Consider the following 144,179-nt stretch of genomic DNA (forward strand, 5'->3'; position numbering starts at 1 on the left):
TGAAAACTTACCCACCACTGATGTTAAACTAACTGGCCTGTGGTTGCCAGGATTGTCCTTACACTCTTTCTTGAATAAGGGTGTCACATTTGCCACTTTCCAATCCTCTGAGACCTCCCCCGTATCCAGGAAAGATTAGAAGATTATGGCAAGGCCTTCCGCTATCTCTACCTCCACTTCCTTTAGCAACCTGGAAGGCAAGCCATCTGAACCAGGTGATTTATTTCCCCTAAGCATTGCCAACCTTTTAAGTACCTCTCCATTATCCTCTCCATTGCCTCTACTCTCTCTGCTTCGACTGATATTTTGTCAGCCTTCATTTCCTTAGTGAACACTGATACAAAGTACTCATTAAGTATATTAGCCTTGCCCTACACCTCTAAGCATATATTACCCTCTCTGTCCCTAATAGGTCCCACTCCTCCTCTTACCACTTGCTTACTATTTACAGGCTGGTAGAAGATCTTCTGATTCCCTTTTATGTTGACTGTCATTCTATTTTCATATTCTCTTTGCCAGTCTTATTTTCCTCTTCACCTCCCCGCTCAACTTATTGTATATGGCCTGGTTCTCACCTAATGAGTTTATCTGACTTGGATCATACACCCTCTCTTTTGTTTCATCATCATCTCTATCTCCGTCAACCAAGGAGCCGTTCTTGGTTCCCCTATCTTTCACCCTTGTTGGAATACTCCTAGCCTGTATCTGAAGCATCTCTTCCTTAAAGATAGCCCATTGTTCTGATACAGCTCTTCTTGCCAGTCTTTGGTTCCATTCTACCTTGGCTAGATCCCTTCTCATTGGTTTGAAATTAGCCTTTTTGCAGTCTAGACATTCTACCTTTGCTTTCCTGCATTACTCGTCTAAACCTTATGATACAGTGATCATTCTTACCCAAGTGCTCCCCCATAGACACATCGACCACTTGGAGGAAGTAAACATGATTTTCCTTTCATAAATCTGTGTTGATTCTGCCCATGCATATTATGATTTTCTATGTGCCCTGTTACCACATCTCTAATATTAGATTCTAACATTTTCCTTATTACTGATGTCAGGCTAACAATCACAAAGTTTCCTCTTTTCTCTCTTTCCCCCCTTTCTTGAACAGCGGTGTTACATTTGCTACCTTCCAATCCATGGGGACTGTTCCAGAATCTAGGGAATTCTGAAAGATCCAAACCAACTATCTCTGTAGCTATTTTTTTTAAAAATAGGATACAGGCCAACAGGTCCAGGGGATTTGTTAACTTTTTGTCCCATTAATTTCTCCAGAACTCTGTTTCTCTCTCCACAAGTGCTTCGGGATTCCTGAAGCCGCTACCAGTAGCCATTAGCAAGACTGCCCAAGAAGCAGACGTGGAACCCAAAGTCTGTATGGCAGCAGAACAAGCATTTGTCAAAGATACCTTACTATCTACATTCTTCTCATCAGCACTGAATGGTTATTACTTAACATCTCCTGTGTCAGCACTTTCTGCTCCAAATCACTCATGCTTAGATTATGACCCAGTTTATTTGCCTCAACGTAACTGCCAAAATCGTGCAGGGTGGATAATAAAAAATGATGCTTTGTGGGGTTAGAGTGATTGAAGATGCCTGTTTGGAGGTGTTGCCTCCATCAACTCCCTGGCTCCCTGGCTTCATTCTGTGCGACATACCTACAGGAAAAGATTAACGAAGGTTACAATGCTGTCTTGTGACAATGCAGTTGTACGTTGCTTTCCACATAATCACTGATAACGAACTGTTTTTCAAATTCTACTTTGGTTTCAGCATGTGAACGGGTGAAGAAATGAATAGGATGAGAAAGAGAGGGCATGAAAAGGTGGCCAGAAAGCAAAGTTGGGACCATTTTTTCAAAAGAAAACTATTAGGATGGGGAGAATTCTGGCAAAACTACACTTATTGCACATCTACACTCTGAGAATTGAATACTAGGCCACTTCAGAGGGCATTAAGAGTCAACCATATAGTATGGACTAGAGTTGTGGGTAGGTCAGAACGGTATGGGTGGCAGATTCATTAACCTAAACAATCCAATAAGAGAAAAAAAACGTTTCTCCCCCTGGTGCCAGGTTTATTGTATCCAGTTTCATAATGTGCTATAGTTGGATATGAACTCATAACCTCAGAGTTGCTCGTCCAGTATCATAGCTGCAACACTACGATAACTGGCCTTTTGTTTCCTCCATATTCTTAATTTCTTAAGTATGCCATTTCATATGGTGGGAGAGAATTGTGATTGAGGATCTTCCTCCTCTACAGCTTTACTCCCTCTTGTTATGTGCAGTCATCTGCAAAAAGGAATTAATAACTAACAGTATGTACAGGAGTACCCATGCATCAGTCTACTGGTGCACATGATTATAGAACAAGCATCATGCAGATAAAGAAGATGGAACAATCTAGCAATTTAGCATCTAAGAGAAGTGTTTTTAAGCAGCAAAGGAGGTGCAGTGAAGTCTTATCGGGTGCATCTTGAACAAACATTGGAAGTTTTCAAGGTAATGAAAAGGTCATAGCATTCAAACTTAATCCATTTTATTAAAGCAAAACATAATTTGGGCACCCACCTCGGCACACTTGCTGAGATCATGAAATCTTTTGTCGCATTGCAGTTATGTCCAAGAAACAATGCTGTTTAAGTTCACATGAGTCAGCATCTTCTGCCAGGTATCCTGGCCTAATTGGCATGACATATGATGACCATCAACAGGAAAGAGAATCTCCCTCCTTGTCCATGTTATTCCACTAAAATTTCTACAGCTGTATTAGAAAACTGGAGAGCGCTGCTGCTCTCATGACTGCTGGTTGACATGGTTGCAGGATGTAAATCATTCTTATTCAGCTTTACCAGCTCTTGCAACAGTTCCCCTGTAAACTTCTGCAAGCTTTGAAGACCTGCAACTTGCCCACTAATAGGCAAATTGGCAATCAGAGGTATGTTCACACCTAATGCTTGCCCTCAACATGTCAAATCAGGCTGAACTCAAACTCAGGCAGGTTCAGTATTCATCAACTCAACCAATTCCTGCTACCTTCACCCATGAGACTCAATTCAGCCCCACGGTCTTTAAGAAAGGAAGGAGAGAAACTGAAAAAAATTATTTTCAACAAAAACTAGCAATCATATAGCACCTTTGAAATAGAACAGTGTCTTAAGGTGCTTCACAGAATTTCAATGCATTTACTTATGAACTTTAATGTTCCTACTTATACAATTAACTTTTCAAACTTCAGTTGACAAATATTAGCTTTACAGATTATCATTTGTATTTACATTTTAACCCATATTATGTAATTACTGCAGATCTACTGCATTAAATACACAAATGTACTCCTTACAATCCATTAACCGTAATACATCAAAATTCATACTCACTGACATTATCACTATAATTTCTTTATATTCTCCTGGAGCAGCAAGAACATCTGGATAAAGAAACAGTAGTTCCCTGTAACAATAAAAAGGGGCTTAACTTCCTGGGTATCTTGTGACTGTTTATAAGAAAATGGCAACTTAAAAGAATATATAGTATTTATCCAATTAAATCTGTATAAGCAGCATTCTTGCATTTCATAACCCTACAGTTCCACTGTACTGGTAAAAGGCCATCGGAGATTACATTTTATAAAGTAGCAAACAGTAAGGTAATAATGTTAATACTGATCCACAGAAGCAATTGGCTTGAAAGGATTGTGTGTGATATCTCAACATAAACTGAGAATTGTGCCACATTTTGCAAAGTAGTGGAAATCTTTAGAATAAACATTCATAAGCAGCTGTTACATTTTAGAAGTGCAGCTGACGCACCCATGCATTCTTCCAACATTGACCGAATTAGGAAATGTAAAAGTACTGACTTTATTTCGTCCAACCAGCAGAGATGTATTTTGTTTTGAACCTTGTGATCTATTGCCAGAATAGCCAGTTGTTCTTACCAATAACTTATGGAGAATATGCCAGATGTGAATGTATATGAGGGCAGAGGGAGGTAAGGTGGCGGGTGGGAGAAGGAAGCAGCGCTGGGAGGGTGGTGTGTCTCCAAAAATCAGAATTAAAAAATTCAAAGCGCCTATTGATAATTTTACAGGCGTGTTAAGACTATAACCCTGAGTTACAGTTACACTACAAAATAACATAGACTTGCGAGCATTTTGCACCACCATGTGTTCAAACAAAGCACTTCAGTGAAACCTTCCTTGGAATAATACTTTACATTCTTCTTTGGCCATTTGTTTGTTTTCAATGCACTTCCATTTGTTCTGATTGCCTCAATATGGCAGTCATTCTTTGAGGACCTGCAATGGTGCTTTTGATCTTCCACTAAATACCATTTTAAAATATTGTGTCATGCAGGCCCCAACCTGCCAAGAATGAAGCATATTAATTTTGTCATATGAACATTGATTTTAAACTTGCTGGGAAGAAGAGAAGGCCTGTTGCAAGGGATGCCACTTAGCTGAAAAACAGTTGCACACTAACAGACAGTGCTTGTGGAGACAAAAGGACCATTCCCTGACATTCAACCCACAATGGATTTGATCACCAGACACTGAAGATGTAAGCAAGAGCATTTCATAGACTGCTAAGGTCATACAATCCACAAAAGCCAGAACTGGTTAAACCAGCTGGTCACATGGCTAACTGCCTGGTCCAGGGTTTTTTGAATTAGCCACAGAGTTTTTGAACTGAGGAAAGACTGTTTGCTCCTGGAATGAGAAGAGCTCTCCTGTCTGCTCCCATCTCTTTCTCACAAGCCTCTGGACCTACTGAGGACACATGAACTTCAAGAGAGAAAAGTCTCCTACAACGAACAAGGTTTAAGAAGAATACTGGGCCCCAACGAAAAGCAAGACCTACCTACAATCAAAGACTTAACTGTGAGCTTGAAGAACAGTAACCAAAACCATCCTCAGATATTCCTCAAACTTTTCCACTCTATTTCTTCTGCTCTTTTCTGTTTCTATCTACATGTGTGTATCATGTATGCACTCTAGCATGGGCGCGTCGCATATCCATAGGCGTTAACCGAATTAAGAGTTTAATAAAGTTCAACCTTTTTTCTTTAAACCTAAGAAAACCTGTTTGGCTAGTTTCTTTGCCTTATAATTGGAAGGTAGTGAACAAGGATTCACTAAGGGGGGGCTAAAAAAAACGGTCTGTTAAAAATTAAACTCTGTTACGGTAAGACCAGGTGAAGGCTGAGAGGGAACCCTAAACCCCTTTCTCACCTGGTCGTAACAAGTGTATCGTTGATGAGGACTTTTTTTCAACTTTTCCTCAAAATCTCTAACATAGTGATGTCCAGTCAAACAGTGGGACCAATAATGTCCTGGAATAGCAGTGCAAGGATCAATATTCATTAGGTACTGTGTGTGCAGTAATGGACAGTCAGTTTAATTTAGTATTTTTGTGACACTTCCAGAAAAGAATCGATCATGTACTGGAAGTGCGAGTTTGGTAGGGGACTGAAGGACTGCTGGCTGCTGTTAATGTGCCACCATTTCTGCAGCAGAAAAGGAAGTGGCAAATACAGTCCTGTCATAGTATTTGACCATTGTAAGACTTTAAAACTGGAGTAGCAATTGAAGATAACCTTTCTGCAATAAGCCTCTCTTTTAGTGCGAACTGTCTAGCATTCCAGTTGATCTTTTTAAATAAAACTGTAGCCTATAATTAGATTTATGTACAGTTTGTACATTGGCATATAGAGCATATTATTAAACATTAAGCACAGAGTATATTTCAGGACTTCCACAGTGATAATAATGCGCATTTGCAAAATGGCCATTGTATTTTTGGTCCCTGTCTCATTGGCATCAGAGCAAAATGATCTTTAGCGTCATACCTTAAAAAGTATATCTTGCACGACAAGCAACAACTTACATTTATGCAAGTGTACTTAATGTAGTAAAATGTCCCAAGATGCTTAACAAGACTAATATAAATTAAAAAAATTGACATTCTTTGCCTCTGACCCATAGATGGAAAAATCAGGAGATGACACAAAAGCTTGGTCAGAGATAGGTTTTTAGGAGCATCTTAAAAGAGGAGAGGGCAGGGAGGTGGAGAGGTGTAGGGAGGGAATTCCAGAGCATGGGGCCAAGACAGCTGAAAGCACAGCTGCCAATAGTGGAATGATTAAAATCAGGTATGTGCAGGAGGTCAGAACTGAAGGAGTGCAGAGATCTCAAAGGCTTGTAGGGCTGGAGGAGGCGACATAGAAAAGGAGGGGCAAGGCCATAGAGGGATTTGTAAACAAGGATGAGGCATTGTCCAACAGTGAAGGTCAGTAAGCACGGGGTGATGGGTAAATGAGATTTGGAGTGAGTTAAGATATGGACAGCAGAGTTTGGATGAGCACAAGTTTATGTATGGTTCAAGATGGGAGGTCAGCTAGGAGAGCATTGGATAGTCAAGGTAACAAAGGCAGGGATGAGGGTTTCAGCAGCAGATGAGCTGAGGGAAGGTCAGAGTTGAACAATGTTATGGAGGTGTTAGTAGGCAGTCTTGGTGATGGTGCAGATATGTCAGAAACAACACCGAGGTTTCAAATAGACTTGTTCAGCCTAAGACAGTTGCCAAGGATGGAAATGGTGGACAGGGAACGAACAGAGTTTGTGGTGGGGTCCAAAGACATCTTGGGGTTCACTATTGATCAGAAATTTAAACTGCACCAGCCAAACCAACACTGTGATTACAAGAGAGAGGCTAGGTACTCTGCAACAACTGCCTCACCTCCAGACTGCTTAAAGCCTGTCCATCATTTACAAGGCTCAAAAATTTGATGTGATGGCGTACTCAGCTCCTGCCAGGATGGGTGGAGCTGCAACAACACTCAAGAAACACAACACCATCCAGGACACAGTAATTTATTTTATTGGTGTCCCTGTCACAGAACTCAATATCCACCCCTCCACCACCAGTGCACTATGATTGCTGTACATACTATCTACAAGATGTGGTGCAGGAACTCATCATGGTTACTTCAAAACCAGCTTCCATCCCTGCGACTTCTAACACTGAGCAAAACAAGAGCAATAACGCTGTGGAACACCATCAATGCCAAGACAAATACCATCACAACATAGATGTCCCTTGTTCATTGTTACTGGGACAATATCCTGAAATACTTTGTCTAGCACTATTACCACAAGGACTTCATCAGTTCAAGAAGGCCTTTAATTGGAGATATTACCTTCCCGGGGCAACTGGGAATGGGCAATAAATACAGGCTTACAAATGTTGTTTAAATCCTTAGAACAAATCAAAAAAGGGAGAATGGAAGTTAACCATAGAGTAATGGAGACAGAAAGAATTTGTGTGTGGAAAGTAAGCTACATGAACATAGAAATACAAAATGTACAAGATTGAAAAACATCACTGCAGTCCCAGCACAAAAAGAGACAATTTTTGTTTTTACCACATACTAAAAGCTAGGGGAGATTACAGAGGCACTATAAGGTACATATAAAAAATAATCAGAATAGGGAACAGTACCAGTGGACTGGCTGACAGCTAACATTATTCCTGTATTTTACAAAGGTGACAGAACAAGCCCAGGGAACTATAGACCTGTTAACATAAAGTCTGTGGTAAAAAAAACGATAGACTCTTTACTCAAAGATGTAATATAAAAACATCTAGAAGCAAAAAATGTAATAGTCAGCATGGATTTCAAAAAGAGAGTTCATTCTTGACCAACCTATCTCCACATAGGATATACAGCATAGAAACGGGCCATTCAGCCCAACCAGTCCATGCTAGCATTTATACTTCACTCGAGCCCCCTCCCGTCTTTCTGCACCTAACTCTGTCAGCATAACCCTTTATTACCTTCTCCCTCATATGCTTATCTAGTCTTCCCTTAAATGCACCTATACTACTCACTTCAACCATTCCCTGTGGTAGCGAGTTCCACATTCTCACCACTCTCTGGGTGAAGTTTCTTCTGAATTTCCTATTTCACTTCTTGGTGACTATCTTATATTGATGGCCTCTAGTTTTGCCCTTCCCCACAAGTGGAAACATTGTCTCTTTGTCTACTCTATCAAAACATTCTATAATTTTAAAGACCTCTATTAAGTCACCGCAAAGCCTTCTCTTTTCAAGAGAAAAGAGACTCACCCTGTTTATCCTCTCCTGATAGGTATACACCCACATTTTCGGTAGTATCCCTGTAAATTTTTTTGCACCCCTCCAGTGCCTCTATATATATATATATGGCGACCAGAATTGTATACTGCAGTAGATGTAATATATTTGGATTTTTAAAAGGCAGTAGACTCATGACTGAAGGGGTTAAGTAGACATAAAATGTGAATTAGAAAGGCAGCTCAGCAGAATATAGTTAAGTCAGGATGGGAAAAAAAACAAACAAGCTGCTAGGGCAAAAGGCAGGATTAGTGAATGAAGGTTGATAGCTGGGATCGGTGCAGGCTTCACAGCCAGCCAACAAATGTGCAACAAAGAGATAATGGACTCAGGCTAGAGACATCTAGAGTGGGCCCTGATAACACCAGAACAGTGTATTCTTTAGAGTGCATGATCCATCATCCATTATTTGACCATACTGCATGAGAAAACAGTATATAAGTTCTGATGAAGGGTCACTGACCTGAAACATTAACTCTGCTTCTCTCTTCACAGATGCTGACAGACCTGCTGAGTATTTCCAGCATTTCTTGTTTTTATTTCAGATTTCCAGCATCTGCAGAATTTTACTTTTATTATATAAGTTTGTATCCTTGTGTGTGAAATCTGAGCACTATCTCGGACTGCCCGAGATGGACTCTCCTTGCATATGTTCGAATAAATGATCAAAACCTGTACCTGGTCTCCTCATGTGGTGTTTGAGTTGTCCCACAACAGTCTGGCGTAGTCGGCAGGATACTCGCACCGGACCATTGGAGTGGTGCTGCAAGCAGGTGAGTATATTTATTTACCGCCCATAGTTAGGGCAGTAAGCCAACCCGAGTGAAGGTCCGATCGAGTACCCAAAGAATCTAAAAGAGGACTCGGGACAGGAGGCGCCGGGTAAGGAGGCAGAACCGAGCTAGCAGGACAGTAAGTCCAAAGCCGTGCAGAGGTCATAACCACTTACCATGAGGTAATCAGGATGTAAAGCCGCGCTAGTCAGGAGAGACGAAGGGGATAGGAGACTGCACTGGGTGGCATCAGGAGGCTAGCAAAATGTCAGAGAAGAAGTTAAGTAACGAAATGCATTTTGACTGGGGCCGGAGGGCTCCATTTAGGTTTATGGCAGAGCAACATAAAAAGACTATGTTTTTAGTGAAATTTCAAGTGAGTAAAAAACAGTTACTGTGTCTTTGTTCGAGTCTGCACGAATGTGTGCTGTAGAACTGACAGTCTTTAACTATTTGTTGTCTGGCTTTAATGTTGAACGCATGAGTCTGTTACTCTGTTACTTGTTCTATTTTTACATGTGTATATGTTTGTGGGAACCCTGAGTCATCTTTTGTTTGAGTACTAGTTGAACCAGTGTGTGTTCCTTGGGATCGGGACAGGGAATTTAACACAGGTTTTTCGTACTTTGAAATCAATTTTTCTGAGTTGTTTGGAATTGAATGAGTGGGGAAGTGATGTTGAATGTGTTCATTTCAATTTAAGGTTGTACACCCAGGAATGGGATGTAAAATTGAATTCTGTTTTAAAGTTTTTATTTTTATTTAAAAGTTGGTTTTGTAACTGTGAAAAGGCAATGAACAATTTTGTAAGAGATAAGCTTCAGCCTTGAATGTCTGAAGATGCTTGGCAGAAATCCAATTTGAAGTTTGAAACACTTTGTTTCAATTGGACCAAAGTTTAAAATCTGCTATTGCTTTATTTTGCTGTTTAAGACATGTCTTACTGATTGTAATGGGCAAATGTCAGAAATTGGATATTGTTTTAAGGGAGAGAAGGATAAGCAAAGGAGATATGGGAAAGATTAAAGTTTGTGTAAGAAGCTGGTGTTAAATCTTTTGTTGTAAGAATGTTAAATAACTTTTTCCTTTAGTTTTTGGTTTTATTACAGTCAGTTGAAAAGGCGCCTGAAGAAAGAACAAGAAAAAAATGACGTAATTTACCTTTCCTTTCAAAAATAAGCACGTGCTATTCTGTTCTGTGTGTAGTTAATAAGTATTATAAGTTAATGGCTGGAATTTTACACCGCCCCAGCGGGTCGGATGGTGGCGTGGGGACGGCGTAAAATTGAGCGGCAGGCTCTGGGAGGCGTAACCCCCCCGATTCCGCCTCCAAGCAAGTTTACGGAAGTCCGGCGGGGGGGTGAGAAGCGGCCCGCCCGCCCGAGGCCAATCAAGACCCTTAAGCGGCCACTTAAGGGCCCTCGCCCGCCTCCACGGGTATTTTACTTGTGGCAAGCGGGTGTGCCGGGGATGTGAAAGGCTGCCCAGCTATAGCTGCCAGCCTTTCTGGGCCGACCCCGCCTCCCAACCCAACCCGGGATCCAAGACGCCCCCCCGCCTCCCCCCAAATGAACACCCTAGCCTCACTAGGGCACAACTGATTCCCCTGGTGAGGCAACCCAAACTTACCTTCAATACCAGTTCCTTGGTATCCTCCTCAGCCAGCAGGGCTGCAGTCCCGTCAGCCCACTGTAAAATTCTGGCCAATAAGTCTGAATTAATTTTATACTATTATGGTTAACTAACCTGTTAAGTTGAGAAAAACTTTAAAGTGTTTATTGCCGTGAATTGGAATTTGGAATCATCTTGGTTAAATCAAAAAAATCCTTGCATTAGAAACCTCTTACAAAAATGCTATAAGTTAGGAAACAATGATTTTGTTGTTTTAAAATCCTAGGGATACCAAAAAAGCAACAGTTTAAAATGGAGTTTAGTTATAGAGTCATAGAGAGATACAGCACTGAAACAGGCCCTTCAGCCCACCGAGTCTGTGCCGACCATCAACCACCCATTTATACGAATCCTACGTTAATCCCATCTTCCCTACCACATCCACTCCTACATTAATCCCATATTCCCTACCACCTATCTATACTAGGGGCAATTTACAATGGCCAATTTACTGATCAACCTGCAAGTCTTTGGCGGTGGGAGGAAACCGGAGCACCCGGCGGAAACCCACGCAGTCACAGGGAAAACCTGCAAACTCCACACAGGCAGTACCCAGAACTGAACCTGCGTCACTGGAGCTGTCAGGCTGTGGTGCTAACCACTGTGCCGCCCCGGGGAAAAAAAAGTTACGTAAAGTAACGCAGCTGAGAATGTTTTGCTCCACCCCCTTGGAGACAAGCTAAGAAATTAACCCCGCTGCAGCTATTATTTTTCCATTTAATCCACCACACAGTTTTTGCATCACTGAGAGTAAAATGTTATCTATGAGACAAGGTGCTTGAGAGGGAGAGATAGCTGCAAGCACTTCTGCCTTTAATGCAATACCACCAAGTCTGGGCATATGAAATTGAAATCGATAAACCTCTTACCTTCCGGGAGCAGAGCGGAGAGGACCAGAGCGCACCTGTGGGGAGAACACCAGGAGCGGAGCCTATAAATCGACACCGAGGATCGAGGCCCAGTCTCTTACCTTCAGGGAGCGGAGAGGAGCTCTTCCAGCGCGCCAGAGTTTTGGAAAAAAAAGGTAAACAGTGACGTCAGAGAGCTGCATGCTGATTGGTTGGTGAGTAGCAGCTGTTAGAATATCTTAAAAAGGGGGAAAGTTGTTTTTTTTGTTGGAAAAAAAATCTCTGGTGATAAAGTAAGTATTACTAAAGTTTTTTTTAAGGACTTTAGATTGAAGTGGGTGGGAACAAGGCCCCTAGTATAATTAGTATTTTTTAATTGAGGGAGTAACTAATTAACCTAAGGGTAAGTCGTGGCAGGAGAGCTCTGCCCCGTGATATGTTCCTCCTGCGCTATGTGGGAAATCAGGGACGCTTCCAGTGTTCCTGATGACCATATGTGCAGGAAGTGTATCCATCTGCAGCTACTGGCTACCCGCATTACGGAGCTGGAGCTGCGGGTGGATTCACTGTGGAACATCCGCGATGCTGAGTAAGTCGTGGATAGCACGTACAGGGAGGTGGTTACACTGCAGGTAATGGCTACACAGGCAGAAAGGAGATGAGTGACCACCAGACTGAGTAGTAGGCGCAGGCAGGCAGTGCAGGAGTCCCCTGTGGCCATCCCCCTCTCAAACAGATATACCACTTTGGATACTGTTGGGGGGGGATGACCTCCCAGGGGAAAGCAGCAACAGCCAGGTTTGTGGCACCACGGAGGGCTCTGCTGCACAGCAGGGGAGGAAAAGGGTTGGAAGAGCTATAGTGATAGGGGATTCTATCGTAAGGGGTGCAGACAGGTGTTTCTGTGGCCACAAATGAGACTCCAGGATGATATGTTGCCTCCCTGGTGCTAGGGTCAAGGATGTCTCGGAGCGGCTGCAGGACATTCTGAAAGGGGAGGGTGAGCAGCCAGAGGTCGTGGTCCGTATTGGTACTAACGACATAGGCAGGAAAAGAGATGAGGTCCTGCAAAGCGAATCTAGGGATTAGGCAGAAGGTTAAAAAGCAGGACCTCTAGGGTTGTAATCTCAGGATTACTTCCTGTGCCACGTGCTAATGAGGGTAGGAACAGCGGATTAGGCAAATGAATGCGTGGCTGAAGAACTGGTGTAGGCGGGAGGGCTTTAGCTACTTGGATCATTGGGATCTCTTCTGGTGCAGAGGTGACCTGTACAAGAAGGATGGGTTGCATCTAAACTGGAGGGGGACCAATATCCTTGCGGGGAGGTTTGCTAGTACTACTCGGGAGGGTTTAAACTAGTCTTGCAGGGGGGTGGGACCCAAAGTAGTAGTCTCTCCGATGAGATAGTTGAGGAAAATGTAGAGGTTAAAGCAAGTAAGTCCAGTAGGCAGGCCAGGCAGGGGCAGGACAGGGAGTGTGGAAGGTCTGGTAGACTAAACTTCATTTACTTTAATGCAAGAAGCCTTACAGGTGAGGTAGATGAACTCAGAGCATGGATCGGTACATGGGATTGTGATATTATAGCTATTACGGAAACGTGGTTGAGGTATGGGCAGGACTGGCAGCTCAATGTTCTGCGGTACCGATCCTTCCGGCAGAGGTGGAGGTAAGAGAGGAGGGGGAGTTACACTATTGATTAGGGAGGACATCACGGCAGTACTTAGAGAGGATATCCCGGGGGGGATGTCCAGCGAGGCCATATGGGTAGAACTTAGAAATAAGAAAGGGGTGATCACTTTGATGGGATTATACTATAGGCCCCCCAATAGTCAGAGGGAAGTGGAGGAGCATATATGTAGGGAAATCACAGATAGGTGTAGGAATTATAGGGTTGTAATAGTAGGTGATTTTAACTTTTCTAATATTGACTGGGACTGCCTTAGTGCTAAGGGATCAGATGGGGAAGAATTTGTTAAGTGTGTCCAGGATAGTTTTCTGAAGCAGTATGTGGATGGCCCGACGAGAGAAGGGGTTACACTCGACCTATTCTCAGAAAATGAGGCTGGGCAGGTGGTTGATGTGTCAGTGGGGGAGCACTTTGGGACCAGTGACCATAACTCTATTAGCTTCAAGATAGTTATGGAAAAGGATAGGACTGGTCCTCAGGTTGAAGTCTAATTAGGGGGAAGGCTAATTTCGATGGCATCAGACAGGAACTTTCAAAAGTTTGAATGGGAGAGGCTGTTTACAGGTAAAGGGACGTCTGGCAAGTGGGAGGCTTTTTAAAGTGAGATAGGAAGAGTTCAGGGCCGGCATGTTCCTGTTAGATGGAAGGGCAAGGCCGGCAAGTTTAGGGAACCTTGGCTGACGAGGGATATTGAGGGTCTAGTCAGGACAAAGAAGGAGGCATATGTCAGGTATAGGCAGCTGGGATCGAGCGAGTCCCTCGAGGAGTATAGGGGATGTAGGACTACACTTAAGAAGGAAATTAGGAGGGTGAAAAGGGGCCATGAGATTTCCCTGGCAGATAAGATAAAGGAGAATCCTAAAAGATTCTATAAGTATATTAAGAGTAAAAGGGTAGCTGGGGAGAGAGTAGGTCCCTTAAGGATCAGTGTGGCAATCTATGTGTGGAGCCACGGGAAATGGGCGAGGTCTTAAATGAATATTTCTCGTCCGTATTTACCGTGGAGAAGGTCATGGAAGCTAGTGAGTTTAAGGGAGGGAACACCAATATCCTCGAGCATATCAACATTGCAAAGGAGGAGGTGTTGGAGGTCTTGAAGCGCATTAAGGTGGATAAATCCCCAGGGCCTGACCAGGTGTATCTTAGGATGCTCTGGGAAGCAAGGGAGGAGATTGCTGGGGCCCTGGCGGAGATTTTTGTATCATCGTTAGCCAGGGGAGAGGTACCGGAAGACTGGAGGATAGCTAATGTTGTGCCTTGATTTCAGAAGGGCAGCAGGGATGAGCCAGGGAACTACAGGCCGGTGAGCCTTACATCAGTGGTGGGAAAGTTAATGGAAGGGATTCTGAGAGACAGGATTTAAATGCATCTGAAAAGGCATGGTCTGATTAGGGATAGTCAGCATGGCTTTGTGCATGGGAAATCATGTCTCACGAATTTGATTGAGTTTTTCGAGGAGGTGACCAAGAGGATTGACGAGGGGAGGGCGATGGACGTTGTCTACATAGACTTTAACAAGACCTTTGACAAGGTCCCGCATGGTAGGCTGGTCCAGAAGGTTCGAACACACGGAATCCAGGGTGAGCCAGCAAATTGGATACAAAATTGGCTTGGTGATAGGAGGCAGAGGGTGGCAGTGGAGGGTTGTTTTTCAGATTGGAGGCCGGAGACCAGTGGTGTGCTGTAGGGGTTGGTGCTGGGCCCTCTGTTGCTTGTCATATATATTAATGACTTGGATCTGACTATAAGGGGCATGATTAGAAAGTTTGCAGATGACACCAAAATTGGTGGTATAGTGGACAGTGAAGAAGGTTGTCTAAGGTTACAACAGGATATTGATCAATTGGGAAAGTGGGCAAGGGAGTGGCAAATGGAATTTAACACAGACCAGTGTGAAGTGATGCATTTTGGGAAGTTTAACCAGGGCAGGACATAAACAGTGAATTGCAGGGCCCTGGGGAGTGTTGTTGAGCAGAGTGACCCTGGGGTGCAAGTACATAGTTCCCTGAAAGTGGCAACACAGGTAGACAGGGTGGTGAAGAAGGCGTCTGGCATGCTTGCCTTCATCGGCCGAGGTACTGAATACAAGAGTTGGGACGTCATGTTACAGTTGTACATAACATTGGTTGGGCCGCATTTCGAGTACTGTGTGCAGTTCTGGTCGCCACACTACAGGAAAGATGTGATTAAGCTAGAGAGGGTGCAGAAAAGATTCACAAGGATGTTGCCTGGTTTGTAGAGCTTGAGATATAAAGAGAGATTGGATAGGCTTGGTCTGTTTTCCCTGGAGTGAAGGAGGCTGAGAGGGGACATGATAGAGGTGTATAAAATTATGAGAGGCATAGATAGGGTAGATAGCCAGAGTCTGTTTCCCATGGTAGGGGTGAGTAAAACTAGAGGGCACAGATTTAAGGTGAGAGGGAGGAGGTTTAAAGGGAATCAAAGGGGTAAATGTTTCACACAAAGAATAGTGGGTATCTGGAATGAGCTGCCTGAGGAGGTGGTGGAAGCAGGAACAGTAGCGACATTTAAGAGACATCTGGACAGGTACTTGAATGAGCAAGGCATAGAGGGATATGGAATTAATGCAGGCAGGTGGGATTAGTATAGATAGGCATTATGGTCGGCATGGACGCGGTGGGCTGAGGGGCTGTTTCTATGCTGTACGACTATGACTCTAAATAAAATTAAATTGATATGAGTGGTTATTTAAAGCACGCAAAGGGGAATTTATTTGACATTTAAGGGGATAATCAAATTTTTAGGAAACTACAAAAATACGGTCCAGGTGGTTCCTAAGTATAAAAAACAAAGTTTCTTTTGGGGGGATATTAAATGGAACATTAATAAAACCTGTCACTCCAGCAGCACTGTTATTTGAATTTGGAATAATTTGAGATGTTGAAAATCCAGTATAATTTAGCAAGTTACTTATAATAAATAATGTCATCTAAGCTAGAGGGAAAAAATAAAAACAAACAAAATATAGTAATGCCTGGAATCAAACGGGAATGTTTGATTTCTGTTTTAAGGAATTATGAATATTGGACTGTAAAGGTTCTCCAAGGCTCAAAATGAAATAGAATTATAATTAATGGAAACTGGCAATTAGATCTGTCTGATGCAAGAGCGATAAAGGAATTCTGGGGATAAACAATGGCGAAATTAGAATTCAAACCGTTAACATAAGAACATAAGAACTTGGAGCAGCAGTAGGCAATTCAACCCCTCGAGCATTACTTGCTACTATTGGGATGGTACTAGTGTCCTCTACCTTGAAAACCGAGGCAAAATACTGATTTAATGTCTCTGCCAATTCTGTGTTCCCCACAACTAACTCCCCAGTCTCATCCTCCAAGGGACCAACATTCACTGTAGCTACTCTCTTCCCTTTTATATACTCGTAGAAGATTTTGCGATCCATTTTTATATTCTGCGCTAGTTTTCTTTCATAATTTACCTTTGCTCTTTTTATTACTTTTTTAGTAACCCTTTGTTGATCTTTAACAGTTTCCCAATCTTCCAGTCTGCCACTGGCCTTGGCAATATGGTATGCCTTAGTTTTTGCCTTTATGTTATCCTTAACTTCCTTGCTTAGCCATGTATGCTTTTTCCCCTTCTTACAATCTTTCTTCCTCCAATCTTTCTTCCTCTCTGGAATATATTTTAGTTGGGAGGAATTGAATATCTCCTTAAACATCTGTCACTGCTCATCAACTGTCCTACCTTTTAGTCTTCCTGCCCAGTTCACTGGGGCCAAATCTGTCCTCATGCCAATGTAATTACCTTTGTTAAACTCCCGAACATTAGTGTGGAACTCCAGTTTCTCGCCCTCAAACTGAATTTGAAATTCCAACATGCTATGATCACTCTTCCATAGAGGATCCTTAACTATGAGATCATTAATTAATCCCACCTCATTACATAATACCAAATCTGGAATAGTCTGCTCCCTGGTTGGTTCCACAACATATTGTTCCAAAAAACAATCTCTAATACATTCAATGAACTCTCCCTCGTGGCTACCCTTGCCAATTTGATTAATCCAGTCTATATGCATATTAAAATCACCCATGATTATTGGCGTACCTTTCTTACAAACCCCCAGTATTTCCTGGTTTATACTGTGCCCCACTGTGAAACTACTGTTTGGGGACCTATAGATTATTCCCATCGGGGACTTCTTTCCCTTGCTATTTCTCCTTTCTACCCAGACTGATTCTATGTCTTGATCTCCAGTGCCTATATCATTTCTCACTACAGCACTGGTCTCTTCCTTCACTAACAAAACTACACCACCTCTTTTTCCTTCCTGCCTATCCGAAATACTGAGTACCCTTGGGTATTCAATTCCCAAACCTGGTTTCCCTGCAACTACGTCTCAGTAATCGCCACTAAATCAGATCCATTTGTCTCTATCTGCGCTGTAAACTCATTAATTTTATTCCGAATGCTTCATGCATTCAGATACAAAGCATTTAAGTTTGTTCTATTATGAAATTTACCCACTCTTGTATGATTCCTTAGTACAATATGACGTTCACATGTTCTGTCCCTACCTTTTATTTTTTGTTAACAATCAGCCTCATCACTAACCTGCACTCTTACCTTCTCCTTGAACTTTGACTTCCTAATTTTCCATGCAACTGAACCCTCCCCCCCACTATTTAGTTTAAAGCCCGATCTACAGCCCTAGTTATGTGATGTCCCAGCATCAAATTAACGTAGTGTAGAATTTCCAAGAAGCCTAGAACTTTCCAGTGAAAGTCAGGAATGTGTAGATGAGACTGGTAATTTGATAGTTTTCTCTTGGAGATATGAGTTTTTAAGAAAGTTACATTTGAAAGTCTGGCCACTACCCGAGACATGCAGGTGGAGGTAAGCAAAGATCTGACAGACACCACCAGCACCAACATCCGCCCCCACCACCCCCCCACGACATTTTGATCTTTTGATAAGATCACCTGATAGTTGAGAATGTGTGGCATGGATATTGGGATACCGGTGTAAGTGTGCAGATGTGATTTATTACATGTAGAGCAGCTAACATGCAAAATGCATGGTGAAATGCACTGAAGAATGGGTCTCAAACATGCTTACCAACTTGACAAACAGTATGGCATGAAATGGTTAATGCGGCCAGTAGTGAGACAACATTTTACATTATCAAGGTTAACAGAGCTCATGCATGGTGGAACAGATGAATAGGACGTTTAAGAAAGCATTGGCTAAAGCCATCCAGGAAACAGGATGTGGATGGGCCAATCTGTTACCCGGGATCTTGATGGGACTCAGGGCAATGCCCAACAGGACGATCGGACTAACCCCGTATGAGATTGCCAGGGGATGTTGTAACAGGTATTGAGGATGTTGGGCCCACAAGAGAAAGGGTTAAACGATTTGTGAGAGAACTATGCAGGCAACTGCAAGAGCTGAGACAGGAAGTTACAGACCAGCAGATCATAAGCGATATGGAAACAGAAAGAGAAACAGATGAAGGTGCCTAGTGCCTATGGTGAAAGTAATGCCCGAGAATTCAGGGTTTACGCCAAAATGGATAGGGTCCTACGAGGTAATAATGACCAGCGATACCTGTGCCTGTGTGGACATTAGAGGGAAGGGACGCTGGAAACACTGGACGCAACTGAAACATATAACTGACTAATTTTGTCTTGCAGAATTAATCATGGCTGACCAGTGATGACTGGAAAGGCCCATTATATCTTAGAGAATGCTATTCACAATACCGATGCTCCTGGGACTGGGAATCAGCAAAGGTTCAAATCACCAAGTGACAACTGAATTATAACACAACAGTTGAACCACAGAATGCAAGGGGTACTTGAATACCTTGGAGTTCAGCGAACGACAAGCAACATGTTTCTGCTGTACTGTGGGAGGATTGATTTTTGTCCCCCGCAACAGGACAACAGGCAAGTCATTTTCTCCGAGGGCAACCTTTTCACAAGGTATGTCATTTTTCCACCATTGGGGCTGCATCACATTTCTAAATTTAACCTTGGCATGTGCACACAAGCCAGAAGAGAATTGGGCCATTGCAGCAGGACTCCCCCAGGGATGGGGGGGAGCGTGCTAGTACTTGTTGGTCTCGACCGCAAGACTGTAAGGATTGGATACAGTAAAGGATTAGGTAACCTCACCTTTAAGCCAGAGATTAAGGACAATCGGATCTTCCAAAGCGGTGGGCATGGACCATGGCGAGTTTGCTAGAAGCAGCCCCAGTCCACTACCCCACCTCATACCACCACAGTGGTAACTTACACGACAAGAGAAAACCCTGGTACTATTTTTTTTTAATTCATTCACGGGATGTGGGTGTCGTTGGCCAGGCCAGCATTTATTGCCCATCCCTAATTGCCCTTGAGAAGGTGGTGGTGAGCTGCCTTCTTGAACCGCTGCAGTCCATGTGGGGTAGGTACACCCACAGTGCTGTTAGGAAGGGAGTTCCAGGATTTTGACCCAGCGACGGTAAAGGAACGGCGATATAGTTCCAAGTCAGGATGGTGTGTGACTTGGAGGGGAACTTGCAGGTTGTGGTGTTCTCATGTATTTGCTGCCCTTGTCCTTCTAGTTGGTAGAGGTCGCGGGTTTGGAAGGTGCTGTCGAAGGAGCCTTGGTGCATTGCTGCAGTGCATCTTGTAGATGGTACACACTGCTGCCACTGTGCGTCGGTGGTGGAGGGAGTGAATGTTTGTAGATGGGGTGCCAATCAAGCGGGCTGCTTTGTCCTGAATGGTGTCGAGCTTCTTGAGTGTTGTTGGAGCTGCACCCATCCAGGCAAGTGGAGAGTATTCCATCACACTCCTGACTTGTGCCTTATAGATTGTGAACAGGCTTTGGGGAGTCAGGAGGTGAGTTACTCGCCTCAAGATTCCTAGCCTTTGACCTGCTCTTGTAGCCACGGTATTTATATGGCTACTTCAGTTCAGTTTTCGGTCAATGGTAGCCCCCAGGATGTTGCTAGTGGGGGATTCAGCAATGGTAATGCCGTTGAATGTCAAGGGGAGATGGTTAGATTCTCTCTTGTTGGAGATGGTCATTGCCTGGCACTTGTGTGGCGCGAATGTTACTTGCCACTTCTCAGCCCAAGCCTGGATATTGTCCAGGTCTTGCCGCATTTCTACACGGACTGCTTCAGTATCTGAGGAGTTGCGAATGGTGCTGAACATTGTGCAATCATCAGCGAACATCCCCACTTCTGACCTTATGATTGAAGAAAGGTCATTGATGAAGCAGCTGAAGATGGTTGGGCCTAGGACACTACCCTGAGGTACTCCTGCAGTGATGTCCTGGAGCTCAGATGATTGACCTCCAACAATCACAACCATCTTCCTTTGCGTTAGGTATGACTCCAGCCAGTGGAGGGTTTTTCCCCTGATTCCCATTGACCTCAGTTTTGCTAGGGCTCCTTGATGCCATACTCGGTCAAATGCTGCCTTGATGTCAAGGGCAGTCAGTCACTCTCACCTCACCTCTTGAGTTCAGCTCTTTTGTCCATGTTTGAACTAAGGCTGTAATGAGGTCAGGAGCTGAGTGACCCTGGCGGAACCCAAACTGAGCATCACTGAGCAGGTTGTTGCTAAGCAAGTGCCGCTTGATGGCATTGTTGATGACACCTTCCATCACTTTACTGATGATTGAGAGTAGGCTAATGGGGCGGTAGTTGGCCGGGTTGGATTTGTCCTGCTTTTTGTGTACAGGACATACCTGGGCAATTTTCCACATTGCAGGGTAGATGCCAGTGTTGTAGCTGTATTGGAACAGCTTGGCTAGGGGCGCAGCAAGTTCTGGAGCACAGGTCTTCAGTACTATTGCCGGAATAATACTATTGCCGGAACACAATTGATGGATCCCCCTTGCCATTGAGCCCTGGGCCAGAGAATGGACTAGTGCTAACAAAAACGAGTAAAATCCTGTATGATAATGTACACTATAAGCTGGTACCCATTGTCATAAACATCTCTGACATTAAATTGCCCCAGTGGTGCTCGATGGAGACCCAAAGTATGATGCTTTGATAGGAGAAGTAATAGCACAGGCATCTTGGTTTAGTGCAGGGGGGCGGCCACGGGCTGTACCCCCTGCTCAGGGGAAATACCGGCAAAAATGTAGCCTGGTGAATGATGCCACCACGGTATTCAACACGGGAACTTCAGTGGTAAATTCAATTGATCTAGCCACGGTGAACCAAAAGGTCTGAACATTAAGCGCCCAACTTAAGAAAATCCTAATACAGGGACAAAGGATCCAGAGCAGACAGCTTGGTGCAGATCAAACCCTGACACGTACAGTTCAGGATTGGTTGCAGGACTTGAGAGTCACGCACAGACCATTAATGAACTAACTGGCGAAGGGCGTAACATCTCAGAGGACACGGCTAGGAACGATGTCTGCGGTACTTATCTGAGACAACTCCATAAGGGTGAAGTTCCCCTGTGGTTATCAAACGCACACTTATCTAAATTGTCCTGATGTCAGAACCAACACCTGACTGGTTGCCAGCTCAGAGGTTCAATACATGTGTATAAAACTGATGAAAAATGTATTGTCAATAATAGCCTTTTGATAGGTATGGTCTTTGTGATCCCAGTTATACCAGAATCAACACCTGGAAAGATGTTATTTGAAGTAGAAAATATTGGGGTTATTCGGGGAGATTATTACGTAAGATATCATGATATACTGCCATATGCTGTAAAGATAGACAGGGAAATGATAGGAACTCCTTTAGATAGATATAGTGTAGGAGCCTCTGCTGTAATGTGTCCACATACAATATATATGACTGAAGGGGATTTAAAGCAACGGTCAATTGTACAATGGAAGCTATATGGGCAGCAATGGAACCAATCCACGTTGCCTATCTGGGAAAAGGGAGATATTGTCTGACCACGACACAATGGAAGTATCAGTACGGGCACAACCAATCCTGTCCAAAAACTAATCACACGATGTGTCTATGCCCACGAGTGAGGGTGGGAAAGGTAGAGCTGGTGGAGATACATAAAAGGGAAATGGTCAACTTGCAGGTTACTGAGACTATAAAGGAAAACCTCACATAGTACATGAGGCAGTTCTCATATTCTAACCCACCGCTGCCCATTCACTTCACAGCCATCTGTGAGGGGTCACAGTGGGTACATAGGGTGTATTACACATTACAACAACAAACACAGTGATGATCATATATTTGACATGCCTAATTTACAGGGTCAGGAGGACACACAAGGAGAGGCCAGCAGTATGGGGACATAAAAACTTGGGGGCTAGGCAGTTCTGTGAGCCCTTACTGCAGGGCCTACCCATACAGACGGTGTAGTCAATTGCCTTTGCAAACCTAAACTCGATACCTGGCCAGTACCAATGAGTGGCAGAGAGCAATGAGAGTTGAGCAGTGGTCAGTTGGCCATCTTGGGCTGGACCAAGGGCCAAAATGTGGGACTGAAGGGGTTAGGTAGACATAAAATGTGAATGAGAAAGGCAGCTCAGTAGAATATAATTAAGTCAGGATGGGGAAAAAGGCAAACAAGCTGCTAGGGCAAAAGGCAGGATTCGGGAGTGAAGGCTGATAACTGGGATTAATGCAGACTTCACAACCAGCAAACTAATGTGAAACAAAGAGATAATGGACTCGGGCTAGAGACATCTGGAGTGGGCCCTGATAAGACTAGAACTGTGTATTCATTAGAGTGCATGATCAATCATCCATTGTTTGACCATAGCACATGAGAAGAACAGTATATAAGTTTGTACCCTTGTGTGTAAAATCAGAGTACTATCTTGGACTGCCCGAGATGGACTCTCCTCGCATATGCTCGAATAAATGATCAAAACCTGTACCTGAGTAGTGGAAGATGGTGCATTTTGATAGGGAAAATAAGGAGGCCACATACTACTGAGTTCTGATGAAAGGTCACAGACCTGAAATGTTAACTGTGCTTCTCTCTCCACAGATGCTCCCTGACCTGCTGAGTATTTCCAGCACTTTGTTATTATTTCAGATTTCCAGCATTTGCAGTATTTTGCTTTTATTATAATTGTCCAGAAAACATGAGATGCCAAATGAGGAATTTTAATTCATCAATTGGAAACTTACATTAAACTTTTAATGGAAAACAATCCAACAGCTAACTTTAAAAAAACTGGCAGCCAAGATGGTTACCGCAATTTGCATCTGAAACAGCTTTCACATTCCAAGGCATCAGAGAGAACACATGGCTGATGAGCCTGTACCCAAAAATAATGACTTGCTCCATTGATTGAATTACCTGAGATTGCTTTCATTAGCACAGCATTCAAAGCCATCCTGGGACATCAACATTGAAAGGACAAACCCCTCCAAAATGTAAATATTGGCATCCTGAGGCCTGAAGAGATGGAAATTCCTAAGTTTGAATCTCATTAGAAGGTTCCAGAGAATACAGTGAGGCAGTCATGTGACCATCTGTCCATCTCTGTGAAAGCTGTGAGTTTCCCTTAGACAAAGGCAAATTGTGCAGAATCAGAAGGGCTGTGTCACTCTCTCTCTCTCTCTCCAGAAAGCCTGGTAAGGCCTGCAAAGCCCAACGGCTGTTTGCTTGATCAAAGGGAAGAAAGCCACCTACAAATCTGCCTCCAAGAAAGCCCTGAGCCAGGTGTATCAGCCATAAAGTGCATTTCTACCAGCCAAAGACTCCAAGAATACAACTTCAGCCAGAAGAAAATGGAATCATCCAACCTCACAGACTGTGTATTACTTTTTTTAATGTATTCTGGACTCTAAACCAACCACAAATCTATTTCTCACTCTAATCTAATTGTGTGTGTGTAATTTTCTTGTGAGTGTGTGCATGAATGTACAGCATATTTTTTATTATTTTATTTAGATCGAGTTTAGATTATTAAGTATAATAAACTCACCTCTTTCTTGTTTAAACTCAAGAAAACCTGTCCGACAGGTTCTTTTACTATCACAGCAAAGGTAAAACACTCACTGGGGCTCTATTTATTTGCAACACAATTGGGTTGGACCAGACTTCTGATTGGTCCCCTTGAAGTACAAGACACACCCAACAACTAACCTGAAAAGTGTAATTTGGTCTGGCCTGCTGTGGAGTAATTCAATGATCTCTGCAATATGTAATTTAAACTAGTCATATTCAGGCAGACTCCACAGCTCACAGGCCAGAGTTGAGTTCTGCTGTGATCATACAGTATGGATGAGGAAGGTGCAAATCATGTGAGAATAGTGATAAGGTAAAATGTACAAAGTGGAATTATAGTTAGCTTTGTGAAGATCTTTTGTATCTAGAGTCCTGCAATTTTAATTATAATTGTCCTTGGCTGGTAAAATAAATGACTTTATACTCTAATTAGTGGGTTAGTTATTTCTTTCGAGTTTTTTTTCTTTCTGAATGCACCAGCACAAGATTCATACTTACAATGCACCAGTTCAGACATTCAAACTTTGAGTGGAACAGGTAGACAGGAAGTTGGGATTTCATCTAGTGACTAACTGTTCAAAAGTGAGCAAGAGCAGATGGTGGTGGCAGGAACAGATGTGGAGAGTCCCCAACGGAGGGTGTAGTCCTCGCCATGCTCTGCTCAATGGACACAGATGTTGTACCGAGGAGCCATCAATGAAGATGATAATCATTGAGCAGCACAGGAAAAAAAGGCATACTGTCCATGACTGCAGAGACAATGGAGGAATGCACCTCAAGCATGAATGTATTGATGTTGCAGAGCATTGCAAAAATGTCTTCTTGCATGGATAGGATGCCCAATTCCGTGGAACATCATTGACGGCAATAAAATGAGCCCACACATGGCTGCACGCACTCTAGATCTCACATATCTGGTGCTTTAAATGGATGACATATACCTTAGCTTTGGCCTTGTAGTGCATCACTGAACTGCACCAAGTTACTCCAAAGCACAGTGTAACAGCCAAGTCCAGCTACCCCATAAGCGGGATGGCAGAAAGGACATGGGAGTGGGGTTTCTACACAAAGCACTTTCACACCTTATTGGCTGCCCACAGCCCTCAACCCCACAATTCCCACTGGCCAAGTGTGCACTTGTACAGGTGGAGCAATTTGTTGAGGCCCTCACGGGCTCCAAAACCCAGAGGTCATAGGCCGAGAGCATTCTCAATAGACAGCAGGGATCTCAGCAGCTCATCTCTACCTCTGCTGAAGCCATATAGGTTTAATCACATGTGATTGAAAAGAAAAAACAGAGCTTTGTAGTTCACCAATTTCTACACGAGTGTATGAGAAAATGTTATGTTGTGAAGTTTCTGTTCTTTAGTAGAATCACATAAAATGTGCTTAGCGCCACTTTCCTGTGTTACCCATTCTTTGTTGCTGGCTGGCAAATCAAATTACTTGATGGTGAATGGGAAGATTTGAATTGATCGGAACCAATGGGGGATTGTGCAACAGGTGCTTGGTTGTTTACTGGACTGTTTTGCGTCAGTGGCATTGGAGGGAGGGGGAAGAGTGGCTGTTGCATGTGGTTGTGACACTGGCCCAATGATGGTACCAAACTGAAACTTGCAGTAATAAGGGCAGCCCTGGCATCCTGGGCAGTAATGTAAGCAGCTGGCGCTACTCTAGCATCATTACCTTCATCCTCCTCTTCCTCAGATTAATCTGCAGACCAGGTGTGCTCTGCTCTTTGTTTCAAATCTCTCTGCTGTGCAATGTTTTGGAGACCCTGGCTGGTGAGCACTAGAGCACCTCTAGATCTGTTCAGGTATCTGAAGCGCATCTTGAGCATGCCGATCGCTTGCTCAATGACATATCTGGTAGTTATATGCCATTCATTGTAGTGCTCTTGGGCTTCATCGGTTGGGTTTCTTAATGGTATCATCAACTAATTTTGAAGGGGGTATCCCTTGTCTCCGAGCAGCCACACCTCAAGTCTGTTTCTAGGTCCAAAGTCATCATGGAGCTTAGACTGTTGCAGGACAAACGCATCATGGAGCTCCCCGGAATCTTGTGTACACTTGCATGAATAACTTTTTGTGGTTGTACACCAGCTGCACATTAATGGAGTGGAAGCTCTTGCGGTTCATAATTACATCTGGTTCATCCAGGGATGCACAAATTGCCACATGTGTGCAATTGATGATGCCCTGCACCGGTGGGAAGCCAGCCAGAAACATAAACCTGAAAATTTGCTCATTCTGACTGGCAAACAATTCATGCTTATGCATTTGTGAGATACCAATTGACAAATCTGGACTTGTCTCCAGCAGAGCCCTGGAAGGATCCAGACGCAAAAACGTTAACAGAGGTCATGACTTTGGCAGCCACTAGTAACACGTGGCCATCAGCTCCAGTCGGGAGCAGGTCTTCTTCCAGGAAGCTGCACCTAGTCTGATCTCATTCAGAAAACCTGTAGAACTCAAACTCTCAGCAAAAGTACAGTGTATACACCCTTACCCACAGCAACTGAGTACTGAGTATTTATTGTACTATTTACATAACTTTTAATCAGTCTGTCAATTACTGTGGTGTTTTCACCTCGGTTTCAATGTTAAGTTTCAGGAAGCCCAGGAAACCCGTGGATGCACCATTAAATTTAAAAGTCTGTTGAAATATCATTCCAATTAAGCGATTAGCTTACTTTAATAGGTAACCTGCCTCTGCTGAGGGGGTTGCGTGTAACCAGCCTAATGCACTTCAGTTAAATGTGGAAGTCGGCAGGTCGGCACAGGTTCTGATGAGTTTACATTTTGCCGACTTTAATACCCACCTGCACCTAAACCTACGTGCTCCTCCATGTTAAAATACCCCCACAATTAACAGAAAAATAGGAATGTACATGACTAGAAAAGAGCATTTAAGTTGCAACAGAAGAATAAATTTTACCTTTAAATTTTTCATAGCGTTGTTTACATTACCTGCATGTTATTATCTGTAAACTTCTCACATCAGCATCATCACAGTTTAAAGCAACTGTTACACCACACAATTTTCGAACATCAGGGAGACTAATGAAGAACAAAGACTGAAAGCTACAATTTTCTTTCATCCTTTCGGGTACTGAACTCTGACCTGTCCCTGTAAAACAATTTTAAAAGATGATAAATATTATTAAAACTATTAAATTATTGCACAGCTTACATTTATATAAGCTCATTTAATGCACAAAACATCCTAAATCTGCTCCAGAGGCATGGGAAGACAAACATTTATATGAAAAAGAGGTTACAACGGGTAACATAAGGCTTGGCTGAAGAGGTGGACCTTATGGAGAGATCTGAAGAGGGGGAGGTGGAAGAATTGAGGCAAAGAGAAGCTAAAACCCGACGAACAAAGAATGTAGAGCTGGAGGAGGTTAATGAGTTAGGGAAGGCGAGAAGTCATGGAGGAATTTAAAGATAAACCTTTTAAACTTCAGGCATTATTTGATTATGAGCCAACATAGGTCAATGAGAAAATATGTGATGGGAAAGCAGGACTTGGTGCAGAATAGGACAAGAGCAGTGTTTGGATGAGCTGAAGTTTGTGGTGACCAACAAATAAAGTATTGGAGTAGTGAAGCCTGGCGGTGACAAAAGCATGAATGAGAATTTTCAGCGGCGGATGGACTGATGTGGAAACAGATGGTGTTAGAGAGGTGGAAATGGGCAGTCTAATGATGGAGAGGATACAGGAGCAGAAGCTTGGTTTGAGATCAAAGAGGGCGTTCAGATTACAAACAGTCTGGTGATGCCTGAGAATGACCCGAAAGTTGCTAGAATCATTGTTAAAGGATCAGAGTCCCTGCCAGGTGTTAAAGACAGTAGCTTCAGTCTTGTAAATATTTAACTAGAAAACATTAAGACTAATTTAAGACTGGGTATCAGACAATCATTTGTTTGATAAAACAGAAAATGCTGGAAATACGCAGCAGGTCTGGCAGCATCTGTGGAGAAGGAAACAGGGTAACCTTTCAACAGAACTGGCAAAGGTTGGAAATGTAATGGGCTGTACACAAGGGAAAGGGAGGAGGAGGAAAGAATAAAAGGGGATAGGCTGGAGGGCAGGACAGATTAAATGACAAAGGTGTCATGGAACAAAAAGCAAAGGGAGTAGTAATGATTGTAGTAAAAGACAAAGCATTTGTCCAGAGAGAGCGCTAATGGCAGAATAATGAACAGCTCTATCCGAAAGCAATAACATGAGAAACAAGTTCAAGACTGGCACATGATAAAAAAAACAATCAAAATGACAATCACGGCCTGAAGTTGTTGAACTCAATGTTGAGCCCAGAGAGCTGTAAAGTGCCTAATTGGAAGATGAAACACTGCAGCAGGCCTAGGACAGAAATGTGGGCATGAGAGCAGGTGGTGAATTAAAATGGCAAGAAACTGGAAGCTCAGGGTCATGCTTGCGGACCTAGTGAGGTGTTCCACAAAGTGGTCACCCAATCTGCGTTTGGTCTCCCCAATGTAGAGACCGCATTGTGAACAACGAATACAGTATACTAAATTGAAAGAAGTACAAGTAAATCACTGCTTCACCTGGAAGCAGTATTTGGGGCCTTGGAAGGTGAGGAGGTGTTACACCTCCTGCGATTGCATGGGAAGGGGATGAGGTGTCGGGGTGATGGAGGAGTGGACCAAGGTGTCGCAGAGGGAATGGTTCCTTCGGAATGCTGACAGGGGAGGGGAGGGGAAGATGTGTTTGGTGGTGGCATCATGCTGGAGGTGGTGGAAATAGCGGAGGATGATCCTTTGGATGTGGAGGCTGATGGGGTGGAAAGTGAAGACAAGGAGAACATTGTCGTGGTTCTGGGAGGGGAGGGGAAGGGGTGAAGGTAGAAGTGTGGGCAATGGGTCAGACATGGTCAATGGCCCCGTCAACCAAAGTGTGAGGGAATCCTCAATTGAGGAAAAAGGAACACATATCAGAAGCGCTGTTGTGGAAGGTTACATCATCAGAACAGATGTGTCAGAGACAGAGAAACTGGGAGAATGGAATGGACTCCTTACAGGAGGCAGGATGTGAGCAAGAGTATTCCAGGTAGCTGTGGGAATTGGTGGGCTTTTAATATTAGTAGACAGCCTATCCCCAGAAATGGAGACAGAGAAGTCGAGGAAGGGAAGGGAAATATCGGACAAATGTGAAGGTGAGAGAAGAGTAGAAATTGGAAGTGAAGTTGATTAAGTTTTCCAGTTTTGGGTGAGAGCAAGAAATCAGTCATCAGTGTACTGGAAAAAGAGTTGGGGGAAGGGTCCTGAGTATGACTGGAACCAGGAATGTTCAACATACCCCACAAAAAGACAAGCATAACATCGGATCCATACAGGTACCCATAGCAACCTTTTATGTGAAGGAAGTAAGTGGAGTTCAAGGAAAAGTTGTTCAATGTGAGAACAGGTTCAGCCAGGCGGAGGAGTGTGGTGGTGGATGGGGACTGGCTCGGCCTCTGTTTAGAGAGCCCTCAAACGCCCCCTGAGTGGGGGATGAAGGTGTAAAGCGATTGGACATCCATAGTGAAGAGGAGGCAGTTAGGGCCAGGAAAATGGAAATTGTCGAAATGACGTAGGGTGTCAGAAGAGTCACGGATGTAGGTGGGAAGGGATTGGACAAGCGGAGGAAAATAGAGTCAAGAAGGGAAGAAAATAATTTGTTTAAATGAGTTTATGATTTATCGCAATTCTCCCATCATAGATATCAATCCTGGCATGGAGAGCTCTGTTAAATAACATGAGCTGCATCATGTATGTATTTATTTCACCACATAGCGCAGGCAGCTACTGCAAAAATATATAATCAACCATAAGGGAAATGTCTGATCATCATGACACTTAATTAAAGCTATGTAATTTTTCTTCAGATTTTTGCCTGTAATTCCCAAGTATTTTTCATTTTCCAACTAAATGAAAATAATAAGCTTCTTTAGCTGTGTGTGGATTGGTTAAAACTCACAAACCCCCACTTCCACCCAGGGACATATTCACATTCAAGAGTTATAGCTTCTGCAAAGTACTTCCTTTCCAAAACTGGTTCTGTCCTCCAGGCACCGCACCATACAGAGAAGATCTCAGGATCAGAGTCTTCCTGCATTCAAATGTCTGCCAAGACTCAGTCAAGAAACAAGTGCAACCCCAGCTCCACTTCAGACCAGGACCTAACAAGTATGTCCAGCCGGATTCTGTGAAATTGGCTCCACACATGCACAGCATCAGCCCAGAAACCACGCCCTCTCCAACCCCAGTTATTTTCACTACCTCAGCTCAGCCCAAAGATTCTACCTGAAGTCTGACATATTGCATATTTACACTTCCAACCAAGCAAAACCCTTTACATTACTTTGTTCCCATCTCGCTTGAACGTTTACCGTGTTATTCAGGAGAGCTTGCTTTTGCCTTAATACATTGAGCACAGGTATCTTCCAAAAGTTAGAAATTAAAATGTTTAAGAAGTGGGTGGGGGAGCTCTTATGTAATAGTAATCCTGGTTCACCAGGTGTTTACTGGGTCCAATAGATTGCCTGAGCACTTGGTAAAAGCAGGCTTGATAAAATACTGGATTTGCATCCCATGTAGTATCAAACCAAAGCAATGTGGCTCTACCACTTCCAGGAGTCTCACTCCACATTTACACAGCCAATTAGAAAAGAAAGACTTGCATTTATATAGTGCCTTTCACAAGCTTAGAACATCTCAAGGTGATTTACAGTAAATTAAGTAATTTTGCAGTATAGCCACTGTTGTAATTTAGGAAATGCAGCAGCCAATTTGCACACAGCAATTTCCCACAAACAGGCACGGGATAGCGTCCAGATAATCTGTTTTTAATGATGGCGATTGAGGAATAAATATTAAGCAGGACACCACGGATAAATCCCCTGCTCTTATCCAAAACATCATTGTGGGATCTTTTCTGTCCAACCCAGAGAGCAGTGAACGCCCCCTTATGCCTGGCCCCTTCCCCACCTGGCCACCCCCAACCACAGCCATAGACCAATCCCTCCCCCCCCCCCCACCACCCAATAGAAGCAGGGCGAATAGATCCCAAATCAGCACAATTATGAACATATAAAAAAACATATTTTCAGAGGTGCGAAATATTACGCAATAATGCTGAGGTTTTTCCTCTGTACTTCCCTCACTGACAGTCCTCGCCTCACTGACACACCCTGTGAAAATGGCGCCCACAAGAGCGCGCCAATGCGCTCGAGCTCGGGCTGCGTGCGCTGCGCATGGCCTCGCCGCCCCTCCCCCCCCCCCCCCCGGACAAAGCGCATGCGTCACTCACCCCGCCCCCTCCCCCTCTTCGTCGTTGTCTTAGTTTAATGTCAATCTGTCTGCTCTGGGGTTGAAGACGATTAACACTGCAATTGCTATTCTGCGATTTACACATTAGCAATAGGTGAAATTTGTGGTGTGATGAGATGTCAGGGAAGCAGCCAGTGTACGTTAGAACACCTGCTCTTTGCTGTTAAATAATTTGTGTTTTGTACCTGGGCTTGACGTTTTGTCAATGTCACCGATTCGTGGCTTTTCACGGGAAAATTAATAGATTTTTGAATTTTGATGCTCCAAATGCAGGGTAAAAATCTACGTAATTGTGAATATAAAGTGACTTGTTTAAGCACTTTAAATCAGTAACACTGGTTCGGGACCATGCAATAGTACCATCGAAATTAAGGAACTGATCAGAGTGGGAATTGGAAAGCATAAAGCTTACCCACATAAAGACAGAACATACAGAAGAGTATTTATTTAGTAAGATTAATCCAATTTGGTCACATTTATAAATCAAAATCAGTGAGTCGTACAACAAATATATGAGACTAGCTGAGATGCAAGGGATTGGACCATGACAAATGAAGGACAATATATACTAAGTAGAATAAAAGAACAATACTGCAGATGCTGGAAATCTGAAATAAAAACCAAGAAATGCTGGAAATACTCAGCAGGTCTGGCTGCATCTGTGGAGAGAGAAGCAGAGTTAACATTTCAGGTCAGTGACCTTTCTTCATATTAAGTATATATATTTTAACCATTCATTTTTGTTTATTCGTTTGTGGTATGTGGGTATCTCTGGCTAGGCCAGTATTTATTGCCTATCCCTAATCACCCTTGAACTGAGTGGCTTGCTGGGCCATTTCAGAGGACAGTTATGAATCAACCACATTTCTGTAGGTCTGGAGTCTCTGCAGTCACATGTAGGCCAGACCAGGTAAGGATGTCAGATTTCCTTCCCTAAAGGACATTAGTGAACCAGATACATTTTTACAACAATTGACAATGGTTTCACAGTCACCATTGGACTACCTTTTAATTCCATATTTATTAATTGAATTCAAATTTCACTATCTGCCGTGGTGGGATTTGAACCCATATCTGCACAGCATTAGCCTGGGCTCTGAATTACTAGTCCAGTGACATTACCACGACGCCACTGCCTCCCCAAATTGCTATGAAAGTACAGTTATTTTGAAACAGCAACAGAAACACTTGGATAAATCAATTGTCCTGGAGGATGCAGCAAAAGCTGTTTAGAGAGAATATTACGAAGTTGAAGGACTCATAAATATATCCTTGTAAATGTAACATTGACTGGTAGCCAATGATAGTGCATTGCAAAATTGGTATTGACTGCTTTTTCTCATAAAAAGTTCCCCTTTTCAGCTATTATTTTCTAGAGCCAATGACTAAGCAGGAGAACAATGAATGAAGAATAGAATTCAACAGCAGGATTTTCTTCCATTTGGCTGCCTTTTTTCTAGCATGCTGGTATGGACAACGGACAAAAAAATGGGAAGAGTGTGATTTGAGGCCTTACAGCAGGACTTCATCCCAAAAGCAGATTGGAGCATTTTCCTCAAACGTTGCTGTGCAGCTCTGCCCCATTGCATACAAACAAGGTGAGATTTTCTGCAGGCCAACAATAACCTCTGTTATCACTCTGTAACTGCTGGCAGGGAGAGATGCTGGGCCATGAGGCCAATTGAACCCAGTGCATAAGTTTTATTATTTAATGTTGTTTTCAATTATTTTAAAGCTTGTGTCATTTCTTTTGTTAAGGGTTTTTAATTTTCTTTTCAATGTTTTTCAAGTATTTTTATGGTAAGGATTTTTAAATCTCTTTCAGCATTTTTACCATATTTTTAAGTTTTAAGATTGCAGACTGAGCCTCGGGAACCATTGTGTTCTCCTTTGGCCTCCTCCTTTCCTCTGTTTTGAGGAAGAAGAGGGGCAGCAGGAGACCCACTGATGGGATTCCAGAATGAACAGGGACAGTAGATGGCCTTTGTCCCCTGCCACAATGATAGCCACATTTTCCCGACAGCAGGTGCAGGTGAATTACTTTACCATGATGGTAAGCAGTCGTTCAGAAATAATTGCTTTACAGTACCAGATGCTGAAAAGCTGCAAGCACAGTTCATAAGAGAGAACTTCAGCTCAATAAAAGCTGAGGCCACTGCCAATTTTTTCTATGTTTTTATTCATTCGTGGGATGTAGGTGTGGCTATCCCTAATTGCCCGTTAAGGTACTTCCACAGTGCTGTTAAGTAAGGAGTTCTAGGATTTTGCCCCAGCGACAATGAAGGAACAGTGATGTATTTCCAAGTCAGGATGGTGTATGACTTGGAGGGAAAGTTGGCAGTAATGATGTCCCCATGCATTAGCAGCCTTTGTCTTCCGAGGTGGTAGAGGTCACAGGTTTGGGGGATGCTGTCGAAGAAGTCCTGTCCTCACATTCTCTTTTTGGAAACAAACTGAATTCAGTGCCTTCCCTTGCAATAGCAAAATATGGTGGATGCTGGGAATCTGAAATAAAAATATACAATTCTGGAAATACTTAGACCAGGCAGCATCTCTGGAAAGAAAAACAAAGTGAACATTTCAGGTTGATGACATTATCCTTTTGGAAACAAACTAATGAAAGGTCATCAACCTGAAACGTTAACTCAGTTTCTTCCTTCACAAATGCTGTCTGATCTGCTGAGTTTTGCAGCATTTTCTGTTTTCATTTCAAACCTTCCTTGGTGTCTATTCTTGTTTGACTTTTCCATCTTAGTCTTCTGCTTCCTTTGCTCTGACTGTTGAGATACTCTTGGCTGCCATCCCCTAGGATTTGGAGCCTGAGGGCCCCGCCAAAGACTGCTCCACCTGCATCTGTGCCAGGCAACATTTCACAGAATCACAGAATAATACAGTGCCCATCAAGTCTGCACCGATGCATTAAAGACACCTGACCTGTCTACCTAATCCCATTTGCCAGCACTTGGCCCATAGCCTTGAATGTTATGACATGCCAAGTGCTCATCCAGGTACTTTTCAAAGGATGTGAGGCAACCCGCCTCTACCACCCTCCCAGGCAGTGCATTCCAGACCGTCACCACCCTCTGGGTAAAAAAGTTCTTCCTCAAATCCCCCTTAAACCTCCCGTCCCTCACCTTAAACTTGTGACCCCTCGCAACTGACCCTTCAACTAAGGGGAACAGCTGCTCCCTATCCACCCTGTCCATGCCCCTCATAATCTTGTACACCCCGATCAGGTCAACCCTCAGTCTTCTCTGCTCCAGTGAAAACAACCCAAGCCTATCCAACCTCTCTTCATAGCTTAAATGTTCCATCACAGGCAACATCCTGGTGAATCGTCTCTGCACCCCCTCTAATGCAATCACATCCTTCCTATAATATGGCGACCAGAATTATACACAGTACTCAAGCTGTGGCCTTACCAAAGTTCTATACAACTCCAACATGACCTCCCTGCTTTTGTAATCTATGCCTCGATTGATAAAGGCAAGTGTCCCATATGCCTTTTTCTCCACCCTATTAACCTGCCCTTCTGCCTTCAGAGATCTATGAACAAACACGCCAAGGTCCCTTTGTTCCTCAGAACTTCCCAGTATCAGGCCATTCATTGAATACTTCTGTGTCACATTACTCCTTCCAAAGTGTATCACCTCACACCTTTCAGCGTTAAATTCCATCTGCCACTTTTCTGTCCATTTGACCATCCCGTCTATATCTTCCTGTAACCTAAGACACCCCACCTCACTGTTAACCACTCGGCCAATCTTTGTGTCATCTGCGAACCTACTGATCCTACCCTCCACATAGTCATCTATGTCGTTTATATAAATGACAAACAATAGGGGACCCAGCACAGATCCCTGTGGTACGCCACTGGACACTGGCTTCCATTTCAGGTACTAACTGTGCGGGGTTGGGTGGTGGGGAGCACATGAGAAGTAAAAGCACTTTGACTGGAGTCTCTACTATCCTGTTCCCTTTAGCCATCATCCCTCTCCTGGCCTTGCCGCATTTCATTGCTACCACTGTGCTGGAGAGCACTTTGCTGCAAGTCAGCAATGCACTGCAAGACCAAGGCTAGGCTATCTGTCATCTTATTTAATGTGACATCCAGAGTCTGTAAGCCCTTGCTTAAGGCCTTCATAGAGTCATAGAATGGTAACAGCACAAAAGGAACCCATTTCCCCATTGTGTCCGTGCTGGCTCTCGGCAAGAGCAATGCCACTAAGCCCACCCACTGCACTTTCCCCGTAAATTTTCTTTCTTCAGGTTGTTATCCAATTCCCTTTCGAAAGCCACAATTGAAACAGCCTCCACCACACTCTCAGGCAGTGCATTTCAGATCCTAACCACTTGCTGTGTAAAAATGTTTTTCCTCGTGTTGCCATTGGTTCTTTTGCCAATCACCTTAAATCTGTGTCCTCTGGTTCTCCATCCTTCCACCAATGGGAACAGTTTCTCTCTATCTACTCAGTCTAGACCGCTGATGATTTTGAAGGAAAACAATCCCAGCTCCTCCAATCTATCCATGTAACTGAAGTCTCTCATCCTTGAAACCATTCTTGTAAATCTTTATTGCACCCTCTCTAAAGCCTTCACAACCTTCCTAAAATTCAGGGGACTACATCCACTTTGACACAGATGGGCCAGCGCAAGCACAGTGAACTTTGGGCTTTGCGGCCATCGATGGATTCCCTCAGGTCCAGGGCTCATCGATTGCACCCTCGTAACCACCAAGACAGATCAGGCAGTCAGATTCCTTAATAGAAAGGCCTACCACTCATTGAGCGTCCAGCTGTTCTGTGAGCCCACGAAGTGAATCTTCCCAGGTAGCTGTCATGACTCCTGCATGTTGCGAGAGTCTCAGGTGCTGCACCTCTTCAGGCCCACAACCAGACTCTGTGGGATGCTGTTGGGGGAATAAGGGTTATTCCCTAAGGATGTGGCTGTTGACGTCCATTCGAAACCCAGACATGGATGGGAGAGGCGCTACCACCAGAGCCATCTCTTAACAAAGACCTGCATTGAACAGACCATTGGCATCTTGAATTTGCATGTCCGTTGCCCTCCTATACGAGCCAGCCAGAGTGTCCATATCGTGGTTGCCTGCCGTGCCCTACACAACATGACATTGTAAGAGGCCTGGAGATGGATGAAGAGGAGGAGCTGGAATGCCACTCCACCTCAGAGGAGGATTGGGAGGAGGAAGAGCTGGAAGAGGGATAGCTCCGGAGGTGGCCGGCTCCCAGGCAGCGGAGGACGCCCGAGCATGCTGTCCCAGACCTCAGAGCGAACTGTAGGCAACATGACAGAAAGGACCATCCTGATTCAGCAGCGCTTCACCTGATCTCCCCTGAGCCCTTGCGGCTGATGACCCCACAACTCAACTTCCAGAATACAGAACTATTACACTGCTATCACCCTTAACTGCAAGGTCAGAATTGGCAGCCATGAACATGCAGATGGAGGCTTCCTCCATCCACCATTATCCAACATAATATAGCTTGGGCACAGAACTTTCTCTCAGCCCCAAGTCCCCATCGCCTACACCATAATGTGACATCCCTCTTTTGAGATAAGACAACACACCTGTCAGAGTGGTGAAATTAGAAGTTATTTTGTGTGGTAAATGACATAACGGACAGTAGTAGACAATAGTACCCAGGTGACCCAATATGTAAGCCGTGGCGCTTACATTTCCTTAACACTTCTACCGGGTGCTCCCCTGTAGCAGAGATGAGGTGGAGGCAGCCTGCTCCCTACCCTTTGCCACCTGCTAAGATGCCCGTGGCTTCCATCCTCATCTTAGAGATGCCCTTGGGGGCTCCTCCACAGGCTGCCACGCCTGCATCTGTCATAGGGCCTTGACACACAGATGGCTGGTAAGTTGGAGGGGGCGAGAGACCGAAGGGTGACACTGGTGCTCCTTGTGGTATGGCCCCTTTGTCTGCCACTGGTACCATCTCAGCCCATCCCAGCATTAGTTTGGCCACAGCTGGAGTATTGGGTCCAGTTCCGGGCACTGCACTATAGGAAAGATGTGAGGGCATTGGAGAGAGTACGGAAACGATTCACAAGAATGGTTCCCGGGATGAGGAACTTGATTTATGAAGATAGATTGGAGAAGTTAGGACTGTTTTCCTTGGAGAAGAGAAGGCTAAGAGGTGATTTGATAGAGGCATTCAAAATCATGAGGGGTGTGGACAGAGTAGATAGGTAGAAACTGTTCCCACTCATGAAAGGATCGAGAACAAGAGGGCACAGATTTAAAGTAATTGGTGAGAGAAGCAAAACTGACATGAGGAAAAACATTTTCACGCAGTGAGTGGTTAAGGTCTGGAATGCATTGCCTGAGAGTGTGGTGAAGGCAGGTTCAATTGAAGCATTCAAACGGCAATTAGACTGTTATATGAGAAGGAACAATGTGCAGGATTATGGGGAGAAGGTGGGGGAATGGCACTAAGTGAATTGCTCTTTTGGAGAGCCGGTACGGACATGATGGGCTGCACTGTAACAATTCTGTGATTCAACAAAGCGTGTCACTGAGAAAAGATTAAGGATTGACCTTGCCAATATGATAGAAATATTGGAGAGAAAGGAAATCTTTAAGATTAAATGGGTTGATGCAAGTCACTAATTATCAAATTATATGAAAGGAATGCTTGTTACAAGAAATTGTTGGAAGTCCTAGAAGAGGGACACCTTGTAAGATGAGTTGTATAAAATTTGGAAAATCATTTTTTTTCTGTTTTGCTTTGTAATTGTTTAAGTTTCCTTTGAAGAAAGGGGAATCTGTTAATGGTTAATTATGTTAAAGGTTAAGGATATGAAGTGAATCTAAAGAGCTGGCTGGACGCAAGCGTGGTTGGTGAACAGAAGGCAGAGACGTGTAATGCTGCATTGTGTGAATAAACTGACGAGTCAGAAAAGGATCTGCATCTAGTTTCATTCTTCACTGTTTGGCTTGGATCCATTTAACAACTCTGACCAATACTATCATGAATCTGCGATCGGTAGATTGGCAAGCAGGTTTAATCCTCATATTCCTTTCACTACCTGCCAACAGCCCAGTTTGGCAGACATGGCCTTCAAGACTCAACCGGCTCTGTCAGTAATGGTGCTAGTGATCCACACTGATGGATATTGAAGGCCCCTATTCAGAGTATATTATGCACACTTACTCAGTGCTTTTTCTAAGAGGTGTTCAGCATGGAGGAGTACTGGTTCATTACCTGAGGCTGTTACAGAAGGAAAGATTTAGAGGGAATTCCAGGCTTAGGGCCTAGGTCATTGAAGGCACAGCCGCCGATATTTTGCCCATGTTTGACCTGATGGCATGGGACTTCTGCGGTTCAGAGTCAATGTTGAGGTCTTCCAGGGCCATTCTGTACCACTTTGCACCACTGTGCCACCACCTCAGAACATACCCAGGGATGGGATGGAGGAGTTTGGGATGCTGGCTGGAAAGTATGGTACTGTGTGACTATGTCAGTCTGCTGCTTGACTAGTCTGTTGGGATAGCTCTTCCAATTTTGGCACAAGTCCCCAGATGATAGTGAGGAGGACTTTTCAGGGTCGGCTGGACTGATTCTGCCTTTGTTGTCTCCGAATCCGTGCCTAGATCAATGTTGAGTGGCCTGTCCGATTTTATACTTACTGTACTTTTTTGAAGTGGTTTTGATACAACTGTGTGGCTTGCTGGACCATTTCAGAGAGGATCAGGCCAGATCAGGTGGAGATGGGTGTTTTCCTTCCCTGAAGGACATTAGCAAATTAGTTGGGTTTTTATGATAATCCGATAGCTTCATGGTCACCATTACTGATACTAGCCATTTTTCCAGATATGATTAATTATCTGAATTCAAATTCACAAACTGCCATGTTGGGATTTCAACTCATGTCTCCAGATTATTAGTCCAGGCCTCTGGATTATAAATCTCGTAACATAACCATTGTGCTACTCTATGGAATTGGATCAGATCGCAGTGAATTAAAGGATGGCACATCTTTAAAAGAAAAGATTGGAGCTGTTTTTATTCAAACTATAATTGCACAGAAGTGGCAACTCTGGCCAACCCAACAACATCTTTCAAGTTATCGCTGAATGTTTGGGAAGTGTCTGCTGGTACAGGGCTGAACTGGAGATCGAAGCAACCTTAGATCTGAGGGTCTTTGTGTTCAGATGGTGCAGGCAAAGTAGCAATTGAAAAGCAATCACCTTTTTTAGGACCAGAGTGATCGCCTATATTCGTTTTCGATTTCATAAGGAATTTGGACATGAATTGCCCAGATTTTTTTTTCTCGAAACTAAACCTTGGTTTTCCTACTCTCCCAGGAGTCCTGGTTAGACTGGGAAGTCTATATATTGTGCTGCACAAGACACCGCAATTCTTTGGGACAGGTTGGATGGACCAGAAGGTCTCTTCCTGTCTGTCATTTTTTGCATGTTCTTATGCTTAAAGAGTCGCATGATTTCAATGACTTAAATATGAAAAATGTAACACCTGGAAATAAACATGGAAGGAAAATTAATTATCTATGTGTTTTCTGATTTTTGCACTGATCAAGAGATAAACCGTTATTTGAATTGCTGAGTTCTCCGATGGGGAATTGCAGATTGGGGATTGTCACTGGGCTAAGCTACTGACTGGGTGAACTCTCTGAGCCACACAACAGGCAGGCCCAGATACAATACAAAGCCGGCACATATAAATCTGCTAAGTGATGGGTAAGTAAACACTTCCCGCCACCTCGTAATGCTGTCTCTTGGAATGGTCAAAGAAACATGGCCATTTCAGGTTAAATTCTCAGCAATTCCTCCCCCACTCCAGGTTTTAGGAGAGTTACATGACAATCAAACTAACCACTAACTCCGTGTAACTGAAAATGTTCTCTCAGGGAAGTGTCAAGTTCTTTTTAAGAGACTGTAGTGACCCCACACTCACCACATGTTGCTTACGATTTCTCCAGAGCACGATGACTTTGAAAACTCATACCGTGTTATTTATCACATGGTCTGTAGTCTTACCATCCCTTCCATTTCAAATAACCACATCAAGTCCAATCCCTTCATCATTTTAAATTAAAAATGATAGCCCCTCTCAGAATATACTTCAGTGAAGTAAATAACCCCAAATCACAGACAATGCTGATGGCAAAGAGCATGAAGATTTTATATTATCCTGTTAACTATTCTGCATTCTCACCAATGCCTCAATATCCTCATCAATGGAGATACCAAAGCCTCATGTAACCTAAGGGTTCATCATGTGCCATCAGAGGGCCAATATACAACACCAACTATTGCATTTATAAAATGCCATTAGCCTAGTAAAATGTCCCTAGGCCCTTCACAGGAGAGTTGCCAAACAAAATTTGACACCGAGTCACATAAGAAGATATTGTCCTTTATTTTCTTTTTCAAATAACAGTGAGTTAAATGGCAATTACCATTATTTATGAGCAGATTGTACAGCACCTTCAAGTGATGTGCGGTTACATTCAAAAATCTAAAAGTTCCAGTTCCACTTGCACTGCTCCGCTGTTAGCTTGGTGGAAACAAGATTACTTTGTCTGCCTCACTATTAAAATACATTGAATAGCGCAAAGTCTCTGTATTTACATGGTCGGTTACAGAATGTTATGTCTTGTCCATTCTGGTCCTTTAAAACAAGGTCATGAGTTAATTGTTGTATTTTGGGGGCATGGTATTGTCTGTTATTGGTAGCATAGTTATGGGTTTCTTCACAAAGGTTTTGTAGTCTCTGGATGGCTAAACAGCAACTTTTTAGTTACATTACATTTACACCCTCCATGAGGATCACTAGCTAACACTTCTAACAGTGCTTCTAGCTCCTTCCAAGCCTACTGCTCATGTAACGATTACCACAGTAGGAGGGGTCACTCTCACTGACTCAGCCATTAACACTTTCAGACCCTTATACTACATTCATTATGATAAACAACCTTTTTGGTACTAAAAAACAAATTGTACTGGTGTGAAGTTTCATTCTATCAGGTTTTAATTGTTACTGGAGATTTTAAAAATGGAACATCTGAAATTTAAAAAATATATATTTCTGGCTTTTTCCTCAATGCAATCTTTCTTGCCATCTTCAATTCGCTTTCTGGACCTGATTTGACATTGAATTCACCCACTCTAATTTACACTACTCTTAATCCTTGCACTGTTAATTTCCAGTCTTTCAGTGTGATTGGTTAAGTGCAGTGCTTGCCCTGTTCCATCAGGTTCTGGTTGTCCTGTTTCCCTCGCTGTACCATTAATAGCTCGCACTTTTATCAACTTGCCACGCAAAAAATCTAAAAACTTAAATGTCCAGGGGCAAGTCTAACAAAAATCACACACAATTAGATGCCCTGGTATAGCAATTTCACACCCTATAACTAAGTACACCAGACAGGATCAGTGTCATGCAGGCCCCCACCTGCCAAGAATGTGGCACATATATTTCACCACACAGCTTTTCTTCCCGTATCTTATATTTCTCTCAAACCTTTTAATGAAATGCACTTTTTTTAATCGCATTTCATTCCCCTGGGTGTGGAGGTGTCATGCAGGCCCCCAACTGCCAAGAATAAGGCATATATATTTCGCCACATGGACATTACATTTTAAAATTGTTTCTGTGAAGAAAAGAAGGCCTATTACAAGGGCTCGCCAAGACCCTGACTGGAAAGACATTTTTTGCATATTAGCAGACAGTATTGGAACAAAGGAACCAGTCCCTGCTCCTCAGTACACAAATAGACATGGTCAGATGTGTTTAGTCACATGACTAACTGGCTATTGGAGTTATTTGAATTTGCCACAGAGTTTAAACTGGCAGAAAGCTCTTTGATCCTAGACTGAGAAAATCTCTCTTCTGTCTGCTTCCATCTCTTTCTCACGGAACTGAAACCCATCGAAGACACATGAACCCCGAGAGAAAAGTCTGCTACAGTGAACAAGGTTTAAGAAGAATACTGGGTCCCAAAGGGAAGCAAGATCCACCTACAAGGACTCTGCAGCGACCTCGAAGCACTGTAACAAACCCCCTTCAGAGACTGCCTCAAACTTTGTCACTTTATCTTTTCTTCTGCTTTTCTGTCTCTATTTGCATGTACTTATCGGGCATGCATGCTAGCGTGGGGCGTGGCATGTTTCCACAGGCGTTAACCAAATTAGGGTTTAAACCTAAGAAAGCCTGTTTATGCTAATTTCTTTGCCTTATAATTGGAAAGCGGTGAACATAGTGTGTTTAAAAACAAAACCCTGTTACAATACGACCAGGTGAAGGCTGAGAAAGTCCCTTAGACACCTTTCTCACCTGGTTGTAACAATCAGTATAATAGTGCCTGCCTAAGCATCTAATAGAATATATGAAATAGTTCTCGATACTGGGTGCAGAGTGGGTTAGTACACTGTGCTTTCATTTCTGGATTGTAGATTATAATTCTTGACCAGTCTAATGGGATGACCGCTGTAATGGGCTGCCAGGGTCATTTTGGGAAGTGGAATCAGATTGGAAGGTTGCAAGCCCGATTCTAATAGCTGTGAATCCACAACACAAACCTGACAATAAAGAAGGGATGTTCCATAACAAGGAACTGACAGTGCATCAGGAATTGGGGTGGTGGGTGATGGGGGGGGGTGGGGGGGGGAGAAAAAAATCTACAGACAGTTTAAGAAGGAATAATGTGCTGAGAACATGCTGCCTCGTATTTTCAGATGATGCAATGCTGAAAACGCTTGAGCGCCTGAAGCTCACAAGACTCATTAAAGGCCTGAAAAGTATAGGAAAATAGGAGCAGGAATAGGCCATTCAGCTCATCGAGCCTGCTCCGCCATTCAATACGATCATGGCTGATCATCCACTTCAATGCCTTTTTCCCACACTATCCCCATATCCCTTTATGTCATTGTTATTTATAAATCTGTCAATCTCTGCCCTAAACATACTCAATGACTGAGCTTCCACAGCCCTCGGGTAGAGAATTCCAAAAATTTACAACCCTCTTTGTAAAAAATGTTCTCCTAATCTTTCTCCTAAGTGGCTTGCCCCTTATTTTGAAATTGTGTCTGCTGTTTCTAGACTCCCCAACCAGGGGAAACATCTTACCCGCATTTATCCTGTCTATCCCTTTCAATATTTTGCAGGCTTCAATGAGATCACCTCTCAGTCTTCGAAACTGTAGAGATTACAGGTGCAATTTCCCCAATCTCTCTTCATAGGACAGTCCCGCCATCCCAAGAACAAGTCCGCTGAACTCCCTCTATGGTAATAATATCCTTCCTAAGGTAAGGGGACCAAAACTGCAGGTACGGTTTAACCAGTGGTCTATACAATTGAAGCAAGACTTCGCTACTCCTGTACTCAAATCCTCTTGCAATAAAGACTAACATACCATTAGCCTTCCTAATTGCTTGCTGCACCTGCATGTTAGCTTTTAGTGACTTATTGACGGGGACATCCAGGTTCCTTTGTACATCTACACTTTCTAATCTGTTACCTTTAAGAAATACTCTGCACATCTATTCCTCCTACCAAAGTGGATAACCTCACATTTTTCCACTTGATATTCCATCTGCCATGTTCTTGCCCACTCACTAAATCTGTCCAAATCCTCTTCAAGACGCTTTGCATATTCCTCACAACACACGTTCCCACCTAGTTTTGTGTCATCCGCGAACTTGGAAATATTACATTTGGTCCCCATATCCAAATCATTGATATATATTGTGAACAGTTGGAGCCCAAGCACTGGTCTCTGTGGTCACAGCCCACTAGTCACAGCCTGCCAACGCGAGAATGACCCGTTTATTCCAACTCTCTGTTTTCTGCCCGTTAACCAATCCTTAATCCATGCCTTTATATTACCTCCCATCCCATATGCTTTAATTTTACTAACCAATCTCCTGTGGGGGACTTTATCAATAATAATACCAGCGGCAGCTGGATAGGCTCTTAATTGGGCATTAATTGCCCACTCGAAGGTTTCAGTTGGCGGTGGGGCTGGAAGGCTGTCCATGGGCCTTCCTGCCCCGAACTTAATTTGGGTGTAGGAGGGAAAGTGGTGGGGTCCCCGCCACCATCCTGCCCGATTTTATGCTTGCCTCAGCTCTAAGGTTGTCGCTGGGGGAGGGGGGGGACCTTAAACTTCCCCCTTGATTTGCCGAAGAAAGACAAAAAACATAGGGCCTAAAATGTGCCACTATTGTTCAACCTCCAGTTAAATGTAGAGAGCAGATTAACTGGGTGGAATGTGGTCAAGTCACCCTGCTTACAGGTATGAAGTGCTGTTCTGAGAGCACAATCAAGTACCTTGTCCAAGGTGATGCAGAAGACATTTTGAACTGCATTACATCTGTGTAAAACCAGAGCTGGAAGTGAGAGGTATGGAAACTTGAGGTAAAAGAGAGAAAACATTCCATTCACCAGCAATGCATCCCTTTCCTCATCATAAAAAAGTAAAAAGGTGCTGCCAAGATTGTTTATTTTTCTTTAATAACATTCAAATTTGCAATAATATTACCAATGGAAATTGAGTTGTATGAATGTTAATTTAGGTTAAGTGGGCACATGAGGTACCGAGGGTTAAGGGAATACAAGACCTTTATTAGAGGCACAGCTATCTACAATGATTTTTCTTGTATGGTGGAATCATCGTAATATAATGTAAATAAAGTAGAAACAGTTTCAGTGCTAGCTTTCAAAAGGGAATTTGGCAAATACTTGATGAAGAAAATAATTGCAGGAATATGGGGAAGAGGCAAGGAGTGTGACTAACTGGATTGCTCTTCAAAAGAGCCGGCACAGACTTGCTGGCATGAATGGCATCCTCCGGTGTGGAACTTTGCTACAGTCCATGATTTGTCAATCTTCTCGCCAGGAGCATCCTACATTGTCATGACTGATAACAGCCAGAGATGCGTTCTTTCAGGAAGTCAAAGTGACTTAAAGCTGTATTTTTGATTCTCACAATAAAATTTCTGATTAAAGATATTGCTATGGATGTTCTCTCTGTTGTGTGATTGCCTTTAAGAGTGATGTCCCTTTAAGATCTTAGTATGCTAATGAGCTAAGTACCAGAATGCAGTCATGTGACTCCGAGCCAGCGTCTCTTTGCTACTGTAACACTAAAGGCAAGCCCTGTAAATAGTTAGCTCTGCACTGTATATATTTGTTAGCAGTTAATAAACCTGTTTGAGATCTTCAATCAACTGAACTCCACACATTTCACTTATGTTGTGTCAGACAGCATAAAAAGCTTCTCATTACATGGTGGCAGTAATTGTAGAACCAGAAACACAGGCTGTAAAAATAATGATAGCGATTGGAAATGAGGAATTACAGAGAATCAATACCTCAGGCATATCTGAAGAGGACCAGAAAGATCCCACAAAGATATGTAAAGTGCTGGAAGACCAACTCAGATTAAGAGTGAATTTCAGAATTCACCGCCTAGAATTGATGTGCTACAGGCAACGGCCACAGGAATCAATAGACCAGTTCGTCAGCAGAGGCCATAGTAAGGGCAACGAATGCGACTTTTAATAAGCTGAGCAATCAGACCGAATATTGGATTTGATTATTGTATCAACACCCATTGAAGCGATTCAGAAGGACCTCGGTGAAAATGAAAGTTCACAGCATTGATGCACTACTGGAAGATGGCAGGAAATACAAAGCCATTGAAGCTGGACAACAGCATCTGAAGCTCTAGGTACAACCAACAATATCAGCACCATAACAGAATCACAGAACTGTTACAGAGCGGAAGGAAGCCATTTGGCCTATCGTGTCCACACTGGATCTCTGAAAGAGCAACTCTCTCAGTTCCATTCCCCTGCCTTCTCCCCAGAACCTTGCACATTCTTTCTTTTCATATAACTGTCTAATTCCCTTTCGAATGCTTCAATTGAACCTGCCTCCACCACACTGTCAGGCAGTGCATTCCAGACCCTAACCACTTGCTGCATGAAAAAGTTTTTCCTCATGTCACTCTTGCTTCTTTTACCAAATACTTTAAATGTGTGCCCTCTCGTTCTCGATCCTTTCACGACTGGGAACAGTTTCTCTCGATCTACTCTGTCCATACCCCTCATTATTTTGAATACCTCTATCAAATCACCTCTCAGCCTTCTCTTCTCCAAGGAAAACAGCCCCAACTTCTCCAGTCTATCTTCATAACTGAAGTTCTTCATTCCTGGAACCATTCTCGTGTATCTTTTCTGCACTCTCTACAATGCCCTCACATCTTTCCTCAAGTGTGGCTCACAGAATTGGACACAATACTTCACCTAAGGCCGAGCTAGTGTCTTATACAAGTTCAACATAACCTCCTTGCTCTTGTACTCTATGCCCCTATTAATAAAGACCAGGCTGTATGCTTTATTAACTGCTCTCTCAACCTGTCCTGCCACCTTTAATGACTTATGCACATATACATTCAGTCCCTCTGCTCCTGCACCCCCTTTAGAATTGTACTCTTTATTCTATATTATCTCTCCATGTTCTTCCTACCAAAATTAATCACTTCACATTTCTCTGCATTGAATTTCATCTGCCACCTGTCTGCCCATTCCACCAACTTGTCTGTGTCCTTTTGAAGTTCTACACTGTCCTCCTCACAGTTCACAATGCTTACAAGTTTCATATCATCTGTAAATTTTGAAATTGTGCCCTGTACACCAAGGTCTAGGTCATTAATGTATATCAAGAAAAGCAAGGGTCCCAACACTGATCCCTGGGGAACTCCACTACAAACCTTCCTCCAGCCTGAAAAACATCCATTAACCACTACTCTTTGTTTCCTGTCACTCAGCCAATTTCATATCCATGTTGCTACTGTCCTTTTTATTCCATGAGCTACAAGTTTGCTCATAAGCCTGTTGTGTGGCATTATATCAAATGCCTGTTGAAAGTCTGTGTGCACCACATCAACAGCATTGTCCTCATCAACCCTCTCAGTTACTTCCTCAGAAAACTCCAGCAAGCTAGTTAAACATGATTTCCTCTTAAGAAATCCCTGCTGGTTTTCCATAATTAACTCACATTTGTCCATGTGACTATTGCCATTGTCCCGAATTATTTTTTCTAGAAGTTTCCCCACCACCGAAGGTAAACTGTCTGGCCTGTAGTTGCTGGGCTTATATTTACACCCTTTTATGAACAAGGGTGTAACATTTGCAATTTTCCAGTCCTCTGGCACCACCCCGAGTCTAAGGAAGACTGAAAAATTATGGCCAGTGCCTCTGTGATTTGCCCCCTCACTTCCCTCAGTATCCTTGGATGCATCTCATCCAGCCCTGGTCCTTTATCCACTTTTTGTTCTTTTGGGCCTCCTTATGTCGAGAGACAATGGATACGCGCCTGGAGGTGGTCAGTGGTTTGTGAAGCAGCGCCTGGAGTGGCTATAAAGGCCAATTCTGGAGTGACAGGCTCTTCCACAGGTGCTGCAGAGAAAATTGTTTGTCGGGGCTGTTGCACAGTTGGCTCTCCCCTTGCGCCTCTGTCTTTTTTCCTGCCAACTACTAAGTCTCTTCGACTCGCCACAATTTAGCCCTGTCTTTATGGCTGCCCGCCAGCTCTGGCGAATGCTGGCAACTGACTCCCACGACTTGTGATCAATGTCACACGATTTCATGTCGCGTTTGCAGACGTCTTTATAGCGGAGACATGGACGGCCGGTGGGTCTGATACCAGTGGCGAGCTCGCTGTACAATGTGTCTTTGGGGATCCTGCCATCTTCCATGCGGCTCACATGGCCAAGCCATCTCAAGCGCCGCTGACTCAGTAGTGTGTATAAGCTGGGGGTGTTGGCCGCTTCAAGGACTTCTGTGTTGGAGATATAGTCCTGCCACCTGATGCCAAGTATTCTCCGGAGGCAGCGAAGATGGAATGAATTGAGACGTCGCTCTTGGCTGGCATACGTTGTCCAGGCCTCGCTGCCATAGAGCAAGGTACTGAGGACACAGGCCTGATACACTCGGACTTTTGTGTTCCGTGTCAGTGCGCCATTTTCCCACACTCTCTTGGCCAGTCTGGACATAGCAGTGGAAGCCTTACCCATGCGCTTGTTGATTTCTGCATCTAGAGACAGGTTACTGGTGATAGTTGAGCCTAGGTAGGTGAACTCTTGAACCACTTCCAGAGCGTGGTCGCCAATATTGATGGATGGAGCATTTCTGACGTCCTGCCCCATGATGTTCGTTTTCTTGAGGCTGATGGTTAGGCCAAATTCATTGCAGGCAGCCGCAAGCCTGTCGATGAGACTCTGCAGGCACTCTTCAGTGTGAGATGTTAAAGCAGCATCGTCAGCAAAGAGGAGTTCTCTGATGAGGACTTTCCGTACTTTGGACTTTGCTCTTAGACGGGCAAGGTTGAACAACCTGCCCCCTGATCTTGTGTGGAGGAAAATTCCTTCTTCAGAGGATTTGAACGCATGTGAAAGCAGCAGGGAGAAGAAAATCCCAAAAAGTGTGGGTGCGAGAACACAGCCCTGTTTCACACCACTCAGGATAGGAAAGGGCTCTGATGAGGAGCCACCATGTTGAATTGTGCCTTTCATATTGTCATGGAATGAGGTGATGATACTTAGTAGCTTTGGTGGACATCCAATCTTTTCTAGTAGTCTGAAGAGACCACGTCTGCTGACGAGGTCAAAGGCTTTGGTGAGATCAATGAAAGCAATGTCGAGGGGCATCTGTTGTTCACGGCATTTCTCCTGTATCTGACGAAGGGAACAGACAGCCTATCTAACACTTCCTCTTTATTAATTTTAAACCTCTCTAGTACCCCCTTTTCCAACATTGCCTCATTTGCATCTCCTTCCTTGGTAAAGACAGATGCAAAGTATAAATTTAATACCTCATCTATGCAGACTGCTTCCATGTGTAAATACCCTTTCTGGTCCCTAACCGGCCCCACTCCTCCTTTTACTACCCTTCTACTATTTATATATACCTATAGAAGACTTTGGGATTTCCTTTCGTGCTAGCCACTAGTCTATTTTCATGCTCTCTCTTTGCTTCTCTTATTTGCTTTTTCACTTCCCTCTGGACCCTCTGTATTCAGCCTGGTTCTCAACAGTATTTTCCACCTGAAATCTGTCATAATCACACTTTTTTTCTTTATCTTAATCTGTGCCTCTTTTGTCATTCAGGGACCTCTGGATTTGTTTGCTCTACTTTTCCCCTTCAAGGGAACATATCCTGATTGTGCCCAAACTATCTCTTCTTTGAAGGTAGCCCATTGTTCATCTAATGGATTTCATGCCAGCTTTTGACTCCAATTTATTCGTCCCCCTGCTCCATTCTTACCTCATTTAAGTTTGCCTTTCCCCAATTAATTATTCTTACCCTGGATTACTCTTTGTCCTTTTCCATAGTCAGCCTAAACCTTATGATACAATGATCACTATCCCTTAAATGCTCTCCTCCTGATACTTGATCCACTTGGCCCACCTCATTCGCAAGAACCAGGTCTAGCAGTGCCTCCTTTCTCATTGGACTAGCAACATACTGTTGTAGAAAATTTTCTTGAACACACTCTAGGAACTCTTGCTCCTCACTGCCCTTTACACTACTATTATCCCAGTCTATGTTTGGATATTTAAAGTCTCCCATTAGAACCACCCTATAATTTTTGCACCTCTGTAATTTCCTTGCAAATTTGATCCTCCACGTCCTTCCCACTAGCTGGTGGCCTACAGACAACACCGAGCAATGTAACCGCACCTTTTTTGTTCCTAAGCCTTAGCCAAATTGATTCTGTGCTCAACCCCTCTGGGACATCCTTTTTCTTCAGCATTGCAATGCTCTCCTTAATCAATACTGCCAGCCCTCCCCCTTTTTCCCTTTCCTATCTTTCCTGAGCACCTTGTATCCAGGAATATTTAACACCCAGTCCTGCCCTTCTCTGAGCCAGGTCTCTGTTATAGCCACATCACATATACACATGGCAATCTGCACCCGTACCTCACCAGTCTTATTAACCACACTCCATGCTTTCACATACATGCTCATTAACCCTGATTCAGACTTTATTACTTTCTCCCTCACCCTGACCCCACCTAATAACGTACTATTGCCTACTCTTGTGCTATCTCCCCCAGTATACACCCAATTTGTCTAGTACCACAGAAAGAACAGCAAAGAGAGAGATTAAGGAGGGCTCTTTTCCCTCAACTCATGAAGCCTAAGTGCCAGCACCAGGCACAATAGGAAGGTGAGGATGCTCCGAATGATAACATCGAGGAATGGCCTTATCGAAGACGGGCACTGGCACATCATCGCATCCTCAGGATAAGGACAAATTACCTTCAAATGTCAGAGAGGCAATGCCAGAGACACTGAAGAATGTCACGTGAAATGGTCGCTGAAATTTGTAGGATCCTATGGCATGACCTGTAAAAAAAGTAAAGAAAGGCAAATGGTATGTTGGCCTCCATAGTGAGAGGATTCAAGTACAGGAGCAAGGATGTCTTACTGCAGTTATACAGGGCCTTGGTGAGACCGCACCTGGAATATTGTGTGCAGTTTTGGTCTCCTTATCTGAGGAAGGATGTTCTTGCTATAGCGGGGGTGCAGCGAAGGTTTACCAGACTGATTCCAGGGATGGCAGGATTGACATATGAGGAGAGATTGAGTCAGTTAGGGTTATATTCGCTGGAGTTCAGAAGAGTGAGGGGGTATCTCATAGAAACCTATAAAATTCTAACACGACTTGACAGGGTAGATGCAGGAAGGATGTTCCCAATGGTAGGGGAGTCCAGAACCAGACCAGAGAGTGGTGAGCCTGTGGATTTCGCTACCACAGAAAGCAGTTGAGGCCAAAACATTGTATGTTTTCAAGAAGGAGTTAGATATAGCTCTTGGGTCTAAAGGGATCAAAGGGTATGGGGAGAAAGTGGGAACAGGTTACTGAGTTGGATGATCAGCCATGATCATAATGAATGGCGGAGCAGGCTCGAAGGGCCGAATGGCCTACTCCTGCTCCTATTTTCTATGTCTATGTTTCTGTAGAAACATAGAAAATAGGAGCCGGAGTAGGCCATTCGGCCCCTCGGGACTGCTCCGCCATTCAAAAAATATCATGGCTGATCGTCTAATTCAGTACCCTGTTCCTGCTTTCTCCCCATATCCCTTGATCCCTTTGGCATTAAGAAATGTATCTATCTCCTTCTTGAATATATTTAATGACTTGGCCTCCACTGCCTTCTGCAGTAGAGAATTCCACAGGTCCACCACCCTCTGAGTAAAGAAATTTCTCCTCATCTCGGTTCTAAATGGCATATCCTGTATCCTGAGTCTGTGACCCCTGGTTCTGGACTCCCCAGCAATCGGGAACATAGAGTCATAGAGAGATACAGCACTGAAACAGGCCCTTCGGCCCACCGAGTCTGTGCCGACCACCACCCATTTATACCAATCCGACATTTAATCCCATATTCCCTTCCACATCCCCACCTTCCCTCAATTCTCCTACCACCTACCTACACTAGGGGCAATTTACAATAACAAATTTATCTATCAACCTGCAAGTCTTTAGCTGTGGGAGGAAACCAGAGCACCCGGCGGAAACACACGCGGTCACAAGGAGAACTTGCAAACTCCGCACAGGCCGCACATCCTCCCTTCATCTAGCCTGTCTAGTCCTCTTAGAATTTTATAGGTTTCTATGAGATCCCTTCTCATTCTTCTAAACTCTAGTGAATATAGGCCTAGTCGACCAATCTCTCCTGATACGTCAATCCTGCCATCCCAGGAATCAGCCTAGTAAATCTTCTTTGCACTCCCTCCAAAAGAACATCCTTCCTCAGGTGAGGAGACCAAAACTGTACACAATACTCCAGATGTGGTATCACCAAGGCCCTGTATAACTGCCCTGTAAGACATCCTTGCTCCTGTACTCAAATCCTTTTGCAATGAAGGCCAACATACCATCCGCCTTCCTAAGTGCTTGCTGCACCTCGATGCTTGCTTTCAGTGACTGGTGTACAAGGACACCCAGGTCTCGTTGCACCTCCTCCTTTCCCAATCCTTCAGAGCCATTCAGTGTCTTTAGGATCAGTCTTTATTAATCTTAAATTGAGAGTGATCATCTGAGAAATAAGCTTGATCTGGGATAGCCCCAGAAAGAGGCTAAGATTATAATCCACAACATTGTTTCTGTATCAAAGATTTGTAGGGTCAAACCCCACTCAAGAAACTAAACATACAATCTCGGCTGATACCTCAGGATACCTGAGGCAGTGCTGTTTGTAGCATCTTGCACTGTGTAAACTATTTGCTGTGTTTACCCACATAACAATGGTAGCTGCATTTTTAAAAAAGTAATTTATCAAATATGAAGCTGATATGTCCTTACAGATGTACTGTATAATACAAGTTTGTTCTTTTTATATGCAAGCTGAACCTATATTTGCACCTATTGCCATCAAGAGGTAGAGGATGCAGCAAAGAGAGGTCTGAGGAGGCCCGTTGTAGTAAAATTTGGAGTCATTCTTGCTGTCCTGAATGACCTTAGTATAATAGGATTTGGCCGTTGAAAGGGTGTGACTAAACAGTTTTTTTGTGGTCAAGTCACAGCCAATGATGGAGTCATTATGTAACTAGTTGTTACATAGACTCAAATCTGCAATCATGAGCAGACTTAAGTTCACAAAGCCGGCTGTATACTGGAGAAGCACTGAAAGTGGTTGACTACCTAGTATCTGGAGGGAACACAGGCATCGCAAATGGAGGCAAGGCAACTGTGATAAAAAGATCCATATTAGTGTGAACGGTAGATCAGAAAGGTGTCAGAGGGAATTGAGGATAGCCTTTTCTACATATGAAACACAGTGATGATGGAATTTGGAGCCAATGTGATTGAGGGAGGAAATGAACAGTTAATAAAGTTAACAGAACACTGAGCCATATTGCTAAATTCGTCGTGTACAAATCTGAGGTTGGTATGCTGAAACTGCAATGATCACCAAGATATAAAGTAAAATATAGTGCAGAGAAGAACTAGAAATCTGTTGCCCAGTGTCAGAGGTCTGAGTAATGAGGAAAGGCTAAGTGAGCTCTCAAGACTCTTCAATTTTTTTATTCTTTCATGGGATGTGGGTGTCACTGGCAAAGCCAGCATTTGTTGCCCATCCCAAATTGCCCCTGGGAAGGTGATGGTGAGCTGCCTTCTTGAACCACTGCAGTCCGTCTGGTGCGGGTACACCCATAGTGTTGTTAGGAAATTGAAAGGAGGCAAATTAGAAGAGACCTGATAGAGATATTTAAAATATTAAACAGAATAGAAAAGGTAAATACAAAGTTCTGTTTTAAGTTAAATCACAACTGCAGAGCAAGGGGACATAGGTATATAAAAACAAGAAATGCTGGAAATACCCAGCAGGTCTGGCAGCATCTGTGGAGAGAGAAGTGGATTTAACATTTCAAGTCTTCACCTTTCTTCAGAACTGACCTGAAATGTTAACTATGCTTCTGTCTCCACAGATGCTGCCAGACCTGCTGGGTATTTCCAGCATTTCTTGTTTTTATTTCAGATTTCCAGCATCCGCAGTATTTTGCTTTTATTTTAGGGACATAGGTATAAACTGGTAAGAGACAAGCTTGACATTATGGGAAATCTGTAAGCTGATTGGTTGGGTAAGTAACAGCTGTTAGTGCCTGTAAATAGCTTTAGAAAAAATAAGGGGAAAGTTCTTTTTTAAAGAAAAACCTCAAAACCTACCATATAAGTGATAAGGTTAGTATTACTAAAGTGTGTTTTTTTAAATTAGTGTAATTTGTTAAGGAGTTTAGATTGTAGTGAGTAGTGTTTGGAGTGGACCAAGGCCCCTAGCATAATTAGTATTTTTTAATTAAAGGGAGTAACTAAGTAATCTAAAGTTAAGTCATGGCAGGAGAGCTCGCACCCGTGATATGCTCCTCCTGCACTATGTGGGAAATCAGGGACGCTTCCAGTCCCTGATTACGGAGCTGGAGCTGCGGGTGGATTTACTGTGGAGCATCCATGTGCTGAAATCGTTGTGGATAGCACATTTAGCGAGGTGGTCACACCACAGGCAAATGCTGCAAAGGCAGTAAGGGTGACCACCAGGCAAAGTAGAGGAAGGCAGGTAGTGCAGGAGTACCCATCGCCCTCTCTAACAGATATACTGCTTTGGATACTGTTGGGGAAAGCAGCAAGAGTCAAGTTCATGGCACTATGGTTGGCTCTGTGGCACAGGAGGGGAGGCAGAAGAGTGGCAGGGCTATAGTGATGGAAGATTCAATTGTAAGGGGAACAGACAGGCGTTTCTGCGACCGCAAAAGAGACTCCAGGATGGTATGTTGCCTGCCTGGTGCTCGAGTCAAGGATGTCTCTGAGTGGCTGCAGGGCATTCTGAGGGGGGAGGGCGAGCAGCCAGTTGTCGTGGTACATATCGGTACCAACGACACAGGTAAAAAAAGGGATGAGGTCCTAAAAGATGAATATAGAAAATTAGGATGAAAATTAAGAAGTAGGACCTCAAAGGTAGTAATCTCAGGATTACTACCAGTGCCATGTGCTAGTGAGAGCAGAAATAGCAGGATATATCAGATGAATACGTGGCCAGAGAAATGGTGTAGGTGGGAGGGATTCATATTCCTGGGACATTGGGACCGGTTCTGGGGAAGGTGGGACCTGTACAAGTTGGACAGGTTGCGTCTGGGTAGGACTGGGACCAACTTGCTTGGGTGGGGAGGGTGGGGGGGAGGTGGTGGTGTGGTGGTGTTTGCTTGTGCTGTTGGGGAGGGTTTAAACTGGAATGGCAAGGGGATGGGAATCTGAGCAGGGAAACAGAGGAGAGCGGCAAATTTTAATATTAGGAACATTGCCATACACACCCCTATTGAAGTCATAGAAGTTTATGGCACAGGAGGCCATTCGGCCCATTATACTTATGCCAACTGAGAGCTATCCAGCCTAATCCCATTTTTCAGCTCTTGATCCCTAGCCTTGGAGGTTATGGCACTTCATTTACCTTTCCAAGTACTTTTTAAATGTGTTGAGGGTTTCTGCTTCTACCACTTTTTCAGGGCAGTGAATTTCAGACCCCCACCACCCTCTGAGTGAAAACATTTCTCTTCAACTCTCCTGTAATCCTCCAGTGAGTTGTAGGGCTGGAGGACATTATAGAGATAGAGAGCGGTGAGGCCATGGAGGGATTTGAAAACAAGGATGAGAATTTTAAAATTGAGGCATTGCTGAACCAGGAGCCAGTGTAGGTCAGCGAGCACCAGGGTGATGGATGAATGGGACTTCATGCGAGCAAGAACATGAGCAGCAGAGTTTTTGATGGCCTCAAGTTTAAAATGGGTGTCATGTGTGGCTGGCCAGGAGTGTGTTGGAGTAGTCAATTCTAGAAGTTACAATAGCATGGATTAAGGTTCCAGCAGCAAATGAGCTGAGACAGAGGGGGTTGGGGGAGTCAGGCAACGTTACCAACGTGGAAATAGATGTCCCTAGGTATGGCGCAGATGTGTGGTCAGAAGCTCATCCCGAGGCCAAAAATAATACCAAAGTTGCAAATAGTCAGGTTCAGCCTCAGATAGTTGCTAAGGAGAGGGATACAGTCAGTGGCTAGGGACCAGAGTCAATGACAATGTCTTTGGTCTTCTCAATATTTAATTAGAGGAAATTTCTGCTCATCCAGTACTGGTTGCCAGACAAGCAGCTTGATAACTTGGAGACAGTGGAGGAGTCAAGTGAGGTGGTGGTGAGATAGAGCTGGGCGTCATTAGCTTACATGTGAAAACTGATGCTGTGTTTTCAAATGATGTCGCCAAGGGGCAACATGTAGATGAGAAACAGGAATGGGCTAAGGGGGCCAAGGATAGATCGGTGGGGTCACTAGAGGTAATAGTGCGGGAACAGAAAGAGAAGCCATTGCAGGTGATTCTCTGGCTATGATTAGATGGATATGAATGGAAGCAGTTGAGAGCAGTCCCATCCAGCTGGACGAGGTGGAGAGACATTTGAGAAGGATGGTGTGGTCAACTGTGTAAAGACAGATGAGGAGGGATAGTTTACCTTTATCACAGTAACATAGGATGCTATTTGTGACTTTGATAAGAGGTATTTTGGTAATGTGGCAGGGGCAGAAATGATTGGAGGAATTTAAACAGGAATTTGACCTTTATTAGAAGTCAACACATTGTTGGAAGACAGGCTTTACACATTCCATATTTTGGAAATTAACACGCAAAGTTACTTTCTACTAAATGCTGTTATATGTTTGGATTGCATACAAACAATTGGAAGGTGGATTAAGATACACCGCACTCTCAAACTCCGCCTTCTAAAACCAACTCATTGACAACTTTCAACAGACCGTCCTCGAGCCGAGTTTCGAACTGCCAGTATTGTGTCGTCATCTGAATGGCATAGCGACCAACCAATGGAACTCTGAGACAGGGATTGAACCTGTGAACTGCGAATGAGAATGAGGAGAGTGTGTGAGCCGGTTCAGTTGTTGTTTCGGTGTGGTTGACTTAAGTTAAAGTTGTCTCAACATGGCTGAGAACAAGGAAGAAGTGAAGTATTACCGGCTGGAAGAGTTAAAGCAACACAATAGCGGGAGCAGCGCCTGGATCAACATTCACAACAAAATATACGACGTGACCAAGTTTCTGGAGGAGGTAGTTTAAATGAAATGCCCTGATTCCATTTAAATGAATGTTGTGCAACTCTGATACTGCCCCAGCACTAGTTAGTCAAACCGCCTGTTGCTACAAGCAGTGGGACTAAGGTTCAATAATGTAAGCTTTCTCAATCGTCAACTTTGCCGTTAACAAGAGAACCGTAGTGTAGTATTTGCCACCGTATTGTTCCCTATGAATTTTAGAAACTACTTTTGATTATCACGTTAACTGACACTTATCAGTAGCACGGCAGCGTTTGTGAACTCTGTGGACTTGGGTCTCGATATGAATTGTGCTTCAACATTGCTGAGTCGCACAGCACAGTTCCCTGTTGTGGCAAGTTCCGCAGACTTAGTGTCTTATGTACTCCCTCTATAAACAGACTTTTTAACGTATGCTTTTGTAAAATTTGAAGTTGAGATTTCACCTCTAATTTATAGGAAAAGGTTTTGAGATCTGATGGCCTCGGGGAGAAAGTTAAGTGAACCTGTTCATTCGGGGTGTGGGTTTTTCCTGACATCTTGCGCGAGGTTTGTTACTTGCATTTGAGTTTCTGAGAGATTGTGCTTACTTTGGGATGCAATTTCCAGCAGAGGGTTTCTGCCTTTAGGATGTTGTGGAAAACAGTCTGAAGATAACATGTCCCAAATCCTTATTGATAAGAAAACTCTGTACCTTATATTTCCTTACCCTTACCAGAGGATATCTCTCTTCCCATCACCCGTCCCGTCCCGTCCCGTCCCGTCCCGTTCCGTTTTCCATTCCCAGCCTTCTCCCTTTTCCCCCTTCCCCCATCCCCTGGCAGACTTTTTGACAAATGGCATTGCTTGAGATTTAACAGTTGAAGGGAGTGAAGCCGAGCAAGCTGCACATCTCGCATGCCCCGATATGTTACGTTTAGACATTTTTATGATGGACAGCACTAAGTGTTACTCGTAATGTACCAGAATTTTTGTAAGTTTTGCCTGTTCCAATGAAACGTTATATTTTAGGATTGTGAGAGTAACTGGATTTTTTTTTTGTGAAGTACACCAAGCATGAACTTGAGTAATTCTCCTATGTTCGAGTGGTTGTTTACAGCATGTTACGTGCATGACCAATAAAACTTTAAACAGTGCTAACTTCCAAGTGGAATTTTTGTAATGGTTTGTAGACGATTACAGCAGCTGTCTTTATTTGCTGATACTGAGCACTGCAACTGTTCATATAAACACACAGCAACTTGCGGAAGGGCTATACCAATATTCAGGTTTGGAGGGAATTCTGAATTTAAAATACATTACCAAAATGTTTGCATGCATTAAAGCAGAATATTAAACTAAAGTTAGAAATTCTTGGCCTTTGCAATAGAAAAACAACCTCTTGACAAATAATTGTAAAGAGCTGTCCCCACCACCCCATATTGCATGCAGATACTCCTATCAAACTTCAGTGTGCTTTTCACAGCATCTCAGAACTTTTACAGTGCAGAAGCCCATCATGTCTGCACCAGCTCTCCGAAAGAGCAATTCACTCAGTTCCATTTCCCTGCCTTCTCGCTGTAACCTTGCACATTCTTCCTTTTCATATAACTGTCTAATTCCCTTTTTGAATGCTTCAATTGAATCTGCTTCCACCACACTCTCAGGCAGGACATTCCAGACCCTAACCACACACTGCATGGAAAAAGTTTTTCCTCATGTCACTTTTTCTTCTCTTACCAAATACTTTAAATCGGTGCCCTTTCGTTCTCGATCCTTTCACGAGTGGGCACAGTTTTTCTCTATCTACTCTGTCCAGACCCCTTTATGATTTTGAATATCTCCATCAAATCACCTCCCAGCCTTCTCCTCCAAGGAAAACAGTCCCAACTTCTCCAGTCTATCGTCATAACTGAAGTTCTTCATTCCTGGAACCATTCTCATGAATCTTTTCTGTACTGTCTCCAATGCCCTCACGTCTTTCCTAAAGTGCGGCACCCAAAACTGGATGCAGTGCTCCTGCTAAGGCCGAGCTAGTGTTTTATACAAGTTCAACATAACCTTCTTGCTCTTGTACTCGATGCCCCTGTTAATAAAGCCCAGGATACTGTATGCTTTATTAACCACGCTCTCAACCTCTCCTGCCACCTTCAATGACTCATGCACATATACACCCAGGTCCCTCTGCTCCTGCACCCCCTTTAGAATTGTACCCTTTATTTTATATTATGTCTCCATGTTCTACCTACCAAAAAGAATCACTTCACATTTCTCTGCTTTGAATTTCATCTGCCACCTTCTGCCCATTCCACCAACTTGCCTATGTCCTGTTGGAGTTCCATACAATCCTCTTCACAGTTCACAATGCTGCCAAGTTTCGTATCATCTGCAAACTTTGAAATTGTGCCCTGTACACCGAGGCTTAGATCATTAATATATTTCAGCAATGAAAGATTCCTTTGTAGCATAGTGACTTGCACAAGGTTCACTGCTGACAGTAAAAAAGTTTAGTGCCCTTCCCTGCTCTCCCACCCCCCCCCCCCCCCCCCCCCCAAAATCTTTGGGAAAAAATATCAATGCCAGCAGATGATGCCTTTGCTCCAAACTAATATATGTAATCTAAGTCTCCTTCCTCCTGTATTCCCTTAAAAAGAGTCTGTGACTTGTGTGTGATGGGAGCTATGAGGAAAAGGACCACCCTCCCCCAGGCTTAGCAAGGGGCAGCAAGTTATTCTCAGCTTTTCTTGACAGAGGTACAGCTAATGAACCCCTTCAGCTCTCCCCATTGTTCATGGCCTTTTTTCTTTGCGGACATGTGAAAAGGATTTTTCAATTCTTAAAATATTTTAATTCATTTATGGAATCTGGGTATCACTGATAAGATCATCATTGTTGCCTATCCCTACAGATATGATATCCAAATTCTGGCTGTCTGAAAACTGGAATTGCCCGAAAACTGGACACTTGAAAATTTCAAATGCAACAACAGTTTAGTGTCAATTGATCATAATTACTTGGATGAAACTTGAAAAGACTGAAGAAAGATTTTTTAATAGTATCCTCCTTAAAAAAATAGTGTTAAGACAATTCTTCTCAAGTTTAATTATCCCTTTCAGTCAATTTCTACACGACTTCTTTTAAAATTGTGAAATGTCGGCGACCAGTGACTTTCCCCGCCCCCCCACCCCACCCTTGATCACTGTCCCAGGGCCGGGCTGCATTCTGCTGGGGACAGCAGTCGGTGAGTAATAAGCCAAAGCCCATGGTTATCCTTGGGCTCTGGTTGACCCAAAGGGTGGTCGCCAGCTCCATGTGTCTGCAGTCCGGGAAAAGCCGAAATCTGGCCTTGTCTCGGTCCTGAGAATGCCGTATTATGGATATCAGACCTGTAGTTGCCCTTGAGATGGTGGTGGAGAGTCACTTTCTTGAACGACTGCAGTCTGTGTGGTTTGATATAACTGACTGGCCTGCTAGGCTAATTCAGAAAACAACAAATGTAATAAATTTGAAGTCCCTTTGGACTGTATGTTCAATACTTCAAAGTTGACTCCATATTGGTAACCGTTATGTTTTTATTTAAGCATAAGTGAGACCGAATACATTGCATATTTGAGCTGCTGTTTACAAAGTGCAATTGAGCATTATATTAGCTGTTATTTTCCTTTGGGTAGAAGGCATGCCCCAATCCCCATTTCTTCTACTCTCATACATGTCTACACCTGCCTGTTGTCTTTCCTGGCCCTTTGCATTGGGAAACCCACTATGATATAACCCAAAAACTGGAACTGTGGAAGAAAAATGTTCAATTATAGACATAACAAGTTTTATGTTCAGATACAGGCCTTGGGCCTCCTTTAACTGTGTTTTTTTGCTTTGGCACAAGTGTACTTGTTTTTTTGTTTCCATGGTTTGATTATGCAACCCAGGACCTTGAGGACAATAACTGTTCTAATTGTAATTAAAATTTATATTTTAACATACTTCTCCCTAGTTCTAACATAAGTCTAAAGTAATAAAACTGTAGCCTAGCAACCTTAATGACCTGCAAGCTAGCAAAGCTTAATGCTGAAAAATAATGAAAGGGAATTTATATTTGATTATATTTCAAAAAATTACAAAGGTTTGTGTGCTCCCACAAACGTAGAAAAAGAGAGGCTACAGACAGTTCCAGGTCTCAATCTATTCTTTTTCCCTTTCTTCTAAATCTAGCAATTAGTTTTTGTAATAACAAGGCTATGTGCGATACTGCACCTGCCAGAAGTTGGTAGACGATCGAATGCAGTGTTGTTTTTGCTGAACAGTAGGTTTTGCAAAAAAATTGTGGTCATTTAACTCTTGTAATGCCTGAGTTCACAAAATGTTCTCATAAACCCACACTCTTACATTGAGTTTCCTACTTTGCTTTGGGTCTAGAGTCACGGATAGATCAGACCAGGTAAAGTCAGCAGTTTTCCTGCCCTAAAGGACAATAGTGAACCAGTTGGATTTTTAATGACAACCGATAGTTTCATGGTTCCCCCATTATTATTAGCTTTTTTTCATCCCAGATTTATTTTAATTAATTCAAATTCACAAGCTACCATGTTGGGATTTGAATTTGCGTCTCCAGATTATTAATCCAGGCCTTTGGATTAGTAATCCAATAACAGAACCACTATGTTACTGTACCTTCACTGTTATCCTGAATGTATTAGGGCAAAGGGAGTGGCAGATAGCCTAGTGGAAGTTTACACCATTCGGCGATTCTTGTTAAGTTTGTGTGCGTAGGGGGAATTTAGAATTACATTTTTTTTTTCAGATATGGCAAGTCTTAACGTTCTTTCAAGACCATTGAAGCAACTAGTGTTTTATGTGACTAATTTTTCTTTTTGGGAAAATGCCTATTTGATTTTATGCACCAGAGATCAGATAAAAAAAACTGACAACTGTCTTGCATTCATAAATATGACTTCATTGCATATGATGTTTGCTGTAGATTAGATAAACCACATAATCTGTTTAACAGTCAATTTTTAGAAGGTTCTCAAACTGGCATGTGATTGATCAGCTGCCCTTGTATCTGAAAATGGTTTGTAGGTCCTACAAGATACATATAGGCTTTATACAGTACCCAAGGTATTATGTTTTTTATCCATTGTGAATCCTTTTGAATGTACAGTACACTAGAAATCTGTGCATTGGGGGTAATATAAGACCGCAAAAGTAAACTTGTTATTTGGATACTGGCTATTTTCTACCGATCGATTTTCAAACATGTTGGAAAGTATTCTGTAGACAACTTGATCTGTATTTTGCGTAGACTTCAGTTACTGAAGAAATCCAGTTCCACAATTTTTTTTTTGCATTCATTGATATGGAAAGTGGTGGATGGTTTAATTTTTATAAAGTATTCCAATCCTGAATGTTTTAGGACAACTTTATATCAAATTGCTGAGTTCTTAAACCATTACCACCCAAATTTTTTTTTAAGGAAAACAAAACTGTAACTGCTGAAACAATTCTCAAAGATTGTCTACATCTTTTATGGGAGAATGAAAAGAAGAGAATTTCTTTTGCACTTTAGCGATTTCATATTTGGCTTCTTGTGCATCGCTCACTTCCTTCGCCTCACCATTGGTGACTCTTCAGCTGTCTAGGCCGTAAGCTCTGAAATTCTCTTCATTAATCGTTTTGCTTCTCCATCTCTCTGTCCTCGTACTCTGACCGAGCCTTTAGTCACCTGCCCTAATAGCTCCTTCTTTGGCTTGGTGTCAATCTTTATCTGATTACACACCTGTGAAGTGCCTTGGGATCTTTTTACTATGTTAACAACACTATATACATGCAGCTGGTTGCTGTTATTGACTGACCAATCCATTGTGTGTTTAAAAGCACTGCAGTATATCAACTTGCATAAATGTGAGCAATGTGTGTAGGAACATAAGAACAGGAGTAGGCCATTCATCGAGCCTGCTCCGCCATTCAATATGATAATGGCTGATTCTCCACTTCAATGCCTGTTTCCCACACTATCCCAATATCCCTTTGTCATTGTTATTTAGAAATCTGTCAATCTCTACTTTATACATACTCCATAACTGAGCTTCCACAGCCCTCTGGAGTAGAGAATTCCAAAGATTCGCAACCCTCTGAGTAAAGCAATTTCTCCTCATCTGTGTCCTAAGTGGCTTCCCCCTTATTTTGAAATTGTGTCTCCTAGTTCTAGACACCCCAACCAGGGAAAACATCTTAGCTGCATCTACCCTGTCTATCCCTTTAAGTATTTTGTAGGTTTCAATGAGATCACCTCTCATTCTTCGAAACTCTAGAGAATACAGGCCCAGTTTCCCCAATCTCTCTCGCTAGGACAGTCCCACCATCCCAAAAACAAGTCTGGTGAACCTTTGTTGCACTCCCTCTATGGCAATAATATCCTTCCTAAGGTAAAGGGACCAAAACTGCACACACTACTCCAGGTGCAGTCTAACCAATGTTCTACACAATTGAAGCAAGGCTTCACTACTCCTGTACTCAAATCCTGTTAATCCATGCCAGTATATTACCTCCTATCCCATGTTCTTTAATTTTGCTAACCAACCTCCTGTAGGGGACTTTATCAAAGCCTTCTGAAAATCCAAGTATACTACGTCCACTGACCTGCCTTTATCAATGCTGTTAGTAACATCCTCAAAAAAACTCGAACAGGTTTGTCAAACGTGATTTCCCATTCATAAATCCATGTTGACTATGACCAATCAGATCATTATTATCCAAGTGTCCATTTATCACATTCTTTGGAATAGATTCTAACATTTTCCCAACTACTAATGTCAGGCTAACAGGTCTGTAGTTCTCCATTTTCTCTCTTCCTCCCTTCTTAAATAGTGGGCTGATATTTGCTACTTTCCAATCTGCAGGAACCAGAATCTATAGAATTTTAGAAGATGATCACCAATGCATCCACTATCTCCATAGCTACCTCTTTCAACACTCTGGGATGTAGAACATCAGGTTGCGGGGACTTATCAACCTTCAGCCCCATTAATTTCTCCACTACAACCTTCTTACTAATAATTTCCTTCAATTCCTCACTCTCCATAGTCCCTTGGATCTCTAATTCTGGGAGATTTCTTGTATCTTACTCAGTGAAGACAAACACAAAGTAATCATTTAGCTTGTCTGCCATTTCTCTATTGCCCATTATAAATTCTGCTGACTGTCTGTAATGGACCCACATTTGTCTTAACTAAACGTTCCTTTTTACATACCAAGAGAAGCTTTTATAATCCATTTTTATGTTTTTTTGCTAGTTTGCATTCATATTCTATTCTCCCTTTATCAGTTTCTTCGTCCTCCTTTGCTGTATTTTAAAATCCTCCCAATCTTCAGTTTAATTACTATTTCTGGCTACTTTATAGGCCTTTTCTTTTAATCTTATACAATCCTTAAAATCATGAAGGGAATAGATAAGTTACAAGTAGAGAGGATGTTTCCACTGGCAGGTGAAGCTAGGACAAGAGGGCATAGCCTCAAGATTAGAGGGAGCAGATTTAGGACTGAATTAAGAAGGAACTTCTTCACCCAGAGGGTTGTTAATCTATGGAATTCCTTGCCCAGTGAAGTAGTTGACACTTCTTCAGTAAACGTTTTTAAAGCTAAGGTAGATATCTTTTTGAAAAATAAAGGAATTAAGGGATACGGTGGGAGCACGGGTAAGTGGATCTGAGTCCCCGAAAAGATCAGCCATGATCTTATTGAATGGCGGAGCAGGCTCGAGGGGCCGGGCGGCCTACTCCTGCTCCTAGTTCTTATGATCTTATGATCTTAACTTCCTTTGTTAGCCACGGTTGACTGCCTTTACTTTTGGGGTTTTTGTGCCTTGAAGGAATGTATAGTTGCTGTAAACTTAGTACATAGTCTTCAAAGAATTATTACAGTCATACCTTTTTTAATGTAATTTCCCAATCCACCCCGGCCAATATTCCCCTCATACCTTCAAAATTTCCTTAATTCAAATTTAATGCCCTGGCGTCAGATTGAACTACCTCACTTTCAAACATAGAATTTTACATTATCATAGTATGGTTACTCATCCCTAAAGATTCTTTTACAACAAGGTTATTAATTAGCCCTTTCTCATTACATAATATTAGATCTAAAATAGCCTGTTCTCCAGTCGGTTCCTCAACATACTGCTCTAGAAAACCATCCCTAACACAGTCCAGAAACTCATCCTCCACAGCCTTAGACGGGTAAACCTAATGAGCACTATGTGCAGATTCCAGTCACCCATGATAACTGTATTGCCAATGCTACGTAGAGTCATAGTTATACAGCACAGAAACAGGCCCTTCGGCCCATCATGTTCGTGTCGGCCATCAAGCACCTAACTATTCTAGTCCCATTTTCCAGCACTTGGCCTGTAGCCTTGTATGCTATGGTGTTTCAAGTGCTCACCTAAATACTAAAATGTTGAGGGTTCCTGCCTCTACCACCCCTTCAGGCAGTGTGTTCCAGATTCCAACCACCCTTTGGGTAAAAAGATTTTCCTCAAATCCTCTCTAAACCTTACCTTAAATCTATGCCCCGGCAACATCCTGGTGAATCTCCTCTGCACTCTTTCCAGTGTAATCACATCCTTCCTCTAGTTGTGGTGCCCAGAACTGTACACAGTACTCCAGCTGTGGCCTAACTAGCGTTTTATACAGCTTCATCATAACCTCCCTGCTCTTGTATTCTGTGCCTTGGCTGATAAAGGCAAGTGTCCCATATGCCTTCCTAACCACTTTATCTACCTGTGCTGCTGCCTTCAGTGATCTATGGACAAGTACACCAAGATCCTTCTGACCTTCTGTACTTCCTAGGGTCCTACCATTCATTGTCTATTCCTTTGCCTTGTTAGTCCTCCCAAAATGCATCACCTCACACTTTTCAGGATTAAATTCCATTTGCCACTGCTCTGCCCATCTTACCAGCCCATCTATATCGTCCTGTAATCTAAGGCTTTCCTCCTCACTATTTACGACGCCACCAATTTTCATGTCATCTGCAAACTTGCTTATCATACCTCCTACATTCACATCTAAATCACTAATGTACGCTACAAACAGCAAGGGTCCCAGCACCGATCCCTGCGGTACACCACTGGTCACAGGCTTCCACTCGCAAAGACAACCCTCGACCATCACCATCTGCCTCCTGCCGCTAAGCCAATTTTGGATCCACTTTGCCAAATTGCCCTGGATCCCATGGGCTCTTACCTTCTTAACCAATCTCCCATGCGGGACCTTATCAAAAACCTTACTGAAGTCCATGTAGACTACATCAACTGCTTTACCCTCATCTACATATCTAGTCACCTCCTCAAAATTCAATCAAGTTAGTTAGACACGATCTCCCCCTGACAAAGGCATGCTGCCTATCCCTGATTAATCCCTGCCTCTCCAAGTAGGGATTAATCCTGTTCCTCAGAATTTTTTCCAATATTTTCCCAACCACTGATGTTAGACTCACTGGCCTGTAGTTACCTGGTTTATCCCTGTGACCCTTCTTGAATAATGGCAGCACATTCGCTGTCCTCCAGTCCTCTAGTACCTCTCCTGTGGCCAGAGAGGATTTGAAAATTTGTCAGCACCCCTGCTGTCTCCTCCCTTGCCTCGCATAACTGTCTGGGATACATCTCATTTGGGCCTGGGGACTTATCCACTTTTAAGCCTGCTGTAGCAGCTAATACTTCCTCCCTTTCAATGCTAATATGTTCAAGTATATCTCAATCCCCCTCCCTGGTCTCTACATGTACATTATCCTTCTCCATAGTGAACACAGGTGCTAAGTAATCATTCAAAACCTCACCTATGTCCTCTGGCTCCACACATAGATTGCCACTTTGATCCCTAATGGACCCCACTCTTTCCCTGGTTATCCTCTTGCCATTAATATACTTATAAAACGCCTTGAGATTTTCCTTTATCTTGCCCGCCAGTGTTTTTTCATGTCCCCTCTTTGCTCTCCTAATTACTTATTTTGGTGCCCCCACCCCACACTTTCTATACTCCTCTAGTGCCTCCACTGTTTTCAGCGCTCCGAATCTGCCATAAGCCTCCTTTTTTTTTCCTGATCCAATCCAATCTTCTACATCCCTTGGCATCCAGGGTTCCCTGGACGTGTTGGTCCTACCCTTCACCTTAACAGGTACATGTTGGGTCTGAATCCTCAGTGTTTCCTCTTTGACTCCCACTGGTCTGATGTAGACTTTCCTACAGGTAGCTGCTCCCAGTCCACTCTGGCCAGATCCTGTTTTATCATATTGAAATTGGCCTTCCCCCAATTCAGTCCCTTTATTTCCGGCCTGTCTTTGTCCTTTTCCATAACTACCTTAAATCTTGCAGATCTTGCATGCTTCTCTAATACCCCCGATTAAGACCATGCCCCACACTACCACTACTGTTTGGCCTACGAACAGCTCCTACCAATGTTTTCTGCCCCTTGCGGTTTCTTAGTTCTACCCAAACAGATTCCACATTTTGTTCTTCTGATCCGAGATCCTCCCTTACTAATGTTCTGATCCCATCCCTTATCAGCGCAACACCACCCCCTTTTTCCTTTTTGCCTGTGTTTCCTAAATGTCAGCTGTTGGGGAAGCATGCAAGATCTGCAAGATTTAAGGTAGTTACAGAAAAGAGCAAAGGCAGGCCGGAAATAAAGGGACTGAATTGGGGGAAGGCCGATTTCAATATGATAAAACAGGATGTGGCCAGAGTGGACTGGGAGCAGCTACCTGTAGGAAAGTCTACATCAGACCAGTGAGAGTCAAAGAGGAAACACTGAGGATTCAGACCCAACAAGTACCTGTTAAGGTGAAGGGTAGGACCAACACGTCCAGGGAACCCTGGATGCCAAGGGATGTAGAAGATAGGATCGGATCAGGAAAAAAAAAGGAGGCTTATGGCAGATTCGGAGTGCTGAAAACAGTGGAGGCACTAGAGGAGTATGGAAAATGTAGGGGGGTACTAAAAAAACAGTAAAATTTCCTTGAATATTCAGTCCCCAATCTTGGTCACCCTGTAGCCGTATTTCTGTAATGGCAATTATATCATACCCATTTACCTCTATTTGTGCCTTTAAATCATCTAACTTGTTGTGAATGCTGCATGCATTGACGAAGAGCGCCCTTAACCTTGTCGTCTTGACATTATTCTGCATTCTAAACCTAGTTGATGCTTGCCTTTGTTTCGCCTGCCTTCTAATGTTGCTTGCCACTTTGCTACCTACCCTTACTAGCTTTACTTCTTTACAAGCTAGCTGAATCCCTCCCCAGATGTGAGCCTCTGAGTGACCAAAGCCTTTGTTTACTTCATCTTTATGCTTTGGAGCTTTACAATGACAAAACTCCAGTTCTACAGAATGATATAGTTTGCATTCTATATATGTTGCACCTAGTATAGGGAAAGGAAAGATATCTATTTATGTATAGATGTCCCAGAGAGCTTTATAGCCAATGAAGTACGCTTTAAAGTGTAGGGAAATGTGGCAGCCAAATTGTGCACAGCAAGATCCCATGTTTTGGTGATGTTGGTTGAGGGATAAGTATTGGTCAGGACAATCGAAGCATCTCCCTGCTCTTCTTTAAATAGTCCCATGATATCTTTTATGCACACCTGAAAGGGAAAACATGGCCTTGATTCAATGTCTAATCCAAAAGACGGCACCTCCAACAATGCAGCACTTCCTCAGTACTGTACTGGAGCGTCAGCCTAGATTTAATGCACAAGTTTCTGGAATGGGACTTTAACCCACAACCTTCTGACTCGGAGGTGAGATTGCTACCAGTGAGCCACAACTGATGAGCTTATTTCATAAAGCTGAGGTCCTGTGATTCATTTCTTTATACTGAATGCAATGACGTATGATTATTTTTCCATTTATAATGATTTAAGAACTTTTGACTGTTTTTAAAAGTGTGCAGACAGTTAGTTGCCTAGGAAAAGTGGATAAAATCTAAAAGGAGAATCTTAAGTTTGGTGAAGAATCAGTTAAGTGTTGTCTGAGAAGAATATTTTTTTTTCTCCAGCTTCAAAAACTTAAACCTTTGAAAGGGTAGGAAAGGTCAATATATGATCCTTGCTAGTGACCTTCATGTTGCATGTGTATCTGGTTGGTTTAATATTTTTTAATCTTTATCTTCTAGTGGGAGGTTAGAACAGAACAACATTTGGATGTTGTCCATGCTAGTCTTAGCTGACCTGCCAAACAGGCTATACTTGATCAGGAAGGACAACGTCCCACAAATAAGCAAAAATTTATGGAAAACTCTCAGTTTAAATCGCACTTCAGTCTCGGAATTGAATTAAGAAACTGAAGTTGTTTGAAGTGCATGGCATGTTATTAGGTATCTGAGACAGAAAGATGGTCCAATGTTTTGGCAGTCAAAAGTTGGCAACTTTTAGGTGTGTTCAAAGTCCCATAAATATTGGCACCTGACAATCATTTATAACATGGCAAATTTTCGAGAAGATAACATTTTATTGTGAAAATTGCTGACCTTTTTCGTTTGGATTAGTAAGACTAGTTATATGAGGAGCTTCTTTATGTGGTGCCTTTTAAATAAATGTCAAAGTTACATAGAATCAGATTTGTATATGTTGTGACCAACCAAAACATCTGGCTGCCCAATTTTTTAAGAACTATTCGTTGTAGTGATTTTTCACCTTTTATTTTTTGCTGTTTATATTGCCATCTTTATTCAGATACCTTTGTACAGGGTAGTGAAATATGTATTTTGAAAAATTAGTAATGAGTGTTTCAGATTTAACATCCTATGCCTGTAAGGGTTGAATAATAGATTCCTGCTCCTCCCTCATTTTACTGCCTTCAAGATCAGAATATGCCATAGATTTCTATTCTTGGCTTCTATTTGTAGATTAAGTAAATTTGGAAAGTTTGTACTGCAAAAATTTAATTTAAGCCATTAGTCAGACACTTTTCAATTGCTTTTTACTGATTTCACATTTATTTTCTAATCTCAGTGCTTTAGTAGGTAGAAGTTTAAACTCCTTTTATCTAGGTTAAATATTAATGATGTTTCTCTCCTTATTCCAAATGCAGTGTACAGGAGAGCAGGAGTTGTCATGCTGGCTCAATCAGGTTGCAAGAAGAAGTTAAGTTCACAGAATCAGAATGACAGAATCGTTACAGTGCAGAAGGAGGTCATTCAGCCCATCGTGTCAGCATGGCTCTCTGAAAGAGCAACTCCATCAGTTCCATATCCTTGCCTTCTCCCCATAACCTTGCACATTCTTCCTTTTCATATATCTGTCTAATACCCTTTTGAAATCTTCAATTTAACCTGATTTCGTCACGTTCTCAGGCAATGCATTCCAGACCTTAACCACTTGCTGCATGAAAAGGTTTTTCCTCATGTCACTTTTGCTTCTCTGACCAAATACTTTAAATCTGTGCCCTTTCATTCTCAGTCCTTTCACAAGTGGGAACAGTTTCTCTCTATCTACTCTGTCCAGACCCCTCATGATTTTGAATACCTCTACCAAATCGCCTCCCAGCCTTCTCTTCAGTAAAAACAGTCTGAATGTCTCCAATCTATCTTCAGAACTGAAATTCCTTATCCCTGGAACCATTTTCATGAATCTTTTCTGTACTGTCTCCAATGCCCTTGTGTCTTTTCTCAAGTGAGGCACCCAGAATTGGATGCAATACTCCAGCTCAAGCCGAACTAGTGCCTTTTACAAGTTCAACATAACTTCCTTGCTCTTGTACTCTATGCCCCTACTAAGAAAGCCCAGGATACTGTATGCTTTGTTAACTGCCCTCTCAACCTGTCCTGCCACCTTCAATGACTCATGCACATATACACCCAGGTCCCTCTGCTCCTGCACCCCCTTTAGAATTGTACTTTTTATTCTATATTGTCTCTCCATGTTTTTCCAACCAAAGTGAATCACTTCACCTTTCTCTGTATTGAACGTCATCTGCCGCCTCACTGCCCATTCCACCAACTTGTCTATGTCCTTTTAAAGTTCTACACTATCCTCCTCACAGTTCACAATGCTTCCAGGTTTCGTATCATCTGCAAATTTAGAAATTGTGCCCAAGTTCTAGTTCATTTAATATATATCAGGAAAAGCAAGGGTCCCAACGCTGATCCCTGGGGAACGCCACTACAAACCTTCTTCCAGCCCGGAAGACATCCATTAACCACGACTCTTTGTTTCCTGTCACTCAGCCAATTTCTTATCCACGTTGCTACCGTCCCTTTTATTCCATGAGCTACAGGTTTGCTCACAAATGTGGCACTGTATCAGATGCCTTTTGAAAGTCCGTGTACACGACATCAACAGCATTGCCCTCATCACCCCTCTCTGCTACCTCCTCAAAAAAACTTGAGCTAGTTAACTTACGAAATCATGCTATAGGTCATTATGCTGGGCTCCAGCAAATCTAAAATAAGGTTATTTTAAAGCATTTATACATTTTAAAAGCTGTTTATTTTTTATAGCAATTGTTACGACCAGGTGAGCAATGTCTAGGGGTCTTTTGCTATCTTTACCTGGTCCTATTGTAGCAAGGTTTTTTTTTTAAACATTGTGTTTTGAGCTCCCCCTTTGTGAATCCTTGTTCACAGTTTCCAATTATCAGGCAAATAACTGAGCACAAACAGACTTTCTTTGGTTTAAAGCAGAAATTTATTGAAACCTTAGAACTTGAACTCTAATATGGTTCACGTCTCCGGATATACAATACACTCACGCTAGCACGCACACACGATATAAACATACAAAAATAGGAATAGAAAAGATAAGTAGAACAGTTTGAGGAAATATCTTAGTGTTTCTCGAGCTCGCTGTAGTCCTTGATTGAAGAAAATAGTCTTGAGCTTTGTTGGGGCCCAGTATTAGTCATCTTAAAACCTTGTCCACATGGCAAACCTTTCTCTCTTTGAGTTTCACCTGTTTTCATAAGATTCAGTTCCTTGGGAAGAGATGCAGACAGGCAGGAGAGGAGATGTTCTCAGTTCCAGGAGAGGTCATTACTCCATGAGCACATGGCTTTTCTCCCTTGGCAATTCCTTTGTTTGGGAGTTCAAAAACTCGGTCGCATGACTGACTGGCTGTTCCAAGACTGGTCTGACCGCTTCTGTGAATTGGAAGAAGGGGTTTGGCTCCCTCTGTTTCCACATTGTCTGGTACTATGCAAATGTCCTTCCAGTCAGAGATTGCAAATTTTTTAAGTTTTAATGTTCATGTGGCAAAATAATATGTGCCTCAGTCTTGACAGGTGGGGTTTGCCTGATACAATCATTTTCAATAATTGTGGATTGCGAAAGCTAAGTAATCATATCTTGTTCTAGATAATGTCAATGTAGTTATACTCAATCATGGGGCTTTGTTTGATTTATCAGTTGATCAAATCCAGTATCTCCATGAATCTCCAGTAGACTGGATCCACATTCTGGAGATTTGAATTGTGCAAAATGGTCTCAGATGAAAAATGCGTTTGAGATGATACCTCATTCTTCCAGCATGCCAATCCAGCTATTTTCCCACTGTAACATCTCCCGTTTCTTAAATGAGTAGAATGTCATGTTCTTGACCACCATGTTCAGATTTATGTTTGCGGCACAGTGGCGCAGTGGTTAGCACCGCAGCCTCACAGCTCCAGGGACCCGGGTTCAATTCTGGGTACTGCCTGTGTGGAGTTTGCAAGTTCTCCCTGTGACCGCGTGGGTTTTCGCCAGGTGCTCTGGTTTCCTCCCACTGCCAAAGACTTGCAGGTGATAGGTAAATTGGCCATTGTAAATTGCCCCTAGTATAGGTAGGTGGTAGGCAATATGGGATTACTGTAGGGTTAGTATAAATGGGTGGTTCTTGGTTGGCACAGACTTGGTGGGCCGAAGGGCCTGTTTCAGTGCTGTATCTCTAAATAAATAAATATTGTTGTGGAAGCAAAAAAAAAAAAACTGGGGGCCAGATAAAAAGAAATAACTATCTTTTAGAAGAATTGATAAGCAAATTGAGCTAAATTTTAAAGCTGGTAGAGTGGAGTATGATTTCTGAGGAAAATAACTGTTTTTGTGCGTCGGATTTAAAATATTGTTGCTTTCATCTATTTTTATTTTGCAGTATTAACCATGTGCAATTGAGGGAGACAAAAGCAGCCATAAGTATAACCAAGAGATGGAATTTAACTTGGATAAGTGTAGTGTCATGTATGTTGGTAGCATCAACACGGAACACAGCAAACATCATTTGCAGGAAACAATATTGAAAGAGGTCGAGAGAGGAAAAAGATTTTGGTGTTATGCTTCACAAATCGCTGAAGTTTCATGACCAATGAAGAGAAGCTGTTGCTAAAACTAACAGGGTATTGGGTTGTATTAATAGAAACCTTCACTATAAATCAAAGAACACCATTTTGATGCTATACAGGTTGGTGGTCAGATTAAATTTGGAGTACTGTGCCTTGTTTTGGTCCCCCTACATGGTGAGGGAATATAATGATCATGGAAAAGGTCCAAAGGAGAATTAATCTTCAATTAAGGAACCTTAACTATTTAGACTTAAGGACCCAAGTCTATTTAATTTATAGCAGCGTAGACTTGGAGGTGACCTGATAGAGGTCTATAAAATAATTCAGGGGCTGTATAGCATCTGTATCCTGTTGATAGGTTATTCTAGTTCAACAGATTGGGAAGGTTTAGGGAATGTGAGTTTAAACTATCTAAGAGTTGGAATACAGAGAATGCTAGGCATTTTTTTTTCTTTTTCCAGAGAGTAGTGAGCTTCTGGAATACATTGCTGGTTGGTATGTTAGGTTAACTCTCTGCATGCCTTCAAGAGGGAGCTTGGCTATGGCAGAGATCACGTTACGTAGAAGGTAAGTGGCTTTATGGATATCATATGATCCATGCGATCACTGATACAGGTTTTGATTGTCTGAGGTGTTTGAAGAAGAATTTTGCAGCATATTCTTTCCCTTATTGGCCCTCTCTGTTTGCTTCTTCCAGGCAATTGCATGGCTGAGGGAGTGGAGTGTCAGTCATAATGTGTGTGACCATGACTAGGCCCTGTGTCCTTGGACCACCTCCTGTAATCTCAAAAGTCATTTGAGTAAGAAGGGTTTTGAGTAAATGTTTCAAAACATTGAGGGTGAAGGTACCAAATGGGCAGAGACCTCCAGAAGGCAAGAATGTGGGTGACTAAAAGCAGTCTGACACCAATGGTGATGGAGAAGGTAGCAATTGGGTAGCTAAGTGCATGTGGACACATAAGATTAAAGGAAAGTCAGTAAGACGTGGTGTGGCCATGGAGGATCTGGAAATGAGCTTGAGAATTTTGAAGACAATTTTGCAGCAATGGTGATCCATTGAAACTTGAATAGGATTGGGTGACAGGAGGGTGGCACTTTTTGGGTAAAGACAATTTACCCAGGGAACTATGTCTACAGTTGTTTTATATGCTTGCTCATCTGTAAAATAGAGTAGTCTTAAGATTTGTGTCTGGTCTTGTTTCACCTATATAGTCTGTTCCAGTCTGTCTTTTTGGAAAGATTGAGAAGTACATGTGGGGGCAGATGTGAAAGATACAGAAATAAGAACAAGAAATGCTGGAACCACTCAGCAGGCCTGGCAGCATCTGTGGAAAGAGAAGCAGAGTTAACGTTTCGGGTCAGTGACCCTTCTTCGGAACTAATTCCAGATTTATTAATTGAATTCAAATTTCACCATCTGCCGTGGTGGGATTCAAACCCATGCACTGAGAATATTAGCCGGGCTCTGGATGACTAGTCCAGTGACATTACCACTACGCCACTGCCTCCCTTAGCGTTCCGGCAGCCAGCTGCAAAATGGGGGATCGCCCCGCCTCGGTCCTCCTTCGGTCCCCCGTTGCTATCACGCGGACAATTAATTGGCTGCCCGCCACCCCTTTCAGGCGCGAACTCCTGCCTTCAGAGCTGCCGGGACTGATCCTAGTGGCACTCCACTATTACATCTGCCAACTTGAAAATGCCCTGTTTATCCTTGCTCTCTGCTTCCTGTGGGTTAACCAATCCTCAATTCATGCTAATATATTACCCCAACTCTTTGAGCCCTTATGTTGCTTATTACCCTTATGTGTGGCACCTTATCGAATATCTTTTGGAAATCCAAGTATACTACATCCACTGGCTCCCTCTTATCTACCCTACTAGTTACATCCTCACAAAAACTCAAATTTGTCAAACCTGATTTTACTTTTGTGAAACCATGCTGACTCTCTGATCATACTATGATTTTCTCAATGCGTTGTTGATACTTCCTGAATAAACTCCAGCACTTTTCCAATGACTGTCAGGCCAGCTGGCCTGTAGTTCCCAGTTTTCTCCCTCCCTCCTTTCTTGAACAGCAGTGTTAACATTTGCTAACTTTCAATCCACTGGGAATATCTCTGCAGCTGCCTCTTTTGGAACCCTAGAATGTAGGCCATTAGGTCCTGAGGATTTATTGGCTTTTAGTCCCTTCGGTTTCTCTTTTTTTTTCCTCTGGTATTAATTACTGTAAGTTCCTCACTCTTCGCTCCTTGGTTACCTTCTGTTTCCAGTATTTAATTTGTGTCTTCTGATGTGAAGACAGACACAAAATATTATTCAACGTCTGTCATTTCCTCATTTTCCCCATCATACTTTGGCCTGTTTCTGCCTCTAAGGGACCAATGTTTTCTTTAGTTATTTTTAAGATGGTGCAATTGAGGTGAGAGTGACTGCCCTTGACATCAAGGGAGCATTTGACTGAGTATGGCATCAAGGAGCCCTATCCAAAATGGAGTCAATGGGAATCGGGGAAAACTCTGCTGATTGGAGTCATACCTAGCGCAGAGGAAGTGGTTTTGGTTGCTAGAGGTCAATCATATCGGCTCCAGGACAACGCTGTAGGATTTCCTTAGGATAGTGTCCTAGGCCCAACCATCTTCAGCTGCTTCTTCAATGACCTTCCTTCAATCATAAGGTCAGAAGTGGGGATGTTTGCTGATGATTACACAATGTTCAGCACCATTTGCGACTCCTCAGGTACTGAAGCAGTCCGTGTAGAAATGCAGCAGGGTCTGGACAATATCCAGGATTGGGCTGATAAGTGGCAAGTAACATTCGCACCACACAAGTGCCAGGCAATGACTATCTCAAACAAGAGAGAATCTAACCATCTACCCTTGACATTCAGTGGCATTACCTTGGAGTGAATGTCCACAGATCCTGGAAGGTAGCAGGATAGGTCGATTAGTTAAGGCATATGGAATCCTTTCCTTTATTCGCCGAAGACTAGAATATAAGAGCAGGGAAGTTATGCTGGAACTGTATAAATTATTAGTTAAGCCACAACTTGAGTACTGTGTGCAGTTCTGATCACCTCATTACAGAAAGGATGTAATTGCACTAGATAGGGTAAAGAGGAGATTTACGAGGATGTTGCCAGGACTGGAAAAATGCAGCTATGAGGAAAGATTAGATAGGCTGGGGTTGTTTTCCTTGGAACAGAGAAGGCTGAGGGTAGATCTGATTGAAATGTACAAAATTGTGAGGGACTTGGATAGAATGGAGATGAAGGGCCTATTTACCTTAGTAGAAAGATCAGTGACTAGGAGGCATAAATTTAAAGTGATTGGAGATAGATTAGAGGTGAGATGAGGAAAGATCTTTTCATCCAGAGGATGGTGGGAGTCTGGAATACACTGCCTGAAAGGGTAGTTGAGGTAGAAACCTTCAACTCATTCAAAAGGAGTCTAGATATGTACCTCAAGCATCGTAATCTGCAAGGCTACGGACCAAATGCTGGAAGGTGGGATTAGACTGGGTGGATCGTTTTTCGGCCGGCTCAGACACGATGGGCCAAATGGCCTCTTTCTGTGCCGTAAACTTTCCATGATTTTATGATTATGATCGCTGAATCCCCCACTATCAACATTCTGGGGATTACCATTGACCAGAAACTGAATTGGAGTAGCCACATAAATACCATGGCTACAAGAGTAGGACAGAGGCTAGAAACCTTGAGGTGAGTAACTCGCTTCCTGACTCCCCAATGCCTGTCCACCATCTACAAGGCCCAAGTCAGGAGTGTGATGGAATACCCTCCACTTGCCTGGATGGGTGCAGCTCCAACAACACTCAAGAAGCTCGATACCATCAAGGACAAGGCAGCCCACTTGATTGGCACCCCATCCACATACATTCACTCCCTCCACCACCGCTGCACAGTGGCAGCAGTGTGTACCATCTACAAGATGCACAGCAGCAACGCACCAAGGCTGTTTAGACAGCACCTTCCAAACCCATGACCTCTACCACCTAGAAGGACAAGGGCAGCAAATGCATTGGAACACCACCACCTGCATGTTCCCCTTCAAGCCACACACCATCCTGACTTGGAACTACATCGCCATTCCTTCACTGTCGCTGGGACAAAATCCTGGTACTACCTTCCTAATAGCACTGTGGGTGTTCCTACCCCACAAGGATTGCAGCTCACCACCACCTCCTCGAGGGCAATGAGGGATGGGCAATAAATGCTGGCCAAGCCAGTGACACACACATCCCATGAGCAAATGGAAAAAAAACCTCATAAAAGCTCTTGCAATCTATTTTCATATTCCTGGCTAGTTTCCCTTTTTATCAACTTTTTAGTCATTCTTTGCTGGTTTCTGAAACACTCCCAATCCTCAGGCTTACTACTATTCTTACAACATTATAAGCTTCTTTTAACATACTATCCTGAACTTCCCTTGTAAAGGATAGATGGATCTTTGAGTTTTTGTTTTTTAATGGAATGTATTTTTGTTGGACATTTTTTTGCTATAAATGTTTCCCACTGTTTACTTACCGCCATACCCTTTAATCTATTTACCTAATCAACCTCAGCCAGCTCTCCCCTCATACCTATGTGATTGGCTTTATAAGGTCTTAAGAACTAGGAGCAGGAGTAGGCAATTCAGCCCCTCTAGCCTGCTCCGCCATTCAGTAGGATCGTGGCTGATCTCATCTCAGCCTCAGCTTCGCTTTCCTGCCCATTCTCCATAACCCTTCAACTCTTTACTAATTAAAAATCTGTCACTCTCCTCCTTACATTTACTCAATGTCCCGGCATCCACTGCATTCTGGGGTAGTGAATTCCACAGACTCACGACCCTTTGAGCGAAATAATTTCTCCTCACCTCTGTTTTAAATCTGCTTCCCCTTATCCTAAAACTTCGACTCTCATTCTAGATTTCCCCACAAGAGGAAACATCCTCCTACGTCTACTTTGTCAATCCCCTTAATCATCGTACATACCTCTTTAAGATTCTTGTTTGGGACTGAAATATGTCACTCTGAAACCTAATACGGAATTCAGTTGTATTATGACCACTTTTTTACCCTGACGATCTTTTGCTATGAGATTGCTAATTAAACCTGCCTCATTGCATTGTACAAAATCTAAAATAGCCTTTATCCCTACTTGGTTCCACAAAGTATTGTTCCAGGAAACTGATGTGAAAGCACTCTACAAACCCATCTTCCAGACTACCTTTGCCAATTTGATTTATTCAGTCTGCATGAAGATTAAAATCCCCCACTATGATTTTTGTCTTTTCTACAAGCTCCAATTATTTCTTGCTCTGTCCAACAGTATAACTACTGTTAGGGGGCCTACAAACTATGCATTTTCTGAACCTTGTCATTCTTAATCTCCACCCATACTGATTCAATGCTCTGATCTTCTGAGTCAAGATTTTTCTCACTACTGTTCTCATGTCATTCTTTATTATCAGAGCTACTCTTCTTCCATTCTGTCTGTCTTTTTGAAATGTGTACCCTGGAATTTTAATTTGCAACTTTGTTCACCTAGTAACCATGTTTCTGTACTGGCGATTAGATCTAAACCATTTATCTCTTGTGCTGCTAATTTCATCCATCTTCTTACGAATACTTCATGCATTCAACTAAAGAGCCTTTAATTTTAATTCTTTCCTACTGTTCTTTGCATGGACCTTATTTGCTGATGCACTGTTATTATTAAACATCTCTGTCCCTTCCTGTTCCACTCTGGCCTTTACCCAAATCACTGCGCTGCTGTATAACCTTGTCTTTTCTATTTAGATTTTTAAATCACCCTTCATCTGACCACTTTTTTTTTTTTCCCTTTTTTAGTTTAAAGCCCTGTTACGACCAGGTGAGCAATGTGTCTCGGGGTCTATTACTATCTTCACCTAGTCTTCTTGTAGCAGGGTTTAATTTTAAACACACTGTTTTGAGCTCCCCCTTTGTGAACTCTTGTTCACAGCTTTCCAATTATAAGGCAAAGAAATGAGCATAAACAGGCTTTCTTTGGTTTAAAGAAGAAAAGTGAAATTTATTAAACTTATTTAAACTCCAATACGGTTCACGCCTACGGATATACGACGTGCCCACGCTAGCATGCACACACAATATACATATGCAGATAGGGACAGAAAAGAGAAGAAAAGATAAAGTGGTATAGTTTGGGCAATATGGTGTAGTCCTTTTGTAGATAATTCTTGTGTTTCATTAGGACCCAGTATTCTGCTTAAACCTTGTTCACCGAGGAAACTTTTCTCTTTGTTCGCGTGTCTTCACAAAATTCAGTTCCCTGAGAGATGAGCGGGCAGACAGCAGAGGCTGTAATTCTTGCTTCAGTTCCAAGAGCACATGGAGCTCTGAGCTCAAATTCTGTTTTTCCAGTTTAAAACTCCCCTCGTTGGCCCGCAGGTGGTCACGGTTTGACCAGGTCTCTTCTGTGAATTGGGGCGGGGACTAGTTCCATTGTTTCAATACTGTCTGGTACTATGCAAATATCCTTCTAACAATTTTAAGTTTTAATGCTCATGTGGCGAAATCGTGTGCCTCAGTCTTGGCAGGTGGGGGGTTTGCCTGACCGCCCCTATCCAGAGCCCTACTTATATGATTTCCCAGGATACTGATCCCAGCCCAGTTTAAGTGGAGCCCATCCCAGTGGAACAGCTCCTTTCCCCAGTACTGGTGCCAGTGACCTATCCATGAATCAAACCCCCTTCTTGCTACACAACTTTTTGAGCCGTGCTTTTAATCCTCTAATCTGCTCAAACCCATACCAATTGACGTGTGGCTCAGGCTAAGAATCCAGAGATGATTATCATTGATGTTCTGCATTTTAATTTGGGCACTAACTCCTCAATCTCCCACAACAGAACATCATTCCTAGTTCTGAAGTGGATTATAATTCTAGCCCCTTACGGGACCATCCCGGATCAGGCGTACTCCCCAGATGATCGCTGTCACTTAAGGTTGCGAAAGACAGATCTCTCGGACGTTTGGGTCTGAAGAACTGATCTAAGTCTCCTCAGAGGAAAGGAACCAGCTGAGAATATTACCATCTGCCAGATAGCCTTTTTAAAAGGTTTTAGCCAGATTATAAAACCCTAGATATTATAAGGGTCCAGGCATCTCTCAATAATGTAGCTCCCTACTCGAGTGTATGGATTGGGTTCTCCTGTTTGCGATACAGAAGACTCAGACAGTATATTTTCAAAATTATGTAAAACTTTATTAAAGAACAGAACATGCAATTCACATTTGATGGGAAGTCAATTGAAACGTTAATAGCTCTAGGAAAAGAAAGAGTATAATCTTGTTTCTCCTGGAAAATCCATGTTTTTAAGTCTAAAAATTGTTACATTAAAGTATTTAAAATGTCGAACATTTACTTAAATCCCTGAGTAGAAAGCTACAGAGTTTAGCGAGGTACCTCTGTCCCAATAAAGGGGAGCACTATCGTTGCTGCACCATAGTAGCAGTACCTTTACCATGAGAAAAGCTGGAGTGAATCCAACGAATATAAAGATCCACTGTGTGGTTCCAATATTTATACTGTTTCTAAGCTGCATAATTAGATTTTTTTTAAATATATGGGATGTTACCTCTCTTATGGTTTGTCCCTTTCTATTTGGCAAATAAGATTGCCTCGCTATTAATTTCTGGTTAAGGTGCATCTTCTTTGATTGTAAAGAAAGGCTAGGCCAGCAGCAAGCTGGAAGCCTCTGATGGTAGTCAGTTCTCTTAGTAACCTAACTGTGTGCTTCAAGATTATAATTCAGTTTTTTGGGTTTGCTCAGTTTTGTCAAATCTTCAGTTGACTGCCTTATCGACTATTACACAGTGATAGCTTGCGTGATTGTTTGCAAGCTGTGTTATCAATATTTCGCCATGTTCATGACTTTTAGGAGCTCTTGCCAGAAGCTGTCTTTGTGCTCCAAGATGAGGCAAGTCCTTCACCACAGAAGCATGCCTCTGAACTTCTTTCACCTTTTTAGGCAGATGAACCCTGCTTTTAATTTTTTAATCCCTAATTCTTAGGAAAATAACTCTCTTAACCTTATAATCCCTTATTATGGCCAGATTCCTTCACACCCCTCTTGACCAGCATGAGTGCGAGCAGCAAGGGTAGGCGGTCTTAACCAAGTGAAGTCTGCAAGCGCGACATTCAACAGAGTACCAATATCAATCAAACGAGGCTTCAAGAGTACAGTAAACAATTTCAATACTGCAAGATTTAGAATAGCCTAAACATGTGCTAAAGCACTGCTCCTCTAAATCATCTCAAGGCCAATGTTTAGACTCATTACAAATCTGGCAGATTTTTGAACATGATGGGTACGAATGAAATTTGTCAGGTTGAGGTAGTCTGGTGAGTAAAGGTGAAATCTGTCTGATGAGCTGGCTGAAGCTTGATATGCTGAGCCATATCCTTGAAGATGAGCACTCAATATTTGAATCCTGTCAATAAGGTGAAAGATTCAGATGAAGTGGCAGAAGATGAGTTTTGAACGTCCGTTTGTAGGCTCACAGCAAGGTCGTTCAATACTGTGATTAGATGCCATTCTCAAAATTGATTTCTTTGGATTTATCAAAAAAAAATTCTGCAAAGGTAATTGCACCACATTTCACTGTTGGAGGGAAGTTATTATTGAATAACCAAAATGAGGTTCCCAATCCCAATCACAGAGTACTGGAATGATGTATGAGAAAACACCAAAAGGTACTTCCACATGTTCCTGAGATGGTGTCACTGATCCATTCAATAACAGATTTAGTAACAGAAACTAACCCTGTTATTGCAGCTATAATACCTTGACCTGTAACCTGAAGCTTGCCAGATATTTAAGTTAATTTGTACCAGTAAGCCTTGTGCCCCTCTAACCGTATCCTTGACTGAGTAATCGGTAAAGGTAGGAATCAGTTCGATGCCCAGTAACTGGCTAAGAATTGTACTAAGCTTGCTAAGTTTAGTAAGTGTATAAATAGTATGAGGGGTATCGGAGTTTCTAGATCTAGAGGATTTAGTATATTGGAGAGTGTGCCCACGACAAGTGACATCTTAAGAGGGTGTTATCATCCAGGAGCCTATGTCCAGACCACAGTCGGAACACCTGGAAGCCATAATGACTGCATAAGATCCATCCCCCAAAGCAAAATGTTGCCAGTAATCCAGTCCAACTGATATCGAGGTGACAGGGCGGTTTGCCTGATCGAAGCCATTTCCATATTGCTTAAATTTCTCCCATTTATGACAGAAAGGAATCCCTGTTCAGTGCATTCCTACACATGAAGGAAATCATATATCATAGAGGTAGAATTGAAAGTGGAATTGGGCTCCGAGTGTGGATGGGCCATTCGATCATACAGATGTCTAACAGTTACCAGGACCCTGAATGATCCCAAGGTCTTAATTAGGCATAAATTAAGGATCTTCCACCGCTTGTAATAGATTTCTGTTTGTTTTATCAATGGCACTGTAAGGAGGATATCCAGTTTCCATTTGATAGATTCAGCTAACCAAAGAGTATCTCTGAGTATGGTTCTCTCTGGGAAGGGAACTAATATTATGAAGCATGGGATGAGATGTGAGTTTAGCAAGGGCTTTTTCTCTTATGGTATTGAGTCTGAAGTCATTGAGGAAAGAATCTCTATACCATGACCAACGGACCTGATTAGAGTGGAGTTTTAAAAGGGACACATGAATAGCTGTCATAGGCTAGTGAGTCTAATGCCCTTATCTGCGGAGAGGAATTATTAGTGGATAGTTCAAAGACAGTGACTATGAGCGACTTCTGAAGTTCTGAAGATTGATAAAATCCCCAGTCTTTTTGAGGTTGTGATCTTGATCTCTGTTCCATTGATCCAACATGAAGACAGATTCTGCTAGCAGCAGAAAAGACTTGGAGCGAGCGGGTGTTCAATATAGAATGTTTCTTGCGACGTCAGGAAGTATCAATTGATACTCCACAAAAGGTTATGCCTTCTATAAGCATCAGACTGGCAGATTGTGAGAGAAGTAGAATCAAACTTTTTACCCAGACGATGATGAGTGAGTAAAGATGTAAGATTTGATAGCTTCTGCTCGATTTCTGAATCAGTAAGTTTCTGTGGCGTAAACTAAGATTCTTTGTAGTTTATTCTTAACTGTATCCCCGCCACGTCCTTACGCCAGGAGTAAAGTGAATAAACTCTGATACCAGAAAGTTCTGGTGTGTTCTGGATAGAAGTGTCATTGGAAACTCGATTATCTCTATAACAGGCATGGGTGCCGTCGGAAGATAACTTTGCGATACAAAGAAGGTTCCTTCCTCCGTGCTTTGCTTTGTGCCATCAAAACTGACCAATGTTCTAGTGAATGGGTCCGTCACACATGTTACCACCATCCAGACATGATTTTGAGTTATTTGTCTCCCTTATCCTCCTGATCGATCTTATGAATCTCATTTGTTATTCTTTGTTTTAAATCTAACTGTTGCTGTCTGGTCAAGGAGACAGAAAGTGTAGAGGCAATAAAAGAACCATGGGTAAGTGGTGTATGCATCTCAACCCCATACATTAAATAATATGAATTTTTAGGGGACACAGTCCCTGATGCAGATGACGGCACATTGTGATAGTTGCACTTCCAGTATGATATTGGTCCATTTAGTTCCCCTGATTGTCAACAATTTGACCAATAGCTTTTTTACTTCCTGATTTTTATGTTCCACCAGTCCCGTTGATTGTGGATGAAGTGGTGTGTTGTGCTCTAACCCAAACCCCCTTTATTACAAAAGTCTTTGAAAACCTTGAAAACAACAGCTCTGCCCTGATCAGAGTGTAGGACTTTGGATGCCCCAGCTACAGTGATGATGTCAGTCATGGCATTGACCAGTGTGTTTTTCGAAACAGTTTTTGTGGGGAGCAGTCAGCAGAAGGAAGTGCATCCATCAGCACAAACAGGAACGTGTTTATATCCCAGTGATGGGGAAAGTGTTCCAATGAAATCAATAAATAATTTTTACATCAGCTCCTGTAAAGCCTACTGAACCAATGGTGGCAGTTTAATGAGTAAAACTTATTATTTAAATTGCTTGGCTCACAATTAGCCACATACATTTTATGTTCTTTAAGCTGTAAGATTTAGGTTCGGGAGTCACAGATAACCAAAGAAGGGGGCCAAGCTCAATCTGATTTTAAAATAGTTTATTAAGCAACAGTTTAAATATAATGTATACTAAGAAGTAGCGTTTAAATATGATGGTGCATAAGCTAAATAGGCAGAAAAGACATCCGACCGGTAACAGATTACTGATCCCAGAACTTACAGTGGGTCTGAACGATGTTGGCAGTCTCCCTGTTGGATGAGGCAGGCAAGGTGTTGGTGGTCTGTTCTGTCTTCTTGAGCTAACCAAAGTGTTAGTCCGAAGCCAGCATAGATCCACCTTGGGAAGCTCTTTTCCATCCAAAGAAGATCACCTGAGCACCTGTTTATATACTTGACGTCTGGCTGGTGAGTGTACCATATCAATCATATTCAAGATAATCCCTCCCATTTTCGGCCAGTGCCCATGGAGTCATCTCATGGCTCATTGCCTGCTAGGACGCTCTGTTAACCTTTGCTCATGGTATCCCACCTTATCAGCTTTCGGAATGTTTTGGTCCAGAGCATGTGCTAGAATTATGTCCTTGGCAGAGATAAAAGGGTCATGCTGTCTTAGCTGCCTGCCATAGGATCTATCTTAGAGAGAAGCAATCACAATACTATGTCTATTTATTTCATAAGATTTCTATATTCTGACAACAATCATTTATTAAAAATCCCATTTCTTATAAGTATGCCTGGCCACCTGTATAAAGGAGTCAATTTGCAGAATGTTGTTCTGGTACCACCATGTACCTGCCCCATACCCTCGTGAGCTTATTTACAGGCTGTTCTCATTTGTGACTTGGGGGTACTTCTCGGTTGCCCTTGGGCAGCTTAACTAGTACAATGTCAGTAGGGTCTCTGAGTAAAAGTACTTTGGATATCCTGGTGGATTCTCTTTTCTTGAGCAGCTCAATCAATTCTTCATCCTGATTAACATCCCTAGTGATCACACTAATTTTGGCATGCCCCTCTCGAGGGGGTGTCTTGTAGACCGTACGTTTCACCTGTTCGTCTGCAAGACTGTTGCCCTTCGAGTATACTGTATCAGTGGTTTGCCCATGTACACGAATCAGCTAACAATTTTGTTTCTCAGTCCTCAAATGGAGAATGTCCTCCCACAACGACTTGTGTTTTATGGATTTAACCTTGTGATTGGTAAATTTATATTTTGTGTCCAGAGCACTAGGTCCTGGGGTTGTATCCTTTTTTACAATAGAGGCTATCCGTACAAATTAATGTGGATTTAATAGGCTCTGCCTTCTTTAAAGTATGCCATAGTGCTGCTGCTTCAGTGTATTGTGCTGTCTTATAGCCAAGGAGTGTGGATAGTAATTCTTCTGGATAAAAAGAATAGGAATCTAAAAGTCCCTACGACCATCCCCATCCCAGCTGAGAATTGTTGGGATGTCCCTTTTTTTAGTTGTCATCGATGACCCATCACTGTAAATAGCCTGATGGTATTCAGTGAATGGCCTTATAGGCACTTGTTTGATTCCCTCCTTTGTGTCATAATCCTTCATGATCAGAAGATACTCTAAGTCCATATCTGAGGACAGGAACTTAAAAATGAGTAGGATCACTCCAGAATGCTGCCTATTTATCGTATCGAATCTGGGTGGCACTTTTGTCATCAGAGGCCATCCTCAGTACTAATCTCAAATCTGTTATCTCAGTATAGATGGTAATGGGATGTTTCACTTGAAGGGGTTGTGTCTTCATGATGCATTGGACTTCCATAGTCATGACCCTTTCTTTTTCCGTGTACTTTCTTTCAACATTGCAAAATGCAATTCTAATTGTAAAAAAACAGCAACTGCCACTTTAGGTGTTGTCCTGATATGAATATTGAGGGGAGACTTGTAAGGCCCTCTGCTCCAGGTCTATGGCCTTCCGTATATCACAGCATAATTGCTGCAGTTTTGAGTAGTCATCTGGTGAAAAAATGAATAGTCCCTTTGCTGCTTCACCCAGTCTAGCATACAGGGGTGCTGAGAGCTCGGCCAAGGTAGGTGTAAAAGATCTAGCAAAGGTCAGGAGTCCTACGGATGCTGGAAATCTGAAATAAAAACAAAGTCTTGGAAATACTCAGCAGGTCTGGCAGCATCTGTGGAGAGAGAGAGAGTTAACGTTTCAGGTCTGTCAGTGTCACAGACATGAAATATTAACTCTTTCTCTCCACAGATGCTGCCAGACCTGTGTATTTTCTAGTGTTTTCTGTTTTTATTTCAGGAGTCCTAAACTTACTCATAGATATTTTTTTTTTTGAGTTTTATGGTATTGAATCATGACTAGTTTTTCTTTATAGGATTGAGTTAATCCTCTACCATTTCTGGTTATTCACAGGCCCAGAAAATCTATCGCCTCCTAACAAGTTGATTAGGTACTCGGCAGTACTAAGTCTGGATAAAACCATATCAATAGCTTTCAAGTGGAGATCATTGTGTGAAATATAAGATTGTCTGCGTAAGAGTTGATGTTAGGCAGGCCTTTTAAAAGATCAGTGAGGTGGAAAAGGGAACAGGGCAGTTTTGAAATCCCTGGGGTAATCTGGTCCAGCAGTACTGGAACCCATCAGGACAAATCAGTCTCTTTAATTGGATGCGACCAAAATCCATTCACTAGATCAGTACAGGATTTATATTTTTTTCTCTTGATTCCAGAGAGAAGGGCTATGGAATTCTGCTGTTAAGCAGCATGTGGTGCTGTAACCTTATTCAAGGCTGTATGATCGATGACAAGTCTCCACCTATTGTCAGGTTTGGCCACAACAAACAATGATGAATTAGTTCCAGAATGCATTTTTATGAAGACGCATTGTTCTTCTAAATCTTGAAATGGTTTTAAGAAGCTCCATTTTCCCTTTGTGATCCTGGATAGTCTACTGTTTCAGGCTTATGCCAGCCTGCATCAAGTGAATGAGGCTCTATATCTACCTTGCCACATTGATTTGATAATGTTGTAGGTGAGAGGCCTATTTATTATTCATTTGTTTTAGGAGGTCTCTCTCTTTCCCGCCCCCCCCCCCCCCCCCCCCCCCCCAAAACCAGGCAAGTTTGATCTAGTTGGGTGTGAATGTTTTTGCCTGTCACCCTGGTCTGTGGATGCTTCCACAGGCCCAGTTGAGATTTTACGGAAATATTTTATATATCTGGTTGTCCTATAATGAGAGAGCAGGCCAATTTTGTTACCAGTCCTACTCTGGAGTGGCTGTGATCCTGTACACGGTAATAGGTATTTTGTAAAAATTAATAATTTGCTTGTTACATTGTGTGGATCCCCCTAATGGTTATTGATAAATCGGGCACCCAACTCTGTCCACTTAGTTTTTTATAACTGGGGTCCATTACAGTGTAATCGGCTCCTGTATCAAACCGGGCCTCCACCTGTTTGTTGGTGGGCAGGGTTCCTGGGGCATGGGGGAATTTAGGAAACTCTGGCTAGGTGCCAGTCCTTCAATCCTGAGATGGGTGATCCTCAGAATTCTGAGTTCTATTTGTGGTCTTTTAACCATTTTGATTGCTGTTCCTCACTTTTGGGGATATCACCCTTTCCAGACCCCTTAGTAAAGTCCTGCTCAGGTCTGCAAATGGGACCAACCCGAGCCTGACGGAACGTTGTCCGACCCTGAGCCAGCCCGAATCCTTCCATTTTTCCTGTGCTCGACCTGGCCCGACCCGACAGTCAGTTAACTTACCTTCCGTTTTTCACTTTGTTCCTTACCTGCACAAGCTTAAAATAACTGAAACAAAGCCACCTTTAAAGTCCAAAGAGTAAATTAACATTAGAGTCACTTATCTGAGGCGGTGATAGAGCGTGTCCGATCCAACCCGACCCGAGCCCGAATGTCGGACCCGGAAATGTGACCCATCCCAAGCCAAACCTGGCACGTGTCATCGGGTCCCGTCGGGTTCAGGTTGGGTAGCAGGCTTTTAGCCCTTAGGAGGTCTATTGAATGGTTTGACGATTGGGGTTGACATTGGTCTTGCCGTGAGTCTCTTTGATCCCTGCTCAGGTCTGCTCAGAATCCTCCTATGGCCCTTTGATAGTCTTGGCCAATATAGAAGTTGTCCCCTAGGGATACCATTGTCGTCTGGTCGCATATTTATCCCATCTCTCTGGGGGGATATCTCTCTCGCTGCTGGCAAGTTGGGAGGCATAAATCTTCTGGAATGCCCTCTTGGGGGGTCCAGAGGCATGAACTTGTGTCTGGCCAGTGCGGGTTGGAGTCTTGGGCCTAAGCTGTTCCTGTCTCTGGGTATCAGAGGTGCTTTCTCCAGCATTTCTATCTTTAGTTTCTGGTTTTACTACAGGCTTGGTCTGGGAAGGGCCTAATAGTTCATGATTTCATCAGATGATGTGTTCGACATTATCCCGTTTCTGCTGGTTATCAGAACATTCATTTAGAGTACCCTCACAGATCAGCCTGAGGGCGCTATTTTGATGGTGATTGACCACTGCTGCCTGGCCAATGCGCAGAATCCTTACACATGATAATTGGGACAATCAGGCAGATACCAACCCTTTAGTTTTGGCAGTATTAGTAAGTATTTCCTTGATGGAGCTCGTTATATGCCCTCCCTGAGTTGCCATGAGAACATGGGCATAGTTTTGAATCCAATTGTTACATTAAATCTCATCTCTATCATTTGAAGGAAATGCCTTAAATGTTCAGCATTCCAGCCTTGAGGTTTCCAATTTATCAAGGTTGTTTAGATTCTAATTTTTTTTTCCTGATTGATCACATTTATTGCACATGGTGTACATAGAGCTACGGTTTACGTTATCTATGGGTGTAATTTGTGGTTGCTGGGGATGGCATATAGGTACAGCAAGTCCTGCTGCTCCAGCATTGAGGTAACAGGACTTGACAGGGTAGATGCAGGAAGGATGTTCCCGATGGTGGGGGAGTCCAGAGCAAGGGGTCATAGTCTAAGGATACGGGGTAAACCTTTCAGGACTGAGATGAGAAGTTTCTTCACCTAGAGAGTGGTGAGCCTGTGGAATTCGCGACCACACAAAGCAGTTGAGGCCAAAACATTGTATGTTTTCAAGAAGGAGTTAGATATAGCTCTTGGGTCTAAAGGGATCAAATGGTATAGGGTGCAAGCAGGAACAGGTTACTGAATTGGATGATCAGCCATGATCATAATGAATGGCGGAGCAGGCTCGACGAGCCGAATGACCACCTCCTGCTCCTATTTTCTATGTTTCTATGTAAGATTGAGACAGTGCCTGTCTGCATTGATTATAGTGAATCCTAAATTGTCCATAATCTTCCCGAAGATTCAAATACTTTATTTCGTCCTGAAGTTGCCACCTTAGCCTGAATCCATGGCCCCCAGGAACATACGCAGAAACGGGTCCTATGATCCAGCCATGGTTCCCTGCACCTTGTTGGGCGCTGTTCATAAGGCCTCCCAATTGTGCAGGTGTGCACTTTATCATTAGGAATTTTGTGGGTCTGGTGTATTAGTTTGATTATCCAAGTGGATATTTTGTATTCCCTGGTCCTGGGGATCAACCTCAATAGTGTTATGGGTCCTAATGGCTCCATCAGCATCAAAGCCTTCTATTTCAAAGACCTGATCTTGTGGAGGTATTAGGATAGGATTATTTGCTCTAACAAAACAATCGTTTTGATTTCCTATGGGAAAGACTTGGCCAATTCCGACAGGGTTTGCCTGGATTTGTCCCAAGGTTTGTCAGGATCTAACTTTGGTTAGGATTTAAAAGGAACTTTATAACATTGGGGTTTAGAAGTTTCTTATATTGAGGGAGTTCTAATTTAAGTTCTACAAGGCCTGATCAGAGACTTCTTGTCTCTAGATACTTAAATTTGGGTCTTAATGCCACTATCAGTAAAACACTCCTCCTAGACTTCATCTACAAGACATATTTTAGATATAAATACATGGACAGGCTTCTGTATCAACCTAAAAATAAGTTGGGTGCCAACTGAAGTGGATAATCCGAGCTCCTTTTTGGGACCATCCCAGATCAGTTATACTGCCCAGATGATTACTCTCACTTAGGTTTAAGAAAGGCAGATCTTGCAAACATTTGAATGGGTCTGAAGAACTCTCCCCAAAGGAAAGGAACCAGCTGAGAATATTACCGTTCTCCAGAAAGCCTTTTTAACCAGTTTTAGTCAGTATAACAACTCGGATATTATGAGGGTCCAAGCATCTCTCCTTTTAATAATGTAGCTCTCCACTGAAGAGTGTATGGAGCTGGGTTCTCGAGTGTGCAATACAGAACACTGTATGAGACAATGTATTTTCTAAATTATATAAAAGCCTATTAAAGAACTGAACATGCAATTCACATTTGATGGGAAGTCAAACATGTTAATAGTTAATAGTTCTAGAAAAAGAAAGTATAATTTTTTTTAGTAGACAATCCCAAGCTTTTAAGTCTAAATATTGTTGCAGTATACTATTTAAGATAACCATCCATATTTAAAGCAGTATTTACTTTAAATCCCTGAGTAGAAAGCTAGAGAGTTTAGTGAGATACCTCTATCCCAATTAAGGGGAGAACCATCGTTGCTGCACCACAGTAGCAGAACCTTTACCGTAAGAAACGCTGGAGTGAAACCAACGATTCTGAAGATCCACTGTGTGATTCCAATGTTTGCTGTTTCTAAACTGCATAACTAGATTTTTTTTTTATATATGGGTGTGCTACCTCTCTTGCAAGTAGGTTCATTCCCGTCTGTTTGCCAAATAAGGCTGTATAACTTAATTTCTGGCTAAAATCCATCATCTTTGATTTCCAAGAAAGGCAGCAAGCTGGGAGCCTCTCATGGTGGTCAGTTTCCTTAGACACCTAACTGTGTGTTTCAAGATTATAAATCAGTTTCTTGGGTTTGGTCAGTTTTGCCAAAATTTATGTTGACTGGTTTCAGGCTGTCCACATAAGGCCATGTTATCGACCATTACACTGTAGTAGCTTACATAATCGTTTGCAAACGGTTATCAACATTTCAACGTGATGAGCTTCATGCCTTTTAGGAGTGAAACCCTCTTGTCAGAAGCTGCTTCGATGCTCGAAGATGAGGCAAACATTTCTCTACAGAGGCGTGCCTATGAATATCTTTGAATATTTTTAGAGTGAACTGTGCTTGTAATTTTTTAATCCCTAATTCATAACAAAATAATTCTTTTAACCTTAAAACCCCTTATTATGGCTGGATTCCTTCACAGTTTTACCTTTATCATTGGTTCCTGTGTGAACCACAACAGCTGGATCCTTCCCCTTGCACTCCAAAAGTGGAACAATATTAAATATTGCAATCAACCAACTAAGAGCATAGAGTTGGAAATCCTTATGCAGAAGGATTTTATTGGGATGGTTAAGCAGTGATATTCTACCAATGTGATAGAAACTTGATGTGAATCCAAGGAAGGAACGAATCAAGAATTTCTTCTAAGTGAAAGATTGGAGCAGTTCATGGTCACCTTGTCTTCTGTGACTGCTTGACATGTCCAGTGATCTCCACAGACTAAAGGAATTTGAGGAATAAATGTACTACCAATACAAAAAGAATGGCTTGCTTTTGAGTTTGTTTTAAGGGTGGGGGGGAGGAGAATGTTCTTACATAATCTACATTTTTGGATGCAAGTGCAATAATACTGCCCACTCTTCAGTTTAAATTGACAACCTTGAATCTTTTTTGTGTCTTGCAGCATCCAGGTGGGGAAGAAGTGCTGAAGGAGCAAGCAGGAGGTGATGCTTCAGAAGCTTTTGATGATGTTGGCCATTCTATTGATGCAAAAGAAATGACCAAAAAATACCTTATAGGAGAGCTTCATCCTGTGAGTCCTGTAACCTCAGTTAGATTTGTAGCACTTCTTTAAAAAAAAAAATCGACATCATGAGATTATTGACCCATCTCAATTAAACAACAAAACAATTTATATTTATGTAGCACTTTTAAAGTAGAAGAATGTCTGAAGGCATTTCAGAGGTATGAAAGAAAAGAACTCCGTTATTAAGCCAGAGTGGGAGAGAGAGAAAAATTAGGAAGGATGACAAAGCTCTGTCAAAGGTGAGTTTTGAGGAGCACCTTAAGGAAGGAGAGGGAAGTAAAGGTGGAGAAGTTTAAGGAGGGAGTCCCAGAACAAAAGAACTGAAGATTTAGGCACCTGAAGCAACATTCTCTCTCATTTCCCTTCATTGTATGTGTTTGTTGCACTGTAAGGTCCCTTTAAGATTGCCGCGAGGCCGCACTTGCACACATCTGAAAGGGAACACTGTACGTAGCCTTTTTTTCCCTCTGCATTGCAAGTCCTGGATTACTGTGCAGTTGCGCAGCTGCACAACACTGAGGGAATGTTGACCTGAAGGAGCGGCCATTAATCGTTGGACAAAGGTAGGCAAGAGATACAGGGGGCCAGCGGCAGAGGAATGGAGAGCTTGAGAAGTACAGTTGTCAGAACTGGAGGAGATTACAAAAATAGGTAGAAGCAAAACTATTGAGGGGATTTAAATACATAGGTAAGAATTTTAAATTTGAGGAATTGTGATACTAGGAGCCCATGTACCTCAGCAAGGATAGGTGTGTTAGCTGAGCAAGACCTAGTGTAGCAAGATACGGGCAGCAAAGGTTTGGTGAGCTATTTTATGGAGGGGGACAGATGGGAATGCAGCCAGATGAACTTTGGAATCTGGAGGTGACAAAGATCCGAATGAGGGTTTCAACTATAGGAACCTGGGAACAGGAGTAAGCATTCAGCCCATTAAGCTTGCTCAGCCATTCAACATGATCATGGCTGATCATCTACCTCACTCCACTTTTCTGTGCTATCCCTATATCCCTTGATGTCAACTATGCTTCATCTCTCTAGAACATGAACTTTCTTTTCATGCCATCTCACTTCGAATAATTCCACTATTTTTGCCTGTCCTACACTGCTTGGTAGATTATTTATCATGGAGTAGAAAAGTTTTATTTTTGCCTAATGTCTATTCTAAATTTATTTTCCACTAATTTATATTCATGTTCTCTGGTTTTACTTTCTTGATCTATTTTGTAATAGTAATCTGGGTTTACCCCATTTATATCATTTGGTATTTTGCATACAACCCCCACGGCGGAAAAGGTCCATGTTTAAAATGGGCGGTCGCTTAGAACGGCCAAAAACTGATATCCATTGGCCATTTGCATTAAAGTCAATTTCAATGTTGCCGGTTATAGCATCTTAAGTGCTCAGTTTATTTCAGGCACAACAGCTGTGCTTATTTACCTGTGATATTATGAGTGAAGTTTAAATGGTTTCCTGCTCCTCCATTTGCGAGGATGAAGTTGGCGCTGTGGAGATGAAGGTCCTTGATTAGGGGTATGGTGCAGCAGTAAGGAGGATCATTCACTGTGTCGGGCTGCGCATCACAGTTGCATTGTAACAAGTATTTCATGATGGTCAAAGTGTCAGCAAGTATGGAGTGGTGTATGGCCAATCTCTGTGTGGATATTAGCAGTGATGGAGCTCTGCACCTGCAGCTCAGTTGTTTCATTCTGTTTATCATTGTGTCGATAGGCCTTGAATAGAAATGAGCAGTGCTGTTGCTGTTTTGACTCTCTGGTCTAGTTACGGGGGCAAACTGGATGTTGCCAAAGAATTGCTCCATCTGAAAGTTTGATTAAAGAAACCTTCTTCAGGGAAACCTTTTTCCACAGATGATGCCTGTAGTGTGAATACCACATTATGCCAGTCATTGTTTTTAACGGGCAAATTGCATTCACACGATTATGCCTGCTGAAAATAGTGGGGACTGTACTTCAATTTTCTTTCATATGGCAGCTTGGAAAGCAGCGTTAAATAACTATGTTCAAATTCTTCAACTCCACAGCCTCTGGTGATGGGAAGTGAATTTATAGAGTCTTGTCACGCCTCAGGAAATCCCAAAGTGCTTGACGCCTACTGACGTACTTTTGAAGCGGAGCCATTGTTGTAATTTAGTCAGTTTGGCAGCCAATTTGTGCACAGCAAAAGTCCCACAAAGAACAAGATCCAATAATCTATTTTTTAGTAGTCATATTTGAGGCATAAGTGTTTGCCACAACACCAGGAGAACTGTTTTGCACCTAACTGAGAGGGAAGACCAGGCCTGGGTTTAACATTTCATCTGAAAACAGCACTTCCAACAGTACTGCACTTTCTGCATTGGAGTATCAGCCTGGATTTTGTGTTGAAAGCTCTGGGGTGAGACTTGAACCCAACCCTGCTGATTCTGAGGCAAGAGTTTTATCAGTGAGCCATGGCTGATGCAATAGATGTTGTTCCCCAGGGATTGTTAGCGAGCAATGGTTCATAGTTTGGATATCTTGTCTATAGTTGCTTATCAATATATCCTTCATTTTCTATTTATGTAGCCTGTGGTTCCAGCACGTTTGTGAAGTTCTGATGCTGTTTAGTGACCCACGTTTGTGTGGCATGGTGAAGCCAGGTGGTTTATCCATGATCAGGCTCTGATTCTTTCCCTTGTTTGCCATATGCACCAGTACTTGTCTTTAGCTGAGAGGTCCTAGGTTTTGAGAGATCTGACTGCTAATCAAAAGGGATTCCTGGACTTAAGACAGCATCTTGGTAGCTTCTGGAGATCTTCATTAATAGGCAGGTCTGAGTTTGCTAGGACCTGGTTATATATTCTCATTGCTACACCTCTTCTGACATGTAGTGGTAAGATATATGGAAGTACAATGAACCAGACTATACTTTCGATGAGGTCTTCCCTTAACCCCTTGATTTATATTGTTTAAACCTTTCTGATCTTTTCCTTGTAGCCTGCTCCATTTATACTTGAGATCAGTCTTGCTCTTTTTTTCTGAATATATTCTAACGGAAGCATATAATAGCACATTTCAGGAGGTAGCTTAAGAGAGCACAGGGCAGAGAGGGACTGGGTGGCTGCCAGACAGACAAGAAGCTCAAGGCAGGTAGTGCAGAGTCCCCAGAGGGCATCCCACTTTGTAACCGGTACTCAGTTTTGAGTACCGATGGCAGAGAGGGTTCCTCTGGAGAGTGCAGTAAGAATCATGACCAGAGCACCATGGGTGGCTCAGCTGTGCAGGGAGGGAGGAAAAAGGACAAGAGAGCAATAGTGATGGGGGATTCTATTGTTAGGTGAACAGATAGGTATTTCTGTGGTCACAGATGTGATTCCACGATGGTATGATGCCTCCCTGGTGCAAGAGTCATGGATGTCACCGAGCAGCTGCAGAGCATTCTGGAGGGAGAGTGTGCACAGCCAGAGGTCATGGTCCACATTGGTAACAATGATATAGGAAGAAAGAGGGATGGGTCCTACAGGCTGAGTTTACAGAGTTAGGAATGAGATTAGCAAGCAGGACCTCCAAAGGTAGTACTCTCCAGATGACTTCCAAGGTCATGTGCTAGTGAGTATAGAAATAGGAAAATACACCAGATGAATGTGTGGCTGGAGGGATGGTGCAGGAGGGAGGGCTTCAGATATCTGGGACATTGGGACTGGTTCTGAGGAAGGTGGCACCTGTACAAACTGGACGGTCTACACCTGAACAGGACTGGGACAAATATCCTTGCAGGAAGGTTTACTAGTGCTGTTGAGGATGGTTTAAACTAGTTTGGCAGGGGATGGGGACCTGAGCGTATGAGATGGGACAAATTCAAGGCAGGGAACAGTAGGCAGAAAATTAGTGAGTGACTCTGAAAGACAGAAGAAGCAAAGGTTTAAAAGTGTGCAGCATAGGAATTTGGCAGTGTTAAAAGGTAACAAGTATAGTAAATAAAGCCGATGAGCTGAGGGCACAGATAGACATGTGGCAACATGATATTTTTGCTAAAGTGAAAACTTGGCTTAAAGAGGGGCAAGAATGGCAGCTCAACATCCCTGGATAGAGTTTTCAGGTGTGATAGAGAGGGAGATTTTTTAAAAAAAAAAGGAGGGGGTATAGCATTAGTAGTTAAGGAATCAATAACAGCTGTGAGGAGGGGTGATATGCTAAATGAATTATCAAACGAGGCCATATGAGAGGAGCTGAGAAATAAAGGGGTAGTCACACGACTAAGAGTGTACTATAGACCTCCAAATAGTGAGAGGGAGATGGAAGAACAAATATGTAGGCAAATTTCAGAGTGCAAAAACTATAGGGCAATAATAGTTGGGGATTTCAAATACCCCAATATTAACTGGGATACAAACAGTGTGAAGGGCACAGAGGGGACAAAATTCTTGAACTGTGTTCAAGAGAGCTTTTTTAGCCAGCACGTAACAAGCTCAATGAGAGGGGGCACAATTCTAGATTTAATCTTCGGTAATAAAGCTGGGCAAGTGGATGAAGTAACAGTGGGTGACCATTTTGGAGATAGTGACCATCATACAGTTAGTTTTAGCATAATCATGGAAAAGATAAAACAGGAGTAAAGGTTTTAAATTGGGGGAAGGCAAATTTTACGAAACTGAGAGGTGACCTGGCAAAAGTGGACTGGATACAGCTACTTGAAGAAAAATCAGTGGCAAATCAGCGGGAGTCATTCAAAAGCGAGATAATACAGGCAGAATGGAGGCATGTCCCCTCAAAGATAAAGGGTGGTACAGCCAAATCTAGAGCCCCTGGTTATCTAGAAGCTTACAGGGAAAGTTAAAGCAGAAAAAAGAAAGCTTATGATGATCACAAAAATCTTAATACTTCGGAAAGTCTCGGAGTATAGAAAGTGCAGGGTGAAGTAAAAAAGGAAATTGGAAAAGCAAAGAGAGGACGTGAAAAATGATTGGCAGGTAAAATCAAGGAAAACCCAAAGATGTTTTATCAGTACATTTAAGAGCAAGATGATATCTAAGGAAAGAGTAGGGCCTATCAGAGATGTACAAGGGAACTCATGAGTGGATGCAGAAGATGTGGACATGGTTCTTAATGAGTTTTTTGTCTCTGTCCTCACAAAGGAGAGGGTTGATGCAGACATTGGAGTAAAAGAGGAGTGTGAAATATTAGATATGATCAGCATAATGAGAGAGGAAGTACTTGAGGATCTGGCATCCTTGAAAGTGGATAAATTTTCAGGGCCAGACGGATTGCATCCCAAGTTGTTAAAGGAAGCCAGGGAGGAAATAGCAGATGCACTGAGGATCATCTTCAAATCCTCACTGGATACAGGCGAGGTACCAGACGATTGGAGGTCTGCGAACATTGTACCATTGTTTAAAAAGGGTGCAAGGGATAGGCCAAATAATTGTAGACTGGCCCGTTTGACCTCAGTGGTGCATAAATTGTTAGAATCAATTCTGAGGGACAGGGTAAACTGCCACTTGGAAAGGCACGGATTTATCAGGGATAGTCAGCATGGATTTGCTAGGGGAAGGTCATGTCTTACGAACTTAATTGAGTGTTTTCGGGAAGTAACAAGGAGGATTGATGAGGGTAGTGCAGTGGATGATGTCTATATGGATTTTAGTAAGCAGTTGACAAGGTCCCGCATGGCATACTAGTCAGTAAAATGAAAGCCCATGGGATACAGGGGCATGTGGCAGGTTGGATCCAGAATTGGCTCAGGGACAGGAAACAAAAGGTAGTAGTCGACGGATGTTTTTGCGAATGGAAAGCTGTTTCCAGTGGCGTTCCAAAGGGCTGAGTGCTGGGTCCCTTGCTGTTTGTGGTATATATTAATGATTTGGACTGAAATGTGGGAGGCATGATTAGGAAATTTGTTGATGACACAATAATTGGCCTTGTAGTTGATAGCGAAGAGGATAGCTGTAGACTCCAGAATGATATCAATGGTTTGGTTGAGTGGGTGGAAAATCAGCAAATGGAATTCTCTCCAGAGAAATGTGAGGTGATGCATTTGGGGAGGGCAAATAGAGAAAGGGAATACACCGTAAACAGGAGGATATTGAGGGGGGTAGAAGAAGTGAGAGACCTTGGAGTGCATGTATACATGTCCCTGAAGGTGGCAGGACAGGTTGATTTGAGTGGTGAAGAAGGCATATGGAATGCTTTCCTTTATTGGCCGAAATATAGAATACAAAAGCAAGGATGTAATGCTGGACTGTATAAAATGCTGGTTAGGCCACAGCTGGAGTATTGTGTACAGTTCTGGTCACCACATTACAGAAAGGACATAATTGCTCTGGAGAGAGTACAGAGGAGAGTTACAAGAATGTTACCAGGGCTTGAAAGTTGCAGCTATGAGGAAAGATTGGATAGGCTAGGGTTGTTTTCCCTAGAATAGAGGAGGCTGAGGGGTGACTTAATTGAGGTGTACAAAATTATGAGGGGCCTAAATAGAGTAGACAGGAAGGACCTGTTTCCCCTAGTGGAGAAGTCAATTACCAGGGGGCACAGATTTAAGGTGATTGGTAGAAGGATTAGAGGGGACATGAGGAAAATCTTCTTCACCCAGAGGGTGGTGGGTATCTGGAATTCGCTGCTAGGAATGGTGGTGGAAGCAGAGACCCTCAACTCTTTTAAAAGGTACCTGCACATGCACCTGAAGTGCTGTAAACTACAAGGCTATGGACCAGGTGCTGCAAGGTGGGATTAGATTGGGCAGCGGGTTTTGTTTCAGCTGGCACGGACACAATGGGCTGAATGACCTCCTTCTGTGCCATAAGTTTTCTATGGTTCTATGTCTTTTAAATGTGATTGGGTGAGCAAACCTGAACACAATATTCTAAGTGCAGTCAGCCTAGTCAATTATGAAACCTTAGTACAACTTCTACCGATCTATAAGGGATCATTCTGACACTCCCAATGTGGAGTAACACCAACAGGAATCACTGATTAAAAAATCACCAGCCAGTAGTCTTTGATTTTCCTTTTCATTAATTTAAATGAATGGAAACTCAAGGTATTCGGGCTTGTAATTTTGTAAGCACTGTTCCCTGCAAGCACAACTCCTTGCTGGCAGCATTCAATTCAGGAATAGCTCCCTTGCTTTTATTTTTTTTTTTAGTGGGCCAAATAGGCAGACCCCAGCAAACGGACAGGAAACCCTTCCAGTGGCAGTGGTGGGACTGCAGAGGTGGCCTTTGCTGCTGGCAGCCCCCTCCTTGGACATGGAGCTCTGGTTCCAATTGAAACCCCCCCGCCCCCCCCCCCCCCAACACCCTCCCAACCTTCAACCAACTGGCAAGCCACAGGGAGGGCACCTCCATGCAGCTGGCTCCTTCACCATGTGGCAACTCCGGAAAATCACCCTTAATTGGGTCATTAATTATTTAAATTGGCTGCCCACCTCTGTTCAGTGGACAGCCGAGCTACTGCTGGGAAACGTCCCCTGTGGCAGGATTGAGTCGGGAAGCTGTTAAAACATGGCTCCCTGCTCTTTTCCTAGCTCCCTCTCCTCCCAGCCCATCGCCCTGGGTCTGGTAAAATTCCACCTGATGTTTCAGTTTGATGACCTTTCATCAGAACTGGAAGAAGTTGGTGATTTAACAGTTTATAGGCAATTACAAAGGCTAGGGAAAAAGGGTGGGGAGAGTAACTAATAAAAGAGAAGGTCTGTATTCGAGTGGAGGGAAAGAATGGTTAACTGACAATCGGGATGATGATCCAAGGATAAGGGATTGGAATAGGACAATAAAGAAACAAAAGATGGGTCCAGAGGCGTTGTGAATGTCAGGCAACAGCAGAACCATTGCCAGTACCTACTGTCTAAGAAAATGGGAGCAGCAATTGTGATCTGAAGTTGTTGAACTCGGTGAGACCAGAAAGTTTTAAAGTCTCTAATCAAAAGATGAGGTGCTATTCCTCAAGATTGTGTTGAGTTTCTTTGGGATCGCATAGGAGACTGACGTCAGAGAGGGATTAAGAATTCAAATTCAAGTGATTGGAAACTCAGTCACTCTTGCGGTTGGTTCTGTTTGCTTCCCTGGGGTGTATTCTGATACCACTTAGCTTGTGGTTTTTACTGATTGCAGATTAACAATTGGGATACAGAGTGGCATTACTGACTTGATGGAGCCTGGAATTATTGGTCAATATTTCCAGCAATTATTTGCTTTAACAGTGACAATTGATTCCAATGTTCAAAGGAAATTTCATGGTTCTAAGGACCATTGCACTGAGAAAACAGCAAATTTGTGTCTGAGAAACCGATAATAAAGTTTCGTCTGTATGCAGTTAATTCATTGATACAGCTGTTTGGAGATAACTTAAAAGTTGTTCTGTGGCTTAAATTTCAAATTGTTCAAAGGAAAAGCAGCAATGTGTGTTTTGTTTCTGTATTTTCAGGGCTATATCGTAGAGTTATAGAATTTTATAGCACAGCAAGAGACCATTTGGTCCATCATGTCTGCAGACTTTCCAAAAGAGCTGTCCCTTTAGTCCCATTCTCTTCTTTGCATACCCTTATACTCATTTATTTCTTTTTAAAATATTTAACCACTTAATTCTTTAAAAGGTTGTTATGGACTCTTCCATGCCTGTTTCTGGTTGGGTATTACTCATCCTAACAATCTTCAGCATTAAAAAATATTATCCTCCGATCCTCACCCTCCTTTCTCATGGTGTTGATCTTAAATTTATGTTGGCCAGTTACCAATTCACTGACCAGTGGAAATGGTTTTCCTGACTACATTGAATTTTCTATTTAGTGTATAATTTTGTGCTCTCTAATTATTCCTCCCAAAATGTCTGTCATTTCTCTGCATTAAACTTCTTTTTACATCTGTCTGCCCAATCTATTAATTTGTCTGTCCTCCTAAAGTTAACCCAACTCTCTCTATTTTGGTGTCCTCTGCAAAATTTGCAGAGATCATCCTTTATATCCACATCCAGGCCACTTATAAGAACTAATTTAAGCTGGGGCTTGCTGAAACATCTTCAGGAGGCACAGCTATATTATTGGGTATATGTGAATATACCAGTTTCTAACACAATAGTGTAAAATGGAAAGGTTGGTATAGGACCCAGATGATCCGCTTTAAACTTTGGTTCAATAGGAAACTTTTGAATTGAATTCTTTGAGGCAAAATGAGAACGTTCAAAATCAAGTTTTAAATATTCACTTGTTTCATCTCTTACACCAGGATGATAGAGCTGCTTTTGAGATGCCAAAGGTAAGGTCATCTTGTTTCTTTTACAACAGGGATGTTTCTATTTTTTTGTTGAACTTAATCGGTAGTCATGAGTGTTTGAATCTAACTTGATAACTTGCAAGCAGTTGGCAGGTTTCAAGGGATCTAGTTCAAAACTAGGTTGCATTCCATGTTTAAGAAGTATATTCAGGATTGTTGTCTACCTGCTTACTGGCACCCAACACAGAGCAAATAACAGCCACAGAGCAAGTACACTACCTATAAAAGAAAAAAAAAAATTGAATCTTGCTGCATTTTTCTGTTTGTTTTAAAGCAAATATAACTGAAAATAGAAGGAAAGACAACCTGAGGAATACTTTCTAAAAGTGCTTTTACGGGAACTACAGATCATTGCGTACCTCGGGCAGGGCAGAACTTGTCTAATTTGGAATTGGCCCTGATATAGTTTCCATATGGAAGGTGGGCTTCCTGGCCTCCACCAGGGAGTTGCATTGATCAGTTGTTGGCAACTTGCTACAGCAAGCTTTGGAACCTGCTGCAATGGGAGGAAGAGGCAACCTGATGAGCTGCCTATAATTACCAGTCCCTTTGGCTTTGCATCATGAATTTTTTTGTCATTCAATCACTCCTGCCCTCCACCCTAGCACAGACCTTACCTTTTGTTGTTCTTCCTACCCTCGCACCCCCCATCTCACTTGCTCAAAACCTATTGCATTTCTGACTTTTTCCAGTTCTAATGAAAGTTCACAGACCTGAAACATTAACTCTGTTTCTCTCAACAGATGTTGCCAGATCTGCTGAGTATTTCCAGCATTGTCTGTTTTTATTTCAGATTTCCAGCATCTACAGTATTTTACTTGCTGTATAGCTTGCTGACTGCACATACCCCCAGATCTGCTGAAACATTTGCAGTGGTAGCATGAGGCAAAAAGCCCAGGCAACATATTTAGTTACACTCTGCAGTGCTGGGCCCCTGTTCTATTCTTCATGCCAGTCCCCAACTGCACTCTGTGTAGCACATTAAATGCAATTTACTGCACTGGTGCAAGTATAATCACTGATGCAATGCCTCTCCTGAGTAAGTGAAATTGGTCTCCTGTTGCTTGGCGAAAAAGCTATTTCAGCAGTTGAAAGCTTTTGTGTGTGTGGGGGGGGGACAAATTGGTTGAAATATAGGGAATTGACTTGTACATGAATCACAGTCGACACATTTTTAAAAAAAAATCATTGAGATATGGGCATGACTGGAATTTATTGCCCTCTTAGCTACCCTGCGAAGGTGATGATGGGTCACCTACTTGAACCACTGAGTAGTGGTTTGATGCAACTGAATGACTCTGATTTGGCTGAGGAAGCCAATCACATTGGTGTGGGACCACAGTCACCTATCAGTTCAACCAGATAAGGGCAGCAGATTACTCTTCCCAAAGAATATTAATGAATCAGTTGGTCACTTTTACTAATGCTAAATTTTTATTCCAGATTTTAAAAAACTATACAAATTCACAATCTGCCATGGTGGAATTTGAACTTGCACCCTCTAGATTATTATTTCAGGCCTTTGGATTAGTGGTTTAGGAACATAATCACTACACTACTGTACCCCTATACAGTATCTGTTGTAACTAGAATTTTGTAGTAATTGAGATAAAAGACCCTGAAATATAATAGGGGACAACCATAAGGGGAAAAGCTAGTGCAACTGGTAACTTTCTGCATGTTAGCTTTCTTTTTGTATTTGCAGGTCAAATCTTCCTGAGTTAACTTCTTGGCCTTTCTATTACAGGAGCCACCTATTATCGTAGTGGAGTCTGAAGCAAGGTACAAGATTGTCTGTTGACAATTATCCTTTTCTCTTCATCGTAGTTAATGTTTTTCTGTCGTAAAACATATTGTAGCATTGACCTTCAAATTTTAAACTAAGTTTGAAGCATAGTCTTTGTCAATGTTCACATGGAAGTGCATTATGGCCTCGGATACACTTCTGCCATTACATATTTAGAAATCAAAATCTATTTTTTTTGTTAAATTATGATTCACCAATATTTAACACCGTTCTAGCAATTTTATGCTTGATTTTTCAGTGTTTACCATCTAAGTTTGTTCTTCTTTGTTCCCCACACCCACCCCAAACCACATTTTAATGGTTAAGACCCGTTCACTCCACACAGACGCTAGAATGAACCTGAGGAAGGCTGATGGGTGAGGGGCGGTGGGATTTCCTCTGTCATTTGTACTAATATTGTAAAAGCTTTCTTTATACTCACACTCTTAACCAGTAGCATTTACTCATGAACCTTGAGGTGTGTTTGTGATGGCTGATTTTTCTTAAAGTGAAGCCATCCTAAACAAGTGTTTATAAGTTAATAAATAAATGTGACTCTTCCACTATGATGCTTTTGATTCTGCGGCTGTTCCTTTCTTGCAGTTGGTTGTACAGTTGGATAATCCCAGCAATAGCGGGCTTGACTGTGGCCTTCCTATATCGCCTTTATGCGACGGATCACTGAACAGTACCTTTAGAAGAGATGATGGCACTACTTCATGTTGATTGCAACTAATAAAGTGTAAATTATTACTTCCATTGACGGGATAAAAATTCTTATGCTGTGTACCCATTTTTCAGGCACAAAATGAACAAAATGCATCCCAACATAGCAGTAGGATTGCCTGCACCCAAGTTGCGCAGGCCTTGGGGATCCCATAGCTAAATCCATGGGAACCAATTTGTAGGTGCCCCAGGCGGATGTCTGAAATGGTTGTTGGGCCTTTTATACATGTTAATGAGGGATCTACCACCTGTTGAAGGACCCTTTGAGAAATTAGTTCCCAATATAGGATTATTCAGCAGCTACCAACCATAAGTTAGAATTAAAATAAATATTATTTTAAAAAAACACCACCTCTCTGTGGAGTAGAAGTGCTCCACAATGCCATAGTACTGGCAATTCTCACCCCTCCATCCCACTACCCATTGCCCAATCCGACCTCCCTCTTGTAACTCAACTGAGGGCTGCTGCTGGCGGCCCAACGTTTTGTGAGCTGCTTGTGGACATGTGAAAAGTGCTGGCAGCCAATCTCGAAGATGTAGATGAGACCCGAGGGATTGAGTCTGGACCTGAAGTTCTTTCATTGAAAGGACTTTGGATAGAAATTGATATGTGTTTTGTGGACGTAAAATGGACAGGAAGCATATTTATTTTGGTCTTGTGAATTACATTGCTCTACGTGAGACGGATGAGCATCAGCAAAATTTCAGTAACAGAAAACAGACCCAAACTCATTTCTATCCCTTTATCTCTTAACATCGTCAAAAGCAAATCCTTTGCATCTGGTTTATACCTTTACCTCATCACTTGTGTATGTTTGTCCACTTCGATACTACTGTGATTTTAATAGATAGTTGAAAAACAACTTTGTATTTAATTCTGAAGCTTCCCAGGAAAGATGACCTTAAAACTGTGCCTGTAAGCCATTAGTTATATTTGCAGTAACATTAGACATTTTTTCTATTCCATTTTTATCATTAAAAGTTTTGTATTAGCTATTCAGAGAAACAGAAAAGCAATCTTTTTAAGGCTACGTTATATGCAAGTCTGTGTGCTTATAGTACTCAATGTTGACTGTCAGATTGTGTTCTTGTTTTATATGTATGAGTAATATACCTTTTGAGGGAATGCAAAAATGAAAATGCCTGGATTTTCTGTGTCTAAATTCAAATTATAGGGGGGATTAAAAAATGATGATTTAAAAAAAAAAAAGGGCAGTTCACTTGAAGAATTACACATAATTACATGGCATCTGCAGCACAGAAACTGGTCCAACTGGGCTATTTCAGCTTTTGTACTCTACATGAGCCTCCTCCCATTCTAATTACGTCTTTCCATGCTTCCCTACCCCCAAAATCCCTCAATTCTCTTCTCTCAGATGTATGCATCAAGCGTTTCCTTAAATGTGTCGGTGCTATCTTCTGCAGCCGTTCCCTATGGCAGTGAGTTCCACATCTTCACCACACTCTGTAGACAGAATGATACCCTACCACATTGCAGATGTGTAGCTGGAAATTTCCCATGAATTGCATTTATCTGCCGGGCAAGGTTGTGCAACCACGGTGACTTTTCCTGTGGAACAAGCGTTGCACATAAAGAATTTTCTTGCGTCGGGGTCAATTGCAATGCAATCATACCTTTCCTTGTAGTAACTTTTACACTAGTTTTTCCTTTTGGATTACTTGCTTTGTGTCCAAAGCATCAATTTAGCGGGAGGTTTTTATGTGGGTCATATGAATTGTATTGCACCACCTGAGACAAAGGGCTGAATTTTCCCACAGGTTTCGGAACCCCGACGTTGGGACCAAATGGGGGTCCCAAGCCTGCAATTGCTAGCAGTGAGACCGACTCAGCAATCTTCGGAGAGGCGGCCTCCTAATTGGCCGACTCCACTTTCACCATTCTATTAAAGACAGCAGGTGGGGGCTCCTGATGCCGCTGGCAGGAATCCGAGAGCAGGTGCCTCCAGAGCCTTGATGGCCCCACTGGGAGAGGTGGCTGAGGCAGGTCAGAGACTGCGAGAGTGCCTCAATATGGAAGCACCCTTGGCGGCATACATGAAAAATATTCTGAGGGGGTGAAGCTGGTGGACTCCATGGAGAGTAGAAAACCCCTCTGGGTGGATCGTTTGGGCCATGGGTGTGGCCTATCCTGCCCCCGGCTCCTATCAGCATCCCCCTTTTTACCCCCACCCCTTCCCTGTCTGCTGCAGAGAGATGGCCTCTGCATGTGGTGGGGGGCTGTTCCACCACCATTAAATTGCTGGCAAGGTTGCAAAATCCCCCCCTAATTGGGGCAATCTGCTGTAGGTTTGTTAATAAACGTTTATTTTTGTTTAATAATGCATTGTGGGATGGTTGGGTTAGGACTCTGGCGATGTTATACAAGTATGATATCAGCAATAGCATATGGTCCAGCACTTGTCTTTCCGCAATTGGAATATGTGTTTTCAAAATGCCAAGTATACTTCTGGAGATTGTTGGGGGGGCCGGGGGTGAGGGTGGTGGTGAAAGGAGAATGAGAATAAGAATGTCTAGTAATAGATTTCACATGACTGTATTTAACTGAGAGAAGTCACCAAAGTGGCACAGCTGCAAGAATCATTTCCCGTCCGATCATTATATGGTTGTTCCGATCAGAGAGTTTCTTGAAGTGATAAATTTTCTTACATGCTGAGAGTGCCTTTGTATTTTACTATCTATGTATTTTATTTGAAGATACCTGATATGCAGAGAAAAGCCTTTCTGTACAATCTAATATCTGTTTTGTGTATTCACATCTGTTGAGATATATTTTTCAATTAATATAGTAATCAGATTTATACGAATAAATACATAGATTAATAGTACATTCAAAGCATCTTTTCTCACCTTTTTACTGATCAAAATTAGATCAGAATTGTGTGCATTTCACTGTTCAGAATGTGCTTTTGTTTCCCAAATTTCCTCCTTTCTCTAAGCTGCGGATGCCTTGCAGGGTTCCTTTTTCATGGGAAGCCTCCAGCACCTTACTTAAGTAGCCACTGTTGATGTGTAAGAGTTGATGATGAATGTTGACGAGCTATTTGACCAAGAAGCAGGGAGAAGCATCGTGGCTGAGCCTGTTCTCGCCAAACCTCACTGGAAACTGGGGATTGAATCCATATATATGGCTTTATATATGGCTCAGGTAATCACTGAAGTCAAATGGGGGAATTTACACTCTGGGCTTTGAAACAGAAACTGTATTTTGGTAATGTAACAGAGCACATCTACATTTTTTCTGTGTGATGGCAGAATGGGGAGAGAAATTCATTTTTTTTCCCTCTTGATAAGGAATTTATGTTTGCATCAGCAATTCTAACTTCAGATACTACTAGTGAGAAGTAGACTGACACTTCTAGTTCTATAGGAATGCAGCTATATGACACCTGAATATGACAATTACTGCTAAATTAAGAGAATTTCTTTGTTATGGATTTACAGTCCAGAATAAATAAGCTGAGACTGTCTCAGGCTCATTGCACATTCACAATTCTCATTGTAAAAGGTTAAATTACCAAAAATATAGTTTCTGTTTCAAAGTCCAGAATGTAAATTTTCCCGTTAGAGCTCAGTGATTAGTTGGACTCCTTCATGCTCCCTTCTATTGTAGAGTGCATGGCATGTCTGTCAGTACCTCTGGCATTCTCCTTCTGAATGAATACCCCTGGGATTCAGCATGTGTCCAACTGAGCAGAGTTTGGAAAGGATTATGCCCCCTGTGTCTGCACAGTGTCTGCTTTTGCTCAGTTGTAAGGTGTGAATCACCTGGTGAAATCACAACTAAGTATCTAAGTGGACCCACTGTGGAAATCTGAAAGGTGTTGCATGCAAGCTGCCTGTAGATCCTAATGTGCCCTCAGTTGTGCACCAATGCCAACTAATACCATTTCAAGTTAGGAATCAGACAGAGAAGGAACTGGAAGGCCGTGGAGTGGCAGGGGTGAGATCACAAATGCCATCATTGTGAGTGAGGACAGGAAGTTTGTTCTTCAAAGAGCCACTGTCACTTCCCCTTGGCAGCACTTCAGGAATCTTAGTAATCTGTTAGAGGACAGATTGCTGTACTGCAGTGACACCTTGGAAGCCCCTTTTGAATACTGTAATCCCCAGCCATGATAGCAGCAGTCTGAGCTTCCACTGTACCACTCAGACATTGAGTGGCTGCTGCTTGTGCTGCAATGGAGACTCAGACATCAACCATCAGGTGCTGCATTTTAATTGGGCTCAAGTGTGCAAATGGAGTTGACCACCACTTACAATCTGAAAAGAAGGGGCTTTAAGCTCTGCACAAAGCCCTGTGTCAAGTTGGTGTTGGACCCCTCCATGCCCCTTGACAGTGAACGCAGGTTTTCTGACAGGGTTTCCAATGCACTAAGTGTAAGAAATGGGGCCTTAATAACCGATACTTCTCCAAATGGTATAGAATTCTTATAGAAACAGTTCTCTCTCTCATTAAGAAAAATTCTCTAGCGGACAGCTGGAACAGCGTAGGCCTGCTATCTCTGCCAAGGACATAACTGTCACAGACTCTGAAACAAGACATTCCTAAAGCTGATAAAGTCTCATACCATCTCTGCACGAGTGTCTGGCAGAAGTTCACAAACCATTCTGTAAGATTTAAGTTCAGAAGTCAAGATACCCAAAGAAGGGAATCGTGCTCATAATGTGATTTTAAAATAGTTCATAGTTTATTACGAAGTAGCAGTTTAAATATGATGATACATAATGTTATGACCAGGTGAGAAAGAGGTCTAGGGTTCCCTCTCAGCCTTCACCTCATCTTACTGTAACAGGGTTTAATTTTAAACAGTGTTTTTAGCTCCCCCTTGCTGAATCTTTGGTCACCAATTGTAAGGCAAAGAAATGAGCACAAACAGGCTTTCTTAGGTTTAAAGAAGAAAAGTTGAAATTTATTAAACTTAAACTCTAATTCGGTTAACACGATGCGCCCCACGCTAGCATGCACACGCGATACACATGCAAATAGAGACAGAAAAGAGCAGAAGAAAAATAAAGTGGAAAAGTTTGAGGTAATATTTGAAGAGTTGTTACAGTTCTTCGAGCTCACTGTAGAGTCCTTGATTGTAGGTAGATCTTGCTTTCCGTTGGGGCCCAGTATTTTCCTTAAACCTTGTTTGCTGTAGGAGACTTTTCTCTCTTGGGGTTCATGTGTCTTCAGTGGATTCAGAGGTTTGTGAGAAAGAGATGGAAGCAGACAGGAGAAGCTGTGGCGAGCCAGCCAGGAGCGATCTTTTCAATGCAGGAGCAAACAGCAAACTCAGTTCAAACTGTACAATTCAGAAAAAAAAAGACTGCCAAGCATGTTAGTCATGTGACTAACTGGTATGATCACGTCTGTTGGTAGATTGTATTGGAGTAGGAGTAGTTCCTTTGTTCCACGCACTGTCTGTTAATATGCAAAAATGTCTTTCCAGCCAAGGGCTTGGCAACCCCTTGTCACAGACCACCTCTTCTTCCCAGCAACAATTTGAAATTTAATGCCCATGTGGTGAAATTATTGTGCCTCATTCTTGCCAGTGGGGGCCTGCATGACAATAAGCTAAATAGACAGAAAAGACATACTATCTGTAAAAGGTTGAACAGATTACCAATCCCAGATCATACAGTGGGGCAGAACAATGTTGGCAGTCTCCATGATGGATGACGTCAGAAAGGTGTAGGTCGTCTGTTTGGTCCTCCGAAACTTCATCTTCTTGAGCTAACCAAAGTGTCAGGCCAAAGCCTAACGCCTGGCCGAAGTCAAGCTTCGGGAGGCTCTCCTGTCTGAAGAAGACTGACTATTTCCCTCCTGTTCACCTGTTTATATACTTTATTTCTAGGAGTTGGTAGTTCAACCTATGTTAATCACTTGTTTGAACCCTTCTAACCAATGAATATAGGATAGGTACCCAAGGTGTTGGGGTCGTCACCTCCCCCTTGTCCATCACTTCAGCTCAAGGTGAAATGTTAGCTTTCATTAGACACTTGTATAGATAACAGGGTACACAAGGTGCTAGAAGACTCCCTCGTATCAGCTTAGGAATGTTTATGGTGTCCAGTAGCTTCTATGTGACCCCCTTGGGAATGTCATGCTTTTCTCCCCCTATCTTGTTTACACCAGTGATGACTATGATGTTAGGAACTGCTTCTCTGTCCCTTTTGAGAGAGAAAGGAAAACAACTGTTCTGTGGGTCTGTTTCATATTATGCCTACTGTTTCTGTAAGAATTCTATATTACTGAGAAGTATTCTTTCTTAAAGGGGTTCCATTTCTTACAATATCAACCACAAGATAAGGAGAAAGGTGAATTCAGAAGGTAAAATGATGGACAAGGAGGAGGTGACTACCCCTGACACCTTGGATACCTGAACTGTATTCATTGGATAGAACGGTTCAAACAAGTGATTGACAAAGGGTGAATTACCATCCCCCAAAACTAAGGTATGTCGATGGATGCTGGGAGGGCCAAAGACAACAGCCTCCGTCTGGCAGAAGATAGAGAGCTTCTTGAAGCCTCGGCTAACTGGAGGAGGCAAAAAGACAGTGTTCTGACCAAGGCAGGAGAAATACACTCTTAATTCAGTTTCACTTCTCCACGGGTCATAGCATATCAATGAATTTTCCCACCGACTGAAGAATAGCCAATTAGGCTCTATTTGGCCCCCAGAATAAAGCACACCAACCAGGTTTCTTGAAACAACAACATTAGCTGTTTAGTGGTTAAGACTTTTTTTCTAATAATGAGATAAATCTATAAAATAGGAAAGCTCCTTATTTCCCTAGTGCTCATGAACGCACACATACATTCAAAAAATCTACTTAACCAGGGGAAAAAGAGAGGCTTTTGGTTTACAGCTGTTTATTAGGAATAGAAGGAATAATCAAATAAATCAGTTTGTCACATTCTGGTAGGAAATTCTTTAGTTGGGTGAGGTGTCCCAGAGTCGAATAGTCAAATGTCACTCGAAGTCTCTCCAGGCGAGGTTGATGGAACAGTCTGTGACGGGTAGGTGTTCAAGGAAATTCGGCTACAGCAGGCATCACATAGATCTTTCAGCAGAGGGTAACAACAGGTCTGCTTAGAACTCACAATAGCAGTAGAAGCTTTCTTCAGGCACCAGGATTTCCCACAACACAGAAAGAAACAGGAATCACACTGGATGCTGGAATTCCTCAGAGACAGGAGGCAATAGGAATCTGCCACCTTTCAAATGCAGGGTTTTCTTTTCAAGAGATGCAAGTTGCCTTCACAGCGAGAGGTCTTTTCTGGGTCTTCCACTTTGATCTCCAGGCAGTTCAGAACCCAGATTTCAAATACCTGCTCTTTGTCCAAAACATTGGTTTTTAAAAGGGTCCAAAGTAAAAGTAAACCTTCCTGAGCTGATCACATGACCAGACACAGTGTCTCCCCTCTTATTCAGAGTGTTGCTCTGAGGAGGCCAAAAACCCTTGGCTGGCTTCTTTTAAACTGCTTGCTTTTCCTATTCTTGTATACAAAGTCAGCATCCAAAAATTTCAGCTATTTGCAGACGTCCATGTCCACTGAAAATGCTTTTTTCAGTTTTTGAAAACACATAAACTTCTAAGATTTTAGTACAAAAATAAAACCTCTTGTAACGACAGACAGAAAGAGCGAGTGAGAAAGAGAAGCCCTTCCAGCTGCAGAGATTGGCTGCAAAATCAGACTGAATTTTACAAGCCCTCCGAAGTAGGGGGTGGTGGAGCCTGGAAAATTCTTCCAGGAGAGGCCTGCCACGACCCCCGACACCGGGAAGGCCCTGTTGCATTTTACCACCAGCAGCAGCAGCAAGGCCTCTGTGTGACACCCCCCCTGCCGCTTAGCGGCGGAGCCTTCATCTGCATATGCTAATTATATTAAAAGTAATGAATAAACACTTACCTGGTAGCGACGGCCATCCCATGCCGATATTCCGGCTGCTGGCCAGAACTCCCGTGCCTTCAGATCTCCGTACGAGGCATGACACTGGTGGGAGGGGGGAGGAGTGAAATTTTCAGTGTGGGAGGAGCGGAGAAAACTGTTTCCTTTGGCTGAAGGAAAGTAGGAAGGGGTTGAAGGGCAAAGGTGACTAAGTCCAGGGGGGATAGTTCGGCTTGGGAATAAAGTCTTTTTGGTGGCAAAGGCCCAAAAATAATGTATATGATCATCGAGGGTGGTGGTAGAGGGGCTTTCAGCCTTTATTGCAGTTCTTACAATCTATGATAAAGCAATGGGCTGAATTTTACACTCCACCGAAGAGTGGGAAGGTGGTGGTCGGGGCGGCATAAAATGGAGCGGGAGGCTCAGGGGGCCCTTCCTGACCTGCTCCCACCTCCGCCGTCACTTTACGCAGGATGGTGGTGGCGAGAAACGGCCCACCTGCCCCAGGCCAATCAAGGCCTTTAAGTGGCCAGTTAACGGCCACTTAAGAGCCTCCGCTTGCCACCCCGGGGATTTTACCCTTGGCCGGCCGGGTGGCCCAGGCCCAAGAAAAGCCACCTGACAAAAGCAGGGGGCTTTCTGATGGCCTGGGGTGGGGGGGGGGGGGGGGAATGGGCCCTCATGTTCAGGCACCCTGTGCCCCAACCACTCCCAACACCCAACATGGCCCCCATCTCTCCAATCGACCACCCTTGCCTCGCCGGGGCCCAACCGATCATCTCTGGCGAGGCTCCAAAACCTTACCTTCGTTCCTGGGATGTCCTTCATCTTCCTTCCGATGGCTATGTTGCAGTCCCAGCAGTGGCCACTGCTCCTGCTGGCACAGCTGGGACAGAGAGCTGTCGGCCTGCTGATTGGCTTCAGACCAATTAAAGACCTGGGGACCATAAAATGCAGGCCGGATCCCCAGGCCAGGCGGAGGTGGGTTTGCCATCGACCTTTCAGTTGGTGGACGGCTCCCATCTGCTGAGGGTAAAACTCAGCCCAATGTCTCTTTAAAATTGTAAAATCGGCTGAGGGGCTTGAAGCCCTTTAAAATGGTGCCGGCGCCTGCGTGGTGGCGCTGGATGCCATTGCCAAAGATGGAGCAGTTGCCCCTCTACATCATCGGGGGCTGCCGTTCTGCCCCCTCCATATAAATGAGCTCCCGCGCGAAATATCATGGGGGCTGCGCAGCAGACAAGTCGCACGTGCGCAGTGTCAAGAATGGCAGCAAGCTTATAAAATTCAGGCCATCAGTTTCACGGGTATAATTCTTCTTCTATTTAGCTTATGCATCATCATATTTCAACTGCTATTTCTTAACATGCATTATATTTAAACTGTTGCTTCTTAATAAACTGAATAAACTAATTTAAAATTACTTATGAGTTTTCGACCCCCTTCTTTGGGTATCTGTGACTCCTGAACCAAATCTTACATAAGAATTTTGTTGTGTACACCCATCAGCCTTTTTTTTATTCTTTCATGGGATGTGGGCCTTGCTTGCTGGGCCAGAGTTTATTGCCCATCCCTAATTGCTCTTGAGGAATTGATGATGAGCTGCCCTCTTGCAGATCTTGGGGTGTAGGTACACCAACAGTGCTGTTAGGAAGGGCGTTCCAGGATTTTGACCCAGTGACAGAGAAGGAACGGTGATATAGTTCTAAGTCAGGCAAGTGTGGGCTTGCAGGTGGTAGTGTTCCCATGCATCTGCTGCCCTTGTCCTTCTAGGTGGTAGAGGTCGCGGGTTTGGAAGATGCTGTCGAAGGAGCCTTGGTGAGTTGCTGCAGTACATCTTGTAGATGGTACACACTGCTGCCGCTGTGCGTCGGTGGTGGAGGGAGTGAATGCTAAAGGTGGTGGTAGGGGTGCCAAACAAGTGGGCTGCTTTTTCCTGGCTGGTGTCAAGCTTCTTGAGTGTTGTTAGAGCTGCAACCATTCATGTAAGTGGAGATTATTCTATCACACTCCTGACTTCTGGTGGACAGGCATTAGGGAGAAAAGAGGTGAGTTACTCGCTGCAGAATTCCCAGCCTCTAACCTGCTCTTGTAGCCACTGTATTTATGTGACTGGTCCAGTTCAGATGATAATGGTGTATTCACCAATGGTATTGCCATTGAACATCAAGGGGAGATGGTTAGATTCTCTCTTACTTGAGATGGTCATTGCCTGGCACTTGTGTGGCATGAATGTTACTTGCCACTTATCAGCCCAATCCTGAATGTTGTTCAGGTCTGGCTGCATCTGGACATGGACTGCTTCAGTGTCTGAGGAGTCGTGAATGGTGTTGAACGTTGTGCAATCATCAGCGAACATCCCCATTTCTGACCTTATGATTGGGGGAAGGTCATTGATGAAGCAGCTGAAGATTTTTGTAGCCTAGCTGATTGGAGTTCTCATCTGAGTTCTCTGCAGCAGAACTTAGAATATATAATATAATAAAAACAGAAAGTGCTGGAAATACTCAGCAGGTCAGGCAGCATCTGTGGAGAGAGAAACAGAGTTAACATTTCAGGTCTATGACCTTTCATCAGAATTGGCAAAGGTTAAAAATGATATTATTTGATATTATAACCTTTCATATTATTCCAAACTCAGGAATTTTCTTTATTTCTATGTAAGCCTTTAAAAAGCTGATTTTTCTCTTTCCTCATTTCCTTTAACCTTTTAAAGCATAAGAGGAGATTTATAGATATTGTCATGAAGGTGCTTCCATTATTAATATTTTTTGAGGAATCTTGTTTAAAAGATTGTGAAATTGGTTCATTTGAAAGACCAAGGAATTGCCTGGATTTGTTTTTTTTTTAAAGGGTTACTGGAAGGACACTTTGGATTTTTTAAAAAACACTCACTGGAAGAGACAATGAAGTGCTAATATAACATAAGGAGTCTTGCTGGCTATTGGAATTATTTACAGAGAAGTCACGTGTCTAGGTTTATGGTTGTCAGGAGTTTTGGCTTTTTGACTGTTTGAATGCTCAGTTGGTGTGCAGCCTACTAAGAGAGAGGACACCCAACTCCTCCTTTTCCACCTGTTCTGGAGTATCTTCTGAGAATCCAATGTGATACCTGAGACCACTGATGCAGTAATTATTCCAAAAAGCCTGCAAGAGTATTCCTCGATGTCTCATGAACAGACCAGCTCCAGAAAGATCCCAGTGATAGCTGTCTATGTAGGAACATAGGAACATAGGAAGATAGGAACAGGAGTAGGCCATTCAGCCCCTCGAGCCTGCCCCGCCATTCAATGAGATCATGGCTGATCCGTGGCCTAACTCCATATACCTGCCTTTGGCCCATATCCCTTAATATCTTTGCTTAACAAAAATCTATCTCAGATTTAAAAGTAACAACTGTTCTAGCTTCAACTGCTGTTTGTGGGAGAGAGTTCCAAACCTGTACCACCCTTTGCATGAAGAAGTCCTTCCTAACATCTCTCCTGAATGGTCTGGTCCTAATTTTTAGACTATACCCCCTAGTTTTAGAATCTCCAACTAGTGGAAATAGTTTATCTTTATCTAGCCTGTCTTTTCCTGTTAATATCTTGAAGACTTCAATCAGATCACCCCTTAACCTTCTAAATTCTAGCGAAAACAGGCCTAATTTGTGTAATCTCTCCTCGTAACTTAACACCTGTAGTCCAGATATCATTCTTGTAAACCTGCATTGCACTCCCTCCAAGGCCATTATATCCTTCCTAAGGTGTGGTGCCCAGAACTGCTCACAGTACTCCAAGTGGGGTCTAACCAGGGTTTTGTACAGCTGCAGCATAACGTCTGTGTCTTTATACACCAATCCTCTAGGTATAAAGGCTAGCATTCCATTGGCCTTTTTGATTATTTTCTGCTTGCTTGTGGCATTTTAAAGATATATGCACCTGAACCCCCAAATCTCTTTGGAAATCCACTGTACTTAACCTCTTCTCATTTAGAAAGTATCCTGCTCTATCCTCATGCTTGCCCTCATTGAAATCCATCTGCCACAGTTTTGCCCACTCACCTAGTCTGTCAATATCTCTTTGCAATTTTATGCTATCATCTAGACTGTCTACAATGCCACCTAACTTTGTATCATCAGCAAATTTGGATATATGACTTACTATGCCATCATCCAAGTCGTTAATGCATAATGTGAATAATTGAGGCCCCAACACAGATCCCTGTGGGACACCACTAGTCACATCCTGCCAATCGGAGTACTTAACCATTATCCCCACTCTCTGTCGCCTACCACTCAACCAACTTTTTAACCATGTCAATAATTTGTCCTCAACTCCATGGGCTTCTACCTTAGTTAACAGTCTCTTATGCGGGACTTTATCAAATACCTTCTGAAAATCCATATAAATAACATCCATAGACATTCCCCTGTCCACTACCTGTGTCACCTCTTCAAAAAATTCAATGAGATTTGTCAGGCATGACCTTCCCATCATGAATCCATGCTGGCTGTTCCTGATTAACTGCAATTTTTCGAGGAGTTCAGTCACCCTATCCTTGATTATAGACTCCAGCAACTTGTCCACCACAGATGTCAGGCTAACTGGTCTGTAATTTCCTTGGTTTCCTCTTTCACCCTTCTTAAAAAGTGGAGTGACATGTGCAACTTTCCAATCCAGAGGGACCACTCCTGAATCTAGTCTGAAAGACTATAGTTAGGGCATCTACAATGTGCTTCCCTATTTCCTTTAACATCCTCGGATGGAAACCGTCAGGTCCTGGGGATTTCGCACTCTTTAGTTCCATTAATTTCCTTGTTACTGATGATTTACTTACATTAATTGTATTAAGTTCCTGTCCCCTATTGGCTATTAATTTTTTTGGGACTTCCGGCAAGTTATCCTCCTTTTCAACTGTAAATACTGAGGCAAAGTAATTGTTCAACATGTCTGCCATTTCCCCATTATCAATGACAATATCTCCAGTTTCAGCTTTTAGTGGGCCTACATTGCTCTTGACTATCTGCTTTCCCTTTATGTAACTATAAAATTTCTTCTTATTGATTTTGATGTTCCTTGCAAGTTTCCTTTCAGAATCTCTTTTAGTAGCTCTTATATGCTGCTTTGTGACCCTTTGCTGGTCTTTGTATCGATCCCATTCGGCCAGATCTGTTCTGCATTTTGCATTTTTGTAAGCCATTTCTTTTAGTTTTATGCTATCCCTAATCTCTTTAGTTGTCCAAGGCAGTTTTTTCTGTGAAATGGAGCTTTTTCCTCTCAGGGGTATATACTCACTCTATATTTCGTTAAATGTTTCTTCAAATATTCTCCACTGTTTTTCAGACGTTTGACCCATTAACAGATCTATCCAGTTTACTGTGGACGGTCTCTGTCTCATCCCGTTAAAGTCAGCCTTACCCAAGTCTAAAATTCTAGTAACTGATTCGTGCTTTTCACTTTCAAACACTACCTTGAATTTGATCATGTTGTGATCACTATTTGATAAATGTTCACGCACAGTTAGGCTACTAATTAAATTTGGCTCATTACTCATAACTAAATCTAATATTGCCTGTCCCCTTGTTACATCTAGGACATATTGCTGTAGGAAACTATCCCGGACACATTCCAGAAATTCACTACCTTTCTGACTGGTACTAGTCTGCCTCTCCCAATCTATATATAAGTTAAAATCCCCCATTAATACCACTCTGCCTTTGTTACACACTTGCCTAATTTGTGCATTTATACAATCTAACACCTCAGAACTGCTACCAGGGGGTCTGTACACAACACCTATTGCAGTTTTAGATCCTTTTCTGTTCCTCAATTCCACCCATAAGGTCTCCACTGGATGCTTTACCCTCATTATATCCTCCCTTATCAATGAGGTGATATTATTTTTAATCAGTAAGGCTACTCCACCCCCTCTGCCATTTTCCCTGTCCCTCCTGTAAACTTTATAACCAGGTATATTTAGTTCCCAGTCCCGACCATCCTGCAGCCACGTCTCCGCAATGGCCACCACATCATAATTTTCCATTTGAATTTGCGTCTGCAGTTCATCTAGTTTATTTCTTACACTCCGTGCATTTGTATATAGAACTCTTATTTGGGCTATACCCCCTAACCTGTCCCTCGGCACTGATGATTTATTCACCTGTTTATTATTTCTCTCTTCTGGTTTAACCAGTATACTTCTTGCAGTTTGGTAACAATCAGCCTCACCACTAACCTGCACTCCTACTTTCTCCTTTAACTTCCCGATTTTCCATGCAACTGAACCCTCCCCACCCCCCCCCCCCCCCCTAACTATTTAGTTTATACCCTATCTGCAGCCCTAGTTATACGATTCGCCAGGACTCTGGTCCCAGCATAATTCAGGTGGAGCCCGTCCCATCGGAACAGCTCCCTCCTTCCCCAGTACTGGTGCCAATGTCCCACGAATTCGAACCCATTTCTCCCACACCAATCTTTGAGCCATGCATTTACCTCTTTATTCTTATTGACCCTTTGCCAATTTGCTCGTGGCTCAGGTAGTAATCTGGAGATTATTACCTTTTTTTGGTTCTGCTTATTAATTTTTCCCTAGCTGCTCATATTCCCTCAGCAGAACCTCTAACTTCACTCTACCTATATCATTGGTACCTACGTGGACCACAACAACTGGATCGTTCCCCTCCCACTCCAAGTTACTCTGCAGCCCAGATGAAATATCTCGAACCCTGGTACCAGGTAGGCAACAGAGCCTTCGGGACTCTCGATCCTGGCCACAGAGAACAGTGTCTATGCCCCTAACTATACTATCCCCGATTACGACTACATTTCTCTTTTCTCCCCCTACTTGAATGGCTTCCTGTACCACGGTGCTGTGGTCAGTTTGCTCAACCTCCCTACAGTCTCTGCTCTCCTCCACACAGGGAGCAAGAATCTCAAACCTGTTGGACAAGGACAATGGCTGAGGCTCCTGCAACACTACCTCCTGGATCCCTCTACCTGCCTCACTCATAGTCACACCCTCCTGTCCTTGACCACTGGCCGAATTCACAGTAGTTAATCTAAGGGGTGTAACTGCCTCCTGAAACACAGCATCCAGGTAACTCTCCCCCTCCCTGATGTATCGCAGTGTCCGAAGCTCAGACTCCAGCTCATCAACTCTGAACCGGAGTTCCGCGAGCAGCCAACACTTGCTACAGATGTGGTCACTAGGAACCACAATGGGGTCCAGCAGCTCCCAGATCATTCAGGTATAACACATCGCCTGGCCCTGCATCTCTATGTTATTTAATTAGATTTTAATTTGTTTTTTAAATTTCCGACTGGTCTTTAGTTTTTAATCCGTAAAATATTTCTCCTATTCACCTTTAATCTGAAATCAACTTAGAATAGGTAATTCAAATTAGCAGTTACTTACCAACTAATAAACTTACGGTTTTCCTGTGATGTCACTCTGTTTTTTTTTCCACTCTTTTTTACTCACTTAAATTACCCAAAAATTAGATTTATACTTGGTACCGTGATTCCCCCCCAAAAAACACTACCTACTATATTAAAAAGAACTGTAGACCTTTCTCTTTACTTTAGTTGCTTACCGAGCTATTTAGAGTTATTCCCTAATAGCTGTTACTCATCAACCAATCACCTTGCAGCTTTCCTGTTATGTCACTGACAGTTTTTTTTCAAAACTCCGGCGTGCCTGGACTGCTCCCGGAAGGTAAGCTGGCTCGCTGAATGAACTCTCGCTCTGTCTCCCGGTCTCTTTGCGCTCCGGCTCCGGCTCCACTTTCGCTGTGTCCCGCTCGCTGAGTGAACTGTGTACCTGGACGCCAGACCAAAGGCCATCTGGAACATTCCATATCTTATCCTTTTCCTTTAAGAATTGACAATAACTTGGCCTCTGCAGAGCCAGTTTTTAATTTTGCTTTATATTTTTTTTCCTTTACCAGTGTATGTGTGTGCGTGCACGTGTGTATTAGGTTATTTTAGAAGGGTATATATTTACATTTTCATATTTCAAACTGTATGTTAATAAGCTTTGCATCTTTATTGAATAAGTCATATTTTATAAAAAATCAATAATTTTGTTGTTTATTAAAGAAACCTGGTTGGGGGATTTTTTAAATTCTGAAACTAATATGGATAATGTATACAATTGGGTAAAACATTTAAACATACATTGTGACCAATGGAGTAGTGGAACTAGAGAAAGACAGTGCATTCCTCCAACCTCGGTCATAACAATATCATTTTTAAATAGGAGACAGCATTAACTTCAGCTCCAAGATTTCCTCACCAGTTTGCATAAGGAGCAGACAGCAGCACTACCAGTTAAAATATTAACCATATGTACTTTGGTGAAGTTTATAAGCAGGTTAAAGCACAAGTTAGAACCATAAATATTAAACAAGTTTATTGTTTGTTAGCCAGAAGAGGACGAGTGTTTCAGTTAGATATTATTGGCTCTCCCTCGCAGGTGAGAATGATTGTTGTCCATGAGTCCGAAGATGGCAGATGTTGCATTTCTTCGTGTTGGCTTTCAGCACATCCTTGAAACGCTTCTTCTGTCTTCCTCTGGTGTGTCTGCACTCACTGAACTAGGAGAAGAAGACCTGCTTTGGGAGCCTGGTATCTGACATTCGAACTAGATGACCAACTCAATGAAGCTGATGACGGATAATCATAGTCTCGATGCTTGTGGTGCCTGCTCGTGAGAGGACAGATGTCGATGTGCCTGTCCTCCCATTTGATATGTAGGATCTTCCGCAGGCAGCATTGATAAAATGACTCCAGTGCTTTGAGGTGCCTCCTATATAGTGACATTCCAATCAACTGCTGAGCCAAACAGTTAATTTATGCTCAATTGAAACTGAACTAAAGGCAGAGAAAATAGCAATGCATATCTCTGGATCACCAGACCTCTGATTAAGGAATAAAAACAGAAAGTGCTGGAAATACGCAGCAGGTCTGGCGGTATCTGTGGAGAAAGAAACAGAGTTAACATTTCAGGTAAGTGACCTTTCATCAGAACTGGCAAAGGTTATAAATGTAATAGACTTTGAATAAGTGAAAAGGGGAAGGAAGGGTGATAGGGCAGAGGGCAGGAGAGATTAAATGACAAAGGTGTCATAGAACAAAGGTAAAGAGGGTGCTAACAGTTGTAGTAAAAGACAGAGAGCGTGTTAATGGCAGAATAATGAGCAGATCAATCCAAAAGCACAAATATGAAAAACAAGTTTAAGACAGGCACATGGTAAAAAATAAAATAAAATCAAAATTTAAAAAAGCCAGTCATGTTCTGAAATTGTTGAACTCAATGTTGACTTCAGAAGGCTGTAGAGTTCCTAATCGGAAGATGAGGTGCTGCTCCTCGAGCTTGCTTTGAGGCTCAATGGAGCACTGCAGCAGGCCAAGGACAGAAATGCGGGCATGAAATCAGGGTAAATCAGAATAAAATGGCAAACAACCAGAAGCTGGGAGTCATGCTTGAGTGAAGATGTTCCGCAAAGCAGTCACCCAATCTGAGGTTAGTCTCCCCAATGTAGAGGCGACTGCATTGTGAGCAGGACACTATTTCTGTTGAGACGCAGGTAGTTTTCTATGAAGTTTAGAACTGACAGGGCGTTAAGTATATCTCCACTGCAGGTTCAATTGTTGCTGGTAAAAGAGGCCTGTTTTTACATTACAGCAATGATTCAGGACACAGGGATGTATGAGCATTTTCAAAGTTGAATTTTCTTTCTCCTTTGACCTTTAAATTGATGAATGCCTCACTCTTGGCTGAAACGTGCAAAGATAAAGTTCTCTCCGATGTCCCTTGCATATCTCTTCATGGCCTTAATGTTCATAAAATTCTCATTCACGTTATTAGTCTCCTCCTCAGGCTCTTCATATTCATCCTCATCTGAGGAGGACTGCTGCTCCTTCCATTCCTCCACATGCAACATTTGAACATGTTGTCCTGCCAGGTTCTAGACTACAATTATTTGTGAGACTCTCTGTGCTGCATACTGAGGAGCCCCTGCAGACTGGTCAAAGCTGTGGAAGCGCAATTTCAGCAAGCCAATTGTGTGTTCAATGATTGCTCTGGTGGATGTGTCAGCAGCATTGTATCACACTTTAGCTGCGCTTTGGGGATGCTGCTCTGGTGTCATTAACCATGTCCAAAGGGGGTAACCCTTGTTACCCAAGATCCTGCTGTTAACCTGGGCTGGAGCTTCAAAAATACCTGGTAGCTGTGAGTTTCGCAAAATGTATACGTTGTGACAGCTCTCTGGGAAACGAGCACAGGCCTGAATTATTTTTTACCTGTGGTCACAAACCAGTTGAAAGTTCAAAGAGTGAACGCCTTTGTGATTAACAAATGCAGTGAGCTGGTCCCAGAGAGCTCTAATGGCCACATGAGTGCAGTCGATCACCCCTTGCAACCTAGGGATACGAGCAATGGCACCGAAAGGCCGCTGACTTTGCTGCCTGGCTGTCCTTGTATACTGGGAAGATGAGGGTGAGCAGCAGTGTTGGTTGTTCAGATGGGAATGTGAGGACATGCCTCGAGAGAGAGAGGATCGAGTGGAGCTGCAAGGCATGTTGTTCTGAGAAGTGCTATGAAGGAGAATGCTGGTGAAGTCGGAGTGTGGGGATTGGCACCTGAAAGTGTTATGCCACTCATGCTCTAATGAGGTAATTGAATCCCTGACAGCATTCTATCCAGGTTCAAGGGACCACACTCCTGCTACTCACTTCCTCAGCCACTTCCATCCATGCTTGCCTGGTTTGAGAGGCTGACCTCTTCCTCCTGTCCGTGGGAAACAGCACCTCACAGGGGACCCTCAGATCCCACAGCAGAACTTCCAGGGAAGTGTTTAAGAGATGGGGCAGCCTTCCCATGTCTCACTTTCTTTTTCTGTGGTTGCTGAATCCTCAAGAATTAATGTAGAGGTCAGCCAGTCTGCCCTCTACCAGTGTCTCTTAAACTAGGAATCCTTCCATTGACAGGTGCAGGTTGTCATCACACCTGTACTGTGATTGGTCGGGAAACCCAGAAGCAGGATGCTAATGCTTTGGTTCAGTTAAACAGCCACGATAAAACCTGCTCTACAAAAAATGGATCCTGACCTACTGCTGTCCAACAGCCCCCACCACCAACCCCCCCAACCCCCCCCCCCCCTTACTGTGAGTGTGTCTGAAAGTAAAAATTCAGCCCATGATCTCAGTGCACTTTCAAATATAAATAAATATTTGTTTAATGCACCACTGACTCATGGGTCCTCGAATCAGTTAAATTGAGTTTATACAACAGACAGCAGGATCCCATCGCTGAATCTTTCAGTCAACTTATCAACAGGAGGAATTTCATTCTTTTTGTGATTTGAAGTAGTGCCAATCTACTTTATCACAGTAACACCTGTAATTATTATAAATGAACACCAGCTGCCCTATCTTTGGCTTGTTTTCAAATCTCAGATCCTGTTATGCTTGGCATATGGATCATATATCCATCAAATCTCCGAACTTGTCCAGGTGATTCCAAATAATTCATCTCTATCTCCTTGCTCTTCAATTGCTGAAAAGATTCTTCCTAATTACCTAGGTTTGCCTCCAGTACTATAGGTGAGAGGCTGACAAATCAAAATGAGGGATTTTCTAAGCTAATTTAGGAAGAGTGAAACATAAATTTGATATGAACAATAAACTGATAAATCTTGCTACCCCACCCTTTTGAAGCATACTTGGAGTCGCTGACAGAAGAACAGCCTTTCATCTGCTACCTGTGGGCTGAAGAGTTTGCTGTTCTATTACAACCTTGGTATTATGGACATCTTTCCCAGTGCAATGATTCTGATGAGGTAAATTCCAACTATCAAGCAGAAGCAAAAACAGTTCACAGTCATACAGTTATTGCTGGAGAAACTTGCATATCCAATACATGCCAGGATCAGCCAATGGTTATGCCTTGAGCAGGCTACTGAAAAATGCTGGATGTTTCACTATTTAATCTGTACATTCCATCATTGCATCGGAGAGGCTTCACAAGCATCAAAAGCAAAATTGCATGTTTTTTCTTTCTTTGAAATTTTTAAATGCATTGATGGATTATTTGGCTGTGAGAAATAGTTTAGAATTGGGAAACAAAACTTCATAATTGTTACATTATGGGCTTTATTTGCTAACATTTATTATTTTCTACAAAGTTCTCCCAAATGCTGTTAGGTTATAAGTTGCAACTGGAAGGCATCTCAAGTTATAGTGGTTAATCAGCTTAACAGGAACTAGTGACATCAGTCATCATAATCTATTGGACTTTGCTTGATTGGCTTCACTGATGAGGAGAACAGAATTTCACTAAATATTTTCCTTAAATTGGCCTTAGGGTTTTCCCCTCCTGTTTTGTGCTGTGTCCCAGTTACTGTGTGTTGTGGGGGGTGGGGCAGGAGGAGAGTGGATGGATGGAGTGTAGATTACACTATGTTAGGACAGGATCTGCTTGGTGGGCCTGAGAATGCTACAGAACTGTAAACTACTGGAAGTGAAGTTAAGTCTATGCAAATGCATACTTAAATGATATTTAAATGCTTATCTATAATGCAGTTAACATTGTTTTGTTCAATTAGGGAGCAGGGCCCCTTTTAAATGTAGTCTAGTTTACACCTAGGCACCACGGGTGAGAGTAGTCACTTTTACACAAGGTTATTGCAGGGGTCAGTGGCCTCATTTGAAATTCAAGGTGCCTGAAGGAGATGGAACAATTTTTGTTTTCAGCAGACAAATAGCACTTTCAATTTAAAGGACAGGCATATCCATGGAGAATACTATTCATTCCAAATAATCTCTTTTATTGTTAACAAAAAAACCTACAAGAACTTGGCTTGGTGTTTTAAATCATTTCTTTTAAATTTCAGTTTTCTGAGCTGCATAAAGAACTCCCAAGTTGGGATTTCCTGCCTACGTGATTGCTTCATGATATCATTGAAATGTCTGCCTGTCCTCCATCTGCTCCAAAAGGCTCCACTGAAAATGATGATACCACAACTTGGGACCAGCAGATAAACAGCCTGGAGATTCCTGGTCCTGGGAACCATGCTCCTGGATGAGTATTGTGTGCCATCTCATTTACTGAGGCAATTCTAGATCGACCCTCCAGTCAATCCTCAATTAAGATAATTATTGCATTGAATGGTTTGCTCTGGGACATGTGGATCCTGTTAATTTGTCTTTGATTTCTGTACAGTGTTAATGTGTAAATTAAGCCAGGATGTCATTGTTTGAGAGAGATGAACGTCTCCCACCTTAGAATCATTTAACTGGGAAGTTCAGCCATCATAATAAACATGCTGGGACATGCTCAAGGACCATTATAAAAGGGAATGGCTCATTGAAATATCCTAAAATGATATCATGGTGGTGGCAGAAATTTGTCCCATTGCTCATGGTTTCAAAATAATAAAAGAGAACAGGGTGATCTAGAAGTACTGCAACAGCGCTAGGTACCTGAGAAGTATTTCATTTGTTCCCTCCACACAACAATTTTTCTTTCTTTTCCTTGTTGAGGTCCATTCCCACAGCTGCTGGCAGCCATCCATTATCTCTATCAAATGGTCATGATTTATCTCTGAGCTTACACTGTGTTTCCAGGCCATTTGACTATGGAGGACTGTCCTCACTCAATCTCCACACATGCATACTACAGTAATGCTCACAGGATAAGATTCAGGAGCTGAGTATTCCCTTCCCAAGCCACAGACCTTGTAACAACAGCAGCAACAAGAACTTATATTTATCTAGCATCTTTAATGTAATAAAACATCACAAGAGCACTGTGGAACAAAGTACGACACCAAGCCACAAAAGGAGATATTGGGTCAGATGACCAAAAGCTTGAGGTAGTTTTTCAGGAATGTCTTAAAAGAGGAAATGTTGGCCAGTGAGCACAGGGGTGATAGGGAAACAGGACTTGGTCTGAGTTAAGACACAGGCAGCAACGTTTTGGATGATCTCAAGTTTACAGAGAGTTGCATGTGGGAGACCAGCCAGGAGTGAGGAGTACATTGGAATAGTCAAATCTAGAGGTAATGAAGGCATGAATGTGGGTTTCAGCAGCAGATGAGCTTAGGCAGGGACGAAGTCAGGCAACATTGAGAACGTGAAAGTAGGTGTTCTTAGTGACGGCAGGAATATGAGATGGGAAACTCATCTTGGGGTCAAATGTGACACCAAGGTTGTGAACAGACTGGCTTAATTTCAGACTGTTACCAGGGAGAGGAATGGAGTTGGTAGCTAGGGAACAGAGTTTGGAGCAGGGTCCAATGACAATGGCCTCAGACTTCCCAATATTTAATTGGATGTTGGATACGTAGTCTGATAATTTAGCAACAGTGGAGGAGTCGAGAGAAGTGGTGGTGAGATAGAGCTGAATGTTGTCAGCATACATGTGAAAACTAGTGCTGTACGTTTGATGATGTCGCCGAAGGGCAGCATGTAGATGAGAAATAGGAGGGGGCAAAGGTTAGATCCTTGGGGGACACTAGAGGTAATGTTGCAGGAGCAGGAAGAGAAGCCATTGCAAGTGATTCTCCAGCTACAATTAGATAGATAAGAATGGAACCAGGTGAGAGCAGTCCCACCCAGCTGGATGACAGTGAAGGGGCTTTGGAGGAGGATGGTGTGGTCAACCGTGTCAAAGGCTGCAGACAGGTCAAGAAGGATGAGGAGGGAAAGCTTACCTTTGTCACTGTCACATAGGATGTCATTTTTAACATTCATCTTCTTCCCAGAAACGTTTAATTTAAGCAGCTCTACACAAGGTGTTGTTAAGAAAGTATTTTAACTTCTTCATCTCCATATCCAAACTCATTTTTAATTGCAAAATACCGCGGATGCTGGAACTTTGAAATGAGAACAGAAAATGTGGAAATACTCAGTGTCTGTGTACAGAGAAACAGAGTTAGCGTTTCAGGTCTGTGACCCTTCATCAAAAGTTAGAAATGTAACAGTTCTTGAGCAAGGGAAAGAGGGGAGGGGGGAAGAAGAACAAGAAGGAAGGACTATGATAGGGTGGAGAGGGGAGAGATTAAATGCCAGAGATGTCATAGAACAGAATGCAAATGGAGTACTAAATAGTTGTAGTGAAAGACAAAGCATGATTCCAGAAAGAGTGCTAATGGCATTATAATGAACATTGTACGAAAGCAAAAACATAAAAAATAGGTTTAAGACTAGCATGTGGTTAAAAAATAAATAATTTTTAAAAAGAAGAAAATATATATATAAATAAATAAAATAAAAATAATAAATAAACAAAAAAAATAATGGGGCTCATGGTCTGAAATTATTGATCTCATTGAGTCCAGAAAGCTGCAGAGTGTCGAATTGGAAGATGAGGAGCTGTTCCTCGAGCTTGCATTGATGTTTATTGGAACACTGCAACAGGCCTAGGACAGAGATGTGAATTTTTGCAGAACACCTCTGTTCAGTCCCTAACCATATTCCCAAGCTTCTGAACCATTTTAATTCACCACCTTGTTCTCATGCCCACATCTCTGTCCTTGGCCTGCTACAGTGTTGGATCAGCACTAGCATTTAAATTACTAGATTGTGCTGAGGTGTCTCATATGAACAGGCAACTGGTCCTAAGTGATTTTCAGTTCTTGAAGGACACTTCATTGGATCAGATGTCTGCTTAAAAAAATCCTGGGGAAATAGTCATTCCCTCCAGTCTTAATGGAACAAATGAAGCATTCTGCTATGATACAAAGATTAGAAGCCTCGATGGTTATCAAGTTTCAAAATATTCCAGAAACTGGTTGCAGGTGTCAGTATAGCAGAAGGTTTAAAGACAGACAGAATGGTGATGAAAGCATGTATAGCAAATCTGGTGATATCAGCAGAAGCTGAAATTGGAACAGTAATAATGGGTGAATAAATTTCAGAAATGCCCAAGAGAAATTAATAGATACTTCGAGTAAAGCATCATTATGTGGTGAATGGCTCAGAGTGAAGATGCAGGTAAAGGCCTGTCCTATTCATAACTTAAAACATGAACAGTATTCAGCATAGAATCTTCTGGAGATGAACTTTCTTTTTAAATAAACCACAATGGACATTAAAATACTGCATACGATGGCAGCCGAGGGTCAGGTGACTTTTGCAATTTTGGCCCAGACTCAGAAGTATCTCAAGCATCCGGAAAGTTCCTAATTGAATGACCATGGGTTGAATGCCTCCATTGAATGGACATACCAAGACAAAACCATTTGTGGAATTCACACCTCCTATTGTTTGTAGTCTGACCCAAAACTCAATATCTATGGACTTCCAGACTCACTGTCTCTGAGCTCGAAACTTAATAAAAAGAGCTGTAAGAAAACAGTTAAATCACAAGTAGGTGTGAATGGCCACCATCCATCCCCACTGTGTAGCAATGGCTTCGAACTTCAATCATTCTGGGTGGACAATAGAAGTATTGATCAAGTGGACACCTGACCGAAACTCATCACAAATAATGAATCTTATTGCTCCAAACACCAGGGAGAAGCTAGGCAGTCTGCAACCACCAGCTGCAGAGACAACAGCAAAGGCAAAATACTTAAACCTTAAAAGCTGGAGACTACAATATCCTTAGGTTTCCAAGCCTGTTCTTTTTCAAGTCCACCAGAACACAAAACACACCTCCTAGTATTAAGACTACAAGCAACTAACTTTGTGACCTGCTGAAAAATCCACACCTCTGCAAGAATCCTGCAACAGCTTCAATATATGACTCTGGTTATTGAACCCACCTAATTACTCTCCAGGAGTAAAACGCCTTTTTCATCGTGCCCGCAACGCATGCCTTTTCCCCAAGATGATCCAAATCACGTGAATTGCAAACTATTCCTTCATTTGCAATTTGTAAAAATGGCTTTCTTTCTCGAGTGTGTTTGGGTGATGAGTGAGTGATGTAGTGTTAGACTTTCAGGGTGAGCGCATGAATAAAAGTAATTCTCTTTATTTAAATCTACGAAAAGCATGCAGCTGGTTATTCAAATTAGCCATACACTCAGGGGTTAAAAAACACATACATTTGCCTTATCAAAAACACACTGATTACAGACAGTAAAGGAAGGGAACTGGGGTTTCAGTTCTTCTCAATTCTGTCCGTAACGCAGGGTCTTTGAAATGACATATGAAGAAAATAGTTCTGAGGAAGAAGATGAATATAATGATGAATCTGAACAGATTATACTGGTCACAAGTAGTTTTAATCCAGTGATGAATATAATAGTTGCTGACTCCTTTAATAGTGCTATATTAAATAGCGCATGTACTTCAAAGGTATGCAGGGTAGATTAATTAAAATCTTATCTTAATTAACTAATTAGTAATGATTGAGGCAAGGTGAATGACTATTAAAGTGCTACTTGTTTTAGGTTTGGCAATGGCATTGCCTTGAGATCACTCAAAATAGTTGTAATTCCATTTACAGTTGCTGGAGTAAGCCATTTAAAAGCATTGATGTTGTCTCTAGTTAGACACCTATGCTGTTCTATGATAAAGGCACAAATGAAGCTTTACATGGCATATAATAAGGCAATTATTTTCGAGAAATCAGTTGACCTATAGTTTACCCTGTCGGGATATTATTGTATCCACTTAAAAAAACCTCATGTTGCTCATCAGATTGTTAGACAAGTATTAATGGCATCACGTGATAAGGATAATGGAGAAAAATACAAATTGTCTTAAAATTACATAGACAATTTGCTCATCCTACTTGTCAACAGTTAAAAGTCCTGATAAAAGATGCAGGTGTAATTAATGAAAAATATATGAAGCTAATAGAAGAGATTAGTGAGAATCTGTAAGAAGTAATGAAGGATAGTTCCATATCCTTTTGCTATCTTCCATTAGCATATGACTTTAATGAAGTAGTTGCCATGGATATAAAGGTATGGGACAAAGCCAGGAATGTTTCAATCTTGCATTTTATCGAACTGGCGATGAGATTTAGTGGGCTGAATTTTACTAACCCCTCTGATGTCAGGGGTCGTGGCGGGGGGAGGGCCCGGAAGATGCCTTTGGGAGAGGCCTGCCATGGGCCCTGATGCTAGGATGGCCCCGCCCCATATTACCGGCAGCAACAAGGCGTTGTGGCGGCCCCTACCCCCGTCACAGTGCTCGGTGACGGGAGACACATTTAAACATGCTAATCAATGTAAATGAATGAATTACCTTGTGCCGCTGGCCATCCTGCTTGATAGTATGGCCGGTGGGCAGCACTCCCACACTGTCCAATCTCCGACCAATGATGGATGACGGAACGCTAGTAGGGAGGGGTGAGGAGGTAGGTATATCAGTGCGGGGCTGAGAGTTGTTTTAGCAATGGTCTTTGTGAAACGAATTATGTTGTGATTATGAAACGGTGTGTAAAATTTTGGCTGAGTGACCAGGGTGTAAATTGTTAAATGCTCTAGCATGGGCAGTTCATGAAGAAAATTCTCTTAAGACAGTTAGAGGGTATAATCCTCAACAACTAGTCTATTGGTGCAATCCAAAATTACCTTCTGCACTTTGTGAAAATCCTCCTGCTCGAGAAGGTTTTACATTTAGTTCCATTTTTTAACTGAGTGTTTAAATTCTTAGCATGCAGGAAGATAGGCATTTATTAAGGATAAGGTATCAGAGAAAATTTGTAGAGCACTGAGACATCCCATTAGCCCATTTAAGACAGAGTTCAAACCAAGAGATTTGGTATACTATTAAAGAGAGGGTCATAGGGAATGGAAAGACCTTTGTAAGGTAATAGGTTATGATGGTAAGACAGTACTTGTCAAACATGGCAATCACACTGTTAAAGTTCATTCCTCACAATTAATTGGAAATAATTATAAAATCGCAGACTATGAGCAGTTGATAGAAGTAAATGAAGTGCCTTGCACATCAAATGCTCATATTTTTTGTGATGAGTGTCCTAAGGAACAGGATGCGGTAGATCAAGGGTTGGACAGATGTGAGTGATCATACCACACATGACACAGGTAGCATATGTTCCGAAAGGGAAAAATGAATGGAGAGATGCAACAATTGTGGGACGTGCAGGAAACGCTACTGGCAAGTTTAAATTTGTATTGAATGTTCAGGGTGATGGCCAAGAAAAGAGGTCTGTGGACTGGTGAATGAAGTAAAAGAGTGGAAAATAAGAAAGCATAATCCAAGTAGTGATAGTGAGTTCAGAAGTGTCTCTTAAGACAGAAAATGATCACGAACTACAGAAAGGACCTCTGATAATGCAAGAGGTATATTCTGCAGTAGTAGTCCCTACAGACAAAAATGCAAGTACAGGCCAGAGCATGAATAGATTAGACAACGAAATAAAGACCACAGACAGACATGTAACAGAACAAGAAGTAGAAGTCTTCATGTTTGTGATGTTTTGGTGGCTGCCGATAAATTTGAGGATGAACAAGTGAAAGAGGTAAAACAAAGGGAACTAAATAGTTGGAGAGAGTTTGGAATTTATTCTGAGATACCAGATAAAGGGGCACCTAACTTTGTTGCATAGGTGGATTTGCACTGAGAAAATCCTTGAAGGTAGGACCCAAAAGACTAAAGCAAGGTTAGTAGCTAGGAGTTTAGAAGAGAAATTGAATGATGCTTCAAGGATGTGATATTTTTCAGTGAGATCTGAAAGCAGGTTCTACAAAGTTTTATTGGTATCATAAAGGAAAATTTTCAGGTATCTTCATGATGCATGTTGATGGTTGTGGGGTAATACCCCAGAATGTGAGAAATGCATTATTAATAAGATTAGGGTAGATTTTAAAATTGGAACTCAGGCTTGTGGGGCTTCTAAATATATTGGTTTAGATATTAAGCAGAGTAGGTCTAAAATAACTTTGTCATGCTCACGAAAAGTGCAGCAATGAAAATTTTAGAACCCAAACTGAAGAGTTATAAAAATTGACTTTTCCTTTAAAAAAGTGGACAATGTGCTGCAAAATGACCACCAAATGTCAAACAATTTGGCCCTATATATTAAAACTGTTTTACTGTCTGTTAAGGACAAAAGGATACATTCCAAGCTAAGAGGTGTCAATTACATCCATCCTGAACACATCATGAGATATTTTTGAATTGAATAGGTTGTTCTGAAACAAAGAAGTTGTGAAGTAGCCACATCCTGGTCCATTGTTGGTCATCCCAGAGAGAGGCCTTGCATCTCCTAACAGAGGCAACATGTGAGAGATTTTGACCTTAAAAAGTAGATGTGGAGTGGGGGAAAATCAGAACAACATCACAAAAGCCTGTCCAGCCGAGAGCTGTGAGAAATGCAGCAAAAGCCAAAGAAGGGGCCCTCTTGTGAATTCTACACTTCAACTTGTTACAGCAGAGAACTGAAAGTGATCACCACCTCCAAACTGAAGACTCAACCACCAGAACCCAGGCCTACAACTTTAAAAGAGAAATTGTCCTCCGAGAAGATTCAACAGGTTTACCTTGAACCCTGAAACATATCTCACATCAAGCCACTTACCCTTTTCCTCTCTATCTATTCTTGTGTGTGTGTGAGTGAATGCGTGTGTGAGTGCAGCTGTGACAATTTTGAAAATTAATATTGCTCAATAAATAGATAATCTTCTGTTTTAAACCTACAAGAAAACTTGTCGCTGTCTGTTTACTTGGACAATAAAACCGAACAGGGGTTAAAACCCCAGTAACAAAAACACTTGCCGCAATAGTTGGAAGGTGAACAGTGGGAACCACACACACCCCTTACCACCTAGTCATAACAACTTTAATTCAGCAATCTTACTTAGAGAGCAATACTCCCATCCTGGTTAATGGCACTAGGTCATCACAGAAGAGTGATCTTATATCTAAAGAGGAGACAGAGCAGCAAAAATTGATTCATCATTTGAACTGTGCATTCAGATTAGGCCACATGCTATTTTTGATGTATTCATATTAAGTGCTTCGATGAAAAACCCCTAAATAAAGGATATTTTAATGGCATTGAGGTAGAAGATCATCCATGATCTAATTAGAGTCATAGAGTCAGACAGTTATACAGCACAGAAATAGGCCCTTTGGCCCATCGTATCTGTGCTGGCCATCAAGCACCTATCTATTCTAATCCCATTTTCCAGCACTTGGCCCGTAGCCTTGTATGCTATGGCATTTCAAGTGCTCATCTAAATACTTCTTAAATGTTGTGAGGGTTCCTGCCTCTACCACCCCTTCAGGTAGTGTGTTCCAGATTCCAACCACCCTCTGGGTGAAAAATGTTTTCCTCAAATCCCCTCTAAACCTCCTGCCCCTTACCTTAAATCTATGCCCCCTGGTTATTGACACCTCTGCGAAGGTAAGAAATTTGAATGGCAGAGCAGGCTCGAGGGGCCGAATGGCCTACTCTTGCTTCTATTTCCTATGTTCCTAAATAAAACATTATAAAAATTAAATCTGGAGAAATGCATATCTAAGTTCCCATCCTTAGGTGACTCAAAGAACATGAAGCTAGTTATCTTTAGTGGTGCTGCACATGCTAATCTTCCTGGTGGGTGTTCTAGTGCAGCTGGTTTCATAATATTTCTTATGGGTGAGACTGGGAAATGTTGCCCTTTATCTTGGCAAACTCAGAAAATAAAAAAAAGTTGCCAAAACTACTTTAGCTGCTGAAATATTGACTTCTGTGGAGGCAGTGGATGTGGCATTCTATTTGGCAAATATTTTAAATGACATTCTGTACAACAGGATTACTGAAGATAGTACACCCATTGAACGTTATGTAGATAATCGTTCATTGTGGGGTAATGTTCTTTCTTTTGGGCCTCCTTATCTCGAGAGACAATGGATATGCGCCTGGAGGTGGTCAGTGGTTTGTGAAGCAGCGCCTGGAGTGGCTATAAAGGCCAATTCTGGAGTGACAGGCTCTTCCACAGGTGCTGCAGAGAAATTTGTTTGTCGGGGCTGTTGCACAGTTGGCTCTCCCCTTGCGCCTCTGTCTTTTTTCCTGCCAACTACTAAGTCTCTTCGACTCGCCACAATTTAGCCCTGTCTTTATGGCTGCCCGCCAGCTCTGGCGAATGCTGGCAACTGACTCCCACGACTTGTGATCAATGTCACACGATTTCATGTCGCGTTTGCAGACGTCTTTATAGCGGAGACATGGACGGCCGGTGGGTCTGATACCAGTGGCGAGCTCGCTGTACAATGTGTCTTTGGGGATCCTGCCATCTTCCATGCGGCTCACATGGCCAAGCCATCTCAAGCGCCGCTGACTCAGTAGTGTGTATAAGCTGGGGGTGTTGGCCGCTTCAAGGACTTCTGTGTTGGAGATATAGTCCTGCCACCTGATGCCAAGTATTCTCCGAAGGCAGCGAAGATGGAATGAATTGAGACGTCGCTCTTGGCTGGCATACGTTGTCCAGGCCTCGCTGCCGTAGAGCAAGGTACTGAGGACACAGGCCTGATACACTCGGACTTTTGTGTTCCGTGTCAGTGCGCCATTTTCCCACACTCTCTTGGCCAGTCTGGACATAGCAGTGGAAGCCTTACCCATGCGCTTGTTGATTTCTGCATCTAGAGACAGGTTACTGGTGATAGTTGAGCCTAGGTAGGTGAACTCTTGAACCACTTCCAGAGCGTGGTCGCCAATATTGATGGATGGAGCATTTCTGACGTCCTGCCCCATGATGTACGTTTTCTTGAGGCTGATGGTTAGGCCAAATTCATTGCAGGCAGACGCAAACCTGTCGATGAGACTCTGCAGGCACTCTTCAGTGTGAGATGTTAAAGCAGCATCGTCAGCAAAGAGGAGTTCTCTGATGAGGACTTTCCGTACTTTGGACTTCGCTCTTAGACGGGCAAGGTTGAACAACCTGCCCCCTGATCTTGTGTGGAGGAAAATTCCTTCTTCAGAGGATTTGAACGCATGTGAAAGCAGCAGGGAGAAGAAAATCCCAAAAAGTGTGGGTGCGAGAACACAGCCCTGTTTCACACCACTCAGGATAGGAAAGGGCTCTGATGAGGAGCCACCATGTTGAATTGTGCCTTTCATATTGTCATGGAATGAGGTGATGATACTTAGTAGCTTTGGTGGACATCCGATCTTTTCTAGTAGTCTGAAGAGACCACGTCTGCTGACGAGGTCAAAGGCTTTGGTGAGATCAATGAAAGCAATGTAGAGGGGCATCTGTTGTTCACGGCATTTCTCCTGTATCTGACGAAGGGAGAACAGCATGTCAATGGTCGATCTCTCTGCACGAAAGCCACACTGTGCCTCAGGGTAGACGCGCTCGGCCAGCTTCTGGAGCCTGTTCAGAGCGACTCGAGCAATGTACACTCTGTGAAAAAGTGTGATTGAGAAAAGATTACAGATTGACTTTACCAACTTGAAACAAGTGCTGGGAGAGGAAAGAAATCCCTCAAATTAAATGGATAGATTCAAGCCATCAATTGCCGGATTGCTTTACTAAAACAAGTGCAAGTACAAATAAATTGTTAGAGGTCCTGGAGGAGGAGTGCTTCAATGTAATGCTTTGTACAGAGTATGGAAGCCATTCATTTTCTTTTGATATTTTGGTTGTACATATAAATGTTAATTTTAATTTTATTTAGAGAGAGAATAGAATCTGTTAATTGTATATTAATTGGGTGTTAGTTGTATGCAGGGTGATGGGCATTAATTGAGGACTCACCTGTGCTCAGATATATAGGAGCAGGCTGAAAAAGGGATTGTTGGTTGCAGGTGCACAATATGCAATATGTGCCACTTGTTAAGACCGAGGATGGAGGAATGCACTGTCTTTCTCTAGTTCCACTACTCCACTGGTCACAACATATATTTAAATGTTTTACCCAGTTACCGATACAGCCAATTATCTATATTATCTTTATCTATATTAGTTTCAAAATTAAAATCTGCCAACCAGGTTTCTTTAATAAACAACAAAATTATTGATTTATTATAACACAAGACTCATTCAATAAAGATGCAAAACTTATTAACACACAGTTTGAAATATGAAAGTGTAAATATCTACCCTTCTAAAATAACCTAACACACACACACACACAGACACCGCTTAAAGAAAAAAATAAAGAAAAATTACAAACTGGCTCTGCAGTGATCAACTTTAAAAAAAATACTTTGGCCAAGTTATTGTCAATTCTTGAAGAAAAAGGATAAGATATGGAACGTTCCAGGTGACTTTTGGTCTGGCATCCTGGGACACGTAGACAGCTGTCGGTAGACACATACAGTTGTCACTAGGATCTTTTCAGAAGCAATTCGTTCAGGAGACTTCGAGAGGCAGTCTTCCAGATGCTTCTCAGGAGAAATGCTGCATCAGTTTCTCCAGCTCTCACACTGGATTCTCAGGGTTTCTCAAAGAGGTAGAACAGGATGAGTTGATTGGTTTCTCTCTCAGCAGGCTATACACAAACTGAACATTCAAACAGTCCAGCCCCAAAACAGAAAGCCAAAAACTCCTGACAACCATAAACCTAGACGTGTGACTTCTCTGTAAACAACTCCAATAGCCAATAAGGCTCCTTATGTCTATTTAGCACTTTATTGTCTCTTCCAGTGAGTGTTTTTTTAAAATCCAAAGTGTGCTTCCAGTAACCTTTAAAAAAAACAAATCCAGGCATCTCCTCAGTCTTTCAAATGAACCAATTTTCACAATCTTTTAAACACGAGTCCTCATGACACTCTGTAAATAAAAGCTTGTATGTCTATAAAGTATAGGCTACGGTTCTATGGTTCACCATCTGGCAATCTGATAGCTAACATTTATATAGCGCCTTTAACATAGAAAAGCTTCCCAAAGTGCTTTACAGACGGATATTTAAAAAATTGTAATTGAATATAATATGCCATTACAAGATCCTGGGCTGAATTTTATCAGTGCGCCACAGTTCACAGCGGTGCACTATAAGAATGGCGTGCATCCCGTATGGATGCGCCAACCCTGAGCCCCTGCAATATTACGTGCGGGGTCTCATTTAAATAGAGGGGGCAGTGTGGCCGCCCTTGATGACATAGAGGGGGCAGCCTCCGCGTCTCTGGCAACAGCGTCCGGCGCCACCGCACAGGCGCCTGTGCAATTTTTAAAGGCTTCAAGCCCTTGCAAATAGGTTTAATTTTTAAAGGATAAATATAAATGATTTTTAATACAATGAAAAATAAGTGATGGAGGCCCTTCCCCAACCCCCCAATGGTCATTTGAGGCAATGAAATGACCATCAGTTGATTGTTCAAATACCTGAACTTTCCCCCCCAACCTTCAATCTTTTGCCCTTCAACCCCTTCCCACCATCCCCACATACAATAAAGATCGATTTCCCAGCTCCTCCACCCCTCCTGCCCTGAAAATTCTATCGCTCCCCCCTCCCCGCAAGGTTCACAGAGCATGAAGAGCAGCCGTAATATTGGAGTGGGACGGCCGCCACCTGCAAGTTTATTTACATACTTTAATCGTTAATTTAAGTGTACTGATGAAGGGCCTGCCACCAGGCGGCGGGGGGGCCGCTCCGAGGTCCCACCGCCGCCGGTAATATGCGGCGAGCACCTCTGGGCATTGCGGGTCGAGGTGGGCCTCTCCCCTTAGCATTTTACCAGCCCCCGTGTCACGGCCCACGACGTCGAGGGGCCGGTAAAATTCAGCCCCCTGTGTGTGTCTTGGCAGGAGGGGGAAAGGGTCATTTTATTTTCTTCCTCCTGAATCTGTCTTTACCACTACTTAATATATAGAATAGTGAGCAGAATTAAAATTTTTGTATGGAATGTGTATGGGAACACAAAGGACTTTAACCAGTGTGAATTGGCCGTTTAGCCTCAATACGCTAAATTATGATTCAAAGGAAATTAATATTTAGTTTCTTAAAATAACACTAGAGCACTCGCCTTTATATTAGTAAACTTTTACTTTTAACCTCTTGAATATTTACTCCTTCATCATTAGCCTTAATGAAATAACATTGCTGCGTCATTCACTGCCATGCAATTTTGAATTTCCAACAGCAGATGGCAGCTATGTGAAGAACTTGGCCATAAACTGGAAGAAACACAAAACACATTTGCTTTATATTGTTACGACCGAGGAGGGAGGAGTGCACTGTCTTTTCTAGTTCCACTTCTCCACAGAAAAAGAATACCTTGGCCAAATACTTACTAATTCTTGAAGAAAAAAATAGAAGATATGGAAAGATGTCAGATGTCCTTTTTTTTGTCTGGCGTCAGGTATACAGTGACGGGTCACTGTGATCCTTTTCTGGAGCAATTCGTTCAGGCGGTGTTGAGGATTTATCCAGAAGGTTTTTCCAGTGTCTCAGGAGAAATATGGCAACAGGGGTTTCAAAGCAGGCCTTTCAGGAGGAATGCATCATCAATTTCTCTATATCTTACACTCACATCTAAGAGCGACTCAAAGAGATGGAAAAACTGGCAGAATTTCCAAAGAGCTGGAAAAGGCTGAGTGGGGTTTGTCCTTGACAGGTTGAGTTTTAAACTTTCAAAACACTGTCCACATCCTCAGCTCACTGTCCAACATGAAACCAAAAACAATCTCTCCAACAGTGAAACTCTAAACAGCAGGTCAAAAAAAACTCTGACCCTCATAAATCTTGCCTTGTCACTTCTCTGTAAACATCACCCAGTAAATGTTGTTTATTTACCTTAGCAGGTGATGTCCAGTAGGGATTGTTTACAAACCAAGTCCAAAAGATGTTCTGATGACCTCTTTTTTTTTTAAAAAAAGCACAAAGTCCAGCATCTACGGAATCCTCAAAAAGATTTAACAAAAATGGAAGCAGTTTTGTACCAATATGCAAAAGGTTTCTGGTTCAAATAAAGTTGTGTCCTCGGTAGGGTTAAATGGTCCAAGGTGCTACATTCAGTTTCTCTGAGGCCTCCGTTCAAATTCCATTTTGTTAGTTTCAGAGGAAAGAAGAAATATAACACTATAAATGTTTCTGCATTTATTCAGAATAACCAACTGAAGTGATTTATGACTTTAACCCCTTATAGGGACTAAACCAAATCAGGAGTACATCCCTATGAATCTCCTTTAATTAAGTTCAAACTGGACAAATTCTTATAGACACTTATTTGGGTTGAAAGAATTGAACTAGTTTTCCCTCCAAGAAAGAAAACTAACAGAGAATATTAGTATTTTTTGGATAGCCTAATTTTAAAAATAATTATGGCTAAGTCATAAATATCCCAGATATTATAAGGGTCTGAGAAACTCTCTTCAATACGTATCTCTCCACTTAAAGAGACACAGAGAGGGGGTTCTTGTAGTTGTTTTTAGAATACTACATGAGACGATTTATTAACTTTTACATTTTTATTAAAGAATTGAACATGCAATACACTTTTAAATGGATACATATATCACAATATCAAATATTACTAAGAGATGTAACACATAATCTTATTTCTAAAATAGAATCCAAAAGTTTAACCTTGCTAATGTTACAGCAAAATATCTTTGAATATCCATCAAAATTTGAAGTAAACTTTTGCCTTAAATTCCCTGAGTTAGCCATAGGGTGAGAAGCATTGATGAGGATTCAACACTGCTAATTGTTGCTTCAGAAACTCTCATGTTTATACTGTTTCAAAGGTATCATCAGACCTTGAAGCATATAGGTGTTACCTTTCTGTGTGTGTTTTTCCTGCTCTTAAAATCCATATTTGGTAGTATCATTAACTAACATCTCTACATAATGTTTTGCTGGAATTCCCCTGCTCTTGAAGTTGTGAGCATTTATAGAGTCATAGAGTTATATAACACAGAAACAGGCCCCTCAGCCCATCATGTCTGTGTCGGCCATCCAACACCCAACTATTCTAATCCCGTATTCCTGCACTTGGCCCATAGCCTTGTATGCTATGGCTTTTCAGGTGCTCATCTAAATACTTCTTAATTTTTGTGAGGGTTCCTGCCTCCACCACTTCTTCAGGCAGTGTGTTCCAGATTCCAACCACCCACTGGGTGAATTTTTTTCCCTCAAATCCCCCCCCAAACCTCCTGCCCCTTACCCTAAATTTATGCCCCCTGGTTCTTGACCACTCCACTAAGGGAAAAAATTTCTTCCGATCTAACCTATCAATGCCCCTCATAATCTTGTACACCTCAATCGTGTCCCTCCTCAGCCTTCTGTGCTCTAAGGAAAACAACCCTAGCCTTTTCAGTCTCTCTTCATAGCTGAAATGCTCCAGCCGAGGCAACATCCTGGTGAATATCCTCTGCACCCTCTCCAGTGCAATCACACCCTTCCTACAGTGTGGCGACCAGAACTGTACACAGTACTCCAGCTGTGGCCTAACTAGCGTTTTATACAGCTTCATCATAACCTCCCTGCTCTTATATTCTATGCCTCGGCTGATAAAGGCAAGTATCCCATATGCCTTCCTAACCACCTTATCTACCTGTGCTGCTGCCTTCAGTGATCTATGGACAAGTACACCAAGGTCCCTCTGACCTTCTGTACTACCTAGGGTCCTACCATCCATTGTATATTCCCTTGCCTTGTTATTCCTCCCAAAATGCCTTACCTCACATTTTTCAGGATTAAATTCCATTTGCCACTGCTCAGCCCATCTTACCAGCCCATCTATATCTCCCTGTAATCTAAGGATTTCCTCCTCACTATTTACAACACCACTAATTTTTGTGTCATCTGCGAACTTACCGATCATACCTCCGATATTCACGCCTAAATCATTAATGTACACTACAAACAGCAAGGGTCCCAGCACCAATCCCTGTGGTACTCCACTGGTCACAGGCCTCCAATCACAAAAACAGCCCTCGACCATTATCCTCTGCCTCCTGCCACTAAGGTAATTTTGGATCCAATTTGCCAAATTGCTCTGGATCCCATGGGATCTTACCTTCTTAACCAATCTCCCGGGCCGGACCTTATCAAAAAACTTACTGAAATCCATATATACTATATCTACTGCTTTACCCTCATTGACACATCTAGTCACCTCCTTGAAAAATTCAATCAAGTTCATTAGACACGATCTCCCCTGACAAAGCCATGCTGACTATCCCCGAGTTATCCCTGCCTCTCCAAGTGGAGATTAATCCTGTCCCTCAGAATTTTTTCCAATAGTTTCCCAACCACAGATGTTAGACTCAGCTGCCTGTAATTACCTGGTTTATCCCTGCTACCCTTCTTGAATAATGGTACCACATTCGCTGTCCTCCAGTCCTCTGGTCCCTCTCCTGTGGCCAGAGAGGATCTGAAAATTTGTGTCAGAGCCCCTGCTATAATGTTTATAATTGTGTTTACTTAACCTCTTGTTCCTGTAAGTGCTATTCCATTTATTGTTTTATTATCCATAATTGCCTTTTTATGGTACTTTGAAACAACCTTTTGAGTCGATCTGTCTACATCACCAACACTATCAATTAAGTTTATTGTGACCTTTTACCAATGTCACACTCGATATTTCAATGTGTGTTTATCTTCCAATTCCCTGGCAACAGAAACACTGAAATGGATTTTCCAACTTAAAATGTGTTTCTGGTTCACATTCCATTGTAACAGGGACCTTGAAACACCTTGAAATTTTTAACTCTGCCTTCTTAAAGGGGAATGTTAGTGAGTCTTAAAAACTGACCATTTATTCAATCTTTAAGTATAAAAGGTATAATATATTAACTATATCTAAATTCTACCTAATTAAGCCTATTATACCTATGTTTCATCACACAACAAGCATGATGAAGTTGATTGCTTTATCAAAAATAAGCAATGTCTTCTCTCTGGATATCTCCAGTTCCATGACATATGAACTCTACTGTTTTCCTCACTGTCCATGTTCAGTAAACTCTAATTTGTCCAAAGTACAGCTACCTGTGTGACCTTAAGATTCACTTGCCCAGTTCTTGCCAACCTGCTCTGTTTCCCTGTCCCTTAACGCATTAAAATTAAAATCTTTGTCCTCATCATCAATTCCCACCAGGGCCTTTCTCCAGTTTACTCCTGCGACCTTCACCCAAGTACTCTGTCTCCTGCACCTTTTGATCTCCTGAATCAGGCCTCTGAGTCTCCCACTCTCCCACTGCTTCACTATTGCCAGAGCTTTTTTCCATCTGTAGACTCTTTCTTTTGTATTCTCTTGTGAGACCTTTACCCTTTTACAAATCTTGTCAAAACCCACCTTTTCATCCAAACCTTGTTCGGTATCTAGGAAGGGACATAGGAACTGCAGTAGGCCATTCAGTCTCTCCAGCCTGTTGCACCATTCAATTCAATCATGGTTCCACATTTCCAGTCTGCTTTGTGTGAAGAAGTGCTTTCTGACATCATACCTGAATGGCCCAGCTCTAATTTTAAGGTTACACCCTTTTGTTCTGCACTCCCCCAACAGAGGAGATAGTTTCTCTCTGCCTACTCCATCAAATATTTTAATCACATTAAATTAGGCCATGCCTTAATCTTCTATATGCAGGAGACTACAAACTGAGTCTATGGAAGCTGTCTTCATAATTCAACCATTTTAACCCCAGTATCATTCTGGTGAATTTGTGCTGCACCCCCTCCAAGGCCAATTTATCCTTCCTAAAGTATGGGGCCCAGAACTGACCAGTTTTCCAGAAGAGAGAGAATCAGATTTCTCGACAGCTGGAACATAACATTCACACCTTTGTATTCCAGCTGTCTTGATAAAGACCAACATTTCATTAGCTTTTTAATTTTTTTATAGCTGTCCACTAACTTTTAATGATCTCTGTACTTGGACCTCAGACTTTCCTGTATTAAACTACAACTGCCACAGTTTTATCCACTCACCTAATCTAACAATGTTCTTTGGCAACTTGCTGCTCCCATCTACAGTACCCTGTGCACCCTAACTTAGTCTAAGCAGCACACTTAGATATGTGGCTCATGTAAGAAATTGATAAATATCGTGAAAACCTAAGGCCCCAGTACTCCCTGGGTAATGATAAGGTAATGAGGGTACCACAGTTTACATCCTGCTAATTTGAAAACATACTCATTATACATACTCTCTGTCTCTGACCTCCGAACCAATTTCCTATCCAAGCCAATAGTTTGCCTTCAATCCTATTCACACTCATTTTTGCTAAGAGTCTCTTATGTGAAATCCTGTCGAATTACTTCTCTAATTCCATATAAATAACATTCGTAGACATTCACTTATCTATTGTTTTTCCACAAGTGTTTCCACTTGTAGGGAAGAGCAAAACTAGAGGCCATCAATATGAAATCTTTCAAACTGGGGCAGTAAACTAGTACTGGGGAGTTATAAATTTTGCATTAAACTACTTAATATAATTATTGTCATGGGAGTGTTCTTTTTCCCTCTGTTTAAAAACTAAGGGGGGCTGTGTACCTTTAAGGCAGAGAGAAGCTTTTAGATTCTTTGGGCACAGTTTGCCAGCAACTTCAGTTCTGAAGAAGGGTCACTGACCCGAAACGTTAACTCTGCTTCTCTTTTCACAGATGCTGCCAGACCTGCTGAGTGGTTCCAGCATTTCTTGTTTTTATTGCCAGCAACAAGCCTGTTTCCTAGGCAACAGCAGGAGATAGGGGGCCACCTGATGTATTGTATCAGTTGACTGTGGCTAAAGACTGGCCAGAACCAGTTTGATCTGGAGATCAGTGAAACATGTTCCACTGAAGGAAGGAGTTGTCTTTTTCTCAGCAGGAAATCTACATTGGTCTACAGGCTGTGTTTCACCTAAAGAGAATTTTAAAAACCCTGGAGAGGAACATTTGTATTGTTGGAGGTAGCAAATTCCTTTTTACTTCCAATCTCTAAGAAGTCTTTGCCTCAGGAGTGATTTTCTGGTGCCTTTTTATGTTTCTGGGAGTTCTGGAATTCTCAGTAAAGTTTCTGTTGAAAGACTGCCAATTTTAAAGTCCAAATAGGCCTGTTGCTATACGCCTTGTAGAAAGAACTGTGTGACATCTGCTGCTGCTGAAGTGCTTTGAACATCTATCCATTAAAGACTCTTCGTCAAATTCGCCTGGAGACATTGAGTGACATTTGACTATTTGACTCTGGGACACCTCACTGAACTGGGAACGTAACCCATGAAAATTTACAACCCAGTCATTTTATTATTCCTAAGAAACAGCTCTAATTTAAATCATCATTTTTTAAAACGGTTAACCGTTGGTTTTTGAATGTATGTGTGTACTTGAAGGTTACGAGGAATAAGAAGTTATAAGGTCTTTAGACAACGGATATATCTCAATATTAAGA

General features: G+C 42.5%; 1 protein-coding gene across 2 annotated transcripts; it reads left to right on the plus strand.

Annotated features, from left to right (window-relative positions):
• Positions 1 to 56,889: 56,889 nt before the first annotated feature.
• cyb5a (cytochrome b5 type A (microsomal)) lies at positions 56,890 to 106,914 on the plus strand. 2 transcript variants are annotated; one of them, XM_068032324.1, is made up of 5 exons: positions 56,891 to 57,090; positions 92,187 to 92,315; positions 101,509 to 101,538; positions 103,304 to 103,338; positions 103,946 to 106,914. In XM_068032324.1, the coding sequence occupies exons 1-5, from the start codon at positions 56,965 to 56,967 to the stop codon at positions 104,025 to 104,027; spliced, it is 402 nt and encodes a 133-aa protein (XP_067888425.1). In that variant the 5' UTR covers positions 56,891 to 56,964; the 3' UTR covers positions 104,028 to 106,914. The 2 variants fall into 2 exon arrangements, with proteins under 2 accessions (XP_067888426.1, XP_067888425.1); XM_068032325.1 differs by lacking the exon at positions 101,509 to 101,538 and having other exon boundaries at positions 56,890 to 57,090.
• Positions 106,915 to 144,179: the final 37,265 nt, after the last annotated feature.

This window comes from Heterodontus francisci, chromosome 5 (genome assembly GCF_036365525.1).
Source record: "Heterodontus francisci isolate sHetFra1 chromosome 5, sHetFra1.hap1, whole genome shotgun sequence".
Taxonomy (NCBI): Eukaryota; Metazoa; Chordata; class Chondrichthyes; order Heterodontiformes; family Heterodontidae; genus Heterodontus; species Heterodontus francisci.

Coding starts and splice junctions, on each gene's coding strand:
- cyb5a (XM_068032324.1), top strand. CDS start 56,965: ATGGCTGAGAACAAGGAAGAAGTGAAGTATTACCGGCTGGAAGAGTTA. Junction 57,091..92,186: donor TGACCAAGTTTCTGGAGGAG/GTAGTTTAAATG, acceptor TGTGTCTTGCAG/CATCCAGGTGGGGAAGAAGT. Junction 101,539..103,303: donor CTGCTTTTGAGATGCCAAAG/GTAAGGTCATCT, acceptor TTTCTATTACAG/GAGCCACCTATTATCGTAGT.